General features: G+C 32.9%; 3 protein-coding genes across 15 annotated transcripts; 1 reads left to right on the top strand and 2 right to left on the bottom strand.

The window, feature by feature from the left end:
- Positions 1 to 10,635: 10,635 nt before the first annotated feature.
- Positions 10,636 to 84,629, bottom strand: LOC143049741 (steroid 17-alpha-hydroxylase/17,20 lyase-like). Of its 11 annotated transcripts, none has more exons than XM_076223446.1 (12): positions 84,385 to 84,629; positions 82,780 to 82,839; positions 33,011 to 33,159; positions 30,722 to 30,799; positions 29,139 to 29,237; positions 28,557 to 28,650; positions 27,189 to 27,344; positions 24,605 to 24,816; positions 22,989 to 23,117; positions 20,398 to 20,502; positions 16,424 to 16,558; positions 10,636 to 11,118 (listed from the first exon to the last, which is right to left on the bottom strand). In XM_076223446.1, the coding sequence occupies exons 3-12, from the start codon at positions 33,156 to 33,158 to the stop codon at positions 10,766 to 10,768; spliced, it is 1,509 nt and encodes a 502-aa protein (XP_076079561.1). In that variant the 5' UTR covers position 33,159; positions 82,780 to 82,839; positions 84,385 to 84,629; the 3' UTR covers positions 10,636 to 10,765. The 11 variants fall into 11 exon arrangements, with proteins under 11 accessions (XP_076079561.1, XP_076079562.1, XP_076079558.1 ...); XM_076223447.1 differs by lacking the exons at positions 82,780 to 82,839; positions 84,385 to 84,629 and adding exons at positions 48,914 to 48,991; positions 50,346 to 50,458; XM_076223440.1 differs by lacking the exons at positions 10,636 to 11,118; positions 16,424 to 16,558; positions 20,398 to 20,502; ... (5 more) ...; positions 30,722 to 30,799; positions 33,011 to 33,159 and adding exons at positions 53,110 to 53,573; positions 56,487 to 56,621; positions 57,820 to 57,924; ... (5 more) ...; positions 71,552 to 71,629; positions 72,663 to 72,811 and having other exon boundaries at positions 82,780 to 82,845; positions 84,385 to 84,600.
- A 3,295-nt stretch (positions 84,630 to 87,924) lies between these two features.
- On the bottom strand, positions 87,925 to 101,501 carry LOC143049746 (steroid 17-alpha-hydroxylase/17,20 lyase-like). Of its 3 annotated transcripts, XM_076223455.1 has the most exons (10): positions 101,332 to 101,501; positions 100,744 to 100,821; positions 98,556 to 98,654; positions 95,316 to 95,409; positions 94,564 to 94,719; positions 92,627 to 92,838; positions 91,385 to 91,507; positions 90,550 to 90,654; positions 89,816 to 89,950; positions 87,925 to 88,361 (listed from the first exon to the last, which is right to left on the bottom strand). In XM_076223455.1, the coding sequence occupies exons 1-10, from the start codon at positions 101,474 to 101,476 to the stop codon at positions 88,009 to 88,011; spliced, it is 1,500 nt and encodes a 499-aa protein (XP_076079570.1). In that variant the 5' UTR covers positions 101,477 to 101,501; the 3' UTR covers positions 87,925 to 88,008. The 3 variants fall into 3 exon arrangements, with proteins under 3 accessions (XP_076079570.1, XP_076079571.1, XP_076079572.1); XM_076223456.1 differs by lacking the exon at positions 90,550 to 90,654; XM_076223457.1 differs by lacking the exon at positions 94,564 to 94,719.
- A 3,161-nt stretch (positions 101,502 to 104,662) lies between these two features.
- LOC143049747 (allograft inflammatory factor 1-like) lies at positions 104,663 to 121,330 on the top strand. The gene is made up of 6 exons (XM_076223458.1): positions 104,663 to 104,846; positions 111,630 to 111,691; positions 112,578 to 112,644; positions 115,553 to 115,594; positions 116,577 to 116,739; positions 121,034 to 121,330. The coding sequence occupies exons 1-6, from the start codon at positions 104,804 to 104,806 to the stop codon at positions 121,116 to 121,118; spliced, it is 462 nt and encodes a 153-aa protein (XP_076079573.1). The 5' UTR covers positions 104,663 to 104,803; the 3' UTR covers positions 121,119 to 121,330.
- Positions 121,331 to 126,150: the final 4,820 nt, after the last annotated feature.

The following is a 126,150-nucleotide window of genomic DNA, read 5'->3' as shown; positions in this document are numbered from 1 at the left end:
AACCCATTGTCTCGGTAGTTCTGTATGGCTAGGATTTATGGACGCTGCCTTAATGAATAGCTATTAGATAGTACTACAACGTGAGTGTAAAGAATTTCTGAGGTAAGCATTCTTAAAGGCCGAAAATTTCGTCTGTAACACGGAAAAATGGTCAAATTTGATAAATACGCATTTGGGTCACCCACTTGTTCAAACCCATTGCCTTGGCTGTTCTTTATGGCTAGGGTTATAGACGCTGCCTTAATGAATAGCTATTAGATAGTACTACAACGTGAGGGTAAAGAATTTCTGGGGTAAGCATTCTTAAAGGCCGAAAATTTCGTCCGAAACATGGAAATAAAGCCAAATTCGATAAAATACGCATTGAGGGCACCCACTTTCCGACCCATTGTCTCGGTAGTTCTTTATGGCTAGGGTTTATAGACGCTGCCTTAATGAATAGCTATTAGATAGTACTACAACGTGAGTGTAAAGAATTTCTGGAGTAAGCATTCTTAAAGGCCTAAAATTTCGTCCGTAACACGGAAAAATGGTCAAATTTGATAAACACGCATTTGGGTCACCCATTTGTTCAAACCCATTGCCTCGGCTGTTCTTTATGGCTAGGGTTTATAGACGCTGCCTTAATAAATAGCTATGAGATAGTACTACAACGTGAGGGTAAAGAATTGCTGGGTTAAGCATTTTTAAAGTCCGGAAATTTCGTCCGAAACATGGAAATAAAGCCAAATTCGAGAAAATACGCATTGGGGGCACCCACTTTCCGACCCATTGTCTCGGTAGTTCTTTATGGCTAGGGTTTATAGACGCTGCCTTAATGAATAGCTATTAGATAGTACTACAATGTGAGGGTAAAGAATTTCTGGGGTAAGCATTCTTAAAGGCCGAAAATTTCGTCCGAGACAATGGGTCGGAAAGTGGATGCCCCAATGCGTATTTTATCGAATTTGGCTTTATTTCCATGTTTCTGACGAAATTTTCGACCTTTAGGAATGCTTACCCCAGAAATTCTTCACCCTCACGTTGTAGTACTATCTAATAGCTATTCATTAAGGCAGCGTCTATAAATCCTAGCCATAAAGAACTACCGAGACAATGGGTCGGAAAGTGGGTGCCCTCAATGCGTATTTTATCGAATTTGGCTTTATTTCCATGTTTCGGACGAAATTTTCGGAATTTAAGAATGCTTACCCCAGAAATTCTTTACCCTCACGTTGTAGTACTATCTAATAGCTATTCATAATTCAGCGTCTATAAACCCTAGCCATAAAGAACTACCAAGACAATGGATCGGAAAGTGGGTGCCCCAAATGCATATTTTATCGAATTTGGCTTTATTTCCATGTTTCGGGCGACATTTTCGAGCTTTAGGAATACTTCCCCAGAAATTCTTTGCCCTCTCGTTGTAGTTCTATCCAATAGCTATTTATTAGAGCAGAGTCTATAATTCCTAGCCATACAGAACAGCCGAGGGAATGGTTTTTGAACAAGTGGGTGACCCCAATGCGTATTTATCAAATTTGAGCATTTTTCTGTGTTACGGTCGAAATTTTTGGCCTTTAAGAATGCTTACCCCAGAAATTCTTTACCCTCACGTTGTAGTGCTATCCAAAAACTATACGTTAGGGTTCCATTTATAATCCCTAGCCATAAAGAACTACTGAGACAATGGTTTGGAAAGTGGGTGTCCCCAATGCGTATTTTATCGAATTTGGCTTTATTTTCAAGTTTCGGACGAAATTTTCGACCTTTAGGAATGCTTACCCCAGAAATTCTTTACCCTCACGTAGTAGTACTATCCCATAGCTATTCATTAAGGCAGCGTCTATAAACCCTAGCCATAAAGAACTACCGAGACAATGGGTCGGAAAGTGGGTGTCCCCAATGCGTATTTTATCGAATTTGGCTTTATTTCCATGTTTTGGACGAAATTTTCGACCTTTGTGAATGCTGACCCCAGAAATTCTTTGCCCTCTCGTTGTAGTTCTATCCAATAGTTATTTATTAGAGCAGAGTCTATAATTCCTAGCCATACAGAACAGCCGGGCAATGGTTTTGAACAAGTTGGTGACCCCAATGAGTATTTATCAAATTTGACCATTTTTCCGTGTTACGGACGAAATTTTCGGCCTTTAAGAATGCTTACCCCAGAAATTCTTTACCATCTTGTTGTAGTACTATCTAATAGCTATTCATTAAGGCAGAGTCTATAAACCCTAGCCATAAAGAACTACCGAGACAATGGGTCGGAAAGTGGGTGTCCCCAATGCGTATTTTATCGAATTTGGCTTTATTTCCATGTTTTGGACGAAATTTTCGACCTTTGTGAATGCTTTCCCCAGAAATTCTTTGCCCTCTCGTTGTAGTTCTATCCAATAGTTATTTATTAGAGCAGAGTCTATAATTCCTTGTCATACAGAACAGCCGGGGCAATGGTTTTGAACAAGTGGGTGACCCCAATGCGTATTTATCAAATTTGACCATTTTTCCGTGTTACGGACGAAATTTTCGGCCTTTAAGAATGCTTACCCCAGAAATTCTTTATCATCATGTTGTAGTACTATCTAATAGCTATTCATTAAGGCAGAGTCTATAAACCCTAGCCATAAAGAACTACCGAGACAATGGGTCGGAAAGTGGGTGCCCCCAATGCGTATTTTATCGAATTCGGCTTTATTTCCATGTTTCGGACGAGATTTTCGGCCTTTAAGAATGCTTACCCCAGAAATTCTTTACCCTCACGTTGTAGTACTATCTAATAGCTATTCATTAAGGCAGTGTCTATAAACCCTAGCCATAAAGAACTACCGAGACAATGGGTCGGAAAGTGGGTGCCCCCAATGCGTATTTTATCGAATTTGGCTTTATTTCCATGTTTCGGACGAAACTTTCGGCCTTTAAGAATGCTTACCCCAGAAATTCTTTACCCTCACGTTGTAGTACTATCTCATAGCTATTCATAATTCAGCGTCTATAAACCCTAGCCATAAAGAACTACCAAGACAATGGGTCGGAAAGTGGGTGCCCCAAATGCGTATTTTATCGAATTCGGCTTTATTTCCATGTTTCGGACGAGATTTTTGGCCTTTAAGAATGCTTACCCCTGAAATTCTTTACCCTCTCGTTGTAGTACTATCCAAAAACTATTTTTAATTAGAGCGGAGTCTATAATTCCTAGCCATACAGAACAGCCGAGACAATGTGTTTGAACCAATGGGTGACCCCAATGCGTATTTATCAAATTTGACCATTTTTCCGTCTTACGGACGCAATGTCCGGCCTTTAAGAATGCTTACCCCAGAAATTCTTTACCCTCACGTTGTAGTCCTATCCAATAGCTATTTATTAAAGCAGAGTCTATAATCCCTAGCCATACAGAACTACTGAGACAATGGGTCGGAAAGTGGGTGTCCCCAATGCGTATTTTATCGAATTTGGCTTTATTTCCATGTTTCGGATGAGATTTTTGGCCTTGAAGAATGCTTACCCCTGAAATTCTTTACCCTCCGGCTGTAGTACTATCCAATAGCTATTTATTAAAACAGAGTCTATAATCCCTAGCCATACAGAACTGCCGAGGCAATGGGTTGGAAAGTGGGTGACCCCAATGCGTATTTTATCAAATTTGAATTTTTTTTCGTCTTACGGACGAAATGTCCGGCCTTTAAGAATGCTTACCCCAGAAATTCTTTACTCTCACGTTGTAGTGCTATCTCATAGCTATACTTTAGGGTTCCGTTTATAATCCCTAGCCATAAAGAACTACTGAGACAATGGGTCGGAAAGTGGGTGTCCCCAATGTGTATTTTATCGACTTTGGCTTTATTTCCATGTTTCGGACGAGATTTTCGGCCTTTAAGAATGCTTACACCTGAAATTCTTTACCCTCCCGTTGTAGTACTATCCAATAGCTATTTATTAAAGCAGAGTCTATAATCCCTTGCCATACAGAACTGCCGAGGCAATGGGTTGGAAAGTGGGTGACCCCAATGCGTATTTTATCAAATTTGACTTTTTTTCGTCTTACAGACGAAATGTCCGGCCTTTAAGAATGCTTACCCCAAAAATTCTTAACTCTCACGTTGTAGTGCTATCCAATAGCTATACGTTAGGGTTCCGTTTATAATCCCTAGCCATAAAGAACTACTGAGACAATGGGTCGGAAAGTGGGTGTCCCCAATGCGTATTTATCGAATTTGGCTTTATTTCCATGTTTCGGACGAGATTTTCGGCCTTTAAGAATGCTTACCCCATAAATGCTTGACCCTGTCGTTGTAGTACTATTCAATAGCTATTTATTAGAGCAGTCTCTATAATCCCTAGCCACAGAACTGCCGACACAATGGGTTGGAAATGTGAGTTGTGAAGTTGTATTGTCGGTATACCATGAACAAATTTATTTTACATCAAAATTCTATATTTTTAGTCGTTGATATGAGTTTTGAAAATCGCAAATGTGGGTTAAACATGCGTTAATACGAATCACTTCCTGGACTTAACAGATAATACTTTATTTGAATCGTCGTCATGATTTTTTTTTATTGTAAATGCTAATTACAAAATCGTAAATATGAGTTAGAAATCTACGAACTAAAGTTAGAATTTTGTTAATGGGATATAAAAATCTTTGATTTTCTATATAAATCTTGTTTTCGAACAAAAAAAAGTCAAAAACTATGATTTTAAAGAAAAATAAAATTGTCGCTCAAGTAGTTTTCCAAACGCAATTGCAGGATGACGAATTGCAGGATAGCTTTTCATAAAGAGAATTGCAGGATGAGAATTGCTGGATAGCTTGACACTAGTCGTAGTAGCAGGCACAATATAAATTATTGTCTAAATTGAACATATACTGAAAATGCAAGGAAACGTAAAAAAAAAAAACGATTTTACTGTGTAGTAATTTAGGTGATCTACTATATCGTGCACTATATATGCGGCAATAATAAAATAAAACTTTCATTCTGGTGCATATAATTTTATCTGTATGCAGTTTATCAAGAAATCGCAATTACCAGTTTCGAATTATATTGCTTTTAAATCCTATAATTATTACACGCAATAATTTCTGAAATTACATTAGATCATCATTTTTCATTAGTTTTATATCTGAAAGGGTCTGGATTGGTTTTGAAAAGAATAGAGAACAATTGATTAAAAGTACAGACCAGAGGGTAAAACAATCAAGATTAGAGACAAATAAGCAGTGGGTTAAGTATAGACTAAAGAGGTGCTAAATATAAAGGAATAAAAAATGATGAGCAAATTTTTTTGAATAGACACAATCACGGGTAGTAAGGTCGTAATATCGAGAGGCGTACAGTGATTTTGTCATAGTTTGGTTAAGTTAGACATGGTTGTGTTAAGAGTTTTTATTGACAATCAGTTACACAATATAAACATTCAGATTGTTCGGTAAAGAATATAAATTCAAGCTGGTAAGTATCTTTGTTTATTACTAATATGAAAGTACGTTATTAAAGTTTTCATCATATAGTTATAATTTGACACAGAATAATGCTTGCGTATGTCAAAATTGATAGGTCGTTGTTCGTTTCTAATGCATAAAGTACAGTTATGTCTTTACTGTCTGTTACATCCCATATTTTGATATGGTATGAATATGTCGTCAATTATTTAAAAAAAAAATCTACATTTGCACACAATTTAAGATTACAGAAAATTCGTGGTTTGGTTCATTAGTGTCATGGTTTAGTCAATGATGGAAATGGTTCAGTTATGAGATTCCTGTCGTGAATGATAGAGATGATATACGACAAAAGTAAACAGACATTATGTACATGTACAATTATTCTAATACTGTTTAACAATATTTTGGCTGATACTTTTTTTCGTGTTAAACCTATTCTATCCTATTTCGAGTCAATATAGTTTCGATTTTTTTCATGTTGTTGTTTTGTTCCCAGACGAGTAGATCTAAGTTTTAGATATTAAAGATGGTCTTCTACTCGCAAAACTACACCGCTCGAGAAAATAAGTCGTCTACAGTAAAGCTTAGATATTATCATTATAATTATCATAATTAAAGCACGTATAAAGAGATCACTAGAGTAATATATTAATGAATTTCAATCATAGCAAATTTCTGAAAAAGTTGGTGTATCCGGACTTCGATTATGACCTAAGAAAGCACATAGTAATATACAATTATTAAATACAGTATGATTTCGAATGATACAATTACATGTTGTATCAATCCTACACCAAATAACGTAAATATTAGGTCACCGTATGTCCTTCAACAATTCGCCGTTTCAGAATCTAATGCATCCTGGGTAATATTTTCAAAAGTGTACATCAAAACGTCCTGATTGGTTAAAATGTCATAAACAATGGAAATTTAACCAATGACGCGGCGTTATTTTCATTTTGGGGTACGAACAATGAAATTACCCATGATTCTTTAGATTCTGAAACGGCCAATTAACAGAGCTCATACCTCTTAGCAAGTAATTAAAGACTCCGACAAAATTAAAGATAAAGCAATTTAAATAAGTAAACTTATAACTTGACTTAAGTTCAGAACAATAAGCAAAAAATGAATATGATATACAAAAAAAAAACCCGACAGATTGTGCATTACAGACTGTAGACTTCATATAATGTAATACAGAATATGACGTGGTTTAAATGTTTGCTGGCTCCCAACCAGTCCCTTGTCTTAATGTCCTTAATCTGGGCATACAGGTTACCGCACAACAAACTATAAATAAATTGTTGAAAAGGACTTGACTGATCAGATCGATACAGAGCAAAGTAATCAAGTATTAAACAAAACACCAAAGAAAGAACTGATCGGTGAGTACATTCCAAGCCGATAACAACTAATAAAAAGACATCAATCTAAGACAAAAAGTTTCTTTTATTTATTTCAGAATGGAATACCGTTAACAATATTCATCTTATTGTCTTAATTTGATTTCTCGCCTTGTCGGGTCAGAAATGAGGCTGAACATTTAAATGAATTTGTACTAAGCACAACAGTACGTTTATCAATGATTTTTCAATTATGTTTTTCAATCACATTTAATAATGTAAATTTTTCATACTATATACTAAATCGATATCGTTTATTTAATTTTATAGTTGAGTTATTGTTTCATGGACGGTATCATTTCTAAGTAGGTGGACTCTGCCGGGGAAAATTAATGATTACTGACGTCTACTTAATGCCCCAGTCCCACTAGATTATACCACGTTCTCACCGCGCTCATTCTGCGACCTCACTACGGTTATCAAAATATTTCTACGCTCATCATGTTCTTACTACGACCATACAACGTGTTATCCGATAGCAACACGATCTAACCACGCTTCTACTGCGATTATAGGATGTTCTTACCACGATTGTACTACATGTACGTTCATGAATACCGATCTTACAACAATCTCAGCAATAACGTCAACATCGTGTTCCATATCAATACAGTTCAATTACTTCTATTAATGATTAAACGTAGATTTCTTGGAAACAATACAGTCATGCCACCAAAATCTACTAAAACACGTGGGCATGGTGGTAGGGGTTGATGTAGAGGCAGAGGGAGCTCTGATAGTTACGAATCCTGATCCAGCAGGGATGTCGGACCGACCAATTCAACCTAAATTACAACCTATTGCTGGTTCATCAAGCTCAAATGACGATATGTTAGTAAACGATAGCAGAGATGACATAGATGTGTGACGTATGGTTGAGCCGTTAGAAAAAATGGACAAGGAGTCCTAACTACATACAGACAAAAAAAAACAACCTGGAGAGCTTTTATATACCGGTATTTCATGTGAAAATAACAATGAGCATGATGGTCGTAGTATAGACGTAGCCAGGTCATAAGGAAAGTGTGATGATGGGCGTGCTGGAATCGTAGTATGGTCCTGAACAGCGTGGTGTAAACGTGGTATAGTCGCAGTGGAAGCGTAGATGGGTCGTGGTGAGAACGTAATGGTCGTAGTACGATCGTAGTTACGTCGCTGTGAGATCAAAGCGCAGTCTCTCCGAATAGAATCACGCTCTCGCTACGATGGTGCAGCGCCCTTCGCGATCTTTCCACGACCTTACTGTGCTCTTACTACGCTTCTACTACGACCTGAGTTCGCCACGACCGCAACACGATTGTTTTCAACATGTTCAAAGTTGGCCACGCTCATCACGATCTAGAAGACTTCCCCACGACCGTATTACGACCTTACTGCGATGTACATGATTGCACTACGATCGTCACAATTTGCCTTTTTTTTAGATCTTAGTGCAATCGTGGCCAGAGGGGACAGCGGTATTAGAGTTGCAAAACGTAACAGTTAGATAGCAAAAAAATAATCTTTCAGTACTAATTTTCAAATGAGTCCAAAACATTCCTGATATGAACCTATGATTTAACTTTCATAAAATTCGGGTATGAATTGTACATATAAGAGCGCTTAAAATGCAGTTCTCCATATAACTATATTTCTAAAGGACACACCTATTGAAAAAAGGCACTTTTGAAATCTTCCAAGACATTGCTAATATAAACCTAGGATGTAATTTTTATAAAATTCTGGCAAGAATTGTACATTTGAGAGTGCTAACAGAGCAATTTTAATATAGCTAAAGTTTTATCAAGGGACATAACTCTTTAAAAAATAAATGAGCGTCACTGACTTTCGAACTAGCCCAAATTATTACTATAAAACTATAATAAAAGTTTTATAAATAATCCGTCAAGAATTGTAAACGTGAAAACTGATGGATGAACGCACAGACGGACGGACGTAAGGATGGACACCCGATATTTCCATTGACCCCGCAATGTGTTACGCTGGATACAAAAGTATATAAATATACGATTTAACGTGTACACCCACCAAATTTGTTGAAAAGGCTTTTTTCCTCTTTTGTCAATTAGTTAATTGTGTTCCTTTCCTTTTTCACAATCGCCTTCAAACAAACTATCAATATTAAGGTGCCACAAATATGTATTAATTTAGATCTAAACCATGACAAATGTAATCAAAACCATGACGATTTTCTAGACTCTTAACTGAACCATGTCAATCGCTTAACCAAACAATACCAATTTGGATATTTTGGTTATCCTACGTTCATTTCTTAAAAATAACAATTTCAATCTAGATATTTTGACTTACAATATAGATTCAAACATTTAATTTGCTTTTTATTTCCTCATTTTTAAAGAACTGAGGCAATCGTTTTGGGAAGTAACATAACTTATCCATGACCAACTTAACCAAATAATGACAAAATCACTGTACCAAACGCTCCTCGATATGACGACCTTACTAACCGTGACAATGACCTGGAAAATTTTAGAATACAGAAAAGTGTAGGTAGGACATATGTTTCACAATAGACATACCTAAACCATATCATGCAAAATAGTTCAGTATTTTTTTAATTTTTGTAACGGTATAACTGACTTTTATTCATGGTCGTTGTATATTTCATGCATGTAACATAATAAATGCTTTTTAATCAGGGTCGTTGTATTATTCATTTTCGTAACAGTAAAAATGCCTTTTATTCAGGGGTGTTGTATTTTAAAATAATAACCTTTTTTTTTTAAAAAATACGAAGAATACACGATGTAGGTAACTAGGGTAACCGCGCGACCTTCTACATGTACGTGAAAATTAAAACAAAAACCAAAAAAATCTAAACGACCTGAGTCAGGACAAAACTTTATTGATTGTACATAGAAACACATATTTGATACATAATCTGTATGTTTCATTTCTGGTGCTGTTGGTTAGAAAACCGATAAAATTAAATTTATATAACCTTATTGAACTTTTAAAAATATATTGTTCAAGATTATTTAATTACAGTGACGAAAGCTATTTGAATACTGTCTTTATCAGTACAAACAAGAATGTTGTTTCTATTTAACTAAAGCATATTTCAAAATGCACTAATACACTATATACTATTTTTATGAATGAAATTTCAAGTAATTTGTGGAATATAAATTCCCGACTAAAATCATTTACTAGTTTTACATTGATTGCGTTCATTAAAATCTTTCACGTAACTTCAGGCAAAGATTTATCGAAGAATTTAAGATGTATACTCACGGAAAAGGGTATCAATTTTAAGAATTGATTTTAGAACAATATCAATTCGAGAATTTCTTTACTCATTAGTTGATGTGTTGCCCTCGATTTTGGTTTGTATCACGGATTTGTTTTCTCTAAATCGATTTATGATTTTTGAACACCAGTATACTACTGTTGCCTTTAGTTGTCAAAGAAGGAAAACAGATACTTTGTGTCCTTGAAAATGCCCGAGTTCTTTTAAAGAACCTAAACAGATACCATGTTATAATTTTGCATGTTTTGTCTACATAAGACCCGATCACCATTGATACTTGAACAGGTGGAAGGTAAAATCAAACAAGAAGTTAATAAACTTTACAGCTGTTATTCTAATGCTAGTAAGTTAGTGGTTTGGTTTGCTTGCTTGTATGAATTAAAGTTTGCACAAGCATTGTAATTCAGATTGACCCCTGCAAACAATATAAGTAGGCGTAGTTAAATTTGTTTATCGGTAAATTTGAATATTTGATAATGTCCAATCAAGTTAATATACAAAGGACTGAAAAATGAAAAACAAAAAGAAAAAGTTATGTATTATATTAAAAAAAAATAGATTACAATTCTACATTAAATAACGTATCTAATCACAACTACAGAATGTTTATAAACAATAATTACACTTTGAGCTACATAAGGATACATAAGTTTAATTTTATGTATTTATTCTGTCTGTAATGATGACTTCATAAGTAGCCGGCTGTGTTATGCCACCTGCTCCTCCTAGTTTTAATTCGGGGTCGGTTCCTTCAGGCAGTGTTATCTTGAACCTTTGCATTATCGTTGCAAAAATCAAATGCAGTTCAGGTTTAGCAACAGTTTCCCCTAGACACACACGTCTGCCTGCAGAGAATGGTAACCAACTTTCTGGTTTCATACCAAGTTTTCCATTTTCGTCCAGGAACCGTGTCGGATCAAATTTCTCCACATCTTTCCAGTAGTTACGATCATGGTGAAGTGCCCAGTGATTAATCATAACCGTTGTGTTCTTTGGAACATCATAACCTCCTAGAAAACATAACACAAACTAATTTTTGGAATTTGACATAGAGATGATAGCACTCGGAATAATTTTATATGAAATTAACCATGTCTAAGATCTCTATAAAGATTATGTCAGATACCCCATTATGTCACAAATTCATGTGGAACAATGCATCTGGTCATCATTTCACTGTTCAGAAAATAAAATAATAATATAAAACGGTTTCATTCTTATTAAGAAAAAATTCACACACCTAATTAAATGGGCATTCAAAAAATCAGAATGTGAATATATATGTTCAAACTCTTTTAGGTCATTTTTTAGTAGCAATAAACAAAACAAATATGTTAATTGGACCTGCTTTGATACTATATATGCCTTTGAATTTTTACTAGATAACATTTTTGTTCGCTTTGGGGATTCCGTATATCGTCAGATAATCGGAATTCCAATGGGGACTAACTGTGCACCACTTATTGCGGACCTGTTTTTGTATTGTTATGAGTTACAATTTATGACAAAAATAAGCAAAGACCCATCGAAACAACATCTGATAAACCAATTTAATAATACTTTTAGATATTTGGATGATATTTTGGCTCTCAATAATGACGACTTCAGTATGTATATTAATGAAATTTATCCTGTTGAACTTACTTTAAATAAAGCTAATACTAACAATGACCACTGCCCTTTTCTCGATCTTGATATCTATATCACTAATGGAAAGCTGAATACTAAAATTTATGATAAAAGGGATGATTTTTCATTTCCTATCGTTAATTATCCGTTTTTAGATGGTGACGTTCCCTTGTCACCATCTTACGGTGTTAATATATCACAACTTGTACGATTCGCTCGTGTATGTAACAATGTTTTAGATTTTAACGAGAGAAATTTATGTATTACTGAAAAATTATTACACCAGGGTTTTCGATATCACAAACTAGTCAAAATATTTACTAAATATTATCATCGGTAAAAAGACAGCATTCGTAAATATAGCTCAACATGCAGACTTCTAATACGTTCAGGTATTTCACATCCAATTTTTTATGGTAATATTCTTTATAAAGCACAAAGGTGTCAGTATTCACCTCAGAAACTTACAAAACCTTTGAATAGACTTATTAAGAAGGGATATAATTACGATACTGTTGTCAAGTCATTAAATATTGCATATGTTGGCGTTAATATTGAGTCACTGATAAGGTCTTTGCATCGGAACTAAACACATTATTTTTTTAAAAACAGTTGTTGGCATGACACGGGTTATGTTCTTCTCATATATGTTATGATGGTATGATACTAAACCCCTAACGGGAAGGATTGTGCCTGATGTTCATATGATGAAATCATAATCTTGCAGTCAGTTCAATTGAAGTCTGGAGCTGGCATGTCAGTTAACTGCTAGTAGTCTGTTGTTATTTATGTATTATTGTCATTTTGTTTATTTTCTTTGGTTACATCTTCTGACATCAGACTCGGATTTCTCTTGAACTGAATTTTAATGTACGTATTGTTATGCGTTTACTTTACTACATTGGTTAGAGGTATAGGGGGAGGGTTGAGATCTCACAAACATGTTTAACCCCGCCGCATTTTTGCGCCTGTCCCAAGTCAGGAGCCTCTGGCCTTTGTTAGTCTTGTATTATTTTAATTTTAGTTTCTTGTGTACAATTTGGAAATTAGTATGGCGTTCATTATCACTGGACTAGTATATATTTGTTTAGGGGCCAGCTGAAGGACGCCTCCGGGTGCGGGAATTTCTCGCTACATTGAAGACCTGTTGGTGACCCTCTGCTGTTGTTTTTTATTTGGTCGGGTTGTTGTCTCTTTGACACATTCCCCATTTCCATTCTCAATTTTATTCGATATCCTCTTAAAGTTCTTTTAAAACCACAAAAGTACTGAACTCAGAGGAAAATTCAAAACGAAGTCCTAATCAATAGCAAATTCATTAGAGAAAAACATCAAACGAATGGATAATAACTGTCATATTCTGACTTTGTACAGGCATTTTCTTATGTAGAAAATGGTATATTGGAACTAGTCTTCTAGCTATCTAAACCTCATCATTCAAGTGAGACCTCGGCATGTCGAAGCCACATTGTCTCATGAGTATATTGGAGCAACTTCTTAACTCTTGATATATTACTATAATGATACATCTGTGTATCATAGCGTATCTGATTGTTGTAAAGGTTAATTTGAATACTATTTTATAAAAGAATCAGAAAATTAAATAAGAAATAAATGCTTGTCAAATTTTATATTAACAGAATTCATTTAAATTCTCAAATTTGTTTTATAGCATACAAAACGGTTGACGTTATTTCATTGTTTATGTATAACCCGATATAACAATAAAACATTAGTTCAAAAACACAAATAAGCATGTGAAATCTTATAACGACGATGTTTATGTCTGCTTGATTACATACTATCGATAAACAATAATTTTTTAGGGCATGATCAGTCATCAAAATGGAATTCTGGTACATCTGTCATATGTATGACTTGGTACAGGCTAGGGTTCTAAGTTGTAAAATTTACATTTACTAAATTTATGGACGCCCTCATAACATGGTTGAATGTAATGAAATATTAGTTTTAAAGATGACAAAATAAGTGTCCAAATTGTTGTGTTTACAACATCGTGCACTATTCCTTGAACGAATCTTATTTCACCGAATGAGACTTACCACAGTATATTTCGTACTTACATAATCAACAGGAAGAATGCCACGGTGTTCAGAGGTTTTTCCTCTTGATCAGTCATATCAGGACTTAATGTTATGATTTGTAAACTGTTTGTTTGCTTATTTTGTTATGTGTTTTTTTTCAATGCCTAGGTCGCTTTATTATCACTTTGTAATGCTCCGCCTCTCAATTAGATACATGTCATTTATTGTAAGTTCTGTTTTCTGTTTTTATTTTCCGTTTGATTTTGTTTTGTTTTGTTTTCTTCTTTTTTTCTGGCCGAATGACACTTACTTCTCATTTTATTGTATTCATATTTAGTAATAAGCACTACTCCGGACTCCAATTTGATTTCCATATAGCTAATATCTACTGGATTCGAGCGTCACTGATGAGTCTTTTGTAGACGAAATACGCGTCTGGCGAATATACAAAATTTAGACCTGGTATCTATGATGAGTTTATTTGCACGTTTTAGCTACTTTTCTCTTCTTGATTATTATTGTCTTAATCAAGTTACAGTTGAATAGTTTGTCAAACCTGAATTATTGAATATTCAATATAATTGTTTTTTGTAATGTAAATGTTGTAAAAACTTTAAAAAGACCATTATGCTGGATGATGTCACAATTTAAAGCGCATACTATACCACATGTCATCAAATACTAAGATGAGCGTCTGATTGTTCTAAATCGAAATCACTGAAGCAAACTTATTTAAACTGTTATCACAGAGATATGTCTCGCCTTTATGTAATTTTGATTATGCAAATGTTGAAATCAAAGTAGCAACATCTTACACAAGTTATGAAAATATTCAAAGTCAATAAACCATGACTGAGTTACATTGCTAAACAATCTCCATGTAAATAAGATGTGCAAATACATAACAAATACCATCATGACCATTGACTTATTATAAGTTGTTCCCAAATCTAAATACAAACATTAACCAGTAAACTATAGAAAAGTTTCAAAGTCAATAAGAGGATGTGTAGCTATATAATCTCCATGGAAACCATGCTTGCAAATGCCAATAAATTTGCATACTAAATATCATTGACTTAACATTAACAGTTAATCTTTAACTGATCTAATCACAAACTAATACATGTAAACTAAGATAAGTTTTAATGTCATTATACTGTGACTGAGGGGTGAGGCCAAATATTCTCAATGGAAATGAGATGTACCAATGCTTATACAACTGAACACCAATTAACATTGGCCTACCACTAATGGTTCCCCTTGAATTGACCTAATCACAAACTAATACATGATAACTCAGAAAATATTTCAGAGTCAATAGACCATGCCAAGGGGGCGGAGCCAAATTATCTCCATGGAAATGAGGTATGCCGATGCTTACACAACTGCATACCAAATATCATTGACCTATCACTTGTGGTTCTCAATAAACTGACATAATTACAAACTAATACATGTAAAATAAGCAAAAGTTTGCAACTCAAAAGACCACGACTAAGGGGCGGAGCTAAATTATCTCCATGGAAATAAGATGTGCCGATGCTTACACAATTGCATACCAAATATCATTGACCTACCACCATTTGTTCCCCATAAACTTACATAATCACAAACTAATACATGTAAAATAAGCAAAAGTTTCCAAGTCAAAAGACCACGACTAAGGTGCAGAGCTAACTTATCTCCATTGAAATGAGATGTGCCGATGCTAACACAATTGCATACCAAATATCATTGACCTACCACTAGTTGTTCCCCATAAACTGACATAATCACAAACTAATACATGTAAAATAAGCAAAAGTTTCCAAGTCAAAAGACCACGACTAAGGTGCAGAGCTAAATTATCTCCATTGAAATAAGATGTGCCGATGCTTACACAACTAAGTACCAAATATCATTGACCTATCACTAGTGGTTCCCCATAAACTGACCTAATCACAAACTGATACATGTAAAAGAAGCAAAAGTGTTGAAGTCAATAGACCATGACAGAGGGAGCAGGGCAAAATAATCTCCATGGAAATGAGATGTGCCAATGCTTATACAACTGCATACCAAATATGATTTACCTACCACTAGTGGTTCCCCATAAATGACATAATCACAAACTAATACATGTAAAATAAGCAAAAGTTTCCAAGTCAAAAGACCATGACTGAGGGAGCAGGGCCAAATAATCTCCATAGAAATGAGATGTGCCAATGCTTATACAACTGCATACCAAATATGATTTACCTACCACTTGTGGTTCACCATAAACTAGACCTAATCACAAACTTATACATTGTTGACGCCGCCGTCACCGACGCTAGAAACAGCATACCTATGTCTCACTTTTTGACTCAGTCAAGGCGAAACAAAAACTGCTTATTCATAATCAAATTTAGTCTCCATATACGATAGGTAAAAGACCGCTTAATAGTTATGAAAGGTACCAGGATTATAATTTAATACGCCGGACGCATGTTTCGTCTACATAAGACTCATCAGTGATGCTCAGATCAAAATAGTTATAAAGCCAAACAAGTACAAAGAGTTGAAGAGCATTGAGTACCCAAAATTCCATAAGGTTGTGCCAAATACGGCTATAGTAATCAAATCCTGGTGTAAAAGTCTTATTGATCTGAGTACCCACCAACTTTCGTGTCACACATTGTCTTATGTGGTACACCTACTGGAGAAGCTGTACCAAGTCTCATGGCTTCATGTAAGGTTGCCTCTGTATAACTGAGTTTTTCTCTGTCCTTTATCCCCGGTAATCTATCTTTCCCTAATGACAAAAATCACATAGAAATAGTTTTAAAATATTTATACGCAGTCAATACAAACTACATGCTATATAACGTTTTAAAGTATTTATACGCAGTCAATACAAACTACATGCTATATAACGTTTTAAAGTATTTATACGCAGTCAATACAAACTATATGCTATATAACGTTTTAAAGTATTTATACGCAGTCAATACAAACTACATGCTATATAACGTTTTAAAGTATTTATACGCAGTCAATACAAACTATATATAACGTTTTAAAGTATTTATACGCAGTCAATACAAACTACATGCTATATAACGTTTTAAAGTATTTATACGCAGTCAATACAAACTATATGCTATATAACGTTTTAAAGTATTTATACGCAGTCAATACAAACTACATGCTATATAACGTTTTAAAGTAATTATACGCAGTCAATACAAACTACATGCTATATAACGTTTTAAAGTATTTATACGCAGTCAATACAAACTACATGCTATTTAACGTTTTAAAGTATTTATACGCAGGCAATACAAACTACATGCTATATAACGTTTTAAAGTATTCATACGCAGTCAATACAAACTACATGCTATATAACGTTTTAAAGTAATTATACGCAGTCAATACAAACTACATGCTATATACGTTTTAAAGTATTTATACGCAGTCAATACAAACTACATGCTATATAACGTTTTAAAGTATTTATACGCAGTCAATACAAACTACATGCTATATAACGTTTTAAAGTATTTATACACAGTCAATACAAACTACATGCTATATAACGTTTTAAAGTATTTATACGCAGTCAATACAAACTACATGCTATATAACGTTTTAAAGTATTTATACGCAGTCAATACAAACTACATGCTATATAACGTTTTAAAGTATTTATACGCAGTCAATACAAACTACATGCTATATAACGTTTTAAAGTATTTATACGCAGTCAATACAAACTACATGCTATTTAACGTTTTAAAGTATTTATACGCAGGCAATACAAACTACATGCTATATAACGTTTTAAAGTATTTATACGCAGTCAATACAAACTACATGCTATATTATAGTATTAATGTATGGACTTTTTCATATTGGCCCTGTAACATGCCCAAGGTGTTAATAATGGCCAAGGATGGTTGTAATGGCCCTGAGGCAACGCCGAGGGCCATTACAACTGTCCGAGGCCATTATTAATATCAAGGGCATGTTACAGGGCCAATATGAAAAAGTCCATATATTGATACTTTTATTAACCAACTATAAAGGCAACTTCATTCAAGAACAGTCTTCGAGTCTCGGATCCAAAACTATACAGCTATCCACAAACTACAACAGGACCAATACAGAAAAGCCCGTTTCATAAAATTTTTATTAAATGTTTTTATTCTTCGATTAAACAAAGAGTAAAAAACTTACCGTGAAGAAGATACAGGAATTTCATAGCTAAACTTCAACTTGTCTTTTCGCATTCAATTTCGCATGGAATTTTAGTCAACATTGTGACTGTCAGATGTAATTTCTGATTTTTCATCCAAGTACTTAATTTTATGCTATTAAAATTCATTTCATCTAGCAATTAAAAAGTAGCTGGGAAGAATTAATCAGACAGTAAAGTCTGCATTCTGAGGATTGAACAACGGAAATGAAACAGTGATAATAATCGAAAATCGTTCTCGAAAAAGGCTGTGAAATATTTCCGTTTCAAGTCGTTACAAAACAATGTTAATGAACATCATTTATTAAACTTATTTTTATGATATTAAGTTTAAAAAAGAATAAAAAAATGTCACACTTATTTACAGAAATAAACGACATTTTGTTTTAATCGATGTCCCGTTTCAACTGTTCATAATGCATGACTGTGATTTCGTAATGCACGGGTGTGGTTTCGTAATGCATGACTGAGATTTCGTAATGCATGACTGAGATCTCGTAATGACTGGCTGTAGCAATTTCTCCGTTCATAATGACCAGATGTCGAAATTTTCCTTTTATAAAGCATGGGCATTTCTATACATATTGTAGTAAGTTGGTTAATAAAACGTTTTAAAGTAATTATACGCAGTCAATACAAACTACATGCTATATACGTTTTAAAGTATTTATACGCAGTCAATACAAACTACATGCTATATAACGTTTTAAAGTATTTATACGCAGTCAATACAAACTACATGCTATATAACGTTTTAAAGTATTTATACACAGTCAATACAAACTACATGCTATATAACGTTTTAAAGTATTTATACGCAGTCAATACAAACTACATGCTATATAACGTTTTAAAGTATTTATACGCAGTCAATACAAACTACATGCTATATAACGTTTTAAAGTATTTATACGCAGTCAATACAAACTACATGCTATATAACGTTTTAAAGTATTTATACGCAGTCAATACAAACTACATGCTTATATAACGTTTTAAAGTATTTATACGCAGTCAATACAAACTACATGCTTATATACGTTTTAAAGTATTTATACGCAGTCAATACAAACTACATGCTATATACGTTTTAAAGTATTTATACGCAGTCAATACAAACTACATGCTATATACGTTTTAAAGTATTTATACGCAGTCAATACAAACTACATGCTTATATACGTTTTAAAGCAATATTGATCTGACACAGTTGTGATTAATGTTAAATAAGGCATATGTCTTGTTCCATCGTGTCCTTAAAGTTCTGAGCTCGTTGAAAGAAATAAATGAACTAACTTTACTTTTCTGATTTTCTTTTTTTGTTGGCATTGGTTTTTTTTTTGTCGTTTTGATATTAGTACAATAAACGTAGTATCATTAACTTTAACAATAAATAATTGTAAAATTTAGTATCAGAGCATTTTCAGACATCAATTATCGATGTTATTACTTAGTGTTGCTTATTCTTTAGTTGTTTATGTTGTGTCATGTTTTCTATTGTTTGTCTGTTTGTCTTTCATTTTAAGCCAGGCATTGTAAGTTTATTTTCGATTTATGAGTTTGATTGTCCCTCTGGTATCTTTCGTCCCTCCTTTCCTAGATTATTTGTATCATCTGTCAATCTATGTTCTCAATGCTAACGGTAGCATTCATTTCAAGAACAAATGGTTATGTCTAACATTTGAAACAATAATTTGGGTTTGTTATGCCTTTGTTGGCCTCACTTTAAATTGTAACCCGGATTTGTTTGATCTCAATCGATTTATGATATTTCGAACAGCGGTATACTACTGTTACCGTTGTTTGATTATAAAAAGCTCATATTTATTGAATATATCTATCGTATATTATAAGCATAATGAGGATGTTAAATTTGACGTATGCCTTTTTGTGCTTCTTCGTTACATTTGTTGTTTTTATAGTGATTAAGATGATAACACAATGTTGACTGCTGTACCCCTATTTTTTGACATTTTTACCTATTGTGTCTGTTTGTTTTGTTCACGCATCGGTGACAATAGAATGGAATTTGATCCGACTGTCATACAAGTGAGAGATTTAGCTAGCTATAAAACCAGGTTCAATCCACCATTTTCTACATAAGAAAATGCCTGTACCAAGTCAGGAATATGACAGTTGTTATCTATTCGTTTGATGTGTTTGAACTTTTGATTTTGCCATTTGATTGGCGACTTTCCTTTTTGAATTTTCTTTGGAATTCAGTATTTTTGTGATTTTACTTTTTTCTATATGTGATATATTAAATGTACATCAAATAAATCATAGATCAAAAACAATGTTATGACATTTTGAAGTTTTACCAATATATGCAATAGTTTTACCAATCATATAAATGCTTTAAAAAAGACACATCCAAATATTATGATACCAACCAACAACTCTGTCTATTTCTTCCTGAACTTTACTCTGGATATCAGGTAACCCAGCCATATAACGTACAGCAAAGTACAAAGTTATTCTAGATGTGTCAATACCAGCTATAACATAAGTATTTTAAATTGTTTATTCATATAAAAATTGCTAGGTAAACATAATTCAAAGAAACGTGCTTCAATAATTAACTGCAGTTTCTATAAATGTTGTTATTTGTTTTCGTTGCACTTCAGTGTTCTTGTTGATTCTTTGTTTTCCTCTTATAAATGGTGTGTTCTTTTTTCGTTTTAGTTTTTAACCCGCATATGTTTTCTCTTAATTGTTTTATGACATTTTAACACTTGTATATTACTGTTGTCTACACGTATTTTTGGGTGAGGCGTCTCTTGTTAGTCATTTTTGTTTTTGTGTAAAAACTCATTGAAAAAGTCAGTCCTTTTTAAATTGACTTTTACAGTTTATTCTTGTGTTGTGTTGTTGTATTACACTGTCTTACGGAAGCCCTGGAGTGCCATGCAAAAAAAAAATTTCAACTTGTGCGCACAAGTTACCAACTTGCGCGCACAAGTTACTAACTTGCGCGCGCGAGTTATACAACTTGTGCGCACGAGTTGTACAACTTGTGCGCACAAGTTACACGTGATCTAATCACAAACTAATACATGCACAAGATAGTGTTTTTTGAATTTTTGCCACATTTTTAGGAATGCACTGGTTTTATCCCCTATCCCCTACCCTATTTTCTTTTCATTATTTTATTAAATATAGGTTAAATTTTAGGGAATCTCATAAAATATTTGTTATTTTTTTTTATTTTTTTTGAAAGAAAAGTGATGCCAATGTTAAAGGAATGAAAAATCTAGAGGGAATCGTTTCATGCCACATCACCATTCATTCTCTTTTACCCTGTTCCGAAGCCCGTGTTATCCATTGCTTGTGATTGGTTAAAAAGGCCAAATAAAGTATGGAGGGAATTGAGGACCAAAATTCCTTAAAATTTATAGGCAGACAGGGATTTTTTTGTCACTAATTTCATTAACTATATTGATACAATATTAAAATAAAATGCATCTCCCAGGTCAAACTGAACTGCTATTATTATCTGTTTATTAGCTGTTATTTACCCGTTTTTCATATTTTTAGCCGTCCTTTAGCTGTCCATGCATTCAATCTAACCATTTCTTAGCATTCGGCCTAGCATTCATCTTAGAACTCGTCTTAGCATTCATCTTAGCATTCCTCTTAGCAGTCGGGACAACAGTTATGACAGCAGTTCGATAACAGTTGAGCTTTTAATCTTTGTTTTAAAAATGCTTGGATCTGGCTATGTTTTCAGCTTGATAGTAAACATTTATTTAGAGATAATTTGATCATTTTCAAATGTGCACTTTGTTTCCATGTTGTGTGGAAATACTTGCTGGTGAAAAACCTTTTTTGTCAATTATAAGATCAATTTTGGCTGAATTGAACACTTTTACACACTTGCAGTTCAGTAAGTTGAAGTTACAGTTAATGCTTGTGTATATTCTGACATAACTTTGTAGGGGGATCAGAAATCATACAGAAAGCCCCCAAAAAGGGGGGATAGTTGTTTATTCAAATAGAATATTTGATGTTGACAGGATTGTAATAGAATTCTAGCATATATATACTTACAGTTCGAGATGTTATTTGTAAAAAAATAGATATAATTATTTTAATCTATTATTTTGTTAAATGATAAATATAATCATATTAAAGAGTTGAAAAAGGGGGTGGGACTATAAGATAAACCTAGGCTGCAAATAGCTGATTGGTTAACATTGTCCAGACTATCAATTTATTGAAATTAATTTAATATATAATTTTACTTAAGTTTGTTTCAGAAAAAAGAAATATAAAATATTACATGAATCAATATTTTTTTGTTTAAATCCAAAAGAGAAAGAGGATATAACTGTCATGACTGTTATCTTTTGATCTACATTAAATATAATAAAAATAGTACATTTGGCATGTTCGGTAATAAAATAATGATAAAAATGAAATAACTTTTAATTTGAAAATCACTTAGTCAAGGTAGCAAATAAACTCATCATAGATACCAGGACTAAATTTTATATATACGCCAAACGCGCGTTTCGTCTACAAAAGACTCATCAGTGACGCTCGAATCCAATTAATCTCTTTGTATAAGTAATACCTCTTACATAATTTGTATTTTAAAAGCCTTGATATTTAAAGTGCATTTTTAATTGTTCCTATATCATTACGATCACATACATAATTAATAAGGGGTCTAAAACCAGCTAAAGTTATTAGATTGTATAGTTACTGTTCTAATTACAAATATAAGTTTGTACAATTTTTTGAAATTTCACGAAGACTTACAGTAAAATATTAGAATTTTAATAATTTTTGCTTTCATATCTTTTACACTGTATATTGATTATTCATGTGTCACCTTTGAATTGCAACTTATATTTGGTAACTGTGAATGCTGGTAAACTACCAAAGAACTGCTGTCAAGTGGGAACTGTGAATGCTAACAAACTGCTAAAGAACTACAGTTCACTTTGACTTGGGAGCTGCCATAGATGCGAGATCTTACCAAAAAATATATCCATTAGCGTTTGTCTAAGATGTGTGTTCGTTAACTGAGACAACACTTCATCGTTCTCTTCCTGTTCAGCTTCTTTTCTTGCCAGTATCAAAGAATCAGTAAAATCTCTTATATTGTCTAGAAAATGTAAAATCACAAAAATACAAGAAGAAAATTCAAAACGGATAGTTTTTAATCAAATGACAAATTCAAAAGCTCAGACACATCAAACAAATGAATAACAACTGTCATATTCCTGAATTAGTAAAGACATTTTTATCGTATGTAAAAAATTCTAAGAAGTATGATTTAATAAAATATTGATAGATTGCTTTTCAATTTTAATAATTTATCAAGACAATCTTTGACATCTTAAATTTTGGAGTGTATACGAATCTATTGAAACAAAAAGTAGTTTTTAGATGTATATATTAAATTTATATAATTTTCACCTGAAAGTTTCCTTAATGTTCTGTTAATTTTGAAAATATTTCATTTCTGGCACATTCAGTTATATTAAAGAAAGAAAAGTATGTGACTGTATACAAAGTATTGAGAAGAAATACAAAACGGTTCCAGAGGAAACATTAAGAAGTTGTATACTTATTAACATTCCAAATGTGTCGGTCTATACGATCTTTTGATCTACATCAACAGAACAAACAATACATTGAATTTTCAAATACAGACAAGTTTACTAAAAAGAACTGTTAAAACCCTAATGGATCAAGAACCGATCATCCTTCATTATGTTTAAGTGCTCTGCGTAGCCTACTCTTTAATGTATATTTTCATCTTTTACTAATTGTGTTGTCTTATTTTCATAGATGTTTATTTTGATTGCAGATGTAGTAAAACTATAGGTTACGGCATAACAATGACCAACAGTTGATAAACGATCTATTATATAGTTGACTGTAGGATTAATTTTGCTTTTATTCACTAATAATTAGTCACTGTACTTTCGAAAGAATTTCATTTCAGTCATGCATAGAGCAGGAAAAAAAAATGCAATCCTTTGTAACGAGAAAAATAAACTTCCAGACATTATCGTTTGTTTATGTAATGTATACGTGTTTCTCGTGTCTTGTTTTTTTATATAGATTAGACCGTTGGTTTTCCCGTTTGAATGGTTTAACACGAGTAATTGTGGGGCCCTTTATACTTGTTGTTCAGTGTGAGCCAAGGCTCCGTGTTGAAGGCAGTACATTGACCTATAATGGTTTACTTTTATAAATTGTTATTTGGATGGAGAGTTGTTTTATTGGCACTCACACCACATTTTCCTATATCTATGTAGTTTTGATAAATACAATAACCCTATATTGTTTAGGAGAAACAAGAAATATTGATATTAACATGGTGTTGTATAACACTGCCAATACAGATCTTTCAGTTTTGCTTGCTCTAGATGTATATGCAGTTTGAGGATTTATTTTTTTGACGAATCTTTTCTGTACATATATTTGTTTTTCGTATTTTCTCTGTTTTTGTTGTATTTGCTCTTTCGTCAGTATTTTTTAGTCATTGTAATTCTGTTGTGGCTGAGAATTTGGAATATCTCTATATATGGATATTTTACAATCAACATTTGTATAGTAAACATATGAAACTTGCTGACATACCAGAATTGAACGTTTTTTCATGCTCCTGGAATTTCCTTTTGACTATAGAAATTATTTCATCAAACATTTTGATAACTGTTCTGTATTTATTTGTCGTCCAGATTTTACACATGCTGGGGAACAAGTCTTCAACAAATCCACTTGCTGCCATTTCTGTCGCATCCTTGTCTATTTTCATAAAGTTTACAAATTCAGGATCATCTAGTTCAACACTAAAAGATATAAAATAAACAATTTCAAACATTTTCATGAACTGGAACATTTGTTTCCATTCAGAATCTATGACTATAATACATTGATAGTATATGTATAAAGGAAACTATTACTTCGTGTGTTTTTTTTCAAAACAGAAGCCTTTGAAAATGTGGTGAGAATAGATTCACTCTAGATTTTTCTATCATTTAACATTGGATTTTTTTTCTCTCAAAAAACAATGAAAAAAAAACCCACTGATTTATCAAAGTTTAAGCTATATGTAATCAAATTATAGAAAGACATATAGAAGTTATCCGACAAAAATGTTAATTGGCATTATACATGTAGAAAACAAAAAGATTCCGAATATCTGGCAAATATTTAAGAAACAAGTGTTAAATGACCAAAACAAGAACTGATAGCCATTGATCTCTAATATTATCCATGCTATAAAAGATGATGTTCGACGGATGCAAAAATATGCTCACATGAATCTGTTTACAAAAATTATGTATGCTCCTATCATGATTTTCTTTATAGAGGGTTGCTGCTCACAAGGAAGCTATTAAACCAAGAGTTCCAATAGTGAAATTGAAATCATTCCTTCGTAAATGTTACGGACACCATCACCAGTTGGTTGAACGTTATGGAATAACCGTTTCACAAATGATATCGGATATGTTCCTTACGTCGTAACTACAATCCCCTTCCCTTTCATGAATGTGACCTACCGAATAAGACTATTTACCGGATTAGTTATAACATGAGCCACATGTGGAGTAGGATCTGCTTACCCTTCCTGAGCACATTAGATCACCTCTAGTTTTTGGTAGGATTCGTGTTGCTTATTCTTTAGTTTTCTATGTTGTGTCATGAGTACTATTATTTGTTGGTTTTTTTTCATTTTTCGCCATGACATTGTCAGTTTATTTTCGATTTATTGTTTGACTGTCCCTCTGGTATCTTTCGTCTTTGATACGAAGTTCCTTAGACAAACGCGGCGATAATATCATAAATGGTCAGTATGTGTAAGACTATGCAAGTATTCGTTTAACATGAGCGATGAATGTGAATTAATAACTTAGTGTAACTTGATAACAAGCAATCGGATAACCAGGAACGCTCTGAATTAATGTTCCCGAGAAACTGTGACAGCAATTCCTTCTTTGAAAGAATAGATGGAAAGGGGTAAAACAGTATAACATTCCATTCAGACCAGGCATATGTCTTCGAATCTTATTGATGAGACATTCCTGTAAGTGGCATATGATTAAACATTTATCATAAGGTCAAAACTCTAAAAACAAATTGGACTATAAACAAAAAGAGAATACCTGACGGTATAACTGAAAATCGTAGTACAACGATTGAGTAAGTGTCTTTTTCTACAAATTGAGTCTTATCTTACTTATATCAATGTCACAAAACTTGACTTTTGTTATTTATGGGAAATACTTATAAGGACAACAAATAACTACAAGCATCCTAATGCATTTTATTTAAAATCACGATTCGAATTGAACAACATAACCAACTTTGACTGGTCTTGTAGCTATTGTAATCAATTATATAAGGGAATCTATCATTTTTTTTTTTAAATTATTGGAACTGCAATAAATAATCAATTACCGCATCTGAAATTTTACAGATGTCAAATCATATTTCATTCTCTAGCATACATAAAGCCCATAATTGGCATGTGTTAACACCTGACAAAGAGGTTATATTAGACAACATAATGTTAGAAGTCGAAATTAACTGAATTTTCGAATTATATTTATGTGATCAATTTTAAAAAGTGGTTACTTTTGTTTTTGTATGGAAATAACTGTTTTATATTTCAAGCTTGTTTCCACCCAGTTAATTATTCTCAAATTCCTGACAGTAAAACCATTTTGTAACCCAAGCTGATACTTTAATGCTGTTTAGGTTGAGTTATGTCATAATTTAAAATTCTTTGGTTATAACTGTTTAGGAATTAAAACAACTCGCACATCAAATCCATACACGCACATTACCACTAGACAAAGAGGGACGAAAGATACCATAGGGAGAGTCAAACTTATAGGTAGAAAATAAACTGACAATGCCATGGTTAAAAATAAAAAAAGACAAACAGAAAAATAATAGTACAGAATACACAACATAGACTAAGCAACACGAACTTCATCAAAAACTGGGGGTGATCTCAGATGCTCCGGAAGGGTAAGCAGATCCTGCTCCACATTTGGCACCCGTAATGTTGCTCATGTTTTTTTCAAATCTGGTAAATAGTCAAATTTGGTAGGTCACATTTGTGAAAAGGGAAAGGGTATTGTAGCTAGACAAACATGCAAAAAATGTAGAGCTGAAGTGTAACAAAATTGAAATCTTATAATTCATTGCTTACCTTTCTCCGAAACACACAGCATTAAGAATATTGAACACCATTAAATCTATGTAGTTTTCCGGATTAAATGATCCTTTTTCTTTGGCCATTACAGGTAAACATTTATTCATCGACTCATGAAGAACTTTCTCCAAATGATTTCCTGCCAAGTATTGCCTACAAAACAAGTGAAACTTCGAGCTACTGCTCACTGATGATACCCCCGCCGCAAGTGGATAATATTAATAGTGTAAAAATATGCAAGTGTTCGGTAAACAGGAAGTTGTCGATTGATGAATCTGAAAACGCATCACACGGTATAGCTGACTTATATAAATCCTGAAACCAAATTTCAGAAATCTTTGTATTGTAGTTCCTGAGAAAAATGTGACGAAAATTTTCAACTTGGCTATCATGTGTAAAATCATACAAGTGTTCGGTAAACAGGAAGTTGTCACGTGATCAATCTGAAAACGCATCACACGGTATAGCTGACTTAGATAAACCCTGAAACCAAATTTCAGAAATCCTTGTATTGTAGTTCCTAAGAAAAATGCGACGAAAAATATTCATGGGACGGACGGATTGACGGACTGACGGAAGGACAGACAGAGGTAAAACAGTATACCCCCCTTTTTTAAAGCGGGGGTATAAAAACAGTGCCTTGCTCTTAAAACAATTGTTTCAATTCCTTAATCTGTTATCAGCAGCATTGCTTGTTATCAGATTATCTTCACTTGAATTATGAGCGTATCAGTTTATCTTCAATTTAATTATGAGCGTATCAGTTTATCTTCACTTTAATTATGAGCGTATCAGATTATCTTCACTTGAATTATGAGCGTATCAGTTTATCTTCACTTTAATTATGAGCGTATCAGATTATCTTCACTTGAATTATGAGCGTATCAGTTTATCTTCACTTTAATTATGAGAGTATCAGATTATCTTCACTTGAATTATGAGCGTATCAGTTTATCTTCACGTTAATTATGAGCGTATCAGATTATCTTCACTTGAATTATTAGCGTATCAGTTTATCTTCACGTTAATTATGAGCGTATCAGATTATCTTCACTTGAATTATGAGCGTATCAGTTTATCTTCAATTTAATCATAAGCTGGAACCTATTGTCTGCTGCCTTTTTACAAGATAGGTCAACTAAAGTATAAATATTTCTTTCGCTTTTTTTTTTTATTAATACCAAAATAGATGCGTAATCTATATTTCATTTCATTTTCATATTTGACATTGACTTAAAGATTATGAAAGATAAATCATTCAATACACCATTTATTCTAGTTAAAAAGTACAATTCATTGAAATATCAACTACAAGACAGGGTAAAAAATACTATATCAAATAGAAATAATAAATCAAAGTTCTACCTTAATGCCTTTCCAGCAATTTTTCTGTGCAATTTCCATGTTGGTGTATAATTGGAAAATGCAATATCTTTTCTTCCCTCGGTCATCACGCTAACTTTAATGAAAAGTTAAATAGGAACTGATACGAAAAGCTTATATCACAAAACAATATATTTCAAGATACATTAAATAACTGCATGTTTAGACGGTTCCAGCTAGTCAGGAATTGTTTTCTTTTATTAAAAATTAAAATGTTCAATGTTAATATTTTACATAAAATGAGTAATTCACAATTCAATTACGTTTTCTTATCTTACATAGGAAATGTCATTTTCGCATCACCAATACATAATGTTTCGGTCTTTTGGTAAAAGGAAAAGAATAAGATTAAACTGTTGTTTATCAAATATAGCATTCAGTGTTCATAATTTAATAAAGTTTTCGTGTGTCTAACAGACCTGACATCTTAAAAAAGAAACTGTTTTACATTACAAATCGCCTTATTGTAAATTTACATTATGAAAATGTAAAAACATATTTTCAAATTCAAATAGTTAACAAAGTATGAGAAATATTAAAACATGATTTGCAGTCTTTATTTACCTGAATGTATAAAGGGTCTATTGGCGAAATCAGCTTTGCTTTTGACTAATGCCTCTGTGACGCTGTTGATATCATTCAAAACAACAATAGGATAAGGTCCTGTCAATCAAAATAAAGTTCTGTGCATATCATTAAAGTCATGATTTAAACTTGGTTGTGACAGATGGTACAAAGGAGATACTCCAAATTCTTACAATCATCTAAAATAATCATTGATCACCGGAATGCATCACCGGACTGGAGGTATCCAAATGTTTGTTCGGTTTTCATGAACGTCAAGAGAAACAAAGAAGAAAACTATCGACCAATTGCTATTATTTGCACATGTTACAGACACATGAAGCACATTGTCACATTCAACAATATGACAGATCGGCACCAACTTCTAAACCAAGTGCAACACTGCTGTCGCATTTAACGATAATTTCAAACCAAACTAATTGGGTTTGTGGATTTCAAAAACGAATTTTAAATGCATTTTTGAAAAGCATTTAATAAGGTAAGTTACAGTCTCCTCGTTCGTATACTGGAATATAAAATCAGAAGGAACCTCAAAACTGGGTTGTTTTCTTTTCTCATTGGAAATAAACAGATGTAGGTGATTGAGCAAGCTCATCGCATCTTGATGTAGAGTTTGAAGTACGCCCAAATCTCAGTTAGACATCAACGATATGCTTGATCGTATAAAATCTCCTTTTCGACTTATTGCAGACAGCAAGATATTTTACTAAACAGCACATTCGCAACTGAACTCAAATTCATGTGAATGAGATATGATATTAGGTAAATAGCACAATTGGATTCCTAAAACAGGATTTGAATATTGGATAAACTTTTAGGTAGTCAAGGTCATTAACAACCTCCCTAGTAGTAACTTTAATAAATAAATAAATGGAAAATGCGTCACTTGAATAAATGGTATGATCTAACTACAGAATTGGAAATTTGGTAGCTATGATCAACAGTTGACAGCATCTATCCCTCTGAACTTTACAAAAGAGTATTTATTTAATTCAAAGTCTATACAAAGTTTGGACTTTCAATTGGTTTCGCCTTGAACATCACTGAAGAGACAATAATTTTTGTCGAAATGCACATCTAGTGCAATGAAATGTGTACCATTGTTGTTATTGTAAGCTGTTTTGTATTTTCGTCAACTTTATTTTTTCTCTGTGTCATTTATATCAGTTTCTCTCTGCGTTTGAAAATACAGCATTTTGATATTTCATTTTCTTTTTGTTGTTGGTGTAAGTTGTAGATAAATAAAGGCAACAGTAGTAAACCGCTGTTCTAAATTCATAAATCGATTGAGGAAAAACAAATCCGGGTTACAAACTAAAACTGAAGGTAAAACATCAAATATAAGGGAAGAACAATGACATAACAGAAAGTCAACACTAAAATGCAACACACACAGAAACCAGCTATAATATAACATGGCCATTTGCCTGACTAGGTCAAATATCGTAAAATACTCTACAAACACAGCTGTTATATGTTTCCTCACCAATTACACTGTTTAAGTCCTTACATTGAACTCTTAATATTGTTATTTCTAGTATCTCTAATTTCCTTATACTTACCTAGACGAACAGTAAAGACTGGTCCATATTTCTGTGTATATTTTCCAAATATTTCATGAAGATACTTAGCTTGAAGAACTGAAATTAATTTAAAAATCAATTAATCTCTGCTATACATGAGGGTTTGGATGAGGTTTACAGATTATAAAATAATGGGCAAAAAGTGAAAAAAAATGACAAAACAAGTAAAAAAAATAGAAAAAAATATGCCCAAAAAAATTAGGGATAGAGAAGAGTGGAAAGCTAAAATGAAATAAAGAATAAAGAAATGATGGGATTAAAATGAGAAATAAAGGAAAATGGTTTTCTATTACCGATTCATATACTTTACAAGTTGTAGATTGACAAATAATAGGTTAAATTCTTACATGTTTCATATACTACCTAGATTAAGATTTTTCGAATTTCGAAAATTCATCAGATGGTAAACTTTAAGTTGTTGCAACTTTGGTTTTAGCACAATTAACATAGTTTATGAAGTTCAACTGAAAATTGAACCAAACATCATTGAAAGGGGTGACATGCTGGCAAATAACTTAAATCATGATTTTAATATTCCTTGTTAATACTTTTAAAAGTCATTATAGTACATGTATGAACTAGAAACTAATGTCATTTTGGGTGCTAAAGACACAGCATATATATTTGTTTTAGTGCATAAACAAAATTAGTAACTTCACATAAAGTATAGCCCAAGCGAGTTTCTTTCATATTCTCTAATCAGAGGCCAGCTGGATGATATAACCTTCATAACTTCCAATCAGAGGTCAGTAAAATGTAATTTACGACAAAAATTTGCGACAAAAGGGAGGATTTGTCGTTCCCTATTGTTAATTTTCCATTTTTAGATGGCGATGTTCCTTTGGCACCACTCCCCTCTCAAATAGTGTTTGGGGTATAGAAATATGGTCACTTGGTCTTCTCCCGACCGGCAGTAAAACGCTTGCCGAAGTGGGGTGTCCGTTTGGCTGTGCGGGATGTATCAAGTTCGCAGTCACGTCCGGTCAGAAGGGGACGTTAAATCCGATGCCTCGTGTAAAGAGAGTGCCACGCTCTTTCCACGTTAAGAACCCTTGCAACAACTCTTTGAGGGGTCCGTACGTGGCCTGTTGCAAGGCAAAATTTCGGTCCCTATCCAATATACCCTTATTTTCCAGTGGAAGTCCAAATTTCCCCGACCATCAACCCAGATTGCCTCTATCGTATAAACCTACCTATTGCATTTATTGTGAACTTGTTCTCGTCCTGAATATGCATGAAATATTTTCCACTGGACGTTAAGCAACCAACAATCAAACAATCAATCATTTGGCACCATCTTACGGTGTTAATATTTCACAGTTCATTTACTATGCCCGTGTCTGTTGTGACGTTTTTGATTTTAACGAACGTAATCTATGTATTACTGGTAAATTATTAAACCAGGGATATCGTTACCATAATTACTTAAAACCTTTACTAAATGTTTCCATAGATATAAAGATTTGGTTTTGAAGTGTGGTTGTACCTGTAAAAAACTTGTTTCAAACGGGATAGCACATCCTCATTTTTACGGAAATGTTGTTTACCGTGCCCGGAAATGTAGAAATGATCCATGTAGACTTATCGCTCCTTTAAATAAAACTATTTTAAAAGTTACCAATTCAAAACTGTAATAAGATCATAGAATATTGTTTTTATTGGTATAAATATTGATTTTATCAGTAAATTAAAAGCAAATACTACTGTATGTTATACACATATACACATTCATAGATCTACAATCTGTCGATACCTGTAACTTGGGCCTGAGGTCAGCAAAATGATATTACCTTCATAACTTCAAATTAGAGGCCATAAAAATGATATTACCTTCATAACTTCAAATTAGAGGCCATAAAAATGATATTACATTCATAACTTCCAATCAAAGGCTATCAAAAAGGTATTACCTTCATAATTTCTAATCAGAGGCCAGTAAAATAAAATTACCTTCATAACTTTAAATCAGAGGCCAGCTGGATGTTATTACCTTCATAACTTTGACTGTCCCATTGGTATCTTTCGTCCCTCTTTTTGAATCAGAGGTCAGATGAATGATATTACCTTCATAACGTTGAATCTGACAGAGGCCAGAAAAATGATATTACCTTCATAACCGCCAATCAGAGGCCGGCAAAATGATATTACCTTCATAACTTCCAATCAGAGGCCAGCAAAATGATATTACCTTCATAACTTCCGACCAGAGGCCAGCAAGATGACATTACCTTCATAACTTCCAATCAGAGGCCAGCAAGATGACATTACCTTCATAACTTCCAATCAGAGGCCAGCCAAATGGTCCTGGAGGAAGATTATACTTCCATCTTTGTTTGAGTTTGTATACAATAAGTACAACTAGTAATCCAATTAGAACTGTTTGGACATTTAACGCTGATAGAATCGAATACAACATTCTGAAAATATAAAAATACAAAACCATTTTGGTACAACAGTCCCGTTTGTAACACAAAACCCACAACGAAGACAACGTTTTTCATCAGTGTTATTATGCATATATTATTTATTACAATTAATACATACCTTTGTTTTTTTACATTGGCTAGAGGTATAGGGGAGGGTTGAGATCTAAAAAAAAAACATGTTTAACTCCGCCGCAATTTTGTGCCTGTCCCAAGTCAAGAGCCTCTGCCCTTTAATTGTCTGGTATGATTTTTAATTTTAGTTTCTTGTGAATAATTCGGAGTTAAGGTGTAACACCACTTATTCGGCCCGGCCAGAAAGCACATACCAAGAAGTAGTACATATTTAACATAAAATAGTTCCTACGCAAATAGTTGTAACTTTCAAAATATGTAGAATATTTAGGTATTTTTGGCATCAAATGAAAGCTGAAGGACTGGTGATCATTGTAGAACACTTTTGGACTTAAAATTTTGAATATTAAAAAAACTGCACCAAATTTTAAGAAGAGGGTACATTTAGTCTGTTTGTCAGATCTGAAGAACCTGTTTTGGTACATCCGAAGTTCCGGGAACCAGTTCTTTCTTATATGCCATTAAAGGTATGTTGATTTTTCAGTACAAGACACCATAAAGTGTTGCTTTGACATGCAATGATTGCCACTTTATTTGAACTTAAAATGAAAGAGGTGTGCCTGCTTGAAATGGAGGAATTTAACATAGAAAGCAATGGGACCATGAATTAGTGTTGTACTTCCTATTACAGAGAATCATCAGAAATCCAATTTTTAGAAGTTGTACCTATTCCAATGAAAATAAGTCAAATTTGATGTTAGTAATCATGTTCTGCATCTTTTTTTGGTGAACAATTTTGTTTAAGGGAAATTTCAGCTCTTAAATTGGCATACTAAGATAGTTTAGCCTTTTATGGTCATACATCATTCATGCAGTTAAGACTTGACTCCAAGTTCTTATTTTTGCATTATATGTGATTGAAATCAATAAATAAAATTGAGAATGGAAATGGGGAATGTGCCAAAGAGACAACAACCCGACCATAAAAAAACAAAACAGCAGAAGGTCACCAACAGGTCTTCAATGTAGCGAGAAATTTCCGCACCCGGAGGCGTCCTTCAGCTGGCCCCTAAACAAATATATTAGTGTTGTCAAATCGTACATTTCTGCCTAACCGGTTAGTCGGATAATCGTTCGACCGGTTAACCGGTTAACCGGTAGTTTAATTTGATGTTTGAAGACCTTAAACTATAAATAGTACCCTACACATAGGTATAAGAAGATTTAGTATTAGTGTCAATGTTTATACGATGAATTTAAGTTTGTCCTTTGGTATTATAAGGCTTGTCTGTAAGATTCCTGTCGACGTTTGACTTTTAATAATCAAATACACGGTATCAACTGTGGCGTTTGTACTAACTTCAGATTGAATAAAAAAAAACTTCTTGATATCGTCGAATTGAATATGTCTGAAACGGATTATTCTTTCATTTTCTCTTGTTGTCTCCGAAAATAATGTGGAGCGTAATAACTTTGAGTTTATTAATCCTGATACTCGTACCATCAAGTATACATTGATTACATTCACGTTGGTTTGCTTTTTACAGCTTTTGAGTAAGTATTTCATTTGAAGTATGACAAAGACTTAACACGTGACATGGGTAAAATCTCTTTGTTCTTACTGTGCTATAATCTGAATAATGCACAGCTAAGGTGTGCATTAACTACCTCAGATATACTGTACAGTTCAAATCTATTTTTACCTTTAGGGGCGTTTCCTGGATTCTGAAAGAGGGTGTGACATGTATTCTATAAAATTAAAAAATATCAACGATTGTAGCGAGCCTTAAAACGTAGTTTATGACCCCCCTCCCCCCCAAAAAAAAAAACAAACAACAACAACAACAACAACAAACAAAAACAAACGAATCCGCCATCTGACTTGAAGTTACAAAAAAGTTTGAAAAATTAAACACTTTGTACAAACATCGTAGTTTCAAAATAAGAAAAAAATGATGGATTGATTGCTGATGTTTTAACGTCACTGTTAAGCTCCACATTTCGGTTATTTCGTGGCGCCCAGTTTTTATTGGTAGAGGGAGCCGGAGTGCCCGGAGAAAACCACACACATTTGATAGGAAATCTGACAGTCCTAATCAATTAATATTGGAGTCGAAAACCCCAGCACGGGCGGAGTTCGCCCTCAAACCATCAGTGTTGACTGTCTAGTGATTACTGTAGAAGAACTACTTGGACTTCTTTGCAAATGAGTCCTCTGATGAAAAAAAGAAAGGTTTCTCCTTCCTTTTTTATTATCTAAACTGGGACATGAAATATTTATTTTATTTTGTGTACACAGTGTAAATTTTAAATCAGTGTTTCAAAGTCAGAACAGATATTAAATAACGATTTTTTTGTAGTTTCTGCCAAAAAAGAAATCATGTACTTAAGAATATTCAAATAAATGAAATCTGATTTAAATAATTTTTACACTCAATGAATTTCATTACGATTTTTGGAATATTTATTCCTATAAAGGGACTATTTGGGTATCGAACTTAAATTTGGGGTTGGGGGAGAGGGAGGGGGAGGGGTTAAAGATTGGATAGCGAATCGTTGTTTCTGTTTATTTAACATTTTAAATTTATGTACTAAAATCTTCCTCGTTTCATCTTTCTCTAAGCATATCATTAAGGAAAGAAAAGCAATTAATCTTTACTCCATAACACCGATTTGAAAGTACAATATGTCAAAGTATTAATCGTCACTGATTGCAAGAAAAAAAATACGAATAAAGGAGTAGGTCCGATAAGGCCTAATTTCGGCCTTAATTTTCAACTTCATCTAACAAAAGATTTTAGACACTTTTTAAACACTTAAGTCTCTATTTCAATTGATTCAATTAGTTTATGGGAACAATTTTAACTGATTATGTCATTAAAAACGCTCCGATTCAAGCTTAAATATGAAAAATCTATCAAATATGCCAAAAATCGTCACTTTTCAGATGATTTTTGTCAAAAATAAAAGTGGCCGCATCCGTGTTCATCCTCAACCTTTTATATATATTATGCATTATCATCAAATACAACTTACATTTCAATATTATGGATGAACACGAATGCGGCCACTTTCATTTAAGACGGAAACAGTCTAAAATTTAACTAAAATGATCAAATTATGAAGATTTTAGTAACTTAACACGACTTAATGATGCTAGTACTCGATATATGTGCATTGTATTGTCAAAAACAGCCCATATTTATGTAGCAGAAGCATACTACTTTTCAATAAACATCTTAACGATTACATTTTCACAATTTTCTAAAACTGCTATATTTTGGGGCCAAAAAGGGGTCTTACTGAACCTACTCCTTTAACAGAAACCATACAAAAATTTTATAATTAAATCGCAAATAATGTAAAAATTGAGGAAGAAGCCTAAATATAAAAAAAAAATAATAATTTAAAACTTACCAACCTCTTACTTCATGAATGCTCATTTCCCCCTTTCTTTACTCTACAAGAAACTTTTGATTCAGGAGCCGTGGATTGAAGAACATCGTTTGCATATTGCCAAAACGTTCACGTAAATTGATGGCGTCATGTGTTAAAACAGTTCGGAAACGGAAACAGTCTCCTACGTCGTTCGGGTTAATCAGGGTCACCCAAGCTGTGCAGATTAAATCCAATATACCGACTTGCTTGGTCAAAAACTATAACTTATACGACGTAGATTGCACATTCAGATGTAGGTCTACACAGTATTGGATCAAAAATGAAATGAAGTAAATCGTAAAATTTAATCGTATTACTTATTAAAAGTTAATGTTAAAACAACATGTAACTAATTACGTTTCCTTAAGATCTTGCCAAGAGCTGAGAGACAAGTTCTAATTAATTATATATTTTTGGATTAACAATAGCAATCAACATACTGGACAATTGATCCTTCAAATTAATTACCACGACGACAACTTTTAAAGCAAACATAACTATTTAATTATTTCAATACAAATTTATATCAAATCTATTAAAATTGAAAAAAACGTCCGGTTAACCGGTTAGCGTTTTTGGTATTCGGTATTCGGTCGTTCGAACGGTTAACATATTATCCGATTAACCGTTGACAACACTAAAATATATACTAGTTCAGTGATAATGAACGCCATACTAATTTCCGAATTGTACACAAGAAACTAAAATTAAAATAATACAAGACTAACAAAGGCCAGAGGCTCCTGACTTGGGACAGGCGCAAAAATGCGTCGGGGTTAAACATGTTTGTGAGATCTCAACCCTTCCCCTATACCTCTAGCCAATGTAGAAAAGTAAACGCATAACAATACGCACATTAAAATTCAGTTCAAGAGAAGTCCGAGTCTGATGTCAGAAGATGTAACCAAAGAAAATTAACAAAATGACAATAATACATGAATAACAACAGACTACTAGCAGTTAACTGACATGCCAGCTCCAGACTTCAATTAAACTGACTGAAAGATTATAATTTCATCATATGAACATCAGGCACCATCCTTCCCTTTAGGGGTTTAGTTCTGTTATAGGTGTAACCCCACTAATTCGGGACCGGCCAGAAAGCACATACCAGAAAGTAGTACATATTAAACACAAAATAGTTCCTACGCATGAGTGTAACTTTCAAAATATGTAGAATATTTAGGTATTTTTGGCATCAAATGAAAGCTGAAGGACTGGTGATCATTGTAGAACACTTTTGGACTTAAAATTTTGAATATTAAAAAAAACTGAACTAAATTTTAAGAAGAGGGTACATTTAGTCTGTTTGTCAGATCTGAAGTACCTGTTTTGGTACATCCGAAGTTCCGGGAACCAGTTCTTTCTTATATGCCATTAAAGGTATGTTGATTTTTTCAGTACAAGACACCATAAAGTGTTGCTTTGACATGCAATGATTGCCACTTTATTTGAACTTAAAATGAAAGAGGTGTGCCTGCTTGAAATGGAGGAATTTAACATAGAAAGCAATGGGACCATGAATTAGTGGTGTACTTCCTTAAGTATGACGTCCATTAAATCACTGAACTAGTATGCATATGTGTTTAGGGGCTATCTGAAGGACGCCTCCGGGTGCGGGAGTTTCTCGCTACAGTGAAGATCCATTGGTGGCCTTCGGCTGTTGTCTGCTCTATGGTCGATTGTTGTCGCTTTGACACATTCCCCATTTCCATTCTCAATTTTATACTTATATGTATTTACTTATAAAATAGTACACCAGTAGTTGATCTAGAGCTTCACATGAAGAACTTGTTTGTGATTTCAGGTAACGTTTTTTATATACCTGTCATGAAACAACTATTGATATGTCTAGAGCTTTTATGATAAGGATAGGGTATAATCAGTTAAACTGTGAAAATCCTTGTAAAACTGAGACATCATAACACCAGTCCCTGATGTTGTCGTTCTACGTGTCAACCAACAAACAGAAGTTCGTTATGAATCATATTAAACAAATATTGAAATGGAAGTTTGAAGCTAACAAGGATGACACAAGATATAAAGATATGACATAAGAGATATAGATATAGCTTGCTGTTCGGTGTCAGCTAGTGATGTTGAAGCCCATTGGCATTCAGACCTCTGTAGTAAGTTTGTCTTATATAAATTGGGGGTTAGTTGAAGTTCCTAAGGACAATTTAACAATATCTGATAGACGTACTAGGGGAAAACATAAATTTAGGCAAATATAAACAAATAAAGATTGCTATAAATTTTCATTCTATCCTCGCACTATTTCGGACTGGAACTCACTACCTGAAGCAATAGGTATGTCTGACACCCTGGAATCCTTCAAAAGTGGCATATCCACGCTAACACTTGAAGGATCCACAACAACTTATTAAACTACAAAGCCACTGTACATAATGTATATATGTTATTGTTAACGATGTTTCTTTGTCATATTATTTTTAAATTAGGTCCATATGTACATAGCACACAAGTTCCGGGAAGTTTTACACTCCTACCTAGGAGTCTACTCCCGTATTCGGAAGAAGAAAAAGAAGAAGACTACATCTTCTTATATCTCTGACACAAAAGATATGAAAAAAGTGACACACAAGAGATATAGATATAGCTTGCTCTTCGGTGTGAGCTAGTGACGTTGAAGCCCATTGGCATTCAGACTACATATTATTATATCTCTGACACAAAAGATATGCATATGGACACACACAAGAGATATAGACATATCCAACTAAGTAAGACATGAAAGTGACTTCGATGACGTAGCTATCCGACCTCTGTAGTAAGTTTGTCTTATAGAAATTGAATCCGATTTTCAACGGTATTTGTTATCCACTGGATTTTTTAGCGTTAAAAAAAGTAAGAAATATTTACATACTACTTTTTCCAGAATTGAAACACATATATTATAATATTTGTTCATACATACCTGTGAAGCTTATATTAAAATTTATAAATCTGGTAATTTCCAAACCAGGAAGAGATATCAATACAATAATATGGGGCCGAAGTCCCCTATTACAGTAGAAAATTCAATAAAAAAAAAAAAAATCGGGAAAATTTCCCGAATTTTTCATTGTACTAATGAACTCAAAATCATTCGATTTTTTTTTGTCGTGTTTTTGAATTTCCGGATCGGCGCAGAAATCGCTTCCGTTTCCGGTCTTGTTTACATGAGACTTTGAATAAAATGTATATTTATCAGTCTAAGAAAGGAACTAATACTAATTCATTTAAAAAAAAAATGTTTGTTATTAAAAACAACGTTACCTGATGACAGCGTTTCTTTGTTTACATTGAATATGACGTCATAACTTAAATAACGTCACAACTAAAATCCCTAACAACAGAACCAAAATCGGATATTTCTCTCTCAGCCTTTTTTAACAGTTTAATTCGTTGGCAAAATCACAAATATGTCGAAATTTTCAAAATGACTGTTATGTTAATGTCGTTTTCACACTTCAGAGAAATTTGCGTTTCTCATTATCTATTCAAGGAACACTAGCTACGAGATATAGAAAAAGCATACAATTTGATATTGTTTTTGTTCAATCATATATGAAAGTGAAATAGTAAAGTAAAAATTTGCTTTTAGCTACCAGTTTGGATCAGTTTTATCAAAATAAGCAAAGAAACACTGCTTATGCATTATTCACTTGCAAGTGACTAATTCGACCTCATTAAATCAAATTTCAGATTTGCTAAAAAATTATGCTACAATGTTTTTAAAAAGTAATGTTGAATAAATCTAGAAAAACAGATTTTGTATATCAAGAAATAAATCTGCAATTTTGTACCATATATGTTGTGGATTTTATTTAGGAATTGATGCTTCTTTTTGTAACTTCATTGGGGTGTAAAAGCGTTGACCTAAGTACATTTTGTATGAAGCGCAGAAGCATTCAATACTTATAATTACATTTTTTAGCTATAATCATGAAAACACGAATTTTATAATTGTTTTATTTAATTCACCTGTGCAATTTATTGTGGGATCACGTGTTATCATGAATGAAAAGTTTTATTGAGTAATGCAATTTGCTTACGGAATAACATGTGACGTGCAGTTAGCCAACCAGAATAAAGAATTATAATGAAACATACATCTAATGTAATTATAATGACGATTTAACAGTTCACATGTTTGGAAGATAGACGCGAAGTTGTCACTTATCGTCCAGTGGCTAATATTTCATGAATGTTCAGGACTATAGGCAAAACGTAAGTATACGCTAAAGCAACCTTTCCATTGTTTCGGTGTATCATATATACACATTAAGAGCGGGACAATGAATATAACCAGAGGAGAGGCGATGATTCAAAAGTTATTAAACGAGCACCAGCATATGGCATAGTATGAAGATCATCTTTTTTCTTCATTTTCATTTTATTATTTTGAGCGTTGTAAATTTTGAATCAAGGAAGTATTTCTGTTTTAATTTTTCTTATTTGTCTGTAAGGGAAGAAGACACTGTATTTGCTTTGACATTTCTTTAGGTTAAACAGTGTAACATTGTAACATTGAAGAGTGGGGGAGGGGCCGGTTTTTAGTCTATGAGGTGTTTTTTTTTCTTCTGACTACTCTATATTTAGGATATTTTGAAGTGTTATCTCCTCCAACCTGGTGGTATCATATTGTAACCTATCGTACGTCCCGAAATCCTCAATATATCTCAAGAAAAATCCAATTTAATAAGTGTCGTTGCATGTAGGATAATTGTCCGAAATTCCACGACTATTCTTTAAATATGTCAAAATAAAGGATCCCTAAAACGAGTCTTACGTATGATTCGTCAAGCATACGTACCTTTCGTCAATTTGTAAGAAAGCTCTATTAATTCATTTTAAACAGTGTTGAGACCTGAGCGTTGTACAGGTAAATCGCTCAAGCAAAACAATATCGATGTATCCATATTGTTTAGGTGTAATACCACCAAATCATGGTACGTCACATCCGGTTGCATACGAAAGTAGGCCTAAAAAAATATTCCCTTGAATTTGACAGTTGTAGAAAATTAACCCTGCATTTCAATGCACTTAAATTTTTCTGAGTCGTAAATATGTATGTTGGATGTCTGAAAGCATCATTTTTTTTTTATTTGATGGTCTTATAAAATATTTTGGAACGTTAAGGTTACATAGTTACCAAAGCAGGTAACCAGTAAATAACAGTGTAAACATTGGGTTGTTTACTTCCGGCGGTGGTTACTTTCTTATATGCAATGAAATGTAGTGTGGAATTTTCACTGTATCACTGGAAAGGATTGAACTTTACACATGCAAAGTATTTCTTTGGTTGAAATACACTTATATGCGGCCAAGCTTAGCGAAAGGTAGTGCGACGTAATCAGTCAAACAAACTTTATTAGATTAACTCGTAAAGGAACGATCGTTTTCATTGGCCAATTCAAACCTTCGCCCTCACACCTGCGAAAATAGAACACGCGTACTATAAGTTGAATGGACTGATCAGTATTCACGCAGCCGGTCAAGGTTGCTATAACCTCCATCGTAGTATTCACGTAGATTATTGTGTTCTTGATTATCCCACAGCAATTCTAACTTTTCAATGATACATGTACAAATGTATGTGCATGTAAAATTCATTGAATTTATAATTTTGAGCACTAGTAAAATTTCAAACTTTAAAATCTTAAGGTTTCACATCTATATTAAATTCAACTGTCTCCTCTCAGTTGTTTCTGGATTAAGAGATCTACCATTTTATTTTGATGGGAGGCTGGACGTTGATGAAACAGTTAGTTCTTTTTTCTAAGTTGGATTCTCTGTCCTGTCTTTTTATTTTTAGTCTATTTGGTCCTGCCGTTTCAGTTTTTATTAGTTTGTCCGGTTTTTTTTTTTTTGTGTTTCTTTTTTTTTACATAAATCGTAATTCGGCTTTTATGCCAAGTTTTATATCTTTCGCAAGTTCTAGGTATTCGACTAAGAATAATGTGATTTTTTTGTAATTCAGTTTACTTAATTTTGAGAAAAAATCCTGAAATTCTTAATAAATAAAGAACATGTAACCAACCATACTTTGTTTAGATTGTATATTTGTAGATATCTAAATAGTTACAGAGAAAAACGATCAGTTTTTAAAAGCGTGGTTATTCTTTAAATGTATTGATAAAAAGGTTGACCCCTTCTAGTACATGCATTCCGTCATACTTATTAATAATTAATAATATTTCGTTTATCCGTTTATCTTACATGTATGATTTTGTATTTCATTTTAAATACGCATGCATACTTCACGTCACTTTGGCGGATAGTTTAACAATGTTATGCATATCACTTTCTTACGGTATTAAATTAAAGGAGAGGTTTTTAGCCAATTTAAATCGAAAACAGGACATTTATATTATTCCTTATAAACTACGATAAGTTAATTTTTTTTACTTCCACACATACAAAAGAAAAATCTTCGGCGATGTAACATTTCAATCCTTTTTACACCAAAATGCCTTCACTGAATTCATTTGAATTTCGTGGTGATCATGATTCTTACATTGCATACAACGTCTTCATTCACGCGCACAAATGATACGATTACTGTTTTTTTTTTTTTTTTTGGTTTCTATATTTCGGGGACAATTTGCTCCGTTTATGATACGTATATTCTTAAACCAAACTCTTAGCTCCTGTGTAACTTTCTGTATCTTCGTTTTATAGCATTAAAACAATAAAAGAGGAATATGCAACCCATCATAACTTTTTGTAATTATTATAATGGATCAGCATTATAAGATCCTTATCAAGTTATAAGTAACTACGACATTTAAAGAAATTAAAAGTGGTTACTTAATCATGTATAAAAGCGGCACATGTATTTTATTTTATCCTTATATGTTTCATAATGCGGTACATTATGTACACGATAATTATGTTGCTGCAGTATAATATTTCGACACAACAATTTAAAATACACAAAACATTTATTTAATTCTTTTGACCAAAGATTTGTAAACTATACATGGTCAAATCCTTGTTTTTACGTTCGTAGTAACATAGTACATTCCATAGTCAGTCACCTGTGTCAATTCACGTGCAAACTACAAATGTTGTTGTATTTGAATCTTTCGGCCAATGAAATGAGACGTTACAAGTTGTTTGTTTGTGATACGCCAGAATGTTATCAATGAACTATCAAACGCTAAAGTTGACTGCATTTCAGTGTAAAGGTAAATACTGTACAATTTTTTAAAAGTGCGAATTTAACAAAGACTATTAGGGAAAAATCAATGGTGGTATTACACCTTTATTTGTTTCAATTTTATCGACTTTAGTTAAATGCGTGTATTCTTAACAATGCTTAAGGTTCATGTGGACCCTATGGCTAAAATGGCTGTATTTCAACCTCAAAATTTACTCTGAGTACAGACAAACCTGCGCATCTATAAAAAATTTCAGGCATAGCATGCCCTAGATAAATAAATATCAAACATGTTTTATGTTTTAGAAAAATAAAAACTTACCAGGATTTTGCCGTGCACTTTTTTTCATTCCTCCAGAAGGTGCCAAAATAAACTAAGTTGGGAAACAGGTTTGAGAACTTCCCCACAGGTAATAATTGAAGTGAGCTGTATTAATTGACATGGACAATAGATGGACAATAGATACCTGACAATAATTGGTGATTTGAACTGTGTACCTGAGTGGACCATATCAAGGTAAACTCAACTGTTTGTTAATTTTATCATCTTCTGCAGGGACGAAAAAAGTGTACGGCAAAATCCAGTTAAGTTTTGAATTTTCTAAATCATACAATGCATTTGAATTCTATTTATCTAGGGCATGCTATGCCTTAAAACTTTTCCAGATGCACAGGTTTTCATGTACTCAGAGTAAATTTTGAGGTGAAAATACGGCCATTTTAGTCATAGGGTCCACATGAACCTTAATAAAGTCACATACTTTACAATTAAACAAATGAATGAACAATACACGTGACATATAAGGGATTTAAATAAAAATATGAAAATATTGATGTACGGTTTAAGAAATGCAAAACTTGTGAATCTGTTAAAAATAAAATAGTTAGATGTTTATTATATTTATAATTTGTCCGAATACAGTAGATCTTTATCATGTTTATCTCACATATCCGTTTCAAAACTTGCTTAGTGCTATGAAAACTCGTTGCATGTAAGTAACGTATGGTCCATTGCAATGACCTACGAAAATTATGTATTCCTGTATATTTCCGTTTCTCTTTTTCTGTTTTACTATAATGTACTCGTAAATTAAATTTAGACACGGAAATAAAAGATATCGTCAGGTAAATTTGCTATATAAAGTACATTTTCTGTGTCAGGTCAAAAGTGTTCAGTTAGAATAATAACAGAACGAAACTTACCCAAACTGAAAATTTCTGTAAGTTTTTATTGATTTGTTATCAATATGTAAACAAGTTTATTAAATAGGACGGCATAGTAAGTAACAAAATCGTATGAAACTAACAACGTTTTGTGTATCCGGAATAAGATCAATATGTAATTTATTAAAGTTGAGCATACAAGTGTTTCTATTATGTAAACAATCACACGTGAGTCTGTGTCCGCATAGTGGTCATCTATTGGTGTTTTTATTAGATAAACAGGTTTATGTTTTAGATATATGATATTTCGGATTGGTCAATATTTGTCGCATTGCGTAAATATATATTGTATGATATTTGATATGTAAATAGCACGGGATTTTTAAAGCGCGAATTAAAGTAAATTAAGATATATTGTCTTTCGGCGCTCGCATACCGTTCAGAAAAGTGCAGTTTAGTTTATCCCCTCCCCCCGCCCGAGTTGTATGCTTGTATTTATGAAATGTTTTATTACGCATAGATAGATAGATAAATATACTACAAGTATGACATTGTTCAGTTGATCATGAAGACCTATAATATATATGTATATGTATATATTATTTCTCATTTTGATTTTCTATTTTGTAGGCTGTCGTGTACTACGCAGCGGTGATCCGGTATCATGATGACATAGGGACTCAAAATTTTCTTTTTAAATAAAATTATCACAATATTAAAGCTGCACATGCTGGCGATCTATTCCTATGAAACAAGTGTTTGGTTTATATTATAAATACTTTATGTTTGAGGTGACGAATTAGAATATAATGGTACATGTATGATATGAATATTGGTACCTTTAGCCTAGTAAAGCCTTTTAAAAAAAAAAAGCTTAAATGACACGTTCAAGAGGCTAACAGATAAAACTTGAAAAATGTTTAGAAATACCGGTATTCATTTAAGTTTTGTGATATAATTGAAAACCCATACTAGGCATAGTCGTTAATTATGATTATTTCTGTCCTTTGTTCTCTTTTCGAGAGTTGTCTCATTCATACCACATCTTCTTATTTATATATACACACAAATGTAAATTTCAATTAACATAGTATAAGAGATATACATATTCTATGTTTCGTAATACATGCAATGAAAAAAAACAAGGACCGAGAAAATACCGACTTACAGTAGAACAAAAAGTTAGACGAAATCGAAAACTGTGAAAAGATAATAAAAAAGCATTCGTCATGTAAATCAAAGGCGAATCCATGGTCAGATGAAAATGGGTTTTATTGTACAACATGTACAGGCTCTAAAGAGCATGTGTTAACTTATGTGTTAAACTTTCTTCGACAATTTACACTTTACAGCAATGTGGACTACATACACTGTTTAATCTCATTTTTGTTGGTCCAGTGTTGCTGATAATTTTCCTGTCGTTAACATGCAGTGCTAGTTTATCTTTATCTTTTTAGATTTTGTCCAAAATACAACAAAGGAAAACGTCATTTAAGGTCAATGTTTTCTATCAGAAGTCTACTGACGATCGATTTTGGTATAATTTGATATTTTTGTAGACCTTTTTTGCTAATAACTTTTACTTTTGCTTACAGTGGCTATCTATCTTTCATAATTTTCAAATTATAGGGAAGAAAAAACCTTGAAAATTGTGTCATTAAAGAGCGAGCAATAACCTCAATAAAGAACTCTGGATGATTATTTCGGTTATGTGTACTTATTTGTAGATCTTGTTTAACGCTTGCTTATCAATTTTGCCAATTTATTTTCCTATCTATCTTAGAACGTCAACCTAATTAGGACCACAATGTACTCTGAGAATGTACCGAATTATCTACATACACGGGTATTGTGCAACCTGAACTTAATAAATATTCACCATTGAAATACGTCTACATCTATATTCATTCAATGTTCAAACAACAATGTAATTTGAATCATAATTTGATGATTAACTCAAAACTTAAAGTAAATATCTACGCTAGGGATTCTTTCAAAAAAAAAATACGATAAAAACACAGGCACTTGTCTTGGAAAAAAGAATCCAATCTATAATTAATTTAGGTATATGCCTGTGGATAAACTAGAGACTTTAACATATTTAAATGATCTGCTTTTAAGCACCAAATTCATTAAAAGACAAAAAAGATACAAAAAAACAAAAAAACAAACAAAAACAAACAAAAACAACAAAAAACTGACAGGTTCCGAACTATTGCAGGGCCTGCATCCATGCACATGAACACAAATTGCATGATTGATTCAATTCCGATGATTTTTCATTCTGAGTAACTAATAAAACTGTGTACTTCTGCAATGCCAGTACAATAAATCAGACAAAAGAAGGTAATATTTTGAGTTGTTTTTCTCGATCTTCAACGTTTCTATTAGGGTTTAGATTTTGAATAGTTTGACCTCAAGCACCTTTAATGGGCTCGAGATATTAACGTTTGACATGTGCATCTGGCAGTAAAATGGTCCCCTCAATATTTTATTTAAAACACACTTAAATCATTGTCTATTTAATACTTTACTGCAATGTCTATATACCATGATACTTATTCGTACGCGCTTACCCTATCGTGTTCTTGCTCACGACTCGATGATATAATTATGTCTCCAACTTCAGATTCCTCAAAAATTATTTAAACTCTATTTGTGTGTTAATAATTGTCTGTTAGAAAGTTAAATTTCCTCAGATATTTTATGATACAATCTCATTCAATATTCCACTATTTTGTATATTGTGAAATAATCTGCTAACACTCGAAATTTTATAGTAGTATATATCATGTAAACATTTGTCATCCATTTGATGTCGATGACTCACTAAGGGGACTTACTAGGACGATATTTATAAATAGATATTTCACAGCCGTTTTACAACTGTTCGTCTTTCATATGCTCGATATTTATTTTTTTAAACTCCAGGGGCGGATCCAGTCATTTTTAAAAAGGGGTTCCCAACCCAGAATAAAGTGGGGAGGGGGTGTGGAAGGGGGTGGGGTGTTCCAACGATATGTCATAAATACATCAGAGAAACCTAAACACACAAATACATATCTATCCACATATATATAGTATAAAAGGTAAATGATAATCGATGGATGTAAAGTGGTAAAAAAAAAAAGAAAGAGGCGCATCGAGGCGATGAATTTGTTTTGACGATCAGTTAAATGATAATAATAAAAGCGATATATGTTCATTCTAAAGACAGGGGAGTTCGCACTATACACCCCACTGGATACACGTCTTTTAGTATTCATATAAAACTCAGGTAGAATATATATAATTATACAAATGTATTATAGTAATTGTTATAAATAATATTTATTATCGTATACCTTCATTTCAAAAAAATAATATATAAGTGCCGAAGAAATTATAGTCCCAGGAAAAAACCAACAAATGCCCTATATTTAAGTATATGGCCATAATGTACATACAATTAACTGTTTACTCAAACATTGTGCGACATGGCCTTGAACTAAATGAATGGTTAACAGTTTGATAATTCATATAAATACACGTCAACATATACACGTTAACATTATATACTATTCAATATTAATATTTAAACAACTCTATAATTTGATACAACTTTGAAGACAGGAAAAGTAAATATCTGAACTCTCATGCATTGTACATTCGTTCTTTCATACTACATGTTTCACTCTAGGGCAGACAATTGTTACTGATAAGGATAGACCATTTTAATTCAAGGGGGAAAGGGGGCTTTTATGGTTTTTTTGGGGTTTTTTTTTTTTGGGGGGGGGGGGCTATGGGGGTAGTAGTTTCATGGCAATCTCCATATTTTATACGAATGTCAAATGTTCTCTCTCAACAGCTGATTCATAATTGAAACTGACCTCGGCCTGGTATTATATATTGTAATTTACGTACCTAGACTAACAGTGAAGATTGGTCCGTATTTCATCGTTTATTTTACAAATACTTCATGTAGAAATCTAGTTTGTGCAGCTGGAATAAATCCAAATCATATACTAAGTAATTAATCACTGTTATATATATACTGGCTAAAAGATATGCTTGATCAAAGCTCTGATTACAGACACTTTTTCTGATTCACAGTGATTTTCAAATGGCTTTTTCCAGATAACATCCGTATCAACCCAAAACGCCAATATAATCAAAAGAGCTCGGCTAGAGGGAGTATATTGGTTGAGGGTTGAGGGTTGATACGGTTCGTGATATTAAAAAAGAAATATATCATAAACACTTTATTGTATACTTCAAGTAGATGTTTTATGTGGCATGATGTTATACGGTGTTTGAGGTAGTCTTTGCAACAGTGACTGATATCGATGACGTGACATCATACATATTAAAGGTATCTATACCTTCACGGATGGATGGCTGCACCATTGCCATCTTCACCACATTGTTCATCCTGAAATTGATTGACTTTCTCGTCGCCTATAGAAGTTGTAGAAGATAGCGGGAGTTACTCTTATATTGATGCTTTAAAACGACCTTTTCTTAGATAACCAAACAATTGTTTATATAACATTATTGGATTTGTCTTTTGTTGTATTTTTTTATCCAGTCTAAAATGAATCACTGGATATACAAGTCAATACAGAGTAACCGTAGCAATCCTTTAAATTTTTTATACCAACGTGCCGCTAAAATGGCTCGATTTTCTTTGATTGTAATTTTATTTAGGCAATATAATAATGGTTAGAAATATACATGCCAATGGGTCATACATATTCAGTCTATTAACAGGTCAGTCAAAATTGTGAAAGGACAATTCGGTATAATTATTTTGAATAAACCCATGTCTTTAACATATCTAAATGTAGAAGATACTACTGAACACATTGTATGTCTGATAACTACGAAATATAAAAATGATAAATAGGGTATGATTTTTCTTTGCAATATATAAGTCATGCATCCATGGGCTAGAACAATAGTTGCATGACGGATTCCAATGTCATGAATGCACATTGTTAACCGTTAATATGCACACTGCCAACTAAAATATTAATCTAAGAAGACGAACGGAAGATATGAGTCTCAATTGTAAACAAATGCAATTGGACGATAATACTTGTGGTCAGCCTTTCAACATTTGTATTAGTTTTTTTTTTTTAGTTTTAACATTTCGACCTTGGACTTAATCGAAGGGATAATAATCACCAAAATGCGAAGTTGATGCAATAAAGTTGTAACAGTTAAAATCGAAGACCGACTTGATAATAAAAAACTAATAAATAGAAATTTACATTATTATCGAATACATTGCAATTATCAAACATTTTTTCTGGTTAATAATTAATATACAATATATCAATTATTTTACACTTACATATTTCTTCCTCACGACTCGAGGAAATATCTTTTTGAAACTGCAGGAAGGTAAACTCTGTATGTTAGAATGAAGATGATAATTTGTATGTTAAATGTCGTCTGATATTTTATGACTCAATCCTATTATGTACTGCATTGCATTTGTATTGTGTAATTTACTGTTATCAAAACCTCACTCTCGAGACAAACTAAAGAAACGTCAATTGATTTTTGCCGTACATATAACATGTGCAATCTATTTTACGACTGTCTAAGGTTATAAATTAGGACTAAGGTTTAAAGTAGATAGCTGCAATAGACTGCTTTACATTTAACTTAGTCTGACCATTCTAACATAATTCAACATGCAGTATACACGTATTGTCCTATATCCAATTCTATGAATGAAAACGTCAAGGAATTTGTGAAAAATAAAATCCCGAATCTTTCACGTCACTACAGGTATGTATCAAAGAATAAAATTGAGAATGGAAATGGGGAATGTGTCAAAGAGACAACAACCCGACCAAATAAAAAACAACAGCAGAGGGTCACCAACAGGTCTTCAATGTAGCGAGAAATTCCCGCACCCGGAGGCGTCCTTCAGCTGGCCCCTAAACAAATATATACTAGTCCAGTGATAATGAACGCTTACTAATTTCCAAATTGTACACAAGAAACTAAAATTAAAATAATACAAGACTAACAAAGACCAGAGGCTCCTGACTTGGGACAGGCGCAAAAATGCGGCGGGGTTAAACATGTTTGTGAGATCTCAACCCTCCCCCTATACCTCTAACCAATGTAGTAAAGTAAACGCATAACAATACGCACATTAAAATTCAGTTCAAGAGAAATCCGAGTCTGATGTCAGAAGATGTAACCAAAGAAAATAAACAAAATGACAATAATACATAAATAACAACAGACTACTAGCAGTTAACTGACATGCCAGCTCCAGACTTCAATTAAACTGACTGAAAGATTATGATTTCATCATATGAACATCAGGCACAATCCTTCCCGTTAGGGGTTTAGTATCATACCATCATAACATATATGAGAAGAACATAACCCGTGTCATGCCAACAACTGTTTTTAGAATAAATGTGTTTAGTTCCGATGCAAAGACCTTATCAGTGACTCAATATTAACGCCAAAATATGCAATCTTTAATGACTTGACAACAGTATCGTAATTATATCCCTTCTTAATAAGTCTATTCAAAGGTTTTGTAAGTTTCTGAGGTGAATACTGACACCTTTGTGCTTTATAAAGAATATTACCATAAAAAATTGGATGTGAAATACCTGAACGTATTAGAAGTCTGCATGTTGAGCTATATTTACGAATGATGTCTTTATACCGATGATAAAATTTAGTAAATGTTTTGACTAGTTTGTGATATCGAAAACCCTGGTGTAATAATTTTTCAGTAATACATAAATTTCTCTCGTTAAAATCTAAAACATTGTTACATACACGAGCGAATCGTACAAGTTGAGATATATAAACACAAGGGAACGTCACCATCTAAAAACGGATAATTAACGATAGGAAATGAAAAATCATCCCTTTTATCATAAATTTTAGTATTCAGCTTTCCATTAGTGATATAGATATCAAGATCGAGAAAAGGGCAGTGGTCATTGTTAGTATTAGCTTTATTTAAAGTAAGTTCAACAGGATAAATTTCATTAATATACATACTGAAGTCGTCATTGTTGAGAGCCAAAATATCATCCAAATATCTAAAAGTATTATTAAATTTGTTTATCAGATGTTGTTTCGATGGGTCTTTGCTTATTTTTGTCATAAATTGTAACTCATAACAATACAAAAACAGGTCCGCAATAAGTGGTGCACAGTTAGTCCCCATTGGAATTCCGATAATCTGACGATATACGGAATCCCCAAAGCGAACAAAAATGTTATCTAGTAAATATTCAAGGGCATATATAGTATCAAAGCATGAAGTTTACACTCACTGCATCAGTTATCAATTTTTGGAAAAAGAAAAATCACACTAAATACTGAACTCCGCGGAAAATTCAAAACGGAAAGTCCTAATCAAACAACGACAAAATCAAAAGCTCAAACACACAAACCGAATGGATATCAACTGTCATATTCATGACTTGGAACAGGCATTTTCTTAAGTAGAAAACGGTGGATTAAACCTGGTTGTATAGCTAGCAAAATCTTGTTTGACAGTCGCATCGAATTCCGTTATATTGATAACAATGTGTTAACAAAACAATGACTTTATAGGTAAGAATGATTTTGAAACAATATAAATTAGATTATTTCATATATCATAAAAAGTAAAATAACAAAAATTGGCATTACAGGTTTGTCAAAAAAGGAAAAACGGTACTTTGTTTCCTTGAAAATGTCTGAGTTCATAAAACCTCATCTGATACCATGCTGATAATTTGGTGCGTTTCGACTACATAAGACTCGATCACCATGGATGCTTGAACAGGTGGAAGGCAAAATCAAAACAAGAAGTTAATAAACTTTACAGCTCTTATCCTAATGCTAGCAAGTAAGTGGTTTGTTTCGCTTGCTTGCTTTGTAAGAATTAAAGTTTGCTCAAGCATTGTAATTAAGATTAACATCTGTAAACAATATAAGTAGGCGGAGGTAAACCTGTTTATCGGTTAATTTGATTGTTTGATAATATCCAATCAATTTAATATTCAAAGGACTGAAAAACGAAAAACAAAAAGAAAAGAAGTATTGTGCATATTTTAATATTCCACATCAAAGAAATAGATTACTTTACAATTTTACATTTTTAATAACAGAAATGTAGTATTTATTTACAACTACAGAATGTTTATAATTGTTAATTAAAGTTTGAGCTACATAAGGATAAATAAGTTCCATAGTTATGTTTTTATTCTGTCTGTAATAATGACTTCATAAGTAGCCGGCAGTGTAACACCACCTGATCCTCCTAGTTTTAATTCGGGGTCGGTTCCTTCAGGCAGTGTTATCTTAAACCTTTGCATTATCGTTGCAAAAATCAAATGCAGTTCTGGTTTAGCAACAGTTTCTCCTAGACACACACGTCTGCCTGCAGAAAATGGTAACCAGCTTTCTGGTTTCATACCAAGTTTTCCATTTTCGTCCAGGAAGCGTGTCGGATCAAATTTCTCCACATCTTTCCAGTAGTTAGGATCATGGTGTAGTGCCCAGTGATTGATCATAACCATTGTATCCTTTGGAACATCATACCCGCCTGAAAAACATGGAAAAAAATATTTGTGGGATTTGACATAGAGATGATTGTATTTGGAATAATAAATTTGTACGAAACTTACAATGTCAAAGATGTTTATAAATATTATGTAGGATACCCCAGTATGTCACCAAGTCATGTGGAAAAATGCATCTGGTCATCATTTCACTGTTAAGCAAATAAAATAATAATATAAAACGGTTTCGATATTCTATTCAAGTTCCTTTTAAAAAGTAATACAACAAAAGTACTAAACTCAAAGGAAAATTCAAAACGGAAAGTCCTTATCAAATGGCAAATTAATAAGATAAAACACATCAAACGAATTGATAACAACTGTCATATTCTGACTTGGTGCAGGCATTTTCTTATGTAGAAAATGGTATATTGGACCTAGTTTTCTAGCTAGCTAAACCTCATCATTTAAGTGAGACGTCAGCATGTCGAAGACACATTGTCTCATGTGGGATTGGAGTATATTGGAGCCACTTCTTAATTCTTGATATAATACTATTAAGATACATATGTGTATCATTACTTATCTGATTGTTGTAAAGGTTAATTTAAATACTATTCAATAAAAGAATCAGAAAATTAAATAATAAATAAATGCTTGTCAAATTTTATGAATTTATTTAAATTCTCATATTAAAATCTTGTTTTATAGCATACTAAAACGCATATCAAAATAAAAAAATTCGGAAGGGTTCCACGGAACCCAGTGTCTCGCCTACTTTTGCTGTTAATCGCAGACTCAACAAAAATGAGGAAAAACATCAATAAAAATTTCCCTCTCGATACTGTCTTTTGATTGAAAGAAGCTTCCAAGTTTGGTAAAAAAATCCAGGATAGTTTATGAATCTAATAAATGTTTTATAAACTTTAACTGCAGACTGTATGTAATGTTAACTGGAAGAAAAACTAAGTCCATTTATAAGTAAAATACAGAAAAAGTGAATTTTTTTTTTACAAAATTTACTTCTGAATAATATCTTATGATCAGAAACAAGCTTTTGTCTAAGTTTGGTAGAAATCCAGGATAGTTTAAGAACATTATAAAAATTTTAAAAACTTAAACCACAGAGTGAATGTTTTGTTTCTGGCAAAAAAACTAAGTCCATTTATAAGTAAAATACGGAAAAGTGGAAATTTTTTTTTACAAAATTTTTTTCTTGATACTATCTTATGATCATAAACAAGCTTCTGTCCAAGTTTGGTACAAATCAAGGATAGTTTATGAAAGTTATTAAAATTTTAAAAACTTTAACCACAGAGTGAATGTAATGTTTCCTCGCAGAAAAACTAAGTCCATTTATAAGTAAAATACGGAAAAAATGGAATTTTATTTTTACAAAATTTACTTCTGGATACTTTCTTATGATCATAAACAAGCTTCTGTCCAAGTTTGGTAGAAATTCAGTATAGTTTAAGAAAGTTATTAAAATTTCAAAAACTTTAACCACAGAGTGAATATTTGTGGACGCCGCCGACGACGCCGACGCCGACGCCGACAGAATGTAGGATCGCTTAGTCTCGCTTTTTCGACTAAAGTCGAAGGCTCGACAAAAAGTCCGACAATACATGAATTTGTTTTAATGTATAAGAATTCTGTGCTTATCTGACAGTTGACGTTATTTCATTGTTCATAAATATTAGTTCAAACACTGCCGATGTATAACCCGATATAACAATAAAACATTAGTTCAAATACACAAATAAGCATATGAAATCTTATAACGACGATGTTTATGTCTGCTTGATTTCATACTATCGATAAGCAATAGGGCATGATCAGTCATAAAAATGGAATTCTAGTACATCTGTCATATGCATGACCTGGTACAGGCTAGGGTTCTAAGTTGTAAAGTTTAAAAATTTACATTTATAAAATTTATGGACGCCATTATAACATGGTTGGATGAAATGAAATATTAGTTTTAAAGATGACAAAATAAATGTCCAAATTGTTGTGTCTACAATATCGACCACTATTCCTTGAACGAATCTTATTTCACAGAATAAGACTTACCACAGTATATTTTGTACTTACATAATCAACAGGAAGAATGCCACGGTTTTCGGAGGTTTTTTTCTTGATCAGTCATATCAGGACTTAATGTTATGTTTTGTAAACTGTTTGTTTGCATTTTTTGTTGTGTTTTTTTTCAATGCCTAGGTTGCTTTATTATCTCTTTGTAATGCACCGCCTCTCAATTAGATACATGTCTTCTATTTTAAGTTCTGTTTTCTGTTTTTATTTTCCGTTTGATTTTGTTTTGTTTTGTTTTCTTGTTTTTTGTATGACCGACTGACACATACTCCTCATTTTTTTGTGTTAATATTTAGTGATATAAAGTGCTGCTAAGGACTCTAATTTGATTTCCATTTGCTAATATCTATTGTTTTTGCAAGTTTTTTGCTACTTTACCCTTCTTGATTATTATTGTTGAATAGTTTGTCAACCATGAATTATTGAATATTCAAATTTAATGTTTTTTGTATTGTACATGCTTAAAAAATATTCAAAAGACCATAATACTGAATAATGTCACAATTTAAATAGTATACATTACCACAAGTTATCTAAAAGTAAGATGAGTGTCTGAGCGTCCAAAATCAAAGCACTGCAGCAATCTAAAAAAACTGCTTAATCAAATAAAATTTAGTTTCCCTTTACGATAGGTAAAAGACCGCTTATTAGTTATCAAAGGGACCAGGATTATAATTTAATACGCCAGACACGCATTTAGTCTATATAAGAATCATCAGTGACGCTCAGATCAAAATAGTAATAAAGACAAACAAGTACAAAGAGTTGAAGAGCATTGAGGACCCAAGATTTCCAAAAGTTGCGCAAATAAAGCTTAGGTAATCTATTCCGAGTGTAAAAGTCTTATTGATTAGAGTACCCACCAACTTTTGTGTCACACAGTGTACTATGTGGTACACCTACTGGAGCAGCTGTACCAAGCCTCATTGCTTCATGTAAGGTTGCTTCTGTATAACTGAGTTTTTCTCTGTCCTTTATCCCCGGTAATCTATCTTTCCCTAATGAAAAATTCACATAGAAATAGTTTTTAAGTATTTATACGTAGCCAATACAAACTACATGCAATATAGCGTTTTAAAAGCAATATGTGTCGGGTACAGATGTGATAAATGTTAAATAAGGCATTTGTTTTGTTCCATCGTGTCCTTAAAGTTCTGAGCTCGTTCAAAAAAATAAATGAGTCAATTTTGCTTTTCTGATTTGCTTTTTTTGTTGGCATTGTTTTTTTTTATCGTTTTGATATTAGTACAATAAACGTAGTATCATTAACTTTAACAATAAATAATTGAAAAATTTAGTAGCAAAGCATTTTCAGACATTAATTATCAATGTAATAACTTTACTAGATTATGATTATAATCTGTCAATCTGTGTTTTCAATGCAAACGGTAGCATTCATTTCAAGAACAAATGGGACAATATGCGTAATTGTTTCTCCTTAGGCGGTAATGGTATCGTTTTCTTCTGTTGCTCAGCCCATGTCGTAAACTTGTATATGTATGATGGATTGTTTCGAAGCTGAGACATTTTTACTTATGTGGTTAATTTTTCGGGGTACGAAGTGTGATTTTTTTTCCCGTAAATTAGTAAACCCCGAGTATCCTTTTGCGATGCGGCTCCTCATGGTAAAAAATCCAATTTTTAACACAATAAGTGCTTTGAAAATTTAATACTTTGAACACATTTAATAGCTCCATAGTTTTTACACATTTATTCTGTGTTCCCCTTCTTTCTAAATTAAAACAAATGGTTCAGCTCAGTCATTTTTTTTATTATAAAAATATGTCAAATATCACTACACAGAGATTTTTCGTTTACACGTGACTTTTGATTTCCTCATTTCAAGGCGCATTAGGGATATTGTCCCAAATGGTTATGTCCAACATTTGAAACAATAATTTGGGTTTGTTACGCCTTGGTTTACCTCAGTTTTAATTTGTAACCCGGATTTGTTTGATCTCAATCGATTTATGACATTCCGAACAGCGGTATAATAGTGTTACCTTTATTATCATAAAAAGCTCATATTTATTTAAGAAATGTATTTGAATAAATCTATATTATGCGATATATTAAAGGTACATAAAATAAATCACAGATCAAAAACAATGTTAAGACATTTTGAAGTTTTACCAATAGTTTTACCAATAATATAAATGCTATAAAAAAGACACATCCAATTATTATGATATTAACCAACAACTCTGTCTATTTCTTCCTGAACTTTACTCTGAATCTCTGGTAATCCAGCCATGTAACGGACAGCAAAGTACAACGTTATTCTTGAAGTGTCAATACCAGCTATAAAATAAATATTTTTAATTGTTTACCCATATTAAATTACTAAGAAAAAATTATTCAGATGAAACAAACATTCAATAACTTACTGTAGTGTCTATGTATGTTCACGTTTGTGTTTGTTTCACTTCAGTGCTCCTGTTGTTCCTTATTTTCCTCTTATAGTTGGTGTGTTTTCCGGTTTTAGTTTGTAACCTGGATTTGTTTTCTCTGAATCGATATATGACGATTGAACAGCGGTATCACGTTAAATCACCAAAAAAAACCTGAACTCTGAGGAAAAGGTCAAAACTGAAAGTCCCATATCAAATTGAAAAATCAAGAGCACAAACACATCAAACGAAATGACTTGGTTATGTTGGTTAAGGCAATTTCTTATATAGAAAATGGTGGATTGAATCTGATTTAAAAAACGGTATATTTACTGCTGCAAGTATTTCTAAGGTGAGGCTTCTCTTGTCACTTATTTTAATTTTTGTCTAAAAACTGATCGCATAAGTCAGGCCATTTAAAACTGACTTTTACAATTTATTACTGTTTAAATCCAGATTAGAATACTTAGATAAGGTTTAAGGATGTTTGCTTCTATGGTTTTTGAATTTTTGCCTGATTTTTCGGAATTTTCTGGTTTTATTCATAACAAAAATTTGCCAACTTACCCTACTTTTCTTTTCATAATTCTTTTACATATAGGTTACAATTCTATATTTGGAAATTTCGTAAAATCTTTGTTATATTTTTATAGTTTTTGAAAGAAAAGAGGTGCCAATGTAAAGTGAATGAAAAATATAGAGAGAAATATTTCCTGCCAAATTTTTAATTGCTTATATCTTAAAAAATAAACACACAGATCCTTCATTTTCTCTGCTTTTTAAATTCCTTTATTCAATTTATAATACTAAGTAGTCTTTTATAAAGATTGATATTTTGAAACAGAGTAGCGAACATCCCTTATCCAATCACATTCTCTTTATGTCTGTTCCGAAGACCCTGTGATCAATTGGTAGGGATTGGTTGTAAGTTCCATATTGATTGATAAATGATTGATAAGTGAAATACTTTGTAGACATTTGTCAAATTGACTATTCAGATTAGGAAAGACATGTTTACACTTGATTGCAAATACCGATTCTACTGAGCATTAATCATTGAGATTCAAATACGTTCTAGAAAGAACGAACAGAAATAATAGTGTTATCATATCAAGAGGCAATCGAGCAAAAAGAGTTATGCTTGATTAAAAAATCAGATACATACCTTTGTACGGATTTTTATTCATCTTAAATTTATTGGATTGATTTCTTATACTGTTATGCATATGTCATATGCAGGTTATGTTCTGTAGTTTGTTGTAATGGGTTTGTTCCGCTCTTTACTGTGATTTCAAGATGATCAACAACAATACGAGCTATATTTCTTTGCTATGGGTATGGTCAAAGTGTGAATATAAACTCATCATAGATACCAGGATTAAAATTATGTATTTGCGCCAGCAGTGTTTTCGTCTATAAGATACTCACCAGTGATGCTCGAATAATAAATAAAGGTTAAAAAGGCTAAATAAAGTATGAAGTTGAAGGGAATTGAGGACCAAATATGCCTTAAAATTTATAGGCAGCCATTTTTTCACTAATTTCATTTACTATATTAATACAATACTAAAATAACATTGATCTGCCATAGATGCAAAATCTTACCCCTAAATATATCTAATATAATTTGTCTTAGATGTGTGTCAAATCACTGAAATAACATGCACGATCTCACCACTAAAAAAATCTAATATAGTTTGTCTAAGATGTGTGTTAGTTATCTTACCACTAAATATATCTAATATCGTTTGTCTAAGATGTGTGTCAGATAACTGAGATAACATTTCCTCGTTCTCCTCCTGTTCAGCTTCTTTTCTTGCCAGTATCAAGGAATCAGTAAAATCTCTAATATTGTCTGGAAAAAAGTAAACTCACAAAAATACTGAACTCTGAAGAAAATTCAAAACGAAAGGTCCCTAATCAAATGGCAAAATCAACAGCTCAAACACATCAAACGAATGGATAACAGCTGCGATATTCTTGACTTGGTACAGACATTGTCTTATGTAGATAATGAAAAGAAGTATAAATAAATAAAATATTGATAGATTTAAATTTAATCAAATTATTAGAAATAATCTATGACATTTTAATTTTGTGAGTGTATACAAATTTATAGAAACAAAGATATGCTTTTAGATGTATTTATTAATTGCAAAATCATCACCAGAAAGTTTTCGTAATGTTTCGGTACTTTTGAAAATATTTCATTTTCAGCACATTCAGTTACATTATAACGAAAGAAAAGTTTTATGAACAAAGTAAAGAGAAGAAATACAAAACGATTCTACAGGAAACATTTAGAAATCGTATACTTTCAACATTAAAATAGTGTTCATTCCAGATGTGTTGGTCTATACGATCTATTGATTTACATCAACAGAACAAAACATACACATTGAAGATTCTTCCTTATAGATAGGTTTACTAAAAAGAACTGAAAAAAGCGCTAGTGAAACAGGAACTGATCACTCTTTATTTTGTTCAACCCATCATTTTTTTCTTTAAAAATGTCCTGTACCAAGTCAGGAATATGGCCATTGTTATATTATAGTTCGTTTCTGTGTGTGTTACATTTTAACGTTGTGTTTCCGTTGTGTCGTTTGTTTTCTCTTATATTTGAGTGTGAATTCACATTACTATAAGATGTATCACCTCCTCTTATATTTAATGCGTTTCCCTCAGTTTTAGTTTGTTACCCCGATTTTGTTTTTTGTCCATCGATTTACGCGTTTTGAACAGCGGTATCTTACTGTTGCCTCTATTTAAGTGCTCTGGGTAGACTACCCTTTAATGGGTGTTTTCTTCTTTTAATTATGGTGGCATTTTTTGAATTTCATAGATATTTATTTTGTTTGTCTTCTTTGTATTTTCTCCCCTTCCTATAATTGTTTCTACAGATAACTACTACATAAGTATTACATAATTGTATAATACAGTTGAAAATGGCAGACAAAAACAATATTGTAAGTATTACAAAATGCATTAATTTGAAGGAAAAAAATGGCCCACAAACAATACTGTAAATGTAGTAAACTGTACTGTTTAAAAAAGATCAAATTATATTGTTGACTGATGCATTAATTCTGCTTGCATTCACTTATAATTAGTCACTGTAGTTTAGAAAATATTTCATTTTGGTCATACATACAGCAGAGAAAATGAGATCTTTTGTAACGGAGAAAGTAAACTTCAATACATAGTTTTGATAAATAAAATAATAGATATTGTTTATGAGAAACTAAAAATATTGATATTAACATATTGTCAATACTGTCAATGCATTTCTTTCAGTTTTTCTTTGCTTAAGCTGTATATAATACAATTAGATTTTTTTGGAATGGTCTTTTATGTACATGTATTTGTTTTTCTAATTTATACTTTGTTTTTGTTGCATTTACTCTTTCTTCTGTATTTTTGTCATTATAATTCTGCTTTGGCTGAGAATTTGCTGTATCTCTTTATATAGATTGATATTTTATAATCAATATGTGTAAAGAAAACATATTAGACTTGCTGACATACCAGAGTTAAAGGTTTTGTCATGTTCCTGAAATTTCCTTTTGACTAAAGAAATAATTTCATCAAACATTTTAATAACTGTTCTGTACTTATTTGTTGTCCATATTTTATACATGATGGGGAACATGTCTTCAACAAATCCCTTTCCCACCATTTCTGTCGCATCCTTGTCCATTTTCATAAAGTTCACGAATTCAGGATCATCCAATTCAACACTAAAAGATATTAAAAAAAATCCATTTGTACCCTGAACTGAAACATTTGCACTGCTTTTGGATCTATTTTCTAAAGCGAAATTGGAATAACATTATTCATGTAAAAGTCTTACATGTTCCTTATCTTAAATGCATAAGAGATATTCTAAAACTGCTGTGAAAAGACACTTATTAAATAAAACCACAAAGTAAAGACCACACAAGTCATCAACGCTAAAAAATAATCATAAATGAAACAACAAACTGAATAACATTGCCTTAAGGATGTTTGTTACTCGATTTCAAAATAACAAGCTATTTAAAAGACTATTAAACATTGATAATATGTAAATAAAGGAACTCAAAAAGCAGAAAAAATACGAAGACACCATGCGCTTGTTTTCGAGACATAAGTCATTGAAGATGTGGTGAGAATAGATTCTCTCTAGAATTTTCTTACATTAACATTGGCGGTTTTTTTTCTTTCAAAAATTAGGAAAAACTAACAAGGATTTTATCAGATTTTCAAAGATAGCATTTAACACTATATGTAATCAAACTATGGAAAGAAAAGTAAAACTTAGCAGACAAAATTTGTAATGGCATTATGCATGTAAAAAGGATTCCAAACCTCTAGCAAGCATTTAAAAACAAATGTTAAATGACTGAAAAAAGAATTTACAGCTTTGACCTATTGATCTCATGTATTATCCCTGCTATAAAAAAATATGTACAACGGATACGAAAATATGCTCACATGAATATGGATACAAAAAATTAGGGTGCTCTAATTCGATACGAAGTTCCTCAGACAAACGCGGCAATAATATCATAAATGGTCAGTATGTGTAAATCTATGTAAGTGTTCGTTTAACGTGAGCGGGGCCTAAAATAAAATTTCATTTGTTTGGCATTGCCGCCCGACCCACCGAAAAACTTGCCGCCCAAATAATTTTATTTGCGTTTCAGAAATTTATTTTTTTTTATTTAAAAAAAATCGAAATTGTGCCGGAATTTGATCGTATCCGCCGAGTTTGTTCCTGGCTTTACTTATTTCAAATCACGATCTTTAAAGCGCTTGTCTTACACTGTATTGGGAGCAAACATTTAAATGACATGGAATAGAAAAAGTCTGCCAAAAGTAATGTCAAAGAGGCCGACAGGGGAAAGCATCTCCCTATGCTGCAATGCATTGGTTAAGGGAGATGGATTTAATCAAAAATCAAATTTTCAGCTATTCTTTGAAAGAAACGTTCTGAGACACCTTGTAGAGGACTCAAAGTTTATCTTTTGTAAAGCAGAAACAGATGATGTCTGCTCGACTTTATCGCTTCATAAGGCAGCAACCATTTGATTTTCTGGGGGGGGCTATGGTTTTTTTTGGAAAAAAAAGTTTGTTTCCATGTTTTGGTGAAAAAAATAATTTGTTTTGGACCCTGAGTAAAAAAAATTGTTTGTTTCACCCTCAGCTGCCACTATATGTAATGCTAAAATTGAAAGAAAAAAAATTGTCTTCGGTTTGTCGCTAAAAAAATAGATTGTTCTTCGCCGAAGGCGAACAAAAAAGTTTGCACAGAAAAAAAAACCATAGCCCCCCCCCCCAGAAAATCAAATGGTTGCTGCCTAAGATAGAAGTTTTTCACCGGGACATCACAGCACAAATATGCGTGGCTCTTACATTTGTTGAACTTATTAAATATTTGAAATTTATCATTGACAAATCTTCCCTTGAACCAGAGAACAATGTATCTACTATAGTCAGAACCACAATGATGCATTCAAGATAATTATGGCTGTAATCACCAAATCTTAAAGACCAAAATGGTCCCAGATTTACAGGTTATAGTAGTTTTGTACCAGTAGATGCTAGCCTGGTACAAAACATACATATTTTAAAGACTAGCATCTTGTGTCAATTGAAGTACTTCCCCCCTTTTCTTCTTAACATGAATAAGATAATTCTTAAAACATAAAAGATACTGACAGAAACATATTTATAAACGTATCTTATGTACCAGTGATGAATAAAATCCCCTCCTTTTCCACAATTCTAAGGGCTCATTAATTTATCTGTATTCATGTAATGCATGTCCAGATTTCTGTTAATCAAACAAGCATTACAACCCATAATTTATTTATCTGCAAAAATTGTCTGTCCTGCTGCATATTTCCATTTTGAATTTATCATACGTTTTGAACCTAGCCCTGATAAACCTTGCACGTAAGTATATTAGTATAAACACCATGTCTATTTGTGCCAACCTTTCAAATTTTTAATATTTTGCTATCCTAATTTGGTACAGATCCTTTATCCTCAAAACTTATCAGGGGCAGTAGGCGTGTTTGTATGGTAGTTTGTCACACCTTGCATGTATGATTACTAGCCTCTAGGTATTGGTTTGAGCCCTAGTTGGGCAGTTGCAAAATTAAGGTTTGATTTTCATGTCGTGTGGTAAGGTTAGTCAGTTTCCTACCGCAGGTTGGCGTTTTCCTTCAAGTACTGCGGTTTAGTACGCCACTAAAACTGACTGCCATGAAATTACCCATATGGTGTAGAAAGTGATGTTTATAAAACCAAGGCAAACAATCAAAGTTTTAAATCTTTGTCCATTTGTACAAAGAGCCGTAGTGGTTGAGCCATTTAACTTATGGTAATTTTACCAAACTGTGACCACAACTTCAAGATGTGACATCAGGCCTCTGTTCAATGGGCAGTCCCACAATAAACGTTCAATATTCATGTCATACATCTTATATGGTTAATTTGTCAGTTTCCTGCCTCAGTTCTGTGTTTTTTTCTGGGTACTTTGATTTACTCTGCCAATAAAACTGACTTTCTTGCATGAAATTATCCATATGATATAGAATGTGACATTGACGGTTGACCCCTTTCAAAGAATCCACCAGTATGTACACACAACAATGCTGCAATGCTTTAGACAACATTGGTCTAGAGACTTCATGATTTACATGTATAAAGCTTTTAAATGTAAAAAAAAAAAAAAAAAATCCCTACCTACCTACCCACCTGCTGATAGTGTGGGTCGGCAATGCCAAACAAACAATTTTTTAAGGGTGGCCCGATGGATGTGAATAAATATCTCAGTGTAACTTGATAACAAGTAGGCGGATACCAAGGAAGCTCTGATTTGAAGTTCCCGAGAAAATGTGACAGCAATTCCTTATTTGGAAGAATGGACGGAAAGGGGTAAAACAGTATAACATTCCATTCAGAGCTAAGATATAACACTTGGGAGGCATATTTCATCGCATCTAAATGATGAGATATACCTGTAATTGACATATGTTTAAACGTTTATCATAAAGTTAAAACTCTAAAAACAAATTGGATTATAAACGAAAAGAGATTACCTGAAGGCATTACTGAAAATCGGAGTACAAAGATTGGGTAAGTGTCTTTTTCTACTAAATTAGTCTTATCTTACTTACATCGATCATTGTCACGAAACTTGATCTTTGTCATTCAATGGGAAATCCTCAAAACGACAGCAAATAACTACTTTAAAATCACGATTCAGATTGAACAACATATTAAAGTACTTTGTCTGGTCTTGTAACTATTGTAATTAAGGGAATGTATCATACTTTTTCGAATTATTGGAACTTGTTTGTGATTTCTTTTGCAATAAATAATTAATACCGCATCTAAAATTTTACAGATGTCAAATCTTATTTCTCTAGCATACATAAAGCCTATAATTGCAATGTTTTAACATCTAACAAAGAGGTTATATTAGACAACATAATGTTACATGTAGAAGTCGAAAGACGACAACATTTTTTACAGAATTTTTTTTTAAATAATTTTCAAATCATATTTATGTGATCAATTTCAAAAAGTCGTTTTTTTTTTTGCGTGGAAATAACTGTTTTGTATTTCGAGCTTGTTTAAGTAATCTCAATTCCTGACAGTAAAACCATTTGTGTAATCGAAGCTAATACTTCAATGCTGTCTAAGTTAAGTTATGTCATTATTCCAAATTATTTGGTTAGACATTTTTCGAATTTAACCACTCACACATTAAATCCATACACGCACTTAACCACTAGACAAACATGGCCGGTGAACACAGTTATTTCATAGCGCATTTTTTTTTCGACAATAAATTCAAGTTTAAAGAATCGCACCTGCCCTTTCTCAAAACGATTTTTAGTATCGTACTACTAGTGGGACACATTATATCAAAAAGAAACTCCTACCAACTCTAACTAAAAATGGTGACAATTCTGTGTTAAGGGGGTGTAAAATTCAGTTTGACAGCTTCAGACAAATTAAATTTGACCTTTTTTTAACTGGACCAAATCACTACTTAACAAACGGATTCAGCACCCAAATTTTTTAACATGTAATTTCATCCCCCTACTTAATATTTCATGCATTAAATATCAAGAAATAAATTGGGAAAGTGTATCAAATAAAAAATGCAAGTTATACACTGTTCACACTAGGGACTATATTCGTGGACAACGAAAACCAAAGGATGATAACTGTCCTTGGATCACATGCCAGAAGCGCAGAGCTGAAGTGCTGAACTGTAACACAATTCAAACCTTATAATTCAGTGCTTACCTTTCTCCGAAACACACAGCATTAAGAATATTGAACACCATTAAATCTATGTAGTTTTCGGGATTAAATGCTCCTTTTTCTTTGGCCATTAAAGGTAAACATTTATTCATCGAATCATGAAGAACTTTCTCCAAATGATTTCCTGCCAAATATTGCCTACAAAAAAACGTGCCTTTGTTCTTAAAACAATTGTTTCACTCCCTTCATCTATTATCCTCAGCAATAATAATTGTGTCATGTTATTCATGTATTGTAAAGCGAGTCAGACGCAACATATTTATAAAGTGGTTATGTTTAATATAAAGTAGACCCTTTCTTGCCAAACAAATAGTTATTGAAGACATTTTTCACAATTAGACATATATCATTTTGTGAAACCAACTGTCATATATAACTATCATGACAATCTGCTTCTATTCAAAAGAAGAGAAAATCTGTCCCATTCAAATCCAATATTTTTAAATTAATATTTCAGATCACGAAAGACATTTTACATTAAATTCACAATACTACATCTTTCCTTTCATTTATAAATGAGAGTTAAACATCAAGAACATGTGTGAGACGGTTTTGATAAATTCACTTGTTTCTATCTAGAAAATATGTTTCTATTCAGAAGGGCTGTTTAGCTGAGGTTTGCGTTGCTTAGTATTTAGTAGTTTTTCTTTTTTCAATTATCTGGGTTGGTTTTTTTAATCCTTTACTGGGGAGTGGTATGTGCTATTGCATTATCAGTTTATCTTTACCTTATGAGCTTATCAGTTTATCTTTACCTTATGAGCTTATCAGTTTATCTTCACCTTATGAGCTTATCAGTTTATCTTCACCTTATGAGCTTATCAGTTTATCTTCACCTTATGAGCTTATCAGTTTATCTTCAACTAAACTATGAGCTTGAGCATATTGTCTGCAGCCTTTTTACAAGATAGTTCAATTAAAGTATAAATATGTCTTCCTTCTTCTTATTTATTAATAACATAATGGATTCGTAATCATGGTAATCTGTATTTCATTTCATTTTCATATTAGACATTGACTTAAAGATTATGAAAGATTACTTATTCAATATACCATTTATTCAAGATAAAAGTACAGTTCATTGAAATACTAACTACAAGACAGAGTAAAAAACACTAAATTAAATAGAAGTAATAAATCAAACTTCTACCTTAAAGCCTTTCCAGCTATTTTTCTGTGCAATTTCCATGTTGGTGTATAATTGGCAAATGCAATATCTTTTCCTCCTTCGGTCAACACGTCAACTTTAATTAGAAATATTGGAACTGATATGAAAAATTTATATCACAAAACAAATTTCAAGATACACGAAATAACTGCATGTTAAAAGACGGTTCCGGCTAGTCGGGAATTTTTTTCTTTTATCAAAAATGAAATTGTTAAATATTAATATTTTTTTTACATAAAATGAGTAATTCACAATTCAATTACCGTTTCTTATCTTTCATAGGAATAGTCATTTCCGAATCACCGATACATGATGTTTCTAAATTTCGTTTTTGTTTGGTAAAGGGGAAAAGAATAAGATAAAACTGTTGTTAATCAAATATAGCATAGTGTTTTACAAAACTAACATTACAACCGGTAAATCGCCTTAATATAAATTTACATTGTGAATATGTAAAAACATATATTTTCAAATTCAAATAGTTAACAGAGTATGAGAAACATTAAAGCATGATTTATGAAACACCTATTTTTTTTTTTAATTTTCAAATACATCCGCAATTGAAAACATGCATATAAAAGTATGTAGTCTTTTTTTACCTGAATGAATAGAGGGTCTATTGGCGAAATCAGCTTTGCTTTTGACTAATGCTTCTGTGACGCTGTTGATATCATTCAAAACAACCGTCTGATAAGGTCCTGTAAATCAAAATAAAGTTATGTACACATCATTAAAGTCACGTGGTTGTGACAGCTGGTACAAAGGAGATATCCCAAATTCTTGCAATCATCTAAAATAATCATTTAAACTTGGAATGCATCACCGGACTGAAAGTATCCAACTGTTTGTCTCACAATAATCTAATATAATCATTGAAACTTGGAAAGCACCACCGGACTGCAGGTATCCAAATGTTTTTCTTACAATCATCTGAAATAACCATTGAAACTTGGAAAGCACCACCGGACTGGAGGTATCGAAATGTATGTCTCACAATCATCTGAAATAATCATTGAAACTTAGAATGCACCACCGGACTGGAGGTATCCAAATGTTTGTCCGGTTTTCATGAAAGTCAAGAGAAACAAAGATCTGAATAGAAATATCGACCGATTGCTATGATATATACATGATATACATATTACAGAAACATGTAGCACATGGTCACATTCAACAATACAATATGAAAACATGCAGATCGGCACCAACTTATATTTGTGTAACACTGCTGTCGACATAATTCCAAACGAAACAAATTGGGTTTGTAGATTTCAAAAACGAACTTAAAATGCATTTTTTGAATAGCATTTGATAAAGTAAGTTATAGTCTTCTAGTTCGTATACTGGAATATGAAATCAGAAGGAACCTCACAAATTGGTTGTTTTCTTTTCTCATCGGAAATAAACAGGTGTAGGTGACTGGGAAAGCTCATTGCATTTTGATGTAGAGTTTGGAGTACCCCAAGGCTCATCTAAAATAATCTTGATGTAGAGTTTGGAGTACCCCAAGGCTCAGTTCACTTTTGTTCAGTTAGACATAACGACATGCTTGATCATAGAAAATCTCTTTTTCGACTTATTGCAGACAGCAAGATATTATACCTTACTTTATCAACAGACAAGATTCCAACGACCAAAACAAATACTAGTAAACGAATCCAGACAAACTTGGTCATGGGAACCAAACAAATGTCTTTCCTAGAACTGGGTTAATGCAATTTACCCACCATCAACTGTACAAACAAAACCATTACAAATAAACTCATCACAGATACCAGGATTAAATTTTGTTTTTACACCAGACGCGCGTTTTGTCTACAAAAATCTCACCAATGATGCTCGAATCCAAAAAATTTAAAAAAGGCCAAATAAAGTACGAAGTTGAAGAGCACTGGGGACCAACATTTTTAAAGGTTTTGCCAAGTACAGCCAAGGTAATCTATTCCTGAGGTGGAAAAGCCTCATAATACCAAGGACAGATGGTCCCATTCTTGAATCAGTCAACAACCTTTAATGCTAAACAGCACATTCGCAAGTGAAGTCAAATTCATGTTAATGAGATATGGAATTAAGCCAATAGAACAATAGGATTCCTAAAACGGGATTTGAATATTGGATTAACTTCTCAAAGTCCTTACAACCTTCCTAGTAATACCTTTAGTATTGGGAAATGCGTATAAATCACTACATAATTGGAAATATGGCGGTTATGTTCAACTGTTGACAGCATCTATCCCTCTGAACTTTAGAAAAGAGTATACCCTAGATACAATTAAGTCTGCCTCAAATATTAACCTACAGCATGTACACCTAGAAATTGACAATGACAGTCGGTTAAGAACCAAACTTTACGACAAACGGTATGATTAATTTTAGCTGTCCAATAATGCATTTCCATTTTTACGTTCGTAACTACATGCAAGCAGAGACTGAATGTAGAGTATATATATCCCATTTGATGGATTATTCCAAGCTTACAGTGCCTATCATAGTGCGGTTTTTTTGCATGATAGGTTTACTGCTTACAAGGGTGCTATTGGACTAAAACATGGAGCAACTATGAGTTGGTTCACTGCTATGTATTTCAACACGGATAAGTTCCAATATCGTTACAACAATCCCATCCCCTGTTCTTCGATTTTAATCTTACGGAATGAAACCCATGTCCGCATTTGTACTTACCATGAAGAGCACAACGGGTGCAACTATGATATGCTTACTCATTCAGAACCCTTGAGATCGATCACATGGTTGCTGCTCAGTCTTTAATTTTATATTCAGTGTTGTCCTTGACCAGGTTTTACTTTATTTTTTTGTCCTTTTTTGTCTTATTCAGTTCAACGTTTGTATAAGGATTCGGACTTTCAAGTATTTTCGCCTTGAGCATCACTGAAGAGACAATAATTGTCGAAATACACATCTAGTGCAATGAAATGTGTACTGTTGTTGCTATTGTACACTGTTTTTTCGTCGTCTTTATTATTTTCCGTGTCATTTATATCAGATTCTCTCTGCGTTTGAATATCCTTTGCAGCATTTTCATTCTCCGTTTCTTTTTTTTTCTTTTTTGTAAGTTGTAGAACTCACCAGGCAAGTATGTGATCAGTACTTACAAACTAAAACTAACCGACTCAAGAAAATTTGGAGATTAACCGCTCTTTAGGTAGCACTTTGCAAATACAGGTGTTCTCGAATCACGTCTCTTTTGAGATGATATATAATATTCAAAGATAATTTGATTTGTTGACATACTGATTCCAAGATATAATACAGAGACATACCTTGGGACTGTTACCAGTATAAAAACATATTATATTTACAGAAATACAACCTATATGTAACAAGAACATGAGCATTCTACAATCTAGTATATAGTGCAAGATGCTCAGAAAAAATAAAAAGGGAGATAAAACCGATGCAAGAATATCATATAAAAAAGAAGATGTGGTATGATTGCCAATGAGACAACTGTCCACAATTGACCAAAATGACAAAAACATTAACACTTATAATAGGTCACCGTACTCCTTTAAATACAAAATAGTCAAGTAACGAAAACAAAGAAGTTAGCCTCGAACCATCAAAACAACTGAAGGGTAAAGTACCAAATTCCAGTGATATTGAGTGATTTCAACATAATTATATTCATTTCGATTTACGAATCAGGATATGAAAGCACTCCCTACTAGAGTGGTAGCAGCACTGTCACTCAGTCGAAACTTTTAAAACTTTGATGTCAAAGCCGTTCTAAAGTTTAACAGTTCGGGGTTGGAAGCAGTGGTCCGAATTTATACTTAAGTCATTACTGTTTTTAGATTGAAGACATTTTCTGGTAGAGGAAGATGCAAAAACAGGATTGACAATTCAGGGGTGTATGATATAATGTTTAATAGGAAGAAACATATTTTTTTTAAACTAACAAATATCGTAAAAAGACTCTACAAACACAGCTGATATGTGTTGCCTCACCAATTACAATGTTTAAGTCCTTACATTGAACACTGGATCTTGTTATAAATACTATCTCTAATTTCATTATACCTACCTAGACTAACAGTGAAGACTGGTCCATATTTCTTTGTAAATTTTCCAAATATTTCATGAAGATACTTAGCTTGGATAACTGAAATTAATCAAATCATACAATTACTTTCTGCTATACATGAAGGTTTGGATGAGGTTTACAGAATATAAAATAATAGGCAAAAAGTGAAGAAAAAAGGACAAAACAACTTAAGAAATAAGAAAAATAGGCATACAAAATAAAGAATATAGAAAAGTGGACTGTTAGAATATAAAGAAAAGAAATAATGAGAAGAAATATAAAGAATAAAGAAAAATGGTGTAATAAGAAAGAATAAACAAATGATGGACCCAAAATCTAGAACCTCATAGATATACTTACAGAACTATTTTCACCACTGGGTCAATGCCGCTGCTGGTGGACATTTCGTCCCTGAAGGTATCACCAGCCCAGTAGTCAACACTTCGGTGTTGACATGAATATCAATAATGTGGTCATTTTTATAAATTTCCTGTTTACAAAACTTTGAATTTTACGAAAAACTAAGGATTTTCTTATCCCAGGCATAGATTACCTTAGCCATATTTGGCACAACTTTTTGGAATTTAAGATACTCAATGCTCTTCAACTTTGTACTTGTTTGGCTTTATAAATATTTCCATATGAGCGTCTTGGATGAGTCTTAAGTAGACGAAACGCGCGTCTGGCGTACTAAATTATAATCCTTGTACCTTTGATAACTATTTACATCCGTAAATATTGAGCAAAGAACTGGTTATACATACTATTATGGATGCATATACTTTACAAATTAAGAATAGGTTTATTTCTCCCATGTTTCATAAAATACTTTGCTTCAGGTAGTTGGAACTTTGGTTTTAACACAATACACTTATTTCATGAAGTTCAACTGCAAAACCAGCAACGTTAAAATATTTTAAAAGTCTTTATATTACACGTAGGAACTAGAAGTTATGGTCATTTGGGTAAGACGAAGCATGTGTAGTTGTTTAATGCATAAAAACAATATGAGTCACTTGGCATGAATATCTTTCTTCATAAATTATAAATCCATCGTATTTCCTTCATCATGTTCATAATTTCCAATCAGAATCCGGTAAAATGACATTACCTTCATAACTTCCAATCAGAGGCCAGCAAAATGGTCCTGGAGGCATATTATATTTCCATCTTTGTCTGAGTTTGTACACAACAAGCACAACTAGTAACCCAATTAGAACTGTTTGGACATTTAACGCTGATATAATCGAATACAACATTCTGAAAATATAAAAATGCAAAACCATTTCGGTACAACCGTCCCGTTTGTAACACAAAACACACTACGAAGACAACGTATTTCATCACCGTTATCATGGATCTTTATAACAAATAATACATACATACGATTTAAATGTATATACTTTTGTTCAACAAAATAGTACACCAGTAGTGGATCTAGAGCTTCACATGAAGAACTTGTTTGTGATTTCAGGTACCGTTTTTTTATATGCCTGTTTAATATGGTTTCAACATTTTTTTAAACAATCAAAATTGAAACAACTATTAATATTTCTAGAGCTTCTATGATATGGATAGAGGTATGATCAGTTAAACTTTGAAAAGTCTGGTAAAACTGAGACATCATAACACCAGTCCCTGATGTTGTCGTTCTACGTGTCAACCAACAAAAAGAAGGAAAGTTATGATTCATATTAAATAAACATTGAAATGAAATTTGAAGCTAACAAGGACGACACAAGATATAAAGATATGCCACCAGAGATATAGATATAGCTTGCTGTTCGGTGTGAGCTAATGACGTTGAAGTCCATTGTCACGCGGACTACATCTTCTTATATCTAAGACACAAAAGATATAAATATGGTCACACACAAGAGATATAGATATAGCTTGCTGTTCGGTGTGAGCTAGTGACGTTGAAGCCCATTGGCATTCAGACTAAGACAAAAGATAAAGATATGGTGACACACAAGAGATATAGATATATCCAACTAAGTAAGACATCAGGTGACTTAGATTACGTAACAATCCGACATCTTTAGTAAATTTGTCTTATAGAAATTGAATAGGCTTTTCAATACGCTTGATTTTCCGTAAATAAACCGATTTCCTTTGTCTTTGAACATACATCTTTCGTAAAATGTTGAAGTGGACAGTTAAACTTAGATGAAATTTCAGATCAATTGTTAATATTTTTCTTTTTCTCCTCATCTCTCAGCCTTTTCTAACAATATAATTCAAATGCAAATTACGTCCCTAATCGATTACAAATCACGAATCTGTCGGAATTTTTAAAATGGATGTTGTGTCGGGTTCACACTTCAGAGAAATTTGCGTTTCTCATTATCTATGCTGTTCAAGGGGCACTAGCTACCAGATTTAGAAAAACATAAAATTTGATATTGTTTTTGTTTTTGTTAAATCATAAATGAAAGTGAAACAGTAAAGTTAAAATTGGCTTTTAGCTACCAGTTTGGTTCAGTTTTATCAAAATAAGCAAAGAAAAATTACTTATGCATTATTCACTTGCAAGTGAATATTTCGACCTCATTAAATCCGATTTCATGTGAACCTCAGTTGAACCTCTCAGCTAAAGATATGTTACGCATGAACTAGGCGTGATTAGCTAGTACATTTGTAAAAGGAAAAGAATGTAAACACTGAAAGTGTAACAAGGGTATTTCAGTAGTTGTCGTTTGTTGATGTTGTTCATAAGTGTTTCTCGTTTCTCGTTTTTTATATAAATTAGACCGTTGGTTTTCCCGTTTGAATGGATTTACACTTAGTCTAGTAATATTTTTGTTGGCCCTTTATAGCTTGCTGTTCGGTGTGAGCCAAAGCTACGTGTTGAAGATCGTACTTTGACCTATAATCAGTTGATAATGGTTTACTTTTATAAATTGTGACTTGGATGGAGAGTTGTCTCATTGGCACTCATACCTCATCTTCTTATATCTATAAACCATTTGATTGACTGATTCAATCTAAAAAAAACTTACAATATTCTTAGAGGTTAACACGATTATTAATATATTGTTTTATCCTATTATAATATAAAATCATACAGACCTAAAACAAAAGCCCAATTGCACGAGTTCGTAATCTATTTATATCTATGTTTAAGTTTACGTCGGCATTCTTTGGAAAATTAATAATTAGATGGCGTCTGGACTAAAAAAAACACGAAATGCCGAGACATAATTTCGAGTTTAGGCATCGTTAATTGTTTATCTGAGACTTTTCTTTTATTTGGATATACGTTTTAGAATGACACAAGTCGAATAAAAAAATTTGAGTCAAATTGATGAACATGAATTTGACAGCACATTGCATGTTTCGTCCATGGTTATTTTGAAAGTGTTTTTCTTTCGATGCAAAAATGTTTATTTTGTTACAGTCCACACATTTAAGACATCTGCAAAAAAAAATAGAATGACACAGACGAATATCTACCTGTGTATGTATGTTTCTACGAACACGTTCGCCAGCCAAGTAACAGACAGATAGATAAGACTAAAACACACAATTATTCAGGAAGAAACAGGATACGGATGTCAAACAAAATTACCATACTTGCCGTTAATAATCAATCCGTGTACAAAGTTATTTCAAGTGTAATCAATATATAACTTTAATTATAACATATTTTGCACCCAGGAAATTCTTTAACTATCAAACATCATCATAACACTTGATAAATTGATAAAAATCGAACAATGATACTGAAAAAATCAAGTTTTTCCCTGAAAACAGAGGGATCCCCCCCCCCCCCTCCCCCCAAAAAAAACCAAACCCCTGCCCTCCCCTTAATCAGCCTCTGCTATCGATGCCCCCGGCCTCCCCATCTGTAGTATTTTGTAGACATCTGTTTCTAGTTAAAGACTGTTATTTAAATATGTTATACATGTTGGACTACACACATTGAATTCACAAATGAATATGACAACAATAATTGATAGAGTCAGATTAAAGATTTTAAAGTGCAATTTGTGTGTCAGGTCACGGGTGTTCAGCTTAGATTTTACATAATAAGAACTAACTTACCCAAAACTTTCAATTGAAACAAATATTTGTAATTTTTTAGTAAGTGTCCACTGTTTGGCAAATGAAACTAACTTCTGTAGGTATTTGTCGATTTGTTATCAAATTGTAAACAAAGTCATTAAATAGATCGATATAGTAAGTCACAAAAACATACGAAACAACGTTGTGTGTATCCGGAATTAGATCAAACATGCATTTGATAATATAGAGAAATACATATATATTATATGTCTCTGGATAAATGAAATAAAAAAAAAGAACAAGGGAGAAAATTTCATAGAAATCAGAATATCGACTGACAGTGGAGTAAAAAATCTGCAATCGAAAATCTGTGAAAAGATAATAACAAATTAAAAGAAGTCATCGTAATCAAGGCCGAATCAATGGTCCATATTGTTTTTGTTTTTGTTAAATCATACATCTTTTTTGTTGGCCCTTTATAGCTTGCTGTTCGGTGTGAGCCAAAGCTACGTGTTGAAGACCGTACTTTGACCTATAATCAGTTGATAATGGTTTACTTTTATAAATTGTGACTTGGATGGAGAGTTGTCTCATTGGCACTCATACCTCATCTTCTTATATCTATAAACCATTTGATTGACTGATTCAATCTAAAAAAAACTTACAATATTCTTAGAGGTTAACACGATTATTAATATATTGTTTTATCCTATTATAATATAAAATCATACAGACCTAAAACAAAAGCCCAATTGCACGAGTTCGTAATCTATTTATATCTATGTTTAAGTTTACGTCGGCATTCTTTGGAAAATTAATAATTAGATGGCGTCTGGACTAAAAAAAACACGAAATGCCGAGACATAATTTCGAGTTTAGGCATCGTTAATTGTTTATCTGAGACTTTTCTTTTATTTGGATATGACGGCGTGCACAAAGTTGACGGCAAGTGTAAAATGCGCTTTTAAAATAGTTTTATACAACCGTGTTTAAAATATTTTTGGATAAGAATAAGAATAAGATTTTATTTATGATAAAATGATGAATGCATGCCATTAAAATCCACATTACTAGTAAGGTAAATTAAAATTTAATCTATAAAGCATGAAACGGACATATAGAAAACGGCAAAAATACGTTGTAACTTGTAACATTAAAAAAGCATAAGTTAGAGTTTTTGACCTAAAAGTTTTACAAATTCAACATATTTTACTGCATTTTCGTATAATAGAATTGTTAGGATTCGGACTCGGACATATCACGAAAATCATCGCAAAAAAAAATCAAAACGATCATGGTAGATAAGTTTGGAATGATCTTCGTTATGTGTAAGAAGTAGTAATTTGGAAGGACTAATAATCGAAGTGGAAGAATCGGCAAGAAAAAATATGTAATTGCAATATTTTTATTTTCAAAATAACTTGGAATTCCAAATGTGCATAACAAGAGGTTCAAAATAATCTGCAAAATATGAAATATTCGATAGTCCAGACTGAACACCAGAATTTTATTGATGTCCAGCTATTATGTTACAATCTAAAGAAATGACGTTTTAACGCTGTTTTCTGAAAAGGGTCCACGACATAGTCGCTAATTATTTCCATTTCACTGCTCTTAGCATATATTTATTTATATTTCCAGAATGTGCATTTGCTGCACTTTTTTGTTCGAAAGAAAAAAGAAATATGTTGAACGAAAATATTTAAAGCTATGTGATAAACTAGGTGTCCAGTGTTTTTGTGACGCGCTTGTTTTCTGGGAGAAAATGCCGACGTCGTAAAGGGTTTTAGTAATTTGAAGACGTTACGTTTGTGGACTCAGCTTTGTGCACGCCGTCATATACGTTTTAGAATGTTACAAGTCGAATAAAAAAATTTGAGTCAAATTGATGAACATGAATTTGACAGCACATTGCATGTTTCGTCCATGGTTATTTTGAAAGTGTTTTTCTTTCGATGCAAAAATGTTTATTTTGTTACAGTCCACACATTTAAGACATCTGCAAAAAAAAAAATAGAATGACACAGACGAATATCTACCTGTGTATGTATGTTTCTACGAACACGTTCGCCAGCCAAGTAACAGACAGATAGATAAGACTAAAACACACAATTATTCAGGAAGAAACAGGATACGGATGTCAAACAAAATTACCATACTTGCCGTTAATAATCAATCCGTGTACAAAGTTATTTCAAGTGTAATCAATATATAACTTTAATTATAACATATTTTGCACCCAGGAAATTCTTTAACTATCAAACATCATCATAACACTTGATAAATTGATAAAAATCGAACAATGATACTGAAAAAATCAAGTTTTTCCCAGAAAACAGAGGGATCCCCCCCTCCCCCCCCCCCCCAAAAAAAAAACCCCTGCCCTCCCCTTAATCAGCCTCTGCTATCGATGCCCCCTGCCTCCCCATCTGTAGTATTTTGTAGACATCTGTTTCTAGTTAAAGACTGTTATTTAAATATGTTATACATGTTGGACTACACACATTGAATTCACAAATGAATATGACAACAATAATTGATAGAGTCAGATTAAAGATTTTAAAGTGCAATTTGTGTGTCAGGTCACGGGTGTTCAGCTTAGATTTTACATAATAAGAACTAACTTACCCAAAACTTTCAATTGAAACAAATATTTGTAATTTTTTAGTAAGTGTCCACTGTTTGGCAAATGAAACTAACTTCTGTAGGTATTTGTCGATTTGTTATCAAATTGTAAACAAAGTCATTAAATAGATCGATATAGTAAGTCACAAAAACATGCGAAACAACGTTGTGTGTATCCGGAATTAGATCAAACATGCATTTGATAATATAGAGAAATACATATATATTATATGTCTCTGGATAAATGAAATAAAAAAAAAAAGAACAAGGGAGAAAATTTCATAGAAATCAGAATATCGACTGACAGTGGAGTAAAAAATCTGCAATCGAAAATCTGTGAAAAGATAATAACAAATTAAAAGAAGTCATCGTAATCAAGGCCGAATCAATGGTCCATATTGTTTTTGTTTTTGTTAAATCATAAATGAAAGTGAAACAGTAAAGTAAAAATTGGCTTTTAGCTACCAGTTTGGTTCAGTTTTATCAAAATAAGCAAAGAAACATTGCTTATGCATTATTCACTTGCAAGTGAATATTTCGACCTCATTAAATCCGATTTCATGTGAACCTCAGTTGAAACTCTCAGCTAAAGATATGTTACGCATGAACTAGGCGTGATCAGCTAGTAAAAGGAAAAAAATGTAAACACTGAAAGTGTAACAAGGGTATTTCAGTAGTTGTCGTTTGTTGATGTTGTTCATAATTGTTTCTCATTTCTCGTTTTTTATATAAATTAGACCGTTGGTTTTCCCGTTTGAATGGATATACACTAGTAATATTTTTGTTGGCCCTTTATAGCTTGCAGTTCGGTGTGAGCCAAAGCTACGTGTTGAAGACCGTACTTTGACCTATAATGGTTTACTTAAAATTGTGACTTGGATGGAGAGTTGTCTCATTGGCCCTCATACCTCATCTTCTTATATCTACAAACCATTTGATTGACTGATTCAATCTACAAAAACTTACAATATTCTTAGAGGTTAACACGATTATTAATATATTGTTTTATCCTATTATAATATAAAATCATACAGACATAAAAAAAAAAAAAAAAAAAAGCCCAATTGCACGAGTTCGCTATCTATTTATATCTATGTTTAAGTTTACGTCGGCATTCTTTGGAAAATTAATAATTAGATGGCGTCTGGACTAAAAAAAAAAACACGAAATGCCGAGACAAAATTTCGAGTTTAGGCATCGTTAATTGTTTACCTGAGACTTTTTTTTATTTGGATATACGTTTTAGAATGTTACAAGTCGAATAAAAAAATTTGAGTCAAATTGATGAACATGAATTTGACAGCACATTGCATGTTTCGTCCATGGTCATTTTGAAAGTGTTCTTCTTTCGATGCAAAAATGTTTATTTTGTTACAGTCCACACATTTAAGACATCTGCAAAAAAATATAGAATGACACAGACGAATATCTACCTGTGTATGTATGTTTCTACGAACACGTTCGCCAGCCAAGTAACAGACAGATAGATAAGACTAAAAAAAAAGTTTGTTTCCAGTTTTTAGAGAAAAAAATAATTTGTTTTTGATTCTGAGAAAAAAAAATTGTTTGTTTCCCCCTCAGCTGCATGTAATGCTAAAAAAAATTGAAAGAAAAAAATTGTTTTCGACTTATCGCGAAAAAAATAGATTGTTTTTCGCCGCAGGCGAAAAATATAGTTTGTCCAGAAAAAAAATCCATAGCCCACCCCAGAAAATCAAATGGTTGCTGCCTTAATGAAACTTTACATAAATGGTAACTGGCATGACGTGTAGAGTTGCAGTTCAACTCTGGAATTTCCGAAATGGCCGCCGTTTCCATGGAAACCACAAAAATGTCAAAAATTTCCTAATGCTCGAAACTTACTGAGACTTTACAAAAACGTTCAATGGCATATGTAGATGCACTCATTGACTTTGATTTTTTTATAATTACAGCCATATCCTTGGCAATTGGTGAACGAGGGTGCCATCCGTTATTGTTAGCAATTACAAATCTAGTTTAGATTGCTATTATAAAATGCATGTGTGAAGATTTTATATCTCAGGTTAAATTGTTTACATTTGTTACAGTTCGGCAGAAGCCTTATTTTATATATTTATATGATACTTCAATAAACGAATAAAGAATTGGATGTTTCGCGGGGAAACTTTGGGTCAGGTCAAATGTGAAGGGGAGTTCCAAAGGAAACTGTCAATACGAGTAATGAGACACTATGGAAGAACACCCCTCCTTCAATAATGGTACGGCTACAATGTACCATTGGGGTATAAAAGCAGGAGAAATTCCTAGCTCAGGGTCTTAGACATCATTCTCCAGTCACGTCTCAGTCATTACAGCTGAACGGACGTGCTGGGTCAGCTCTCCTTTACCCGCTATCTTCGATGAGGGTTTGCAGTTAGATGACCAACGACTTACTACTTAAAAAATGACAGAAACCAATCCAAGCCATACAGTAGACGTAGTAGTTGGCGTACCCGCGTTAACATGCACTCCAAAACCATTGTATCATGGGGAGTGGTATGCCGATTAACGTCCGAGGGCTGTATCCTAGGTGTTGGGTGATTGACCTTCATTTCACTGCCTCACGGCTTTGGTCCTGATAACGCTTCCTGACATCTTTAGCACTACGTCCACGACTCATCTACCAGTACTCCATCATCGAGGTTAGAGGGCTGCCAAGCTGACCAAACTGGCCCTGAAAGCAGCCGTTGTGAAGAAATAACAACAAAAATAGTCAACAAACCAAAAAGAACTCACAAAACCAAGATGGCGACCTCCAAAATGGCGACCACCACTCGTTTCTGACCGATGGCACAAAATTATTTAAACGCTCACCAAACGCCTTCGGGCACCGAGCCGACCGTGCGAGGGCTGTATAGTCAGTCAAGGTCGTTAAACACTTCCATTTGCTCGGGGTCGACTGTCATAAGTCTTCGGAAACATAAGACCGAGGTACGGTACGCGGATATATTTGAGATTGCTGTCTGGTATATATAAGGTATTATAGATAATATTACTAAGTGTAATAAGGAACAGGTTCAATTTGGTGCCTGTTATAAATACGGACTCGTACGCAGTGGCGGATCCAGAACTTTTCTTAAGGGGGGCCCGCTGACTGACCTAAAAGGGGGGGGGCCGCTCCAGTCATGCTTCAATGATTCCCTATATAATCAACTAAATGTTTCCCACGAAAGGGGGACAAGTTTGTTCCTGACCCAGGACAAATTTGTAATAGTACAAATTTGTATCAATTGTATATATTTAAAGTAGAATAGTTAATAGATAGTTTATTTGAGACTGCAAAGAGCAGTTGTATATATTTAAGTTCATTAACGTAAATATATGTATAAAGTTCAATTGTTTTATATTTTGTAATAGAACATTTTTGGATCCAGTATTAAACTGGTAACGAAACCGTTCTAAAATAGAAATAGACATGTTTACCCTTTGAACACGTCACATGTTTGATCTAATTCCGGATACACACAATCCAACAATACTGGATCAACAAAATATGAGACAGTATTTATTGTGTGTAATAAGTATTTATTGTGTGTAATAAGTATTTATTGTGTGTAATAAGTATTTATTGCGTGTAATAAGTATTTATTGCGTGTAATAAGTATTTATTGCGTGTAATAAGTATTTATTGTCTATAGTAAATACGGTCTCATTTTTTGTTGATCCAGTATAATTGCTGAAACACGAAAAGGGTAAAAATAATAGTAATTTAAGGTCAATCTTTCATATAAGGAGTCTACCAACGATTTGGTTCAGCTCGATTTTTTAAGATCATTTCTCGAAAATCGTCTATGATTAAAGTGACTATCTTTTTTTTCACAATTTTCAAGATTATAGGCAAACAAGCCTAAAAGTAAGAAAATTGTGTTAATAAAAAGAGCAATAAGCTCAATTTTAGTTATTAGATGATTTCAGTTTTATATGTAGATAATATCATGTCTCAAGCTTGCCAATTTATTTTGTTTATTTATTTTCGTTTATATCTTACAGCTTATTCAGTATCATATGTTCGGAGTTCGGAGATATTTCACCTAGAAGATGAGCATCTAGAGAGAAATGACTTAAAATGCATAAGAATGTCAATGTACAGCGAGAGAATAAAACTTATTGCTTTGCTGAATATTTAATATAAGATATGCAAAAAAGAGAAAAAAAATATAAGCTTTTGCTGATAACGTTTTAGCCACATATGTTGATGACATGTAGTGCCTTGTTCCCACCATGCGTATGGGCTGAAACTATCGACCGCAAAACGTACCAGTAATGGTGCATCACGGAATGGGAATCGAACCAGGAACCTTTGTGTTAGTTGCCCGATGCACTAACCACTACACCACGGCTCTAACGATGTCACTACCTGTAGCTTGAGAAAATGCAAAATGACCTATCATTATTATTATATTTTTGAATATATATATATCAATATATACTACGTTTTGGTAAAGTATGAACAAATTCTATCATTTTTAGTTAAGACTCCCATACCACCTCAAATCATAATGATTGTCTAATTAGTCATTTACCGCAATGTCTATTCTATATACTATGATACTGACTTATTCATAAGCGCTTACCCTATTGTTTTCTTGCTCACGACTCGATGATATATGTCTCCACTTCAGAAAGAATCCTACCTATTTCTTCAAAAATTATTTAAACTTTATTTGTGTGTAGATAATTATCTGTTTTAAAAAGTAAAATTTCATCAGATATTTGATGATACAATTCCATTAAATATTGCGCTCTTTTGTATATTGACATTTGTGAAATAATCTGCTAACACTCGAGATTTTATAGTAGTATATATCATGTAAACATTTGTCATCCATTTGATGAATCACTAAGGGGACTAACTAGGACGATAGTTAAATTACATATTCCATCGTCGTTTTATATTTGTTCGTCTTCCATTAATAGTTCGTATCGAGTCGTCTTGGTGTAGTGGTATGTGTAGTGGCTCGATATGGTGAAGGTCTTGAGTTCGAATCCCATCATATACACTGGATTTTTTCTACGTGAATGTTGGTAGACAGTCTTTTCCGTATACTTGTTTATAAGTTTTATAATGGATTTGACACTCCAACCAAAATGTTACAGAACAAAGTAAAGTATGCATAAAAAAGAAACTCAAACTGGGGTGATCTGGTAGGGGTGGTCCTGCTCAGATCACCCCTGTTAGAACAAAAGAGCTGGGATGTCATATGCTCGATATTCATTTTTTAAAACTCGGTTGTGAATCTTATATCTCGTTTTAGAACTTTGATTAAAAAATTAAATATGGAAAGAAATCATGTTTGTTGAGATACTGTAGTTCATAAGTGTTTGTCTCTTTTTATATAGATAAGACCGTTGGTTTTCCTGTTTTCATTGTTTTACACTTGTCACTGGGCCTGTATAGCTTGCTGTTCGGTGTGAGCCAAGGCTCTGTACATGTGTTGAAGACCGTACTTTTAGTCCTGAAACTATTTATAAAATGACAGGAAGCAACAACCAAAAATTCATAACATATATATACATCACAAAAACCTAAACATACAAATACATATCTATTTGACATATAAAGTATAAAAGGTAAATTATGAACGATGGATGTAAAATAGTTAAAATAGAAAGGAGCGCATCGATGCGATGCATTTTTGTAGTGACGAGTCAGCTGACTGAGAAAATAATATATAAAAGGCCGAAGAAAACCCAACAAATGTCAAATATTAGTGTGGTCATAATGTACATAAAGTTCTGTGTTTACTCAAGTATTGTGCGACGAGGCCTTGAACTAAATAAATGGTTCACAGTTTGATAATCCACATATACACGCCACGTCAACATTATATACATATACAATTTAAATATTCAAACAACCCTGTACTTCGATGCAACTTTAAAGACAGGAAATGTAAATATTAAAACTCTCATTGTCCATTCGTTCCTTTATTGTACATGTAGCACCAGAGTGCAGAAAATTGTTACTGTACATGATAGACCATTTTACTCCAAGGGGGAGGGCTGTGTTATGCTGTTGTTTTGGCCAAAAAAATATTCTGATCCCCTATCTGAAGAAAAAAAATATTGTGGTGAAGCAGATGACAAAAAGTTCTGAATCTAGATAAAAAAAAAAAAAAAAAAAAACAACCACACACACACACAAAAAGAAAAGAAACAGCGCTTGTATTGCCACTTACCTTTTCGCTTTTATCTTGCCCACTCTCAGACGACTCGATGTACTTCTAAAACTTCAGAAAAGATCCAACCTAGTCGGATGCCTAGTTCATTAAAAAAGAGTTACAATGGTATGTTTGTGTGTAGATCTGCATCCGTTTGAACGTAGATTTTCACCAGATATTTAAAATATAATCCAAACTATAAATATTGCACTTTTATAACCTTATAGGTGTATTTTGAACTATTCTGTTTTCAAGGCCAAACACTCGAGACTAGTACGTTTAAAGAAACATTTATTGATTTACATAGTGTGTTTAGTGTATGTAAATATTTGCCATCTATTTTATGATTGACCGGGGTCACACATTGGGACTATGATTTAAGAGGGTGGTAAAGGGTTATTTTCGTGCAACGTGATCGCCGTTTTTTTATTTCACGTTCAACGTGTTTTTACTTTTTTATTTGACGTTCAGTCGTGCAAGACGGGTGCATCGTTCAACGTGTTCTGCTTATTTGATTTTACGTGCATCGTGATTTTCAAAGTCTTATTTTGCGTGCTCGGTATTTTTCAAATAAAATTCAAACACTTGGCAGAGATCGTCAAGAAATACTTTTTTAAAAGCCGTAAACCAATTATATCATAAATGTGTATACTGAATCGAGAATATCAAGTAAAACAAAGAGTTAATATATACAAGAAGACAGTGACTCAGTCACAAAAGGTTCAAATAAAAGTATTTATTTTTCGTGCAACGTTCATTACAGAAATTATTTCACGTTCAACGTGAAATTATGTCTTATTTCACGTTTTTTTCGTGCAAGCACTCCCCCTTTACCACCCTCATTTAATGTCGATAATTGCTTTCATATGGTTTTATGCATTTGAATGGGAGAATGGAGTTGGAACCCGCACCCCAACCCCTTTTACTCTGGGTTGGGAACCCCCCTTTTTAAAATGGCTGGATCCGCGCCTGCAAGAGGCAGTAATTCAATGACCAATTGCAAATATAAGCCGACCTCCTACCATAAAAATAATGAGGTATGATTGCAAATGTGATCACTATCCAACAAGAGTCTAATGAAATGGACAGCAATTATAGACAACAGTACAGACTTCAACACTGAAAAATCCATGCCGTATACAGTGGCGGATCCAGCCATTTTAAAGGGGGGTTCCCAACACAGAGTAAAGGGGGGTTCCAACTATATGCTCCCATTCAAATGCATTGATCGGCCAAAAAAAGGGGGTTCTAACCCCCGGACCCCCCTGGATCCGCCACTGGTATAGTCGACTTTAAAAGGTCCATACATAAAAAGATATATGAGACAAGTCATTTGAGCAAACTTACGGCCTAATTCGTGAGAAAATAATTTACGACAAAATAATACACGTATGATTACATGAACGACTGAACTACAGGCTCATATTAACGTGGGACAGACACAAATTGAGTGTGTGCGTTTGAGAGGGGACAGTTACTGAAAGCTAGTTCAAAGTCATTACCAATTAATGAAAATATCCAATAAGTACACAACCTACATCCAAAGGACGTCATTAAAAGTCAGAGAAAACAAAACCTTACATTGTGCATTGCACAAATAAAGATATCGACAGATTATGATAAACCGAACACATTTTAAAAAATAAGTTTGGAATGGGCTGATTCGTCAAAAAGATGTGAAGCACAAAAACAACAAAAACCATGACAGAAGATACATAGCACCGATCTGGGAGTACTTAAAGATAATTACTGAGAGCTAGTTCGAAGCCAATAAAAGAACAGAGTGCCAATGTCTCCCGCGTTGCACATATGTATTTGTCCAAGGATAAAGGCCAATAACTAAAAATAATCTTTTTTTTTCTTTAATGAACAATGAAAAATTGAGAAATGAATGCTTTAAAACAAAATAACATATATTTCAAAGGAGCATAACTCGTTTAAAGTATTTGATCAGCACTTATTTTCGAAAGAATCAAACCTAGTTTGATAATCATATTCATAAAAATCTGGCAAGAATTGTAGACATGAGAGCACTAATGATGCAATATTTCATATACTTAATATTTTCAAGGTACACAACTCTTCAAAAAATAATTAATCAGTACTGATTTTCAAACTCGTCCGAGACATTGCTAATATAACTGGACGGTTGGTATTTCTATGTCCCCTGTAATGTGCTGTGCGGGACACGCATAGACGGACACCCGGTATTTCTATGTCCCCCTGTAATGCGCTGTGCGGGACACGCATAGACGGACGCTCGGTACATTGTATTTATATGTTCCCCTGTAATGCGCTGTACGGGACACACATAGACGGACGCCCTGTACATTGTATTTCTATGTCACCCTGTAATGCGCTGTGCGGGACACACATACGACTAATAATAAAAATGTTCCATAATTCCAGCTTTCGTTCAAATTAAAGACAAATGATAGCAATGATAGTGCCATTCCATATCTTTTGCTATGTATGTATATATTCGATTTCGGAGTATGAAAATAACGGTTCTTCTTATTTGAATAAAGCGAATTTTATTATACAACAAAAAACACTAGAGAATTCAGCAGTACAACAAATTAAATATATATAAAATGACAAAACATCATTCTATTTTAAAAATAGTATTTGTACATTGTTAATATGAACCCTGTGGCGGATTCCGAGAGAGAGTTCCGGGTGTTGAATCCCCACTCTTTTTTTTTGACGATCATTGCATTTGAATGGGGACATATAGTTGGAACCCCCCTTTTTTAAATGGCTGAATCCGCCCCTGTTTCAACCTCTCTTTTGCAGTATGCAGATCCTGGCAGCGTTATATAATTTAATCATAAAGGTAAACTAACAAAAATTACGATCTCGGAGAAAAATTCAAAACAAAAACACTCCAATTAAATTACAAAATCTAAAGCTCAAACACATCAAAGGAATGGAAAACAGCTGTAGCACATGCTAAAGAGTATCATTTCAGGGAGAAGATATTTTGAAGCTTTGAACATGTTAAAATGATGGTACTTTGGTAACATATCAACTATGTTATTTATTTTCATATTAAAACTGACTTGACAATGAAGCAATAAGTGTACTTCATCATCTTACACTACATGTTTCCAACGATAATATTTTTTAGAGAATATGTGTATAGCGGCCTTTTTCTATTTCCAAATTGTGTTCACTTATACTGATCTTAAGTTTGTTCACAAATGACCACTTACCCTTCCAAAGCACCTGAGATTCGGGTTGCTCAGTTTTTAGTTTTCTGTGTTGTGTTTTGTAGACTTGTTGAATACAATCGGCAATCCTCGGATGACTCCGCTTCTCCCGTCAGAGTACGGAATCGGCCGAGTTGTGACGATTGTTGTTGAATATCCATTAGGTATCTTCTGCCTATCTTTTAAAGGTTTAAGTATCCTCAATAAATATACAGTCTTTTATATGGTGGAGCAGTATTATATATTCATAATATTGACGATTGAAAACACGGGAAAATTATTTGTTTTAACTGACTGTGTAGTAATCTTAACTGAATTTCAAAATATAGAAAAGACTGCCACACAATTGTGATAAAAGACATGTATTTGTCTATCATAGAAACACATTTGGATATTTTTATCTCCTCGCTAGAAATATACTTCTAGGAAGTCATGTCATGTTTCTGTCTTTAACAATTATTTCGAAAGGAGCTGGTTGTGGAATCAAACCAGATCCACCAAGTTTTAATTCAGGATTCGTTTCATCTGGCATGGTTATCTCGAATCTTTGCATAATCGTTGCAAAAATCAAATGAAGTTCTGGTTTAGCAATACTTTCTCCTAGACACACACGTCTCCCTGCAGAGAATGGTAACCAGCTTTCTGGTTTTATACCAAGTTTTCCATTTTCGTCGAGGTAGCGTGTCGGATCGAATTTGTCCACGTCTTTCCAATAGTTGGGATCATGGTGAAGCGCCCAGTGATTTATCATAACCATTGTATCCTTAGGAACATCATAACCTCCTGGAAAAGATTTGAACAAGAACAAGATCTATATTTGCCGTGATTTTATTAATTCTTTTGATGTTTTTTCTTTAATCATGTCATGCCAGCGTCTTTACAAATCTTACAATGTGAACAACAATTTTATGTGTATCTGGAACTACTTTTATCTGGTACGATATAGACTAAACGTTTGTAAGTCAAATATACCAAGTTCATGAACCCCAACCCTAAATTCAAAACATCTATAAAAAAAAAGGCGGAATGTACCAAGGAGCCATTCAAAACTGAAATGTCTAAGGTAAACTGACAACCGCGCCATGGCAAAAAACGAAACCAATCGAGTACATATAAGACTAAATAGAAAACGAAAACTAAATAGAAAAATATGAACCTCGCCGAATACTTGGGGTAAATCGGGTGATCTATATAAGCTGTTCCGGAAGGATTGCCAGATCCTGCTCCACTAATGACACCCGTCATATTTTTCATTGCAAGTCCACAATTGGAACTGATCTGTGGTAATATGTGACATATATATTCAATAACGGCCAACCAACTCGTTATGTCCTTAAAACTCACGGAGCATTGACTACTTTACCAAATTAGCACATCATCGAACCCTTGGGTAAATAACTTCTTTGTAACCCAGCACGCAGCAACACTCTAAAGAAATCATGATAGGAAACGCAAGCTCTGGAATACCTTAACAATTGGAAAAAACATAATCCATACATACTGAAGGCGCTGTTGGAATGTTATATAATACATAGAAATGGATAGTACCCAAATGCAAAGCTGAAATTATTGTTTTGTCGAAAAGATTGGTTCTCAACCGACCCTCAGTGTCAATTTTAGATGTATGTCACGATATGATTAAATATGTTTTGTTTTATTTTTTCTTACAGTCAATTACTGTGGTTGATGATGTTTACACAGTTTTGGTTGCTTAATCCAAATTATAGTAAAATTAAAATTGTATATCTGTTTGGGTTGCACACCCATTTTTTTGCAAAATAAGGAAACTATAAAAAAAAAAAAAACCTGTCATACAAGTGGGATGTTTTAAGTTAATGAGCTGTAAAACCAGGTTTAAACCACCATTTTTTCAGGAAACATTTGTCCGAGTCGTATATGGCAGTGGTTTTTCACTTGTTCCGTTGATTGGTAGTATTTGATATTGTCAGGTTCGATGGGATATACGTATTTAACATGATTCCAAAAACGCCTGAGTGAAGTTTGATATTTGGGAGATACTATATATATATTTGTAGAATACGAACTTTATTATTCAATTCAGTCAGCAATGAAATAGCTTGATGAGAGTGTATAGAAAAACTATATCAACGCACTTGTGTATCAAATACTGTACAATGAAAAATAAAATACCAACCCACTTGTGACAGTATCATATACGACCCCTCCGCCTTTCCCCCTTTACCACCCTCACATATGGTACAACGAAAAATACAAACCCACGTGTGTATCACACACGGTAAAGTGAGGTAGACCAAAGGCAGACACTGTGCCAAGTCTCATAGCTTCGTGTAATGTTGCTTCCGTGTAACTGAGACTTTCTCGATCGTTCACCCCGGGTAATCTATCTTTTCCTGTTGAAAAACAAGGTTAAGCTCATTAAGTTATGTATGTGTCTAAAGCATGAGTGACAAGAGTTCATCTTGATACGTCGACATGCTAAGAGCCGTCTGCTTTGCATTTATCACGAGACCGCCATGCGTGCGAGTTAAGACTCAGAAACTGTAAAGATCAAAGGGCCCGTGTCGCTCCCCTGAATCAATGTGTATCTTCAAAAATGAACACTCACCAATATTGCAGATATACTGCATATACATTTTCCCCCTTAAAATCACTTTCGGTTGGATTTTCTTTTCGTTTTTCTTTCTTTTTTTTTCTATAACTTTTTGCCCAAAACACAAACAATGAGTGTAAATCGTCATTTAAAGGGCAATTACTCCTGCAAGAAAAATGTACAATTTCGCCAATATTAACATTCACCTATTACTAGATATAATTGCTTTATTTACAGTTTCTCTCTATATTGTCGCTACGGGAACAAAGTTAAATTGTGAATATGCGATTATAATAATTGGTTTCAAGATGGTCAACCTCCTTCGAAATGACGAACAAAAGCTGAAGGTATTACTAAGATTAAAATTTACTACATTTTTGTAGTAATAGAGTTGCTCACCGACAACGTTGTCTATTTCTTCCTGAACTTTATTTTGGATATCTGGTAACCCAGCCATGTAACGTATAACAAAGTACAACGTTACTCTAGACGTGTCAATGCCACCTAAGTAAAGATTCATATCATTATAAATCCAAGTGAATAATGTAGAGAATTTAAATAATGGACAGTTCGACAGCTATAGTTTTTAGTGGTAGAAACACTATAACAGCCTTTACATAAGTATAAATACGAATATTCCTTTTTTAAACTTTATTTTATTCGTTTTACAATCACGTACCAATGGCTTTATTTTGTTACCCAAAGGTAACACTTGCACTGACAACATTAAACTGCACAACAATGTGCAAACCAATTATTTTCATAAAAACACATTGCATACCGGGTAATTTATAAGCCATGCATTTTTTCAAGTCGATATTCTTTCTCGTTTATTTCATTTTGTCCATTTAATAAAATTGTATAAATCTGCAAAACATTAAGAATGCACCCCATATACAACATAGTTTACCTCCAGATGCACTCGAGATATGCTCAATTTAGAATTAAGCTCTTTATTTATGATTAAATTGTGTAGACGGTTGCAGTAAATTAAATCACCATTCTGCACCATTGAAAACTTATTTTTCGCGACAAAAGCTCTTTAACTCTTTCATATTTACTTTGTCATAATTGCAAAACCAATTCGCGAAAATTTTTGATTGTGAAATTTCAAGTAATCAATAAACTTGATGCAGTAAGATTCATGAAAATATAATCATTATACAGTAAAATAACTATCATAAGAAAAAATCTTTTCTTAAAATCATCTTTCTGGATGGAATCGGCAACTCACCACGAAAAATGTCTACTAAAGTTTGTCTGAGATGTGTGTCTGTTAATTGTGACATCATTTCTTCATCTTGTTCTGCTTCCTTTCTCGTCAGAATCAACGAATCAGTCAAATCTCTTATATTATCTGAAATAATATTCTTTTAGATTTATAGTATTTAAAATGTTTAGCGTTTATTTCATGTGATGCATATTTAGTAGCAATGAATATTGATTATATACCTATATTATCAGCCCTAGGTTAAATATCATCCCAAGAGCCATATGGCCCGAGGGCTGATATTAACCGAGGGCTGATAATACATGCGATATGAAAAATGTCATGTTATGATCTATTTATCATATGCTTCAACAATGGAGAAAAATAACAGATTCATAATATATTGATCCTTTTACGTGGTTCCCAAATAGAAGTTCAAAGAGTGAAAAGTTCACGGACGTCAGACTCCAAATTAAGGACATTAGATATGAAATCTTTCTAACATATGCCTCAACAGAGAAGAAAAACATTTTAATATGGACGAAAGGACAAACAAAATAATTCAACAATATACATAATGAACACTAAAATTGAAAATGGAAATGGGGAATGTGTCAAAGAGACAACAACCCGACCACAGAAAAAACAACAGCAGAAGGTCACCAACAGGTCTTCAATGTAGCGAGAAATTCCCGCACCCGGAGGCGTCCTTCAGCTGGCCCCTAAACAAATATATACTAGTTCAGTGATAATGAACGCCATACTAATTTCCAAATTGTACACAAGAAACTAAAATTAAAATAATACAAGACTAACAAAGGCCAGAAACAGTAAACTTTTTTTAAAGTTACTTTCTAAATCATGTTTGAAACTTTAAAAAAATGCATTTATTTAATAATTTGTTCGGGTTTTCTTTGTTTTTGTTTTTATTATTATTTTTTACAATACACTTTCCAGTATCTAAATAATTGTTTTGTACACTACTTTGTACTGTTTTTCACTGGAAACGTAGCATTGAGGGTATTTTCCGGAATTTGCCGAGTATCACCGGAATGCCATGCGATAACGTTACGGAAAGGCATGTGATAACAGTCGAAGCATGTAATAAACTTTTCCTATCAGCCCGCTAAGCACCAATTGGAAAAATATGGAATTTACGTTAATTTAATGCTATTATCATACAGTAAAAATCATATGTTATTTAGTCTAAGTATATGATAAATATATGTATTATATATATATGTGTGACCTTCCAAATAAACTCACCACAATCAAACGTGTCTTCGTGTTCTCTAAATTTTCTTTCTATCATAGCTATCATTTCGTCGAAAATTTCTTTAACTGTTCTGTATTTCTTAGTAGGACAGATTTTGTACATAATCGGAAACATATCTTCCACGAAACCCTTTCCTATAATGTCTGTGAAATCCCTGTCAATTTTCATAAATCTAACAAAATCCGGGTCATCTAATTCTGCACTGTAAAAATGAAGTTAGCGTATTAATTATCACGAATTATGGAGATTCCTGCTTTTTCAGAGATTAGAAAGATGTGATGTTAAAAACTCCCGTCATAAACGACCTGTTTGACCTTATCACCCAAAACTCTTTCCACATTTAAAAGTCATGTTTTGAATTATATTGGATCACAATAACAAGTCGATTGACTGATTGATTGGATTTTGGTGTTTAACGCCTCTTTCAGCACACTTTGCAATACCATGACGCGTGCAAGTTTTCATTATTAAGAAGGCATGAGTACTCGGAGGTATCAACCGAACTTCGGCGGGAACTTTGGCAATCCTGGTGAATTAAGATCAGTGTCGAACGCAATTTGCCACGATATCGAAGTCGAACACAACTTGCCATGACATCGAAGTCGAACGCAACTTACAATGACACTGAAGTCGACCGCAACTTGCCACGACATCGAAGTCGAACGCAACTTACCACGACATATGAGTAGAACGCACCTTTGCCACGTACGACATAACCTCCGTTTTGACATTTTAGTGATCATTGGATATGAACTATATTTATACCATGATGCGACCGAGGATTCAAAGTCAATCAATCACTTATTAACACATATATAAATACTGACTATTGTCCAAGGATGGAAGATAAAAAAAAAATCATTAATTCGTTCATTTATCGTTTGGAATTTACACAAAAAATCATTAACAGAACGACAACGTGTTATAATTATTGCGTTATCTAATTATAATACTAGTAGGGTGTGTTTGTCGGATCATTCACTTCTGTATTCTTTAGTTTTTAATATGCTATTTTTATCAATGCTTTAAAATTTTTGCCCATTATTTTCTTTTCTTTTTTGTCCCTTTTCTTTCCCTTTTCTTTCTTCTTTTTTTGTTGTTGCCCATTATTCACGCTCAACTATCTATAATACTAAAATAAAGAGGTCCAATTTGTCAGCCGTCATGGGGTAAAAAAGACAGATCAAAGAATTCAACTTTATATATAGCTAATAAAGGACAATGGTGTTGATTAAAAATTACACCACTCCAGACCCCTTTGTTGTCCACATAATTTATATTGCCAATAATTAACAAGTTCCGGGTCGAATCCGATACCGATACCAATAGTCACCTGTTACCTATTACCTTATCTGTACTTTCCGCATCTGACAGGCGCACCACCATACGGTGTATTTAGGATTTTGCTATATTCACGGGTCATAACCACAGGGTTGACACTACTAAATTCAATCATTGTCATATTGTTCCCTATTGTAGTATTTTAATCAGTACGACTTTCTAAGATGACAATACGAATACTAAATAATCTGGACTTAAATTAAGGCGTATAGGTAGTTTTCAAATTGTTAGCCGGCATGACGTAAAACAGCGAATCAAAGAATTCAACTTTATTTATAACATATATAGGACAATACTGTTGATTAAAAAAATACTCCATTCCATGCCCTTTTGTTTTCCAAATAATTGATAAGTTCCAGGTCGACGGGTTCAAACAGAAAGATTTTGAAAGCAGAGAAAACTGTGCATCTTATAATCGGCATGACTTTATCAGATAATACGCATAGTTATATACTTTAATTCAGACACGGACCCGCGATATCACGGGTGTGTTCTAGTAACTGTTACAGTTTAATTTGATTTGTTTAATAAACAACTAATTATTTTTCTACATCGTAGACAAAAATATTCTATCAAATACAATTACCTTTTTCCAAAACAAACTGCATGAAGTATATTAAACACCATTAAATCAATGTAATTCTCGGGATCAAAGGGTCCATTTTCTTGAGCCATCAGAGATAAACATTTGTTCATTGAACTGTGAACAACTTCTTCTAACCGATTACCAGCTAAATATTGCCTATGAAATATATGAACCCAAAAAAGTTTCCTGTATTTTGTCTTACGAACTATAAAAGCGAGGATATCCTTTCGCCACCTTCAGTCCCAATCAAAACCAGTTCAAGCAACACAACATTCTCTATAAAATTGTTTCAAACTAGGAACTTGATATTCCATGGAATGTTGTTGGTTACTGTCTGATATGTCTTTTCTGTTCATTGTTGAAGTCTGAATCAGTCCGTTAAATTTTTCTTTAAAAGTATTACAAAATTTCTTACCTTTTAGGACCCTTTATGGGGTTTGCGCATTGTTAAGAGGCCGTATGTACAGCGACAAGTATTTGTCTTCCTTATTTTATGTGTTTTGTGTGTTTTGTTTTTCAACGGTTTTTATTGTTATTTCAAATTTTGTACTACATTGTACATAAAAAAGCGATGTCCGTTGTACTTTTGTTATAACAATGGGGTATTAAATTTCCCACTGAATTAAATGGTCAAATTGCTTTATAGGTAATGATTTTCATGTTCAGAAAATATGTACAGGGCGTAATTGACTTTTTACTACATTCTATTTCATTCGTTCAGAAAGGAAATGAAGAACTAATACACATTGTACCTTAATGCTTTTCCAGCAATTTTTCTATGAAGTTTCCATGTTGGTGTATAATTAGCAAAAGCAATATCCCTTCCTCCCTCTGTGAACACGTCAACTGCATGTGCATGTAAAAATTGAAAACAACATTATATAAATTAACACCGGTGTCAACGTGATGATCGTAACTGCAATTACGATCATCCCAATATGGCGGACACAAATTTAGAGAAATTTTAGAAGGCCAATTTCTCCACTTTTTAAAATAGCTTATTTTTAGATTTGTTTTTTATATCAAGAAAAATCTTAACAAGCATTGCCATTGAATGTGTTTTTCCAAAATGATAGAAAAACAATCAGAAGAACGAAAATTGAGATAAAAAAAAACACGATGATGATCGTAACTTCGTCTAAGGATGATCGTAACTTGGACATGTTTTTATAAAAAGATGATCGTAACTCAAAATTTACGATGTTTTCTTTTTCTTTAAATAAACATCCTATTTAGCAGTCCCGATATATTCGTATATCTGAAAATAGTATGTAATGGTAGACATGAAGTTACATTACTTTGATGTGTTTCTGTCGGTTTTTAACTTGTTGCCTGGTCTTGTATTTTCTTAATCAAACTATGACTTTTCAACATTGGTAGACTTTAGAGGGGACTAAGAGGGAGGGCCAGGGTTTCTGCATCCCCTTTTTGTGGGAAAAAATTGGTTGATTATATAGAGAATCAGTGAAGCATGACTGTAGCGGGCCTACTCCTAAGCAGCCAGTTCCCACCCCCTTTTATGAAAATCTCTGGATCCGTCACTAGGTTACTGTTGCCTATATTCACCCTGTGTTGGCTATTTATGTAAAGAAAGAAAAGCTGAAATTGATGGTATACACGTTCAAATTAGATTCCATGTTTTTTTCAAGCTATAAATCTTTACACTTACGGTATATGACATGTATTATTGAAGTTAATCGAAGAAGTTGTTAAGCCAAAAATATCAATAAGAGAGCTACTATTTGATTTTTATAGGGAAGGGGGGGGGGGGGGTGAAATTTGGAAAAAAGGCAGGACAGGAGTTTTGAGTAAAAAAAGTGGCCGGTTGAACAACATGGCCAAACAAAAAGACAGGACAACAATTAAGGTAAAAAAAATCGGGATGAACTAATGAAAAAAGGCAGGACAAAATAAAAAGGCAGGATAGAGATTTCAACTTTTAAAAAAATGCAGGACAATTTTTTTCATCCTAGCCCCTCCCCCCAATAAAAATCAAATAGTAGCTCCCTTTATTGATGTTTTCATTGTTGTTGTTTTTTTCATTCAACAGATATAGTTACACTTCTTGATGCTATATTTTTTCAACCTCTCCTTTAAAAAGCCTATATCTGTTAATAAATAAAATAATATTGTCTGAATTCCCCATAAATATCAGGTTCTCGAAAGGTACTTTTGTCCCTAAAAGTGTAGTAAAAAATTCTCTAATTTTACCAAACTGGCCATTTATATGAAATGTCCAATACCGTTTTTATATAAAATATATGTAATCAATATAAAGTTGTTAACCCCAATGCATTTTAATATTGAACTAGATAGAAAAAATATGAAATCTCGGGAAATCAGTCCCTAAAAGTGTAGTAAAAAATTCTCTAATTTTACCAAACTGGCAATTAATATGAAATGTCCAATACCGTTTTTATATAAAATAAATGTAATCAATATAAAGTTGTTAACCCCAATGCATTTTAATATTGAACTAGATAGAAAAAATATGAAATCTCGGGAAATCATAACCCCTTTTGGACTAACAAATAGGACGTTACCCTCCCCTCAGTGATCGATCATCATTATTTTCACAATATTAGTTGATAATGTACACTTTTTCGCATACCAGACAGCTTTATTTATCAGAAAATGCTTCGTTGGAACAGACAGTTACGATCATCTTAGATAAAAGTTACGATCATCGTTAATAAAAATAAATAAAAGTTACGATCCTCATCGTGATTTTTTGTAACTCGATTTTCATTCTTCTTGTTGCTTTTCCTTCATGAACGAAAATATATTTCAATGGCAATGCTTATAAAGATGTTTCTTGATATAATAGAAAGCTGAAAATAAGCTGTCAAAGTAGAGAAATCAGTCTAAATTTGTGTCCGCCATATTGGGATGATCGTAATGGCAGTTACGATCATCACGTTGACACCAGTGAATTAAGATTTATGGTTTTTGGTGTTTTAACGCCACGTTTAAGCACTGCAGTTAGGCTATTTCGTGGCGGCCAGTTTTTATTGGTGGAGGAAGACGGATAAAATAGAAAACCGGGGAAAATCATCGACCTTCGATATAAAAACTGACATTCCTAGTCAATTAAAATTGGAGTCCAGTGCACCCACACGAGCGGGGTTTGAACTCACAACCTCAGTGTTGACTGGCTAGTGATTACAGTAGTTACTACTTTTTCTTCTTTTTTTCTTTTTTATTGATCTTTCTTCATATAAATATATACATACGACAATTATTATATACACACATATCAAATCTCAAATCCATATAAACACATTTATATACAATATTATCACAGTTTAAAAATATCCATTCATTATTACAGTTATATAATTTATATAATTTTTATATTTACTTTCAAAATTTCCATTCTTTGTTAAAGTTATATACTTTATATATTTACTTTCAAAATATCCATTCATTTTTACATTTATATACTTTATATACATGTTTTTACTTTCAAAAGATTTCTCTTTTTCTTTTTTTTTTTCTTTTCTTCAATTTAAACCAACAACAAAAACTGTTACTACTTAGACCACTCGGCCACCGAGGACCCTATTCTCCTACAATTCATTAATAACTTAAGAGAATGATACATGTACGCTCTCTCTCTCTATCAATTATCATTTCTTTAGAATGTTTAGCTGAGCAGTCATTTATTACCCTCAAATATGCATAAAGACTCTGTAATAGGAACATTTTGAAGGCGGAATTTTTATTTACCAAGCACAGGCACTTGTCTCAGATTTTTTTTCCCTAAATACCATTATATAACACGTTATAAGGGATTTTTTTTCTGAGACAAGTGCATGTGTTACTAAGTACTTCAATGTTCAACATATTTTGATTCATCACTGATTTGACAAAACAAAAAATAAGCCATTATGAATCTTATCTAAAATTGGTAAAAGTGCTGTTATGTGGTCTGCTCTATTTTAGTGTACTAGTATTCCAAGGTTATGACAATGCACATAGTTTATGCATACCCGATTGTATAAATGGTCTGTTGGCAAAGTCAGCTTTCCTCTTAACTAAAGCCTCTGTGACGCTGTTGATATCATTTAGAACAACCATCTGAAAGGGTCCTGTAAAAAAATAATAGTGTACACGGATTCCACTGTACACTTGAAGCTCCGTAAACGGAGGGATTTACGTACGTGCATACATACTAACTTACAGCTACACAAAAAGTCATATATATTGCGTTAAAACTTCAAAACTGAATTAGGAATATAAAATTGTGTTGAAATAAGAAAATGACGATTGTGGTATAATAGCCAAAGAGACAAATTTACCAGAGACAAAATGACATGGGAGTTTACTGCTGTATGTCACCGTACGGTCTTCAACAATGAGCAAAAACCCATAAACATACTTAGTTTTAACTGTGGCAATAATTTGGGATTTGTTTTACATTGCTTTTGGTCGCAAATACCTGAAACGATTTAGTGTTTTTGTTGAAATTTGACCAATCTCAGGAAACTCTTGTTTGTAGTTGACCATGAACAACTGATTCTACCGGAGCTCTTGTTTGTAGTTGACCATGAACAACTAATTCTACCGGAGCTCTTGTTTGTAGTTGACCATGAACAGCTGATTCTACCGAAGCTCTTGTTTGTAGTTGACCATGAACAGCTGATTCTAACGGAGCTCTTGTTTGTAGTTGACCATGAACAGCTGATTTTACCGAAGCTCTTGTTTGTAGTTGACCATGAACAGCTGATTCTACCGGAGCTCTTGTTTGTAGTTGACCATGAACAGCTGATTCTACCGGAGCTCTTGTTTGTAGTTGACCATGAACAGCTGATTCTACCGGAGCTCTTGTTTGTAGTTGATCATGAACAGCTGATTCTACCGAAGCTCTTGTTTGTAGTTGACCATGAACAGCTGATTTTACCGGAGCTCTTGTTTGTAGTTGACCATGAACAGCTGATTCTAACGGAGCTCTTGTTTGTAGTTGACCATGAACAGCTGATTTTACCGAAGCTCTTGTTTGTAGTTGACCATGAACAGCTGATTCTACCGGAGCTCTTGTTTGTAGTTGACCATGAACAGCTGATTCTACCGGAGCTCTTGTTTGTAGTTGACCATGAACAGCTGATTCTACCGGAGCTCTTGTTTGTAGTTGATCATGAACAGCTGATTCTACCGAAGCTCTTGTTTGTAGTTGACCATGAACAGCTGATTTTACCGGAGCTCTTGTTTGTAGTTGACCATGAACAGCTGATTCTACCGGAGCTCTTGTTTGTAGTTGATCATGAACAGCTGATTCTAACGGAGCTCTTGTTTGTAGTTGACCATGAACAGCTGATTCTACCGGAGCTCTTGTTTGTAGTTGACCATGAACAGCTGATTCTAACGGAGCTCTTGTTTGTAGTTGACCATGAACAGCTGATTCTACCGGAGCTCTTGTTTGTAGTTGACCATGAACAGCTGATTCTACCGGAGCTCTTGTTTGTAGTTGACCATGAACAGCTGATTCTACCGAAGCTCTTGTTTGTAGTTGACCATGAACAACTGATTCTACCGGAGCTCTTGTTTGTAGTTGATCATGAACAGCTGATTCTACCGGAGCTCTTGTTTGTAGTTGATCATGAACAGCTGATTTTACCGGAGCTCTTGTTTGTAGTTGATCATGAACAGCTGATTCTACCGGAGCTCTTGTTTGTAGTTGACCATGAACAGCTGATTCTACCGAAGCTCTTGTTTGTAGTTGACCATGAACAGCTGATTCTACCGGAGCTCTTGTTTGTAGTTGACCATGAACAACTGATTCTACCGGAGCTCTTGTTTGTAGTTGACCATGAACAGCTGATTCTACCGGAGCTCTTGTTTGTAGTTGATCATGAACAACTGATTCTACCGGAGCTCTTGTTTGTAGTTGACCATGAACAGCTGATTTTACCGGAGCTCTTGTTTGAAGTTGACCATGAACAGCTGATTCTACCAGAAATCTCGACCTTTTGTTAGTGTAGGGTTCCTGTTGATTAATCTTTGATTTGATTTTAGTGTGTGTAAACTGTTTGTCTGATCGCTTTTATTTTATTAACTTGATGTAACTACAATGTCTTCCAATCTAATTAAAATATTGATCTCTGATTACGTTATACTACATATGAGTATAATGTAATCAGAGATCAATATTTTAATTAGATTGAATGTCTTCTTACTTACCAAGTTTTATTGTGAAAACAGGTCCATATATCTTCGTGTATTTTGCACATATTTCGTGAAGAAACTTGGCTTTCATAACTGAATAAAAATCAAACAAATACATTCAGTTCAAACGTAAACAAAACAAAAACACAAAATAATATATTTTCAAAATTTGCAAAACATGTGCAATATTGCTTTATCGATCATAAATATTACGTTTTTTTCAGATTAACATTTATAAGTAGAGAAATGATTTTCTTAGACTAGTGAAAAAGTGAAACAGTCATAGGACAAACATGCAAAGCCATGCACATGTAACTTGACATACCACTATTTCGTATATTCGTCGATAATGTCTTTCAACGGATTCCGTTTGGTTGCTTTCTTATTGACATGCATTCCACATGACCATTTGATTTTTACTGATATTAAACAATATTTTCGAGCACTAAACTCTGACAGTTTGAAAGGTTTTCGTTAAACGAAACAAGTATTCGTTGACACGGAAAGCTTATAAACAGTACAAATTGGATAACTATCCATATCAAATGTGGATAAAGTTTCTTATGTATAACATAGTCCTAAGTGTGTAAACAAAATACCTACCTTCATAATTCCCAATCAGAGGCCAGGCGAACGGCCCTGGTGGTAGTTTATGTTTCCATCTTTGACGAAACTTGTAAACAGTAAGTAAAACTATTATTCCAATCAGAAATGTCTGTATATTTAATGCAGATAAAACTGAAGACATCCTTCTACAATCGATGTGAAGCTAAGTATATCATACACATGCATATACATATATATGTAGGTGAACAATATATAAATAGTTTCACAGAGATAAATATCATTCAGTCACTCAGTCTGTATAAAATATGACCTTGTTAAAACAGAAGTTTGATTCAATAATAATCGGCGTTTTGCATTTGCGCCGATCTGCATTTCATTTGCGCCGATTTTTTCTTTCATTTGCGCCGATTTTTGTTTTCATTTGCGCCGATTTTATTACAGGTAAATTACAGGTGAATAGATATAAGAAGATGTGAGTGTCAATGAGAGAAATCTCCATCCAAGTCATGTTATTTTTCATTTATCATTATAGACCTCTTCCATTTGCCACTTGTACAAATGTAATGAATTGTCAATCACAACATGTATATAACTGTTGTCCCCTGCTCACCACTGGGAGGTGGAAGAAGGCCTACAAGATACATCTCCAGACTTTCTTTCGTTGTTGACCGTATCCGTAGTTCTTTAGCATCTGTCTTTCGGACATGGTTATGCTCGATCTGTGTTTTGACAATAGAATCCGTGGTAACTCTGGCTTTATACGATTTTATGGTACATTAGTAAGATATGTAGTTATGTTTGAGAACACTGACCTTCCGATATGTATGGCCCTCGATGATTGAAGAATTTACTTCTAGGTCCGTTTCAATGTGCAATATGACCATCAAGTTACAACGAAGTTCCAGAACAATATGAATCAAAATTAACTTAAACATTGATGATAAACAATTATAACCAGATTTTACCAATGGTATAGCACAGTACATGTACAAGTTTTAACTTACCTGTAAATCTAATTAGGAGCAAATATAAAATCGGCGCAAATGAAAAAATGAAATCGGCGCAAATGAAAGAATGAAAATTTTCAAAATCGGCGCAAATGTCATACGCCCATAATAATATGTTTATCAATGAGCTCTGATACCATGAATACGAGTATAAGACAAATACAAACAATTTTACAATGCACATGCATAGGACAACAAACCGTCTTCATTTAACGCTCAATTAAAACACCAACCCAACGACAAAAACAAACAATACACATCTATAACATGTATAACACAGCAAACCGTCTTCAACAAAAGTTTACTGAAACAGCAACCTAACGACAAAAACAACAAACAATACACGATCTATAGGACAACACAGGGTCTTCAACAATATTTTATTGAAACAGAAACCAACGACAAAATCGAACAGTACACGTATGTAGGACAATAAATGGTCTGCAACACTAAAAAAAATTGCTGTTTCAATACAATACACTATTGTATTGAAACAGCAACCCAACGAAAAATACAAAACAATACACACATAAAGGCAACAAACCGTCTTCATCAATAATCTATTCAAACAGAAACCAAACGACAAAAACAAACAATACATATCTAAAGGTAACAAAGGGTCTTCAACAATATTTTTCCGAAACAGAAAACCAACGACAAAATTCAACAATACATATCTATAGGACAGCAAACCGTCTTCAGCAATATTCTACTAAAACAGCAACCCAACGACAAAATCAAACAGTACACATCTAAAGGTATCAAATGGCCTTTAAAAATATTCGATTGAAACAGAAACCCAGCGACAAAATCAAACAATACACATCTAATTAACGAAGAGTCTTCAACAATATTCTTTTGAAACAAAACATCAACGACAAAATCAAACAATACACATCTATAGGACAACAAATCGTCTTCAGAAATATTCGAATGAAACGGAAACTCAACGAGAAAAAGAAACAAAACTAACTTATAGGACAACAAACAGTCGTTCGTCAGGATTGTGTAAGTGATTTGTAAGTGGTTGTCCATGAAATCTTATAGTGATTATTTTTTTATCAAATTATCAAATTAGATTTTGCTTGTAAAATGTGTAACTAATTTACTTTTTTCAATTCTCGGGGTTCAAAATGGGTTTGTATTTTTGTCCATCTGATGAGTTAAGCCTTTTTCAACTGATTTTTATAGTTCGTTCTTATGTTGTACTGTTATACCACTGTCCCAGGTTAAGGGGAGGGTTGGGATCCCGCTTACATGTTTAACCCCGCCACATTATTTATGTATGTGCCTGTTCCAAGTCAGGAGCCTGTAATTCAGTGGTTGTCGTTTGTTTATGTGTTACATATTTGTTTGTCGTTCATTTTTTTTACATAAATAAGGCCGTTAGTTTTCTCGTTTGAATTGTTTTACATTGTCTTATCGGAGGCCTATTATAGCTGACTATGCGGTATGGGCTTTGCTCATTGTTGAAGGCCGTACGGTGACCTATAGTTGTTAATGTCTGTGTCATTTTTGGTCTTTTGTGGACAGTTGTTTCATTGGCAATAATACCACATCTTCTTTTTTTTATAAAGATGTACATATTGGTTTGTCTCAGAAAAAAATGTCCTATATACCTTATTATAACACAAGGTACTTAACTTGCATTTTAGAAAAATGTCAGGTGGTTGCAAAATTATTACGATTGACATACTTTGGTAGGATTGCTACGGATGATTCCGACAACAAATGTAGGCATGTTATACACCATTGTAAAGATACATCAATTTAGATTTACGATATAACAAGTTTTAGCGGGGTTGACAGCCTATAAAGCGGCATATAACGGAACGTCGTCAGTCACCACCTGACATTTTTCTAAAATGCAAGTTAAGTACCTTGTGTTTTAATAAGATATATAGGAAAAACAATTCTGAGACAAGTGCCTGTGTGTTTGGACTATAAATAAATGCTTGAATATGGTCCTCTTTTGAATGTTTCAATCTACCTCTTTTAACCTGGACCAACATCCTAACAAAAATAATAAATATATCATAAAAATAAATTATTTATTATTAGTAAACACTAATTGTATTTTTATGCCAGCGAATCTATTGAGAGAGCGAGACATTAAGGAGAAATTAAATTCAATGGAAAGATATTAAAGAAATATGTTAGTAGCAGTTATTATAAAGGGAACAATCAATGTGTCAAGATTTTGCAATTAAAAAGTTTCCAATCGATCGATACATATGATGTACATTTATATTCAGTAGCGATGACTGTACCTTAGTTATTTTCTAAACCGATTTTATTAAAATTACACAGAAGGAAGTCACCTTGATAGTTTGAAATGGAAATTAATCCGGAAGATTTTATTATTGTCCGCTATATATCAAAATAAATGTTTTAGTAACCATGTATGCGTGAAATCGTCTTAAGGTCATATCACGTGACAATGGGACTAGGAAGTTGTACGTTTCATCATTGATACACATTAAACAACATCACAGGAAAAGATGTCAACTACAAATGGGAATTTAGATCTCGCGGATAAACAGGGTAAGGAAAATTGATTATTTTATACAAAGTATTAAGTCAGTTTAGCATGACAAACGACAACTTAATATAATGAATAAAAGTATCTAATAAAGTGTAAAAGACATAGTATTGTAAACTAGCTATCATGTGTATCCCTATAGACAAATTATAGATGACATATGATAAAAGTAAACGAAATGTAATTATGGTTCGTTTATAAATGTATGTAAATGAAAGTAGTCAAATGATTATGTCCTAAACATTATACAAATTACATTTATACACATATATGGTTTATAAGAAAACTAGCGGCTTACATGTACGAACTAACATACTGTAAAATTATTAATTGTAAATGCGCATAATATGATACATGATAGCGTGAAATAATATCACTTCCCGGACCACTTACATTTTACGTATGTATATATATGTAATGTGGGTTAGAGTGATGATTTAACTTGGGGATAATATACTGACAATATATTAAGGACTGTCGCATATAATATAAGCATTGTATAGTCACTATATGTTATGCTATTTTTTTTGTTAATTTTAAGCCAATGTGATTATCACCAAAACGAACACACACTGCATTGAAATCATTTGTATTAATAAATTATGTTTGTAAATTTCACATTCCTTCACATACATTTAGTGTAAAAGTAACGTTATCTGTTTTAAAACTAATTGCAAAAAACCCTCGCAGACATTTGGTAGTGACCTGATTTTCGTTTTACAAGAAAATTTACATGTGTTATGTTGTAGTTTTTCACTCATCTGTAACTGTGATTGTATAGATGTTAAAACAAGATTTGTATATGTATTAGGAAACAAAATAGGTCAACAATTTCCTTTTTTTTTTTATGTTATATCTGAGATTTGATCATGCTCTTACTCCGTCTTAAGGACGCCCCCTTTTTTAATTAGAACATACTTCAATCGATGTACGTATCGATATTTTTGAATCATAGATGAATCAGTCTAAAATGATGAATACATAAAGAATTCTTTTATTTTCCACAGTAATGCAGATTATTCAAAACTGATCAATAAACTGTTTAAAAAGATATATATATAGACTTAATGCTGTTTGCATGTCAAATAGACGAAATAATTATCATATACATTGTAGTTCTTCAAAAAGGGGGAATGTACTGACCGCTATATGTATAATACATTTATGTATTGATTTAATAGCGTGAAAATTATATCTGCAAACTGCATGAGGGACGAAGCTTTTCAATAATTCCAATAATTTCGTCCCCTTCCCCCAGCCACATGACGCACCACTTTGACTGAAACTGAACTCTGAATGTATTCCATAAATGTACATTTATACTTGAAAGTCCATATAGGCGACACACGTTAATTTTTCTATTAACATTAAAGTGAAACTATATAATTTGAAAGGAGGTGTCCATTATTATAGATTCCTATCAGCGTAACGTACAGTATTCACTCTGCGACTATAAGTGCGAGATACTCTTACCGTTGAATGCATGTAAGTGTCGAACTAAAAGGACTGTGCTACAAAATCAATGGACGAATAAGAATGGCCAATATTGAATAACTTATAAAAAAGAGAACAAAAAAAAAAGACCGAGAAGTTGACGTAGACATGATAGAGGAAAATGTTAATTTTCTTCATTTTTTCTTTAAAGTGGGATGAATATTAAATGGGAAAAAATTGCAGAATGAATGACAAATAAAAAAGGAAGAAAAAAGGTTATAGGCTAGTAAAAGAAAATAGAATAGAGAATAATAGGCTGCTGATATATATAAGGAATACAGATATAGGCAAAAAATATAACTAAAAAAAAAATGATAAAAATGGTATAAAAATTGAAAATATTAAACAAACGACTCCCAACCAGACCCCTCTTTAACTGTCGACATAATAAAGATTACTATCTTTAAAACTAATACTTTCTATTATTCTATCATTTAAATCGCTATTACAAGTATTGTAATCATTATTTGTCACATGGATAAATAGTATGTATATTTATTACAAGTAAATCTATCAGCTTTTTGACAAGTTTGAAAGGAGGAAAACACTAATTTACGATAAATTGATCACAAGGACAATTGTATGTACTGTCCATACATTGTTATTCTGTGCAGGTATAAATATGTATTTTGTTCAAATATTGATATACGGTAAGTATGAGGTATGAATACATGTACATGTATGTTGTCAAAAGTCATCGTAAAACTGTAAATAAGACATCAAAATGTTGTCAAGATGTTCTCAAAATGTGAACATAATTACAATAGTCAATATCTCCATTTACAAACGTTTGTCAGTTATATTCCTTGATGTCTTCTCTTCTATTTTTACTTTATGAATATAGGTGGGTCTGGTTATGGAAGGGGGCGGGGGTGCCTTATGTCCGTATTCTTTAATTGCTTATTACAAGCTATTTTTCTTCAATCTTTATTTATATTGCCCATTATTTTCTCTTATATTTATCTCCAAATTTTTTTTGTACACTTTATTTTTGGCTCATTTTTCTGTACTCTTGGTTCATAGTTTTCTATTCGGTAAATTCCACCCAGACCCTCATTTATGGTATACATTAACGACACGGCTACCAAACAACACTTAACTTAGACTGAGCTAGGCGAGGAGTCGACATGCGGTTTTCAACAGATCAACAAACAAAAACGCGTATTCAATGCATTAAGAAACCTTTGGACAAAAGGAAGGGAAAAGCCATAAAAGAAAGCGGGTCAAACCGTTAACAATGTAAAATAGATTTTTTTTAAATGATTGTCATGTTGCAATTATGTTTGGCGACTCACTCTAATAAAAAAAATCTTTTAAATAAGCAAGAAGCGGATTCAAGAGGCGTAGAAGGCGTACTCCTTCGACTGGAAAATATATCATTCAAGCATAATGCCATTAAATAAAATTCGACTCGCTCCGCTCGTCAATGTATATTACTTTTTCAATTATGATTCTAGCTCTCAAGAATCACGATCTGTCCCTGTTTTAACTGAAAATGCAATATCTTTATCTTATCTTATCTTATCTTATAACACATATCTATGATTGTGTCAGATTTAAAAGCAAAGGGAGGGGATAGAATATTTTCAAACTATTTAGATTATCGCGTATGATTATATATGTGTCTGTTGTCAAAAAAACAATGACATTTTCGTTTTAATACGAGGAAAGTTAATCTAACATTACCCTATTCCTTTTACATCGGAAGTGCGTAGTCAGCTTATATTGTAATACTATATCAAATTGTGTAAAAATGTCATATTATATGTATTACAATTACATTTGAAACAGGACAAAACACTACAAATAAGATGACATATACTTATATAAAAAAATATTTTTTAAACCTGTTCTTGTGTAAAGGAATTCCCCGTTTTAAAATGAAATGCAACTTTAGGAAAACACAAAATGTTACAAATGGCCATCAAACTAGACATATATAACTTTATTTTCGGGAATATCATTCATAAACACGTAAATGGGATTTAGAAAATAACAATTTATTTAAATAATGCAGCTTACTGTCAAGCGCCTAAATCAGTAGAACCATAGATGTAATACATGGGTATTACATCTATGGTATGCTAGAACTTTGCTACAGTCAGTTTGAATTTTCTCTTAAAAATTTCGGTCGTCCGCTATTTGTTTTACATGACTTAAAAAATTATCTTACTGTTTGTTCCGAGTGTTGTGACTGAACATGTATCTTTCAATTATTTAACATTGGTACATACATGTGTAATACTACATGTTTACTCCCGGTTGACCAAATATATTTATAAAAGTTCTGGAAATGTCATCCCTTCTTCACATCGCACATATTTATTATTGTTGGATGCAAAAACTATCAGGTATATCAAGATAGGTACAACGAACACAAAGCAGACCCTTCTTTGTTTTACAAAAAAAATAAATGATAATGATAATAAAAAAAGCAATTGACTGGACATGTCAGCTGCCTGTGTTCAAAAATATCAATTGCGTCCAAAGGTTCGATATCTTTCAAAAGAAATTTAGATGAAAGTGAGTTACACTTCGGAGGTTGATTCAAATTGTTATTTCAATAGGGCCTTTGATATTATTAGATCAATTAGAATGATATTCCACCGGTCTTTCTTAGATGGGGACAACATCCTTTGTTGTAAAAACCTTTCGTGACATATTTAATGTTTGTATAGGGAAATTAAAGTATTTTCTTTAAAATATACACTACACAGAAATTGACCGAGGCGAATTAATCAATAACGTATTTCCTTTAGGAGGATGTAGGAACAATATGGTCACGTGTGATTATTTCATCTAAATCGGCTTTATTTAAAACGAATTCTTAAAAAAAATGTCAACAAACACTGTAAGAAGTTAAGTTAAGCAGGAAAAGAACACATTACTAATATATGAATCATTCACGGTAAATTGTCATCCTCATAGTTATTAGAATAAGAAGATACGATATAATTGCTAATGAGATAACACTCCACCAAAGACAATGATATCGAAGTTAACAACAAATTACTTTAAGTCACCGTATGGCATTCAACAATGAGCAGAACACCGCATAGTTAGCTGTAAAAGGCCGAATTGACGAATTTTAAACAATACCATCGAGAAAACTGACGACATGATTGACATGATCAGTGGCGGATCCAGAACTTTTCCTAAGGGGGGACCGCTGACTGACATAAGGGGGGGGGGGGCTCCAGTCATGCTTCAATGGTTCCCTATATAATCAACCAAATTTTTCCCACGAAAAGGGGGGCCGGGCCCCCAGCCCCCCCCCCCCTGGATCCGCCTATGATGATTGATTGTACAAAACAATGAAACGAAAGGCAAATATGATATACAGCAACAAACGAATACTACTGCATAACAGGTTCCTGACTTGGGACAGGCACATATAGAGTGTAGCGGCGTTAACATGTGTGCGGATCCCTAACCCTCTCCATCCCTAATACAGTTCATTAGATTGATACAAAGCAGAAAAACAAAATAACATCCTTTTCCAAATTCTATCGTCTTATCATAGTGACATTTTGAGTCTTGATTTGTTCACAACGTGCAATTACTTGCTAAAGTTTAATTTCCATCTTATTTTTTGGGGCAAACATGAGACATTTAAAACAACGTATGTACGTATTTCAAGAGAAATTAGAAGAATTCAATCTATTTATAGATCAGTTACACCCCGACATTTTATTCGTGTTTGTAACTACAGCTGTTTTCGTCATTATTTGTCAAAGCCTGTGACACGTGATCTCTGTGTCATCTCGTAACAATACATGAAAAATAAACAATAACCAATTTCTTTAAAAACTTAAAGGACGATAACTCGCAAGTTATTATTTATTAAAAAATTCAAACTCGGCATATTTGAAAGGAAATAGCATCAAATCCTAATTATTGATTTTATTGGTTAACTGTTTCTCAATATTTAAAAAATAACTATTTAAAAAAAAAATTGAAAACGGATTAGCAAGACGGGAACGTGGTAAATAAATATCGAATGAGGACATTGACACGTGGGTCTGTTAAAACAGAACTGTTCGACCTTAATGTTATTAATCATAATAATAAGGCCAGATATTACCAAGGAAGCAATACAAACCAATATTCGAAGAAAGAATGACAAAAGAGGAAAGAAATACACAAAAAACAAAAGATTGAACATCATCAATTATGTCAATCCATGGTGTAAAATTAAAAATATATACCTTGCGATATGAATGCAGAGGGCGGGGTTCCGGTGGTTGGAACCCCCTTTTTGCACGATCAAAGCTATTGAATGGGTACACATGGTTGGATGGTCCCTTTATCCTTGGTCCCCCTTTTAAAAATGAGTGGATCTGCCCCTGCAGTATTATTGATCTGCCAACAATATTTGTTTACTGAAAGCATTCATAATAATGGAAGGACACCTTTACAACAATTGCCATATCAGAAGGCAAATTTATATATAAACAAGAATGAGTCCAAAGTACACGGATGCCCAATCCGCACTATCATTTTCAATGGACCGTGAAAATGTGGAAAAATCTCTAATTTGGCATTAAAATTAGAAAGATCATATCATAGGGGACATGTGTACTAAGTTTCAAGTAGATTGGGCTTCAACTTCATCAAAAACTACCTCGACCAAAAACTTTAACCTGAAGTGGGACAGACGGACGGAATAACGAACGGACGGACGGACGCACGGTCGAACGAACGGATGCACAGACCAGAAAATATAATGCCCCTAAATGGGGCATAAAAAGCTAGCAGTATATATTGTTATTATATATATATAGTAAAACGGAATGTACATTTTGGTTAAGGTTCCGCCTACGAAATACAAACCGTCGAATCAATAAACTGGATTTTCCGAAACATCCGTTGAATATCAGACGGGGTTAGAAAATCAAAGGATATGGGCGTTGCTCATTGTCGAAGGCCGTACGGTGACCTATAGTTGTTAATTTCATTGTCATGTTGGTCTCTTGTGGACAGTTGTCTCATTGGCAATCATACCACATCTTCTTTTTTATAAAGGATATGGGGTATATAAATCACACGGACAATCAGAGGAACAGCGCTTGTATTGCTGTTCTACACCTCAAAGTTACCACGTGGCTTTCAACACGGAGAAGAAAACTCTCTTTTCACTACAAATCTATTTTATGTTGTCAATGAAAGTTTGCATGACGTGCACTATCATTAGTCTGAGACTACGAAAAAGTACTGTTTGGTTTAAAGTACTTTCTACAGTTAATATAAATTAGAGCCTCTTTACATTTTCCCCCATTTTTATTGTTCAGGTGGGAAGAAGTTTGGTGTGTTAAAGAAACGACAAGAAGAGGAACTATCTGACATAAATAAGGTAATTTCAAATTATTAGTGATTATACTATTTTTTTTGAAAAATATTGGTTTTAGTTGAAATGATAAGATTTTTTTTAACAGGAACTCACTTTTGCCCTATGACTGTGTACTAGTATACCAACTGAAGGTAACTACGAGATTAGGGGCCACATAGACGTCCAGTTTCAATCGGCATACCCGTTAATAAGTAAAGGAATTAGACGTACTTTACCAAATAAATACTTATATTTTCATTTCCATGTTGGAGCTTTGATAACATACTTGGTTTACCAAGAGGACGTTATATAGACAGCAACTTCAGAGTTTATAGATTTTGCTTGGGCTCGTGTTGCTCACTCTTTTGTTTTCCATATTGCGTTTTGTATATAATTATTTGATTTTTGATCGTATGTTTTTGCCATGTCATTTTCATATACAAATAAGAAGATGTGGTATGATAAACAATGAGACAACTCCACCAGAGACCAACATGTCATAGAATACAATTATAGGTCATCGTACAGCCTTCAAAAATGACCGTTTTGTTTTCGACTACTGAGTGTGAATGTAACTTTGGTACTTGTCTCCTTGCTTTCAATGTTTTAGATAGTAATGACGGCTATACTTACTTGTCTGATTGATTCAGAATCTATTAAATTTCATTCCCTCGTCATTCACACCACGTATAAAATGATAGGCCAACATTATATTAAAGACGCGATAACATGATTCGGCCTTTTAAAACAGACTATATGGTATGTATGTTTTCTCAATGTTGAAGGTCATACGGTTGCCTACAACCACTTCATTTGAACTTGGGTTGATAGTTGTCTCATTGGCAATCTTATCACATTATTTTTATATTGGAAGATATGTATAATAATTCAACGAGTTTATTCTTTCCAGGAATATGAAACAGACGATTGCTATTCAGAAATTGAAGACCTGCCACAACAGCTTGTGGCATATAAAGGTGAAATATTATTTAAACAAGCAGATCATATATCCATGATTCGGGCCAAGCCTAGCCACAATCAGAAATCCATAAATCTGACTGTTTAAAACAATCAAACTATTATTAAAACTCAATTTTTACATAGTTGAATGTGTTCTCTTGAAAAAAATAACATAAATTTTACCTATCAAATCAGACTGAACTCGAGGAAATTGGTAACAAAAACATTGCAGTAATGTCTACGGACAAGACAATTTCAATTGAAAAAATAATTTGTTAGAATTAATTGTGACTATATCTATGTTGAAAATACTGAGTTTTAATGTGTACAAATAACTTTCATCACCTATATAAAATATGAGTTCAAAAGCAGACAAATAATTGAATTTAATTCTTGTTATGTATTAGTGTCTTGTCCGTAGACACTTCCCCATCTGCTGGTAATACTGAAGTGCAAAAGATAAAATCAGAGAGAGAGAAATACTTTTTCTTTATTTGATTTAGTTAATCTTTTAAGGTATGCAGCATCTGGAATAAACATATTGAAGTAAAATAAGGTATGCTTTTTATGACTGATAATTTGCCACTTTTTAAAAATCCACTCCTGTAAAGTAATTTTACAAAAAATTAGAACACTAAAATTACCATTTATTTGATTAAAAATAAGATATTTCTAAGTTTAAACAACACATAGAAACAATTTAGACCCATAAAGCCAAGCAATATTGATATAAAGCCATGTCTACGGACAAGACATGTGTCTACGGACAAGACATTCTGACATTTTTTTCATATTCGTCCTCTATAAAAAGATGGTAGAAAAAAATGTTAGGAGTGTTTTCATATCTACAAAAGTGTAGGAACTTAGCAATGCAACATTAATGTTATTACACTTCCAGTTTACTAGGGAATGCATGTCTACGGACAAGACATTATTTTACCTTATTTTTATATATAACTTTGATAGGGTAATGCAATATTGATATACGAGGTAGTTTTTGATAACTTATATACTAGAAGAGAAAACAAAACACATATTAGCATAAATTTGATTTATTTTTCTCTTTTATCACTTCACTGAGCAAGCTAAAAACAAAAGTACAAAATTTCATAACACATGCATAGTATTCCACTTTTTATCGTAACTTTGTAACCACTGAAGGTTTTTTCGTTGTAACAACCAGCAAAAGAAAGATGAATAAATTGTCTATAACAGTTAACCAATAATTTAGGTGAAATTAAGTTCACTTATTAACTATCAATTGATAAAAACAGCGTAATTTTAAATGAAACAACATAACGTGAAATCTTGCCCATTTTCAGCGTGTCTTTCGGTGTTTTTTTTCCAAAACGGTCACACATATACATGATATTTGATATTCTTTGTGATGCCCAATACTCTCTTCTTCAGTTCAAAGATTTAATACTTATGTTAAGTGAATTTTTTTGTCTTTAGAAGCCTATAACATAGACCCAATATGAAATGAACATCTGATTGTGGCTAGGCCGCTCAGGATGTATAAAGGATCTGTTTCTTGTAATCACATATTTCTAATTTGAAATTATCCAACTCTGATCGAAGCAAAAAATATGTACAGACAAATTCAAACCCTTTTACAATATCAAATCACTTCGAAAATGAAGATAAATTAAAAAACCAATGAATGCATGCAAATCAAATATATATTCCCTGTATGAGTTTCGGAAATCCGAAAAAAAATAGTACAAAGCAAATGTCCGGTGTCCGTCCGTCTGTCCGTCCGTCTGTTCGTCTGTCTGTCCGGCGTAAACATGTCGCACCGTAACTTGAGAACGACTTATCTTAATTTCATGAAACTTAATATAGTTGTTTTTTATGATGGTCAAATGATCTGTATACTATTTGGTGAAAATAAGATTTAAACTTTTTGAGTTACGGCACTTTGTAACTAAAACAGGGGTGTTTTTTTTCACATGTCGCACCGTATCTCAAAAACGATTCTTGATTATTGCTTAAAACTTTACACACTTCTTTGTTATATTAATCTAAAGATCTGTATACTTTTTGGTGATGATTCAAAATTTCATTTTTGAGTTATTGAGTATTTTGTAAAAAAAGGGGAGGGGGTTTTTACATGTCGTGCCGTATCTCAAAAACGATTTATATTCTTTGCTTAAAACTTTACACACTTCTTTGTTATATTAATCTAAAGATCTGTATACTTTATGGTGATGATTCAATATTTCATTTTTGAGTTATTGAGTATTTTGTAAAAAAAAAAAAGGGGGGAGGTTTTTTTTTACATGTCGTACCGTATCTCAAAAACGATTTATATTTATTGCTTAAAACTTTACACACCTCTTTGTTGTATTAATCTTAAGATCTGTATACTTTTTGGTGATGACTCAACATTTTATTTTTGAGTTATTGAGTATTTTGTAAAAAGGGGGAGGTTTTTTTTTACATGTCGTGCCGTATCTCAAAAACAATTTATGATTATTGCTTGAAACTGTACACACTTCTTTGTTATATTAATCTAAAGATCTGTATTTTGGTTTGATTAAAAATTGGATTTTATTGATATTTGAAAAAAAACAGGGTGGGGGGGGGGGGGGGGATTCACAAGTCCCGCCGTGTCTCAAAAACAATAAATGGTTATTGCTTAAAACTTTCTCAGAAACTATTTATGATTATTGCATTAAACTTTCTCAGAAGCTATTTATGATTATTGCATAAAACTTTCTCAGAAACTATTTATGATTATTGCATAAAACTTCCACACAAGACGTCGGGCGTATCATGCGCTCATGGCGCAGCTGTTTATTATTTTGTTTGTATCGTTGCAGATTGTGTTGTTAACATTTTGTTTTAATTCCAAACATGTTCGAAATATTTGTAATTTTTATTATTATTCTATTCATGTTTTACTGTAATTTTATGTTTCAGCACAATTTATGGAATTTGATCTAGATAATTCTGGTGACATAGGTGAGTATAAAGTTATGCGCAGATTGTGCTCTAATAAATGACGGTATGGATAGGGGATGGGGTAACGAAATAGAAACTAATGCTAATGGAAAGTGAAAACAATCAAGAGGTGGATTTATGGATGTTACGGGGTGCATGGGCCCCTGTTTTTTATTTTTTTTTTGTCATGGATGGATACCCCATATTCTCTTGTTCTACTACAAAAAAACTGGGACGAACGTAGATGCTCTGGAAAGTCCAACGGTTTCCACTGATACTTTGACACCAAATAAAAACAAGAAAATGGATCATTAAACAATGTACAGGAACTCGCGACACTTTATTTACTGCTGGTTTGGACAGTAATAATGTTTTTTACAGAGCAATATATCGATAAAGTAAATACAGCATTTGAAAAGTTCTTAACAAATATACTCTAAAGATGTGACGTACTGAACACGCATGAACTATTTAGCATTGGACTTGAAGCAACAACCAAAGGTTTTTCTGATGTATTAAAAGTATTTTCATCCATTGGTCTCCCGATAGAATGTTAAACCCTTGTCAAAGTGGATGCGTTTGGCTGTGCGGGGTGAAAAACATCGCATCCATGTCGCGTCAATAGGGCCTTTAAATCTGATGTTTCGTGCATAGCGACTACGTTAGAAACCATTCCAACAACCATTTAAGGGTCCTAAGTTGGCAAGTAGTAAGTCTTAAATTCTGTCCCTATTCAATGTAACCTCATTTTCAATGTAAATTCCCAATTTCCAGTCCATTATCCCAGTTGAGCCCACAGCCTTATCTAGTGTATTTATTGGTTAATTGTTCCCCCGCCCTAAACATGCCTCACTGCATGGACGTTAAGCAAAAATAGTCAATCGTGTTGTTAGTGTCTTTCTTGATTTGTTAAAAAAAACATCAAAGTGGTGAAATGATAACACTAAAATATCAAAATCATAATTGAAATAACTAGACAATTTAATATCGTTCTTTATTTTAGATGAAATGGAATTGAAACAAATGTTAGAAAAACTTGGAACGCCGAAAACACATAAGGAAGTAAGGAAAATGATCCAAGAAGTAGACACGAATAATTCCGGGACAATCCATTACAGGGAATTCTTAAATATGATGTTAGGGAAAAAATCAACAGTACTGAAAATGTAAGTATTCGGCCTAGCCAAGATCAGATGTGCATTTTGTGTTTCACATGAAGTCAAAAATGAGTATCACCTCAGGGGAAAACTCTTTTGATATTTTGGTTCAAAAATGGTTTAAATTATGAAAAATTGCTATTGTTAGGCTAACACTGGAAGCATTTATATAATTACATGCAGTTTTTGGAAGAAATATTTAATATTTTTATTACATAAATGGTGTTTAAAAACTGTATAATTTTCTTTAATGGTTGGCTTTAAGACATGGTCACCAGTGTCAGATTTTTGGTCAATGACAAAGACAACAAAATATGTTTAGAATTATTGAATATCAAACATTTTAATTGAAAAAAATTGACAAGAACATGTTTAACTCACAGTTATTTCAAACAACAGTAGCTTTCTTTGATCATTAATCTTATCTGATAAAACTGTATCTAAAATTATCTATAAATAACAAAACTTCCAAAAAAAACCTTTCTTTTGGTGTATAGAACATTAAAATAACTTGATGCATATTCTTACAATAAACAATCAAACTTAGCAATACAATTTATATGTTTTGTCTACGGACAAGACATTGTATTCATATTTAATGAAATGCATTATTAAAACCTAATTTTGATATAGCTGAAAGTGTTCTCTTGTAAAAAAAACATACATTTTATCAGGTTTATCTATCAAATGATGCTTAACTTCCAGGAAAATGGAAACAAATACATTTTGATAATGTCTACGGACAAGACATTTTATTGATATTCAATTAAATGCTTTCAAAGACGATTGTTTAAGTTAAGATTGAAAGTTACTAATTAAATTTTAAGCTGTGTTTTTAAATTTTGGAAAATATAAAAATGTACCCATAATTCTTTACATATCTCAATAATTTACTGATTAAGCTAAACTGAAGACACATTCTTTTAACTGAAATCCATATATCTGACTGCTTAAAACAATCAAACTATTATTAAAACTCAATTTTGACATAGTTGAATGTGTTCTCTTAAAAAAATAACATACATTTTACCTATCAAATTAGGCTGAAATCAAGGAAATTGGATACAAATATATTGTGGTAATGTCTACGGACAAGACAATTTCAGTTAAAAAAAATTCAGTTAGAATTAATTGTGACTATATTCATGTTGAAAATACTGAGTTTTAATTTGAATAGATAACTTTTATCACCTATAAATAAGATTTAAGGTCCATAGCAGACAAATAATTGAATTTAATACTTGTTATGTACAAGTGTCTTGTCCGTAGACACTTCCTCATCTGCTGTTAATACTGAAATGCAAAAGATAAAGTTAGAGAGAGAGAAATACTTTTTCTTCATTTGATTTAGTTAATCTTTTAAGGTATGCATCAACTGGAATAAACAATATTGAAGTAAAATAAAGTATGCTTTTTATGACTGATAATCTGACACTTTTTAAAATCCACTCCTGTAAAGTAATTATACCCCATGCAACGAAGTTGCGGAGGGTATAATGTTTTTGACCCGTCCGTCCGTCCGTCAGTCCGTCCGTCCGTCAGTCCGTCAGTCCTGTTTCTTGTCATCGCAACTCCTCTCAAACCACACAACAGAATTTCACGAAACCTTTTCAGATAATAAGGACATACTATGTAGTTGTGCATATCGACAGGAAATTGCGATTCAATTTTTTTTCTAGGAGTTGCGCCCCTTTGAACTTATTTACTTTAATGTACTACTGCAACAGTTTGTCATCGCAACTCCTCTCAAACCACACAACAGAATTTCACGAAACCTTTTCAGATAATAAGGACATACTATGTAGTTGTGCATATCGACGGGAAATTGTGATTCAATTTTTTTTCTAGGAGTTACGCCCCTTTGAACTTATTTACTGTAATGTACTACTGCAACAGTTTGTCATCGCAACTCCTCTCAAACCACACAACAGAATTTCACGAAACCTTTTCAGATAATAAGGACATACTATGTAGTTGTGCATATCGACAGGAAATTGTGATTCAATTTTTTTTCTAGGAGTTACGCCCCTTTGAACTTATTTACTTTAATGTACTACTGCAACAGTTTGTCATCGCAACTCCTCTCAAACCACACAACAGAATTTCACGAAACCTTTTCAGATAATAAGGACATACTATGTAGATGTGCATATCGACAGGAAATTACGGTTCAATTTTTTTTCTAGGAGTTATGCCCCTTTGAACTTATTTGCTTCAATGTACTTCTGCAACAGTTTGTCATCTCAACTCCTCTGAAAACACACAACAGAAATTCATGAAATTTTGTAGATAATAAGGACATACTATGTATATTGACAGGAAATTATTATTCAATATTTTTTCTTATACAATTTTTTTTCTTATACTTATTTAATTTCTCCAATGACAATGTGGGGACATGGGGTATGTGAGCGTGCTCACTAAGGTTCTTTAATTTAACAAAAATTGAGAACACTTAAATTACCATTTATTATTAAAAATAAGATATTTCTAAGTTTAAACAACACATAGGACTAATTAAGACCCATAAAGCCAAGCAATATTGATAAAAAGACATGTCTACGGACAAGACATGTGTCTACGGACAAGACATTCTGACATACTTTTGAATTTTTTCCTCTATTAATAGATGGTAGAAAAAAATGTTAGTAGTGTTTTCATATCTACAAAAGAACAGGAACTTAGCAATGCAACATTAATGTAATTATGCTTCCAGTTTACTAGGGAATGCATGTCTACGGACAAGACATTTTTTCACTTTATTTGTATATCCAACTTTGATGGCATATATCTCCAGCTAGGGTACTGCAATTTTGATAAATGAGGTAGTTTTTGATATGGTATATACTTAAAGGGAAAACAAAACACATATTAGCATAAATTTGATTTATTTTTCTCTTTTATCACTACACTGAGCAAGCTAAAAACAAAAGTACAAAATTTCATAACAAGCGCATAGTATTCAACTTTTTATCATAACTTTGTAACCACTGAAGACTTTTTGTTGCAACAACCAGTAAAAGAAGGAAGAATAAATTGTCTATAACAGTGAACCAATAATGTAGTTCAAATTAAGTTCACTTATTAACTATCAATTGATAAAAACAGGTAAATTTTAAATGAAACAACATAACGTGTAATTTTGCCCATTTTCAGCGTGTATTTTAGTGGGTTTTTTTTCAAACGGTAACACCTATACATGATATTTGATATTCATTGTGAAACCCTACATTCTCTTCTTCAGTTCAAAGATGTATTACTTATGTAAAGTTTATCTTCTTGTCTTTACAAGCCTATAACATAGACCCAATATGAAATGCACATCTGATCTTGGCTAGGCCGATTGATGATTGATATGAAAGTATACATATGTTATTGTGCATCATTTAGAAATATTATATAATACTGTGGATTCATTTATTTTCGTCGGTTCCAATTTTCGTGAATAGAAGAAACTTTGTATTATGGTGGTTATTTGATTTCTTGGTTTAACTATGGTCTGAATACAAGTCAATAGAAAACTAGATATTCGTTGAACATTTGAATTCGTAGTTCACTTGTAACCACTAAATTCACGAAAATTTGTATCAAAACTCAAAGCACCTTAATTGGAAAAGGTGGTTTTTTTTATTGCTGCTGTTCATTTAAAGCTCACATTCACGTTCAAAACACAGATTCGAATCTGACTTCTTTTAAAATTCTATGTTCAAGAATGTTCTAAACAACCAGTAGTTTTAGCGACATTCTTGATTAGTTGTAGTTTAAGTCATCGTTGTTCATTGCGTCAGACTAAATAAAAACACAACAGTAATGGCATCTAAGGAATACTGTGGATTCATTTATTTTCGTGGGTTTCAATTTTCGTGAATAGAAGAAACTTTGTATTATGGTGGTTATGCATGACCTGAACAATTATCACATATGACACAAGAAATTAAAAGATCATCTATATTGACTTCAACAAAATTGAGATGAAATAAAAGTAAGGTTGTAGCAGTATTCGTGCTTCTCTAATGATCTGGTTGTTGCTTGTTAACAGACGGAAAGCAAAATTATAAGCCCTGTTCCTTAGTATTTTTTGTTTTGTTGTTATATATTTGTTCATGCGCACGCAGCTATTAATGTCAGTTTTGGTTCGTCTTTTGTTGTTTTAAGGTTTTTTTTGCAAAAAGGTTATCAGTTTTTTCTTCGACTTAAAATGTTTTGAGTATTCCCTTGTTATCTTCCGTCTCTATTTATCTTTTTTTTTATTTGAAAATTTTGCAGTGGTTTTTAATTATTACTTGTTATTTTTCTATTTCAGAATTTTAATGTTCGAACAAAGGAGTAAGGAAAAGGCAAAACCTCAAGGTCTTCCCGCTAAACGAGATATCAGTAGCTTGCCTTGATAAGATTGCAGCAATTTCAAAAGTGTTCATCAATATATTTCACTGTTAAAACCAGCATTGCAAACTTAATCGTCTTTTAACATCTATGCAGAACTCGAATAGTCATTATCTCGTTTATAAATCAAACTTGTTTTCATTTTTCATACCATTTTGTGATATTTCATGACATTTCAGTTATCATTGACATTGTTATATAAATGAATTATTATATACTCGTCTACTTTGTTTTCTGTATATGTTTGGTCATAATGATACCTCCTCTAGTAGGAAACACTGTCGAATGTCATCTTTAATTGCTACTAGTTAAAATCATAACCTCCGTATATGATCGGGATAATTAATTAAGAGCTTAACATATTAAAAATATACTTGTCTAGTGATAACGACTAAAAGGACGCTCCTTTGGTGCCCTTTAAAAGTTTGATGTTAGTTTTGTCTCATTGACGTTTACATCACAACATCTTTTTATTTATAGATATCAATGAATTAAAAGTTTTTGATGGTTTGAGCGTTCCAGGTGAAGGTCAATCTACTATAAAGAAACAATTATAGCACGGTACATGCATATCACATCTTGACCACATATGATTTACAATAGAAATCAATAATTCATATTATGCATACACAAGACACATACAAATTATTTAAAAGATTTACCATGCAGTTCTAATACACATTTTTAAATATGCACACATCAGGTAAAGCACACAAGAAAAAAATAATGGTTTGCAGCATAAAACATAGGATTAGTCAAAAACTTAATAAGAAAAAGATAACAAAAAGTAAAATCACAAAAATACTGAACCCGGAGGAAAATTCAAAAAGGAAAGTCCCTAATTAAATTTCAAAATCAAAAGCTCAAACACATCAAACGAATGGATTATAACAACTGTCATATCCTTGACTTTGTATAGGCTTTTTCCTCTGTAGAAAATGGTGGCTTGAACCTGGCTTTATAGCTAGCTAAACCTCTCACATGTATGACAGTCGCATCAAATTCCATTATATTGACAACGATGCGTGAACAAAACAAACAGACACAATAGGTAAACATGTCAAAATTGAGGTACAGTAGTCGACATTGTGTTATCATCTTAATCACTATAAAAACAAACCAATGTTACAAGGAAGCACAAAAAGGCATACATCAAATTTAACAACCTAATTTTGCGTATGCGATTTTATTTATATATGTTCAAAAGGACTCTAAGTATACAGTTGCCCAACTGAAATTCAAACAATGAAAACCGACATACACGTAAAACATGATCAGGATTAATCAACTGGTTTTGCAATTCAATTCAATTTCAATAATCAAAGTTTGTTAAAATTTTAATTACGCTCTTTGAATGTCTTTATCTGTGTGAGACAGTCGTCTATATAGTTATATTGATTGATTGATTGGTTTTGACACCCTTTCAGCACGTTCGGCAACCAAGGCCTCTGTCTAGTTATAAAATTATTTTTTGTATAACGTAGAAAAAAACTTTTTAACAGATATCAAATAGTGATGATACCAATGTAAATCCTTTATTTCATCTCTTTAAACATAAATTGTCAGTAATACTGTAACACATTGTTTTTATATTAGCCAAATAGCTTTCCAAAAGATTAAGGGATGAAGTGAAGACACCATAACATTTTTATTTTAGTAGAAGGTGTTCATGGGATATAGGCAATACAAAGTCTTAGGCATGTCTACTATTTTAGCTGCCTCATATCTATTTTTGCCAGTCTATGGTTTTTTGTTCAAGCTATTTGACATTCGTATCCTTTCAGAAATTCTAATATGAAAATATGCAACTAGAGGCTCTAAAGAGCCTGTGTCGCTCACCTGTATTTACTGATGCTTTGGAAATCATGTAAAATAAGGGTAAAATCATAATTTATAGTATCAGATATGATTAGATACTATAATAATATCTAAGATAATAGCAAAAAAAACTACAAAAGTTCCATAAAATTACTAACTCAGGAGCAGCAACCCAACAAGTGGTTGTCGGATTTGTCTGAAAATTTCAGGGCAGATATATCTAAATCTGATAAACATTTTTTGCCACCAGGCAGATTTGCTCTAAATGCTTCAGTTTCAGAGATATAAACCAAAAACTGCATTTTACCATATGTACTATTTTTAGCCATGTCTGCCATCTTGGTTCGCGGGCAGGGTCATTGGACAAAATTTTTTAACTAGATACTCTTATGATGATTGTGGAAAAGTTTGGTTACATTTTTGTCTTAGTAGTTTCAGGGGAGAAGATTTTTGTAAAAGATTACAAAAATTTAAGAAAAATTGGTAAATTTGACTATAAAGGGCAATAACTCCTGAAGGGATCAAATGACCATTTTGGTCATTTTACTTATTTGTAGATCTTTCTTTGCTGAACATTATTGCTGTTTACAGTTTATCTCTATCTATAATAATATTCAAGATAATAACAAACAACGGCAAAATTTCCTTAAAATTACCAATTAAGGGATAGCAACCCAACAACGGGTTGTCCAATTCATCTGAAAATGTCATGGCAGATAAATCTTGATTTGATAAACAATTTCAACCATGTCAGATTAGCTCTAAATGCTTCAGTTTCAGAGATACAAGCCAAAATCTATATTTTACCCCTATGTTCTATTTTGAGCAATGACGGCCATATTGGTCAGCTGGCCGGGTCAACAGACACATTTTTAAACTACATACCCTAATGATAATTGTGGACAAGTTTGGTTAAATTTGCCTGGGTATTGGTAGTTTCAGAGGAGAAAATTTTTGTAAGATAACAAAAATTAACGAAAAATTGTAAAAAATTGACTATAAAGGACAATAACTCCTGAAGGGGTCAATTGATATTTTTGATCATGTTGACTTATTTGTAGATCTGACTTTGCTGAACATTATTGCTGTTCACAGTTTACCTCTATCTATAATAATATTCAAGATAACAACCAAAAACAGCAAAATTTCCTCAAAATTATCAATTTAGGGGCAGCAACCCAACTACGGGTTCTCCGATTCATCTCAAAATTTGAGATCAGATAGATCTTGACCTGATGAACAATTTTACACCGTCAGTTATGCTCTAAATGCTTTGGTTTTCAGAGATATAAGCAAAAATCTTCATTTTACCCCCATGTTCTGGTTTTAGCCATGGCAGCCATCTTGGTTGGTTGGCCGGGTCACCGGACACATTTTTAAACTAGATACCCCAATGATGATTGTGGCCAAATTTGGTTTAATTTGGCCCAGTAGTTTCAGAGGAGAAGATTTTTATAAAAGTTAACGACCACGACGACGACGACGGACGCCGGATGCAAATGATGACAAAAGCTCACTTGGCCCCAGCTAAAAATGTGTTTAAATATTGAATAAGTTGAGTTTTTATAGGTCTCTTAATACTTTTGAAACAATTAGCAGTATACTTACATGTATCTTGTTTCCTTTATCTAGATTTTTTATGTAGAGATTTTCGTTTTTTTTTTTTGTCTTTATTCTATTATTAATATAATTTTATCTGTTTGGTCTGTTTTCGGTAATACCCATTTAAAGCGGCTCGGTACTTGTACATGTCGTCAATGTGTTTGTATTAAGTTTCTATGTTTGCTGGTGTGCTTTGTACATGTGACTTTTCGTGTTTCTTTCGTACATATGTAGTGGCTCTGTACTTTTAAACATCCCGTCATTATGTTTTTGTTCTAATAAAATGCAATTATTTTAATGTGATATTATGATTTTTAAATACTTTGAACTACAAAATTATTTTATATCAGTGTCTTGATTGTAATATTTTTCATTTTTGCTGGTGTGCTTTGTACGGGCTACTTTTTTTTTTTTGGGGGGGGGGGGGGGTACATATGACGTAGTTTTGTACTTTTAACATCCCACCATACAAGTTTTTTGTTCTATTTTAATGTCATTATGTTATTGCTTTATTATAATATTGAAAATACTTTGAACGACTAAATTATTTTATATTTCTTCCTGCGTGACGTTACTTCAGTACAATGTAACATCAAACACGCAACTCTCTACTCAAGTTAAGGTAAACCTCGCCATGCAGTCATTTGGGTTGATATTAAATACATATAAGAAGCAATGCATGTGGTTGTTAAATTTTATATTTCCTTTTTGTGTATCTATGTTATATATTTGTTTGTTTTTGTTCTGATTGAGATTGTGACACGGTGATGAATGCTGTATCCCTATTTTGACATTTTTACCTATTATGTCTATTTTGTTCATGCATTTCTTATTTATATGGTGTCCTATTGGTAATTTGTAACAAGAAATTACATGATATAAAAGGGGGGCGAACTGACTGACCTAAAGGGGTGGCACTCCAGTCATGCTGCAGTGATTTCCTATATGATCAACCAAATTGAAAGGGGAACCCGGGCTACCCCAGGCCCCGGATCCGCCTAGATACTGTCTAGTATTCTGTGACATTTTTTTTCGCAAAGACAATATTATACAAAGTATTGTTAAAAGAAAAAAGGATTTTACAGTTGCAATGACATTGTGTCATCATCAAATCAGATCACCATTTTTTTTCATTCCTTCTGAAATTATAAGAATTTTGTACTATAAAGGAGTATGTTTTGAACCTCAGAATGGGTAAGATATCATAAGAAGTGAGAATTGCTATTACTTGTATGTTATAATTTTATTATTAAGAATACAAAGTACAATTCTTCAAATGTTTTGGGTTCATCACTGAGATTACCTTTGTCAGTGTTAAAGTGTATTATTAAACGTCATATGAAATGGCCAGATTATGATTGGTTAATACGAGAGAGGAAATTTACTCTATCCTATGCCAAATGCACTATAACCAGTCACAGAGACGCATGCACATATGTGAGCTCTGTGGATAGACTTTCAAATTTGTTTTTAATTGCACTTGAATTTTTTATTGATAACTTTTTTTACCGTTAAGGAGATTTTGTATATGGGCAAGTTATCCATGTGAACAATCTATGCACGACTTATTGCGGAATATTTCTGTATTGTTATGAATCCCAAATTCAATACATGGCT

This window comes from Mytilus galloprovincialis, chromosome 10 (genome assembly GCF_965363235.1).
Source record: "Mytilus galloprovincialis chromosome 10, xbMytGall1.hap1.1, whole genome shotgun sequence".
Lineage (NCBI taxonomy): Eukaryota > Metazoa > Mollusca > Bivalvia > Mytilida > Mytilidae > Mytilus > Mytilus galloprovincialis.
This window is presented reverse-complemented; position numbering and strand designations above follow the sequence as displayed.

Excerpts from the sequence above, each read along its gene's own strand:
- LOC143049741 (XM_076223446.1), bottom strand. The coding sequence starts at position 33,158 with ATGTTGTATTCGATTCTATCAGCGTTAAATGTCCAAACAGTTCTAATT. Across the intron at positions 27,345-28,556 it reads ATTGCTGGAAAGGCATTAAG|GCAATACTTGGCAGGAAATC; the intron begins GTAGAACTTTGA and ends CTTGTTTTGTAG. Across the intron at positions 16,559-20,397 it reads AGAAATAGACAGAGTTGTTG|GGAAAGATAGATTACCGGGG; the intron begins GTTGGTATCATA and ends TTTTGTCATTAG.
- LOC143049746 (XM_076223455.1), bottom strand. The coding sequence starts at position 101,476 with ATGTCTTCAGTTTTATCTGCATTAAATATACAGACATTTCTGATTGGA. Across the intron at positions 95,410-98,555 it reads CAGACCATTTATACAATCGG|TTGACGTGTTCACAGAGGGA; the intron begins GTATGCATAAAC and ends ATGCACATGCAG. Across the intron at positions 88,362-89,815 it reads CGTGTGTGATACACACGTGG|GAGGTTATGATGTTCCTAAG; the intron begins GTTTGTATTTTT and ends AATCTTTTCCAG.
- LOC143049747 (XM_076223458.1), top strand. The coding sequence starts at position 104,804 with ATGTCAACTACAAATGGGAATTTAGATCTCGCGGATAAACAGG. Across the intron at positions 111,692-112,577 it reads AACTATCTGACATAAATAAG|GAATATGAAACAGACGATTG; the intron begins GTAATTTCAAAT and ends TATTCTTTCCAG. Across the intron at positions 115,595-116,576 it reads AGATAATTCTGGTGACATAG|ATGAAATGGAATTGAAACAA; the intron begins GTGAGTATAAAG and ends TCTTTATTTTAG.